Here is a 112272-nt window from a genome sequence, read left to right on the forward strand (position 1 = left end):
CATTATACATGCTTCCCTTAGGCAGCATCATTAGAAGACATAGCATACATTTTCACTGCTATGCCGATGACACCCAGCTCTATCTGTCCATGAAGCCAGATAACACACACCAATTAGTTAAACTGCAGGAATGTCTTAAAGACATAAAGACCTGGATGGCCGCTAACTTTCTGCTTCTTAATTCAGATAAAACTGAGGTTATTGTACTCGGCCCTGAAAATCTTAGAAATATGGTATCTAACCAGATTCTTACTCTGGATGGCATTACCTTGGCCTCCAGTAACACTGTGAGGAACCTTGGAGTCATTTTTGACCAGGACATGTCCTTCAAAGCACATATTAAACAAATATGTAAGACTGCTTTCTTCCATTTGCGCAACATCTCTAAAATTAGAAATATCCTGTCTCAGAATGACGCTGAAAAACTAGTTCATGCATTTATTACTTCCAGGCTGGACTACTGTAATTCAATATTATCAGGATGTCCAAAAAACTCACTGAAAAGCCTTCAGCTAATCCAAAATGCTGCAGCAAGAGTACTGACAGGGACTAGAAAGAGAGAGCATATTTCTCCTGTTTTGGCTTCCCTTCATTGGCTTCCTGTTAAATCCAGAATTGAATTCAAAATCCTGCTCCTCACATACAAGGTCTTAAATAATCAGGCCCCATCTTATCTTAATGACCTTGTAGTACCATATCACCGTATTAGAGCACTTCGCTCTCGCTCTGCAGGCCTACTTGTTGTTCCTAGAGTATTTAAAAGTAGAATGGGAGGCAGAGCCTTCAGTTTTCAGGCCCCTCTTCTGTGGAACCAGCTTCCAGTTTGGATTCGGGAGACAGACACTATCTCTACTTTCAAGATTAGGCTTAAAACTTTCCTTTTTGCTAAAGCATATAGTTAGGGCTGGACCAGGTGATCCTGAATCCTCCCTTAGTTATGCTGCAATAGACGTAGGCTGCCGGGGGATTCCCATGATGCATTGAGTTTTTCCTTTCCAGTCACCTTTCTCACTCACTATGTATTAATAGACCTCTCTGCATTGAATCATATCTGTTATTAACCTCTGTCTCTCTTCCACAGCATGTCTTTTATCCTGTCTTCCTTCTCTCACCCCAACCGGTCGCAGCAGATGGCCGCCCCTCCCTGAGCCTGGTTCTGCCGGAGGTTTCTTCCTGTTAAAAGGGAGTTTTTCCTTCCCACTGTCGCCAAAGTGCTTGCTCATAGGGGGTCATATGATTGTTGGGTTTTTCTCTGTATCTATGAAGCGCCTTGAGGCGACTTTTGTTGTGATTTGGTGCTATATAAATAAAATTGAATTGAATTGAATTTTAGGTTATAATGCCCACTGAGCCAATGAGGCCAAACTCAAGGAAGACCAACCAAAATTAATGAAATATTCAGTTGCAGAAAATTCCATAATTTGTCTTTTTTGGGGGGGTTGGAATATGTTCAAAAGCTAGATGTCTGCATTCTGTCACACACACACATAGCTACATAAATGGATGTAAGTGCATTCATGTATTGAATAAACAAAGATTACATGTTAATATTTTGTTAGTACCCTTATTTCATTGTGTTACATTTTACCCCAGGATATGTTACAACTAACCCAGACTATGGGGTTAATTGTAACATTTCACTCTTTGTGTTTAAGACTATACCATGCAATGGGTAATTGTGCTGCAGAGAAAATAGCTGCACTATTTAATAGCAGAGACATGTAAATACAGTGGGGCAAAAAAGTATTTAGTCAGCCACCGATTGTGCAAGTTCCCCCACCTAAAATGATGACAGAGGTCAGTAATTTGCACCAGAGGTACACTTCAACTGTGAGAGACAGAATGTGAAAAAAAAATCCATGAATCCACATGGTAGGATTTGTAAAGAATTTATTCGTAAATCAGGGTGGAAAATAAGTATTTGGTCAATAACAAAAATACAACTCAATACTTTGTAACATAACCTTTGTTGGCAATAACAGAGGTCAAACGTTTACTATAGGTCTTTACCAGGTTTGCACACACATTAGCTGGTATTTTGGCCCATTCCTCCATGCAGATCTTCTCGAGAGCAGTGATGTTTTGGGGCTGTCGCCGAGCAACACGGACTTTCAACTCCCACCACAGATTTTCTATGGGGTTGAGGTCTGGAGACTGGCTAGGCCACTCCAGGACTTTCAAATGCTTCTTACGGAGCCACTCCTTTGTTGCCCGGGCGGTGTGTTTTGGATCATTGTCATGTTGGAAGACCCAGCCTCGTTTCATCTTCAAAGTTCTCACTGATGGAAGGAGGTTTTGGCTCAAAATCTCACGATACATGGCCCCATTCATTCTGTCCTTAACACGGATCAGTCGTCCTGTCCCCTTGGCAGAAAAACGGCCCCATAGCATGATGTTTCCACCCCCATGCTTCACAGTAGGTATGGTGTTCTTGGGATGCAACTCAGTATTCTTCTTCCTCCAAACACGACGAGTTGAGTTTATACCAAAAAGTTCTACTTTGGTTTCATCTGACCACATGACATTCTCCCAATCCTCTGCTGTATCATCCATGTGCTCTCTGGCAAACTTCAGACGGGCCTGGACATGCACTGGCTTCAGCAGCGGAACACGTCTGGCACTGCGGGATTTGATTCCCTGCCGTTGTAATGTGTTACTGATGGTGACCTTTGTTACTTTGGTCCCAGCTCTCTGCAGGTCATTCACCAGGTCCCCCCGTGTGGTTCTGGGATCTTTGCTCACCATTCTCATGATCATTTTGACCCCACGGGATGAGATCTTGCGTGGAGCCCCAGATCGAGGGAGATTATCAGTGGTCTTGTATGTCTTCCATTTTCTGATGATTGCTCCCACAGTTGATTTTTTCACACCAAGCTGCTTGCCTATTGTAGATTCACTCTTCCCAGTCTGGTGCAGGTCTACAATACTTTTCCTGGTGTCCTTCAAAAGCTCTTTGGTCTTGGCCATGGGGGAGTTTGGAGTCTGACTGTTTGAGGCTGTGGACAGGTGTCTTTTATACAGATGATGAGTTCAAACAGGTGCCATTCATACAGGTAACGAGTGGGGGACAGAAAAGCTTCTTACAGAAGACGTTACAGGTCTGTGAGAGCCAGAGATTTTCCATGTTTGAGGTGACCAAATACTTATTTTCCACCCTAATTTACGAATAAATTCTTTACAAATCCTACCATGTGAATTCATGGATTTTTTTTCACATTCTGTCTCTCACAGTTGAAGTGTACCTCTGGTGCAAATTACTGACCTCTGTCATCATTTTAAGTGGGGGAACTTGCACAATCGGTGGCTGACTAATTGTACTATTCTTAGTTAGCGTATTGTCTGTCTTGTCTTAATGTTGGTTTAAAATGGAGCACTGTAACAAAAAATAATTTCCCCCAGGGATCAATAAAGTATTCTGATTCTGATTCTGATTCTAAATACTTTTTTGCCCCACTGAATGTGTAAAAAGGAAAATGTATGAGCTGTGAAAACTGTTTCTGATATAATGAAGACTAGACTGATATATTAAATATTCCTTTATTGGGTGAAAAAAATCAGATAATGTCATAACTGCTTTGAGTCATACAGAATAGATATCTGAGCCTTAAACAGGCTGGCTTCTGCTAAATGGGTCAAACTGGGCAGAAAGTATACAAACACATAACATCCTTATAAAATATGATGTAACACTATAGATCAACTTACCTCAGAATATATAAAGCATATTGTTACGTTCTGTGAGGCTGTGGGAGTGTGTGGGTGGGGTGTTTGCCCACTCTCCCCGCCTCCTCCTCTCTTGCCACTCCTACCCCCTCTGTCTCTCTCACTCTCCTCTCTCCCCAGGACACAGCTGCTTCTGATTAGCCTCGTTTGCCACCTGACTCCAGTCAGCAATCACCTCTGAGGCTATTTAAACTGGGGATGAGCTGTGAGCAGGGTGGTTTTTCCCTCTGCGGCGCTACACGGTTTTGTGCTAGGTTTTGGACAGACAGACAGCCTCTTTCCGACTAGTGAGTAGATGGGCTTGTGGGCCCTCAGAGTGTCTCCCCGTGGTGAGGAGTAGGGTAGGAAGTGTGGGAAGTGCCTCCCTTTTCTTTTGTTTAGTAGTCTTCTTGCCTTTTGTTGCTGCGAGTGTTTCCTTTGTTTCTTTGGCATTGTTGGTAAAACAGCGTTGCCGGCTCTTTAAGTTAATGTCGTTTGTAATACACCTGTACCATTCGTAATAAAGCTATATTAATACAGAACAACTCTGTCTGTTTTCCTTTTCATTCTGATTCCGGACTCATTTGTTACTGGTCCCCTCACCCACATGCCTAGACCCCTTCGGGGGGAACGTAACACATATAAACAATTACAGCAATATGATGCAACAAATACAGCAGTGCTACTAATACAAAATACTCAAAGCTTCATAGAACTGAAACAAACATTTATTTTTAGGTCCATTCTGCTGCTGATACATACTTTAGGTTTATTAATATTAAAACTTTCATACTGTGTAACTTGAAGGCCCTGAGTACTTTTCTCCCACACTGACAAATGATAAAATTATTTGAACATTACCTAATAAGACTGATTCAGGACAGACAATTAGTTATTTTAAACTTTTCTAGCAGTCCTTCACAAACAGGGAACAGTCTGTCTATTCTCTCCATCTGTCAGCTGCTGCTGGCTCTTCCTCCTCCTCTTCCTCACACACTGCTGAGTTTGCCCTGGTGGATCATCAGGGGTGCAAAGCCTCACAGATGATGTGCAGCAGAGGTGGAGCCAGACATTTGAAACACCCGGGGCTTAGCCCAAAGGTAGTATGCATGTGGGATTTTTTTTTTTTTGGGGGGGGGGCGGTAGAAATGACTGAAAGATTAATAGGCTCTGTTTTGAGTTTTGTTCAAAAAAGAATGACTTCATATAGGGAAAATATATATATCACATATGCAGGACACCTTAAGCTAGTTTTTTAATTAAGCAGCAAGGCAGAACAAAATCAGGGCTGTATCAAGACACGAGGACTAAACCCCAATTCAACCAGACCCAGAACTGATCCGGAATTAAAACAGGACTCCAACAGTTCAAAATCAGGACTACTTGGGACTTAACCAAGACAGAACCAGAATCAGAACTAGATGATAGTAGCACTAAAAATCATCATAGACCTGCACTACACTTATTTTTTAATTCTACCAAAGTACACTATTTAGATTGAAAAAAGTTTATATAATTATTTAGCCTTGTTGTGCAAACAAGCCTGCAGAACTTAATAAATATAGAATTTGAAAAATAGCAAACCTAAAAAGAAACACTAGGTACGAGATACATGAGAACCTATGATACGGTGATACTTTTGGCAAACGACGATTTGACTAACATGTGTGTCTCACCTGCTCTTGTTCCATCTCTGTTCTGTCCTCATTCTCCATCTCCCTCTCTGTTCCTCTCTCTCCCTCTCTCTCCCTCTCTGTTCCTCTCTCTCCCTCTTTGTCATGACAATCATCAAATATACAGTTGAAACCAGATATTTACAAACTCTTCAGATAAAAACACTTTTTTAATTGTAACATCAAATCAGACTAAATGTTTATTTTTTTAGATTGATAAAGTTTACAAATATCTTTTTATATTTAAGAGTAAAGAGATAAACTGTCTGTATTTCTTAATTGCAATTGGCACCAAATTGTATTCAAAATTGAGCCACACTTTTGGAGCTCCACAATTCTTTTCCTGGTGTTTTGGTTGACATCTCTTGATTTTCCCATGTCACAGAAACAGGCTCTGTGTTTTGCCTTATATGCATCCGCAGGTGTGCCACCAATTTACTCACATGGACTCTACTAACCTATCAGAAGCTTCTTCAGCTCAGAATGGAATCGTCTGGAGTTTCTTATTAATTAACAATAAACTTAGTGTACATGTACTCCTACATTTGATGAAAGTGATAAAAAAAACAGAAAGCGCTGTCTCTCTTTATTCTAACTAATTCTAACTATATTTCAATATTTATCTAAAACAAAAGTTTACGCTAAATTGATGTTGTACAGTAAAAATGTTTTATGTTTTCTCCCTAAAGTGTAAATATCTGGTTACAAATGTGAATATCCTGCTCTGTACTGAAACCCCTCTTGTTTTGCATAGAAATATACTGAACAACATACAAAGCATAATATATAAAATAACATTTACCTGAGTTTTTTCTTTGAAAGAACCCTCTAATGTCCATTCTTATATTTCAGTACATAACTGAAACCGATTTAGTCGGGGAGGGTAAGAACTGAAAATATGAAATAAACACACGTAAGCTAAGACTCTCTAAAAAAAATAGCATGTGTTCGGCTTTTCATTTCGCCACTTGTTGATTCACTTGAACAGCAAGTAACGTAATATTGGTCAAGTGATCAGTTTGATATCAATCTTTCGTGATGCACCATCATATTTACATTATTTGTACAGTACGAATGATTTGCTTTGGTACCTGGTAGAGCAGGGCGATATGGCCAAAAATATTTATCACGATATATATTTGAAAATTTGCGATAACGATATAACTGACGATATAATTGATGCGAGACGAAATACAACTCCACAACATTACTAGCGCAAAAAGACAACCTTCCATTTATTTTCACTTAAACAAGAAGCTGGTTTTTATGTACATTAAAGCTTTATAAAAATGTAACAGTGCAAATGCAAATTCCTTGCTGAAAGTTTAACCAAAAGGCATTTCCAGTAGAAATGGGCTGACATATCCTGAGCATAACCATGTATAATATCCACTGAAATTAAAAAGAGGTGCTTTGCAACATTAAACTGCAGTGTGCAGTACGTATTTTTCGGCCCATAAGGTGCACGGGATTATAAGGCACATTAAGCGAAACAAAGCAGTCAGATAAATCAAACTTTATTAAACTCATTCTTCTTGCTTCCTCCACTTCTGTACCATTGATTCATTAATGTTGAATTCTCTGGCAGCTGCTCTATTCCCATGTTGTTGCAGTATTTTAATGACTAACCTTGTATTGTGAATGGATTATCTCAGTTGTTCTACTGACTGCAGTTTGGTCCGTTTACAGCATCCTGCCATGCGATTGCATTTGTCTCTAACTATCAGGAACGTTAACTTTTATAAGTGGAAAAGTGTTAGTGTTCGTCCTCCAGCTTCACTGTTTATGTTATGCTAACATAGCTGTGTCGCTAGCGATCACGTAGCACATCATTATATACCAGCTAGCCCAACTTCAGTAACCCTACAAACATCACTGCTGTTTAGTTTCCTGTCTTCATTTATGTTGGAAGTGATAGCAGAGCTGTACGTTTGAATTTTTTCAGAAATCTCTCAGTCAGAACATGCAATATCATGCTTGGGTAACTAGCGAAACTAGCGAGCTAACTTCTGCTAGCTTCCTGCTAACTTCTAACTCCGTTAAATGTAATAAATTTTGTTTTCATGGATGCCTGGAAGTTAAACTTCATAGTTACACCTGGTAAAGCAGCAATGCTGATCGTTTTATTAAAGTACCTGGTCAAACTTAAGCTCTCCTTAGTATGGCTGGCTCCTTTCTCCAACAGTGCACTCACAGGCAGCAGCTGCCCCGCCCCCTCGCTCAGTCGCTTAGTGCCTGAGCTCGGATCATACCAATATCAGGGGGGATTCACGCACAGTCGTAAATTCCCACAGTGTGCACTATGTGCTTCGAATATTGTGTGTACTTTTTGTTTTATACAGTTGTCAGCAAGGCATCTAACTATGAAAAAATTACACTCCAAAAGACCCCGGGCTTCTGACAAAACAACCCGGGCTTAAGCCCAGTAAGCCACCCCCACGCTCCGCCCCTGATGTGCAGCAGTGGCTCCCTCAGTCTGTCCTCACTCTGGACACTTGCAGTTGTCACACATGGAAATCAAATGTGTGATAAGCTGCAGGATTCAAACACAAGTGTAACTTATAAATACACGTTCATACTTTTATTCCACTATCAGAGAGAAAGAAACAGAGCGAGTGCAGGACAGACAGACATGTGATAGTCTCAGGTGTATACACTGCTACAAAACAGCACAAGAGATGGAGGATTTAGTGTTTGTGTTATTACGAGTGCTAAACAAGAAGAGTTCCCAGATGGTACAGTGGACACATGTGTGACTCCTGTGATTAAAGCATCTTTCTTTCAGCTTAACGGGTGAACCGTCAGCTCGTTCAAACACACGTTAAAGTCCGTTTGGCTCGACACCACCGAACAGAGGCAGCAATATAACATACAGTAGCTAACATTAACAGTGCAGTGAATCCTGCTTGTGCCGTGATATTCAGGACTGCAAACCGAGCAGCATCACTGACTTTCAGCTTGTTGTGTTTGTGGATATGACTGACTTTAATTATCCATAAAATCATCACATTCTCTGTAAGATTAAGGTCAACTAATAATATATATATATATATATATATATATATATATATATATATATATATATATATATATATATATATATATATATATATATATATATATTGATATTGATATTGAAGTAGAGGCTTTAGAACCAAGTTAATGCTGAAAGTACAAACATCACTAATGTCACATAACTTTGCCGACATGTGGTCAACAGTAATTTTTTAATGTTCTTCGTTATTAAACATTCACACATAAATAAGAGACATCATATTCAGTACTTACTTTTGACAGTTCACTCTTCGGCCACTCCCTTTTGCAGCAAAATTATCCACACCCACCGCCGCGCTATGAATTGTTGGATATATGGGACCACGAAGCGTGCACCGGACCACGCTTGATATTTGGGGAAATCGACGACGCATTTGGAGTATGCATTTGAAGTACACTTCGAATTGGGACAGCCGTCGTCGCGTGGTGGTGACGTAATCGCACTTAAAATGCATACTTCTAGCGTGCAGACCCTGAATTGGGACACAGCCTACGAATCAAAACAAATACACTGTGTTGGAACGACGATTACAAGATGCTTAAAAGCAAACACCAAAAGAGAATGGACTGTATTGAGACCGATTGCGTTCAGGGGCGAAGCGGCGGTACTTGCAGAAAAAAGTGTGCATTGGAAATGTGGACCCGTATGATATACGGCCGTGGAGTAGAAACCCTGAAGACCTACCGCTATTGACGTAGCCTGACATATTTTCGTACCTTGTCTGTGGAGTCAGCACATACAAGTCGTCATTCAAACAAAGGTAAGTCAGCTCGAGTACTGCGTGTGAAATGCATTTGATTTCCCTGAAAACATTCACATTAGTGCAGCATAAATTCATTCATGAGGGGGATATTACAGCGAGAACATGTGGAGGCTGTTAGGTGGATAACATAGTGAGTTCAGTGCATTGATGTGACATTGTCCTGAAGGATTTAGTTATTATGGTTAAAGAAATTGCAATGATTTTGTCACGGCTCGGGGCAGCAGCCGTGTGAAGAGTGGAAGGAGGACTCAAATGCAGTACTTACTCAGACGTGAGGGTGATTTATTAACGATACCAAACATAAAGTGGAGATGGCAAAACAGAACTAAGGATGAACTAAACTGGGAGAAACTACACAAAGGAGTGGCAAACCTGAACATGAAGGGAGAACAGCAGGGAGAGCACGCAGAGGATTTCACAGAGTATGAACAGAGACGACGCGACGAGGAACAGAGGCAAACACACACTATAAGTACACAGAGAGACACTGGGAAGCCACACACAGGTGGGAGACACAGCTGGACCTGATTAACCTGACGAGACAGGGGAACACTAACACCAGGGACCAATAGAGGGAGCACAACCCCAGAACCCAGTATCTAAAATCCCAAAACACAAACCATCCCAAAACAGCCCACGAATAATAATGAAAATAATAACAATAAAAAACACAAACACAAAATCACTGAATCATGGACGCAGGACCATGACAGATTTATTCATATTTATTATAAATAATCCAAATTATACATCTTGCTTTCATATTTGTATCTTGTGTCACTAAAAATACATTTTATTTTAGTTTTATACATTGATTAATGACCTGCAGAATCTCCTTATCATATTAAGTGATTCATAATTGTCACTTTATGCTTTCTCCATCTCTAAAGTGATGACATCCTTGCATTACATACTTTAGGTTCATTTTCTGCAGGCAGGTTTCTGACAGAGAACAGGCAGATTTAGAATATAACATGCAGCGTTCTATAGATGGACACATAAAGAAATGAAAAATTACATGTATGTGCTAACTTTCTAGACACTTTGTTACATTTATGATAAAGTAGATTAAACACATTTACGTCGGCCTTGGCTCATAGTTCTTGTCTTTAAATTAACTTTGTGTGTGTTTCAGGTCCTGCACTCTCAAAGACTGAATGAACCAGCATTGCAGCCATGAGTCATTGTGAGCATCACAATGAAAGTTGAAGCCGCACACTGCACCTGTAAGGCCGGAGTCGTCACTGCTCTTCTGTTTAATGTAGAAGCAACAGTGTTGATCGTGGCACAAGGACTGTTACAGATGAACCTGTATACTGGGTTTTGCTGGGTAATGTAACCAAGATACAGTCAGTGGTTGGCTATAAGATAGACTTCTCCTCTTCAGCTGCCCAAAAAAAGGCTCTTGATCAAAACATAAACAGACCATCCGTATTGAAAGGTAAAAGGAGCCATCCTCAAAACAGAAAAATCCCACCTGCTACTGTGGAGGAGTTGTCACTGCTATAATGCCATAATGTTTTATCTAGGGGTCTAGATTTATGCCTGTAGTGCACTGCCGTGTAAATAATTTGCATTTACTGAATATATACTGACTGAGTCCCACTGTTCAAAAGTTGAATAAAGAAACAAACTAATTTTTGCCTTTTTTTTTATTATTTTTTTTTTTTTATTAAAACCACTTTATAGAACATCACATCCGTTACAGTGTCATGTCATTTATAGTTTACAAATGACAAAATGTTTACATAAAATCATGACAGTGTTTACATGATATCACCCACTACTAACATTATTTACTGTATCTTTTGAAAAAAAAATTACCGCTATTTATACAGCACAAGACTTAAGAATATTAAACAGGAGCAGGTTTCATTTTTCCCTGGTTTTATTATCACACTGTTCACCAAACGGCAGCAAACCTTCACCATCTTATCCAGAAGGGTCACCTCTTCACCCTCACATGGAAGAAGTAATCTGATTGGCATGGTGGCATGTTTGAAGCAGGTCCCTTGTGTAGCGCTGGAACCCAGTCATGATGTTTCATCCATTTCATAGGCTGGTTTGCTGCAATAATGCCAAATAATTAGCAATTCTATAAATAGAAGGTAGTTCTGCAAAATCACTCAGTAGGATGTTTGTTCTAATTTGGTATGACCTCAGAGCGCATTGAAAATTAAACTAATAGGCTATAAAGAGTGATATGAACATATTTAGAACTTACCAGAATGAAAATGTCTGGAGCACCAACAGATATTTGGAGATGGAAGAGAACTGGATATCAGCTCGTCTCACAGCTGCTATCCAGGCTAGACGCCTTCGTTTGGTAACATCGATACACGAGCTGCCTCATGTTGCTTCCAGGTTGTGAAAGAATGAAAAGACAAACCCTTTTCAAGCTTATTCTCTTGCCGGTCGTGCGATCGAACATTGCAGCCGACCACACAGCAAGAACGAACCATGGCTTTCGTGTGTGCCTTCGCTCCTTTTTCGCTTGCGCTTTGTTTAGACCCCCAAAATGGCGGATCGGGCCAAAATCCTTTCCACGCCCACCCCGTGACATCATGCTCCAAAGCCCTATAGCGCTTTTTGAGACCCTCGAAGCGCTTTACAATTCCACTTTATAATTCCGCCAGAGGGGACGCCAGAGGGAGTGTTCGCCCAGGGCGCCAAACAGGCTAGGACCGCCACTGGTCAGTAGTTATGGGTTATGTGGGAGTGGGATGCAATAATGTTTGATAGGTGTTAGTTACAATAGCTCAATGTTTCCATCATGTCCTACCCATGTTTCTCATTTACGACACCACAGGATCTAGCGTATACAGTGGCTTGCAAAAGTATTCAGGCCCCTTGAACTTTCTCACATTACAGCCACAAACATGAATCAGTTTTATTGGAATTCCACTAGGCCGTCCACCTAAACTCACAGGCCGAACAAGGAGAGCGCTGATCAGAAATGCAGCCAAGAGGCCCATGGTGACTCTGGACGAGCTACAGACATCTACAGCTCAGGTGGGGGAAACTGTCCATAGGACGACTATTAGTCGTGCACTGCACAAAGTTGGCCTTTATGGAAGAGTGGCAAGAAGAAAGCCATTGTTAACAGAAAACCAAAAGAAGTCCCGTTTGCAGTTTGCCACAAGCCATGTGGGGGACACAGCAAATATGTGGAGGAAGGTGCTCTGGTCAGATGAGACCAAAATGGAACTTTTTGGCCAAAATGCAAAACGCTATGTGTGGCGGAAAACTAACACTGCTCATCACATCAGAACCCCGGGTTAAGCCCTCCAGGGATAATGTCCCTAGGGATTCTCCAGACGCCCTAAGCCCGTCCCAACCTCCACAAAAAAAACATGTGGACTGTATTCGTTTCTGTAGTGACATCATCCAATTTGCCCAACAAGCACACTAAAGGGGAGGTTGGAATTTTACATTTCAGACACTTTGATAAGTCTTCACATATCCCGCGCCAAAACTTCTGCACTGGTGGACAGAACCAAAGAGCGTGGATATAATTGTCTGGTGTATTGCCTTGACAGTGTGAGCAGTTGTCGGAAGATGTAAAGCCCATCTGGAACATCCGGTGACCTGTATAGTGCACTCTATGTAGTATTTTGTATTGTATTAATTGCAGACTGGGATTTCTAATCAATTTAAAGCTTTTTAAGCAAATCTGAGACCAGAAGTTTTGGTCTAAGCTGACTGATAAATCTGCTTCCCACTTTGCAATAGGAAGGGATATTGATTCATCTGTTTTAGAAAGTGTTCTGTATATTTTAGACAATAATTTGGGGGATTTAAGAGTAAGAAAACGTACCGCACTTGGTGGTGTTTGTAATTCAACTTGACTGAGGTTAAATTTCTTTTTTACTATGGATTTAATTTGTTGATATTCTAAAAATATTTTCTTGTTGATTTCATATTGTATAACTAATCTGTCAAATGGAATAAAGTCTGTTCCTTCTAATATATGTTCTAAGTATTTAATTCCTTTACAGCTCCAATCTGGAAAATTAATCATATTATTGTTTTGTAATATGTCAGGGTTATTCCAGAAAGGTGTACGTTTGCATGGGATTAATGAAGACTCCGTCAATTTTAGAAACTCCCACCATGCTGTCAGAGAAGAGCTGATGCTGACGCTTTTGAAGCATTCATGTCGTTGGATGTTTGAGCTGATAAATGGTAGGTCTGAAATCTCTAGATTATTGCAAAGTGCTTGTTCTACATCTAGCCAAGGTTCGTCTAAGAGGGTATGTTTTCGCCATCCTGAGATAAACTGAAGCCTGTTGGCTAAGAAGTAGTGCTGAAAGTTAGGTAGTTCTAATCCTCCTTTATCCTTGGTCTTTTGTAGTGTTTTTAAGCTTATACGTGGTGGTTTATCTTTCCAAAGGAATTTGGACATATATGAATCTAGAGATCTGAACCAATCTTGTGGCGGTTTAGTTGGGATCATTGAGAATAAATAGTTTATTTTTGGCAAGACCATCATTTTTATAACAGCAACCCTTCCCATGAGTGATATGGGTAAAGATTTCCATCTAGCCAGATCGCCTTCTACTTTCTTTAAAAGTGGGATATGGTTTAATTTAGTTAGATCTGCAAGCTTGGGAAAAATATTAATACGTAAATATTTTATATTTACTGATTGCAGGGGTGTAGAAGAAGAATTATAGAAGGAGCAATTAATTGGAAGGACTGTAGATTTTGACCATTTAAATTAAGTAATCTGTTAGTCTTGCAAAAGAGTTCATCAATTCAATCACCCCAGAGATATTGGTTTGTGAGTTTTGGAGAAAAAGTAGCATATCATTCGCATAAAAGCTGATTTTATGTTCCACGTTCTTGCATTTTATGCCCTTAATTACTGAATTCTGTCTAATTGCTGCTGCTAGTGGTTCAATAAAAATTGCAAACAGTGAAGGGGGAAGTGGGCATCCCTGCCTGGTGCCCCTCAAGAGACAGAAGCTGGAGGATGTCTGGTCATTTGTTCTAACACAAGCTGTTGGGGAATTATATAATATTTTTAACCAGTTAATGAAAGAGGGTCCAAAACCAAATTTGTGTAAAGTTGCAAATAGAAATTTCCAGTTAACTCTGTCAAATGCTTTTTCTGCATCTAAAGAAAATATTGTAGTTTCGATGTTTTTACTGTATGTTATTTTTCCCCTCACACTCTCAGCACTAGCTCTCCCCAGGGCTGTGTACTAAGCCCACTACTCTACTCCCTCTACACATATGACTGCAGTCCCGCTCACCCAGAGAACAGCATTGTCAAATTTGCTGATGACACAACAGTGATGGGGCTGATCACAGGAGGAAATGAGGTGGCTTACAGAGATGAGGTCCTGAGACTAGGAGAATGGTGTGCATCAAACAACCTGGCACTTAACATCACCAAGACCAAAGAACTCATCCTGGACTTCAGGAACAGAACTGCCCCTGCCCCCACTGCACATCAACGGAGAATGTGTAGAGCAAGTGGAGTCCTTCAAATTCCTTGGCGTCCACACTGCAGACCTCTCCTGGGCAGCTAACACCACGGCCCTAGTCAAGAAAGCCCAGAAGCGGCTACACTTCCTAAGGGTGCTCAGGAAAGTGCAACTAAACTGCTGCTGGTGACCTTCTACAGATCCACCACTGAGAGCCTGTTGACCTATGCAATGACAGTGTGGCACGCCAGGGACAGGAAGAGACTGCAGAGGGTGGTAAACGCAGCACAAAAACTCATCGACTGCCCCCTGCCCCCCCTGTCTGCCGTCTACAACTCCCGTTGTCTTAGTAGGGCCAGAAACATACCCACCCCGGTTACCATCTTTTCAACCTAATGCCCTCTGGCAGGCACTATAGATCCATAAGGGCCAGAACAAACAGACTCCAGGATAACTTCTTCCCCAAAGCCATCATACTTGCACAAAAGTAATCTGCACTGAAATATCAATTCTCTGCCTTTCTGTCTCTGTGTCAGCACTGTACTGTGTATTTACATTTATATTTATAGTAAGTGTATAGTTAAATTATTGTATAGTTTTTACAATGTGATTTAAGCATGTGTGCACTTTTATAGAGCTGCTTCCAATTTCGTTATAGCATGTATAATGACAATAAAGGCTTTCAATTCAATTAATGTATGTATATATGATACAATGTATAAATCATGGCAATCCTCCTATATTACTCTACTTTGTGCCGGAGGACCAGATTCTAGGGGTAGACCCTATTTTAATGCTGCATGTTTTAGGGTTTCAAACCCACAGAGATGCAGTGTTGAGAGAAAATGCATCTCAACTGTTGTATGTTGTCTATTGTAGGGTCTACTTTTCAATATAAAGCTCCCTGAGGTGACTGTGTTGTGATTAAGGGCTGTATAAATAAAACTGAACTGAATCAATATTCCTGACACTAAGGGTTTTCACTTAAACAGCAGTTGTCCTTCTCTCCTGGATCACCTGGAGCTTTCTTTAGGTGCTTTCCCAGCTTTGACAAATGTCCAGCTGGGATAACTACATTTACTCAGGGCCTTCTTGATATGATGTTCTTCTGCTTCACTGGCCGCTGTGTCTGTAGGCATCTGTGTTCGCTCTGTGTTGTTGCATCCTAATGACACCCAGTTTGTGCTCCAGTGGATGATGAGAGTCAAGTCAAGTCAAGGCTCGACTGGGACAAAAAATCGGGGGCGGGTGCATCCGGCCTCCTCGGCTGTAATTGGTCCAGCCCAGAGTCGATCATGACCAATTGGCCAATCCAACACCTTTCATTATATATACTCTAAAAAAAAAAAAATCCATCGGCCCATAAAAACAAAAAATTGCCAGCGGCCCACTGGGCAAATGCCCGGTATGCCCGATGGCCAGTCCAGCTATGCTGACAGTTCCAAGAGCAAACACACTTGGTCGGTGCTGAGAGTGGTCCTGCTGCTGAAGCTGGGTTCATCCTGTAATCTCTTACGAGCTTCCTCCAACGCATCATAACAGACCATGGTTTTGTCTGCCTCCATAACGACATCTATAACCTTCTCAACAAAATCCAAGATGTTTTGGATGTTGCGTTCAGAGCTGCCAACCAACGAATTGAGGATGGAAGCCAGAAATTTTGAGATGTTATAGGTGACTGAGTTAATCATACAGACAATTGGTCTTAAAGGTGCACCCTGTTTATGCATCTTTGGTTAACCATACAGACTTGGTGTAGCTTCCCCTGGGTATAGGCTGTGGGATGAGGTCCAGTGAGCAGCACTGCATTGTTCAGACAATCTATCACCCTCTTCCTGTAACCACTTCCTAGGTCTTGTTTTAGGGGTTCAACAAAATTTTCTTATAATATTCTTCCAGGTTTAGCAAAACCATGCACCTTGTCTGCCGGAAGGATGATAATATTATTGTCATTACTAAGTGATGTGAGTGCCTTCCTCTCTTGCTGATGTTGGATGCTGGGGGCTTTGCATTGCTGAGACAGGCCGAAACTTCCGTCCACAGTTGCTCTGCTTCCACGTCTGCAATATTGTTGTTTCAGCTTGCTGTTTCTGTGTATCAGGGGCTGGGTCTGCGACACAGTAGTTTGAGTTCATTTTTGATTTCTTGTATCATATTGAAAATATGTTAAGTCTTGTGTTGATATTATCAGTTAGGATTTAGCTGAGTGCCCCCTTGTGTGTCCCCTTGTGTGAGTCTGTTCTTGTCCTCTGTGTCAGTATGACTTGTATTTCTTGTCTGTGTGTTTAATGTTATTAAGCCTGTGTTGTCATGTCTACGTCTCTCCATGTTTCCTGTAAGTATTTCCTTACCTGGATGACATTATAAGACAAGATGACATTATGTTGTATAATAATGAATTTTTTTAAAATAAACTTATGATACGAGTATATGTTTACTTTAAACTGCTGTTATCTTTCTAATCCGGTTGTTCAGTGATGACGCGACGAATTCTACTTCTGGGTCTAAAGTAGTCTGCGTTTAATATGGCTTTTGTGTTGTTAACATGTTTAATGTTATGTATTTTCTTCTATTTGATCTCAAAAAGCTCCTAAAACAGTCAGTGATCACTGTTGACCTCCTCGGCTTTATTATTACTAATCATTTATTTAAGCTCAGTTTTTAAAACCTTAGGATGTAACTACAGCCCAGCCCATGCAGCAGTATATGAATGACTAACCTCGTATTGTGGATGGATTATCTCAGTTGTTCTCCTGCCTGAAGTTTGGTCCTTTTACAGCATCCTGCCATGCGATTACATTTGTTCCTGACCACCGAGAACACTCACATTAACTTTTATCGAGTGGAAAAAAAGTTAGCTTGTTTATATTATGCTAACATAGCTGTGTCGCTAGCGTCATTATATACCAGCTAGCCAAACTTCAGTAACCCTACAAACGTCACTGCTGTTTAGTTTTCTGTCTTCATTTATGCTGGAAGTGATAGCAGAGCTGTACGTTTTAATTTGTTTCCAAAACCCCGCAGTCAAGACATGCTATATTGTATTTAGATAGAAGCTAGCGAGCTAACTTCCTGCTAACTTTAACTCTGTTAAATGTCATAAATTCCGTTTTCATGGATGCCTGGATGTTAAACTCAATTGTTACACCTGGTAGAGCAGAACGCTGATCATTTTATTAAAGATGAAAGACTTTAGACAGTTTTTCAACTCTCAGTAATGCCATAGTGATCGTTTGATATATGGACCTGCAGCGGAGTTTAGACCCAGACACGGCTAGTAACATCAGACTGAACAACCGGATTATAACGTAGTCATATGAAAACAAAAACAAAATATTTTTACATACTGCAAATAACAAACATTGGCATATGAGAAATACTTTTTATTATAAGTCACATCACAAAGCTAAAAAAATCGCATACCCTGTCCATTTTTATCAACAAAGCAAGTCACATTTCACAAGTTCAGTTTTTTTAAAGCAAGCAAAGTTTTTTTAACTATATCTTTTGAATTTGATAAGTTTTACAGTACATAATGGGATGACAATTATTTTACTGTACAATGTTTAGAGTAATGTAAATTGAAACGTGAGCAGAAGGATTCCTCAAAAATATAGTATTGTGACCCTGTTTTCAATGTTTTGGCCACCAGTGAGGAAACTGCATGAGTGATATTAGACACAGCAAGCTGTTTTTGTTTGAGGAATCAAATGTAGTAGAATGGACATTTCTACGTACCATGTTCACTCCTAAAACTATAGATCTCATATAAGTTAAATGTACAACTACATATGTGAACTTTGTTACTCTGCTAGGGTTGTGCCTGCATCAGTCCCAGGACTCGGACCATCTGCAGCATTTTCATTTATCATCTGTTTGTATTTGCTCTTGAAGAATCCAGCCTAGGAGTGCAAAAAAGCCCAAATGTAACAATCATGCATTAAAAATGAATGAAAATATTCAAGGTATATGAGTAAATATAATAACCAGGATATGTTCTCTAAAACCTTTATAACCGATTAACTGAAAAAGTGTAAGAGGAGTCTTTCACCTTATACAGGCCAGCTGTGAGTAAGGCCAGAAAAGCCAACCCTCCCAGACATCCTCCAACGATCTCTTTGGTGAAATCTGGCTCAGGGTAAACTTCTACCTCTGCCTCAATCTGAGGGATGAAGTGACAGGATGTTGATAACAAAGAAGCTCTTAATAACTCAAACAAGAGAAAATAATGTGTACACACCCTGCGAACAGGAGGACTGTTGTCAGACCCTGTTGAAAAGTAGATGTACTGGGTTTTGTCATACTCCAGACTGGCTGTGCTGGTCAAGAGGTATTTAGCAGACTGAAGTCCAATCTAAGAAAAAATGTAAAGCTTAAAGATTTAACCTAGTTACTAGTACATGCTTAGAAACTGTTGTTAAAAAATGTATTAATCAACCATTTAAAACAATAATCCCTCCAGTTACCTGCTGTATCCATCGTGAACTAATGTTGGCAGAGATTTTGTACGTCGTACTCTGCAGTCTTTCCAGGAACGTGTTGCACTTGAACACTCTGCATGTGGCTACAGAGCAGTCCTGTGATTTAAAGAGAAGATGCAACACATGCTGTGAGCCAGTGTAATGTGTTTTTGTTTGTTTGTTCAAATCTGCAATCAGGTTACATTTAATAATAATAATAATAATGGATTGGATTTATATAGCGCTTTTCAAGGCACCCAAAGCGCTTTACAATGCCACTATTCATTCACTCTCACACACTGGTGAAGGCAAGCTGCAGTTGTAACCACAGCTGCCCTGGGGCAGACTGACAGAAGCGAGGCTGCCATATCGCGCCATCGGCCCCTCTGGCCAACACCAGTAGGCAAGTAGGGTAAAGTGTCTTGCCCAAGGACACAACGACCAGGAACCGGCGACCTTCCGGTTACAGATGCGATTCCCAACCCCCTGAGCCACGGTCGCCCCATTTGAATGGGTAAAATGCAGATGCATACTTACCACCACTTTATTCTTTTTTATCTTTGGAACAAAATCTCTGCCCCTTGGTTCTTCATCATTTCCTTTCTGACAATCTGGAATCTGAAATACATTCAATTTAAGTTTTATTGGTCTTAAATTTACCACATGTCTCCATCCATTCAAAAGTTTTAAGCTATTTATATTACATATATATTACCTGTAGGCTACTCAAATCCACCCAAATGTCTTTTTCACCAAGCCTCACTGGAACCCTGATCACCACAGTGAAATTAAGTGCTCTGATATCATTTGTAACCTAAAGAATAAAGACAAGGACAGCCAAGAATTAGAGTTAGGTCTAAATCATACAATGAAAAATATACAAGTTATATTTTACCTTAACTGATTGTTGGACTGGTTTCTTCAAATCGTTCTTCCCAAATGTGAAATTGTTATAGCTGAGTGAGCTAAACAGACATATTTTAAAGTTTAAATAAACATTATTTAATAGAACATTTGTTACTGTGTGATTTCTTTTGTTACAAACATAACAACACACACCTTTCAAATGTCATAAAAATGCTGTATTTTACATCAATCGATTTCTTTTGGTAGTGTTCACTTGTAGGTGCATGCTCCTGATTTCCACTGAAAGAGAAAAGAAAAGAAAACATTGTTCTGTATCTGTGGTGCTGTAGCATAAATTAAGAGTATCTGTACCAAAGAAACATTACCTGGTGGCATTTGCAGTGACAAAGATCTCCCTCTCAAATTGACTGTTGGTGTCAATCCCATAGGAGACAATGAAGGAAGCCTTAATTGAATGAGAGAGATGAACGTGACTTGTTTGTGTTTAAATTGTGCAAAAGTCAGAAAAAACAAAGAGATAAAAGATTTTCTGTACACATGCAGTTTAAAAAACAAACCGTAGTTTTGCTCTTGAAAATTGGCTTGTCAATAGTACAGTCTGTCCTTCCTCGTGATAAACCAGCTTCACTGTCCAAAGAGTTGCACTCAATTCTTCCCTTTGTTAGAAACAAAATCACTGCTGGATGAATTGGAAGAGCGGCACATCAACTAATACAGACTTGATTCTGATGCTTTACCTGCTGAATAGTGAACTTCCTGTAGGAGAGTCCAGCTGGGTACGTGAAAATAACACGACTGTTGTAGGAGTTTTCTCCTCTGTTCTCCACTGTGACTGTGACATTCAAAAGCTCATCAATGCCCACTTTAACCTCTGATCTGGGAGGGTATGAAGCCGGATGAGAATAAATGAAAACAAGACAAGACAAATGTCAGAGTATACCAAATATAATTTACTTTGAGCTTTGATTAACCATGTAATGTTTCAGCTCAAACGGTAAGGTAAAAATGGCTGTGCTAAGATACTGATGCTAAATGTAAAAAGAAATCATCCCTTTTTACTGAGTTAACATTCTAATATTTGCTTGTTAGCACAAAAAAACAACTGAGTGTCATCAGTTTCAAAAATAATAATGATGGTTGAATAAGGACAAGTTAAGTGACATTACATACAACTTGCAAATAATAACACATTTGAAGAAAACAAGACACACAAGCAAAGCTTAAGTTTTGTAACTGTGCCTCACCTGGTGAAGTTGAAATCCACTTTAAGGTTATCAACACATGTATTGTCAGTGCCACAGTTGATCTCAAACCCTAACTGTGGAAGAGAGCATGATGAAAAAGTACACATTATACATTATTTAAAGACTAAATAAGTGGTTTTATGGTGATGCAAACACAATTCTATTTATAGTTTTAACTGTTATTTATCTAACACTTTTCATTATATATACATTTTATGTGCCACCACACAGGCAGGTGTGTACAGGCAACAAAATCAACAAAATAAAACTTTACAAAGACAGAAAACAAAAGTGAATACATTCACATAAAAACACAGTTATTAACTGTAACCAGTGTTGGGTAAGTTACTTTAAAATAGTAACTTAGTTACATTACTAGTTGCTTCTCTCAAAAGTAACTCAGCTACTTCAAGTTACTCGTTACTTTGGCGCCGAGTATGGCAGCCTCGTCGCGAGCTCCCCCAAGCAACGGCTTTCTTCTGTGTTTAATTTTACTTTTCCTTTATTTTTTCACGAGCAGCACTTGTCTCCTTGTGTACGACCGACAAACCTTACTGGACATAAAAGACGGTCTTTCTTATAACTTTCCGGAGTTCAAGTTTTGCAACACGGACGCTCCGTTTGCAGACCCCCCATTCATCTCACCTGAGACGCCTTTGTTCTCTGGCCCTGGAGGCCGCAAACGCCGACGCAGAGGGAGAAGATCTGGCGTTCTGGTTCGACTGAGACGGCGCACTTACAGACCACTGTTACCCAGTTTATTACTGGCTAATATGCAGTCTCTGGAGAACAAGCTGTGCGAGCTTCGGGCACGGATCTCATTCCAGCGAGAGATGCGGGACTGCTGCGTGATCTGCCTCACAGAAACCTGGCTATCGGACAAAGTACCGGACTCCGCAATACAACTGCCGGGGTTCTCTGTGCACCGCGCGGACAGGTCACAGGATCTTACTGGGAAAAGCAGAGGCGGTGGTGTGTGTTTCATGATCAACAACAGCTGGTGTGATTATGCGAACGTGCACCCGGTCAAATCCTTCTGCTCACCGGACCTGGAGTACCTGATGATTAAGTGCCGGCCATTCTGGCTACCGAGGGAATTTACAGCAGTGATTATTACGGCTGTTTACATTCCCCCACAAGCCGACACTGACCGTGCACTCAGGGAACTGTACAGCGCGATCAGCAGCGAGGAAACCGCACACCCAGAGGCAGCGTTTATCACAGCCGGAGACTTTAATAAGGGAAACCTGAAGAAAGTCTCACCAAAACTCCATCAACACATCCTTTTCAACACACGTGGAAACCGGCTACTCGACCACTGTTACACCTCTTTACGGGATGCGTACAAAGCCCTCCCCCGCGCCCCATTCGGCCAATCAGATCACTGCTCCATCCTGCTCCTGCCCGCCTACAGGCAGAAGCTGAAACAGGAAGCTCCAACCCGGAGGGCGGTGCACTGTTGGACGGACCAATCGGAGTCTGCGCTGCGGGACTGTTTTGATCACGCGGACTGGGAAATGTTTCACGTGGCCGCCAGAGACATTGATGAATACACAGACTCAGTCTGTGGATTTATCAGGAAATGCGTGGAAGATGTCGTCCCATCCAGAACAGTCAAATCCTTCCCAAATCAAAAACCCTGGATTAACGGAGATGTTCGAGCGGCACGGAACACCGCCTTTGCCTCCGCGAACACATCGGACTACAAACACGCACATTACCAACTCCGGAAGACGATCAAAGCAGCCAAACGTGAGTACAGGGACAGGGTGGAGCAACAGTTTGACAACCCTCGGAGTATGTGGCAGGGACTAAACACGATCACAGACTTTAGAGGGAAAACCAGCACACCGCAGACCACGGCCTCTCTGTGTGAGGATCTAAACGTATTCTACGCTAGATTCGACACAGCGAACACCATGAGACCGGACAGTGTGCGCACCGCGGATGACGTCAGTGCGCACACTGTGTCTGAGGAGGATGTGCGGAAGTGCTTCAGGAAGGTGAACACACGCAAAGCTACTGGTCCGGACGGGATTCCCGGCCGCGTCCTCAGGTCATGCGCGGCTCAGCTGGCTGGAGTGTTCACGCACATCTTCAACCTTTCCCTCTCTCTGTCTGTAGTCCCAGCCTGCTTCAAAATGGCCACCATCGTCCCTGTACCCAAATCCTCCACCATCTCCTCATTGAACGACTGGCGACCTGTAGCCCTGACCCCCATCGTAAGCAAATGCTTCGAGAAGCTGGTCAGGGACTTCATCTGCTCTGCACTACCCGACTCACTGGACCCTCTACAGTTTGCATACCGCCACAACAGGTCCACTGATGATGCCATAGCCCTGACACTACACACTGCCCTGTCACACCTGGAGAAGAGAGACACGTATGTGAGGATGCTGTTTGTAGATTACAGCTCAGCATTCAATACCATCGTTCACTCGAAGCTGGACAGGAAACTGCAGGATCTAGGACTGAGCAGCTCCCTCTGCAGCTGGATCCTTAGCTTCCTGTCTGACAGACGCCAGGTGGTCAGACTGGGCAGCATCACCTCATCCCCCATCACACTGAACACTGGTGCTCCACAGGGGTGTGTACTGAGCCCTCTCCTGTACTCACTCTACACCTACGACTGCACAGCCACTAACAGCTCCAACATCATTGTGAAGTTTGCGGACGACACTACAGTGGTGGGTCTTATCACCAACGGTGATGAGACGGCTTACAGGGAGGAGGTCAGCGCCCTGACCCACTGGTGTCAAGACAACCATCTCACCCTCAACGTCGCAAAGACAAAGGAGTTGATAGTGGACTTCCGGAGGTGCAGAGAAGTACACACCCCCATCACCATCAACGGCGCTGCTGTGGAGAGAGTGAGCAGCTTCCGGTTCCTTGGTGTACATCTGGCTGAGGATCTTACGTGGTCAGTACACACAAACAAAACAGTGAAGAAGGCGCAGCAGCGCCTCTTCTTTCTCAGGAGACTGAAAAGATTCGGCATGAGCCCCCGCATCCTCAGGACCTTCTATCACTGTGCCATTGAGAGCATCCTCACTGGATGCATCACCACCTGGTATGGCAACAGCACCGCCTACAACTGCAAAGCTCTCCAGCGAGTAGTGCGGTGCTCTGAACGGATAATTGGAGGTGAGCTTCCCTCCCTCCAAGACATCTACAGGAAGCGCTGCCTGAGGAAAGCGGGGAGGATCATCAAGGACTCCAGTCACCCCAGCCATAAACTGTTCAGACTGCTTCCATCAGGAAGGAGGTTCTGCAGCATCCGGTCCCGTACCAGCAGACTGAGAGACAGCTTTTTCCATCAGGCCATCAGACTGCTGAACACGTCATAGACACCTCAGCTTCACTACTGGAACTTCAACATTATGCACTCCACACTGTATATAAATGCCACTTGTTTTGCACATATTCAACTCTGTATATTTTATATATTTTATTATTATTATTATTATTATTATTATTATTTTATTTTATTTTTTTTACTATTTAATTTGTAAAAATGTGTATACACACACACACACACACACACACACACACACACACACACACACGTAGGGAAATATTTAGTATACACATCCAGAAATGCATACACTATTATATATTGTACATATATTTATTAGTTTCAGGTTGGCCATTCTTGTATTTTGCTCGTTTGTGTTGTTGTGTTTGCACATCTCTGTTGCTTGTGGGGCTCGCACACAAGAATTTCACTCGCATGTGCTGTGCCAGTGTGCCTGCACATGTGATGTGACAATAAAAGTGATTTGATTTGGTTTGATACTAGGGAAAGTAACTTTGGTTTTACTCAGAATTCTCTTGTTAATGTGTTTCTTCCATAACTTTGCCAGTCTTCTAGCTTGCTTACTTGCCACAAGTGCACTGTGCCACCTACCAATAGAAAGGAAAAGATAATGTGCATATTTCCACGAGAGAAATCCCACGCCTGGACCGTCATTGACTGCTGCCATGATTCTAGCCTACGTCACAGAGTCATGTGCGCCTTTTACATCCAACACAAAAACTGCAGTCGTGGTGCTTTCGATTGTACTCAGAACTCGGAAATTCTGCCTTCTGAATAGGAAGATGTAGGCAACACCAGACTGCAGATGAGCTGCATACAGGGCTGGACTGGGACAGAAAATTGGCCCGGGCATTTTGACTAGAGACTAGCCCACCATTATAGGAAAAATCATAAAGCCTTTGAATGAAAATAAACACTGTTGTGACAGTGATGTACACTGTTTTGATGGTATATATGCATCAATCTATCAATCGTTTGTTGAAAGATTCAGATACTTATTTTTTAAAAGCTAGACATTTTAAATGAGAATAAGAAAGAAAAGTATTTCTTTGTGCCCCCCTTTCCCTGTTAATGCCCTACATGCCCCCCTGGCAACACTTTGCTAGATCCGCACCTGCACAGTTACCAGCTGTCAGCTACCTAAAAAAGGATCCTGGGGTTATTTGTCTCTCAGAAACAGTTCATAACTTCCCTTCAACTCATTCATGTCACCTAAAAGGTAAACCTGTTTCTCCATCACCTGTTCAGCTCTGATGATTCAGTAAGGACATCTCCTGGTTTCATCTTCATGTTTCCCTCTCACCAGATAACCAAACCATATCATGACCAGCAGCTTTTTTTGCAGCTGTGGCTCCAGCAAACATCAGCTGATACTAGAAATTAATATTAAATAAATTCTAACAACAGCTGATCAAGCTTAAATGTGCTGCTGTTGTTTAGCGCGACATCGGCTGGTTTCCTCTTTCGGCGCAAAGTGAGCGATAAACAAACAAGAGAGCCGATCAGCTGATCATTGATCAGTTTTCATGATTGAAGTAGAAACGGGAGAGGGAGGGGGGAGAATGAAAGAAGAAGAGGCAGCTGTGCAGCAAAGACACAGAATAACTCCAGCTTTGTGCCTTTTTCATTGTAGCTGAATTACGGGACAAACTGTTCCTTTTCACCTCAATAAGAAACGCGTAATATTTTCTCTGAATACCAGACGGGACGGTTGGCAACTCTAATAACTTATGAACAAAATAAAGTTCAACATCATTAACCTCATAGCACCACCCAGCTGTATAGAAACTCCGTCATGCTAGCTAGCACGCAGTACGGAAAAAGTCAGAATAACGAAAATAAACTCCACCTAAACTTGGTTTATATCTGACCCAGATAGACTGCAGGTCATAACTTCTTACCTGAAGTTCAGTTCACACTTGGACCGGCGGCCGCCTCGGGTCTCTTTTCCTTCTGCCTCCCTTTTCCTTCATCCACCTGCTGGCCTCCACCACTTGCTAATGTTACTGAATCTGTGGAAGCTCCGCGATACCCACCACACAAAGTAACGAGTAACGACCCTATCTAAATCCCAGTAACGACTAACGCGTTCCTGATTTTGGCATAATAACTAGTTACCGTGCTCGTTACCACAATAATAACGTAGTTACTGTAACGCGTTACTTGTTAGTCCCAACACTGGCTCTAACTGTAAAGAATTAAAGGCTGTTTGAGTCTGTTTTGAATGTAAACACAGAGCCACAGTAACAGAAATCCCCCCTTAGCACACTTCTAATTTAATTGTGGGAACAGTTCAAAAAGCTTTCACCGGATCTGATGTGAGGTCGTTTGAGAGACTGGGGTAGCAGTTTTACATGATTTAAAGGTTTTACTAAAAAAAAAAGTGTTTTATGAAGCAAAACAAGGATTTTAAATGGACATAGGAGTCAATGAAGTGAATAGAGGAGGGAATCAAGAAGGGTTCCTAGTATTTCAGCTCCTTGGAATTAGTCTGCTTGCCTCGGGATTTCACTCATCTGTTCAAATTATACTTGCACAACAATCAGCTGATTTCAGTTACAGTATGTGCTGCAGATCTACAGCATGGATATGGACAGTACTTTTATTTATTAAGAATGGGAGCTTGATGGTAAAGTGTAAACTGCATTAGGGACAGAATCATGCTGCTAACACAACTTCAGCTCTTCGCAATCACCTGCACAGACACCATGCTGATGCTAAGCTAGCCAAGTACGGTACCCAGAGTGATGTTTGCTGGGTGAATGTCGACCTCAGGTTAGCAGCCAGACCCTAATCTTCAACAGGTAACAAACTGATGAGCAGTCAGGCTGCAGCCTCTGTTTCTCCTTCAGATTCTTTTTGCCATTCTTACCTTTTCACTGTTTCTCCAAGGTGCTATACTACATATATTTGCATTTCTCACTGGAACAATATGATAGATATGATGACAAATGGTACCACAGAGATGGTTATTTCATCACATGATAAAAGTACTGGTAATGTACACTTTGAAAATTCAGAAATAAAGTTATAATAAATAATATTGTATGGCACTGACATAATACCTTTTGATATTTTGGTTGGTTTTTGTTTTGAGAGACAAACAATTTTTTTAAAAAATATATAGAAAAATGATCAGAAATAGTAATAATTAGAACATTTGTAACTGTGATATCAAGTCATCTGACAACTCCACAAACATTCTCTGCAGGTAGACAGGTTGCCTTCATGTTACTCCAATTTAAAAATAAAACAAGCATCTGTTTTAGTCACTAATTAATGCACGATGCCCAAGAGGAACAATGGCTGGTTGCTAATGAACAGCAGCCAGTTTGTGTGTTTTTCCAAGTAGTGGTACTTTATACCAGGAACAATGATTTTTGTTTATATTCTTCATTCAATTCAGCCAAGAAACTGATCTTAGACAGAAGCACTTTTAATAAGGTGAATGTTTGTGTATTTTGAATTTGTTCTTTTTTTCAAAATGTAAAATTTGTTTGCTACTGTTCAAGCAGGTGAGAACTGCACAAGTTCTCATCAGTGGCAAAAGTAGAGTAGAGAAAGTAAAGGTAAAAGTAGAAAGGTTCTTGGTACAGCTTTTATGCAGGAAATACCACTGCACAAGGCCGTGAAGAACAATAATAGTCACCCCCTACTGCTGGGTGAATCACGAAGTTTAATAAGTAAAATACTATTTTGTCTGTAACACATCACAAACTCGTTACTCAACGCGTTTGAACACAGTCCTCTTTGGTGACATCTGGTGCAGGGGCGGAGCGTGGGGGTGGCTTACTGGGCTTAAGCCCGGGTTGTTTTGTCAGAAGCCCGGGGTCTTTTGGAGTGTAATTTTTTCATAGTTAGATGCCTTGCTGACAACTGTATAAAACAAAAAGTACACACAATATTCGAAGCACATAGTGCACACTGTGGGAATTTACGACTGTGCGTGAATCCCCCCTGATATTGGTATGATCCGAGCTCAGGCACTAAGCGACTGAGCGAGGGGGCGGGGCAGCTGCTGCCTGTGAGTGCACTGTTGGAGAAAGGAGCCAGCCATACTAAGGAGAGCTTAAGTTTGACCAGGTACTTTAATAAAACGATCAGCATTGCTGCTTTACCAGGTGTAACTATGAAGTTTAACTTCCAGGCATCCATGAAAACAAAATTTATTACATTTAACGGAGTTAGAAGTTAGCAGGAAGCTAGCAGAAGTTAGCTCGCTAGTTTCGCTAGTTACCCAAGCATGATATTGCATGTTCTGACTGAGAGATTTCTGAAAAAATTCAAACGTACAGCTCTGCTATCACTTCCAACATAAATGAAGACAGGAAACTAAACAGCAGTGACGTTTGTAGGGTTACTGAAGTTGGGCTAGCTGGTATATAATGATGTGCTACGTGATCGCTAGCGACACAGCTATGTTAGCATAACATAAACAGTGAAGCTGGAGGACGAACACTAACACTTTTCCACTTATAAAAGTTAACGTTCCTGATAGTTAGAGACAAATGCAATCGCATGGCAGGATGCTGTAAACGGACCAAACTGCAGTCAGTAGAACAACTGAGATAATCCATTCACAATACAAGGTTAGTCATTAAAATACTGCAACAACATGGGAATAGAGCAGCTGCCAGAGAATTCAACATTAATGAATCAATGGTACAGAAGTGGAGGAAGCAAGAAGAATGAGTTTAATAAAGTTTGATTTATCTGACTGCTTTGTTTCGCTTAATGTGCCTTATAATCCCGTGCACCTTATGGGCCGAAAAATACGTACTGCACACTGCAGTTTAATGTTGCAAAGCACCTCTTTTTAATTTCAGTGGATATTATACATGGTTATGCTCAGGATATGTCAGCCCATTTCTACTGGAAATGCCTTTTGGTTAAACTTTCAGCAAGGAATTTGCATTTGCACTGTTACATTTTTATAAAGCTTTAATGTACATAAAAACCAGCTTCTTGTTTAAGTGAAAATAAATGGAAGGTTGTCTTTTTGCGCTAGTAATGTTGTGGAGTTGTATTTTGTCTCGCATCAATTATATCGTCAGTTATATCGTTATCGCAAATTTTCAAATATATATCGTGATAAATATTTTTGGCCATATCGCCCTGCTCTACCAGGTACCAAAGCAAATCATTCGTACTGTACAAATAATGTAAATATGATGGTGCATCACGAAAGATTGATATCAAACTGATCACTTGACCAATATTACGTTACTTGCTGTTCAAGTGAATCAACAAATGGCGAAATGAAAAGCCGAACACATGCTATTTTTTTAGAGAATCTTAGCTTACGTGTGTTTATTTCATATTTTCAGTTCTTACCCTCCCCGACTAAATCGGTTTCAGTTATGTACTGAAATATAAGAATGGACATTAGAGGGTTCTTTCAAAGAAAAAACTCAGGTAAATGTTATTTTATATATTATGCTTTGTATGTTGTTCAGTATATTTCTATGCAAAACAAGAGGGGTTTCAGTACAGAGCAGGATATTCACATTTGTAACCAGATATTTACACTTTAGGGAGAAAACATAAAACATTTTTACTGTACAACATCAATTTAGCGTAAACTTTTGTTTTAGATAAATATTGAAATATAGTTAGAATTAGTTAAATGTCAGAATAAAGAGAGACAGCGCTTTCTGTTTTTTTTATCACTTTCATCAAATGTAGGAGTACATGTACACTAAGTTTATTGTTAATTAATAAGAAACTCCAGACGATTCCATTCTGAGCTGAAGAAGCTTCTGATAGGTTAGTAGAGTCCATGTGAGTAAATTGGTGGCACACCTGCGGATGCATATAAGGCAAAACACAGAGCCTGTTTCTGTGACATGGGAAAATCAAGAGATGTCAACCAAAACACCAGGAAAAGAATTGTGGAGCTCCATAAGTGTGGCTCAATTTTGAATACAATTTGGTGCCAATTGCAATTAAGAAATACAGACAGTTTATCTCTTTACTCTTAAAGTTAACAAATATCTTTTTATATTTATCAATCTAAAAAAAATAAACATTTAGTCTGATTTGATGTTACAATTAAAAAAGTGTTTTTATCTGAAGAGTGTGTAAATATCTGGTTTCAACTGTATATTTGATGATTGTCAGCACAAAGAGAGAGAGGGGGACAGAGAGGGAGAGAGAGAGGAGCAGAGAGGGAGATGGAGAATGAGGACAGAACAGAGATGGAACAAGAGCAGGTGAGACACACATGTTAGTCAAATCGTCGTTTGCCAAAAGTATCACCGTATCATAGGTTCTCATGTATCTTGTACCTAGTGTTTCTTTTTAGGTTTGTTATTTTTCAAATTCTATATTTATTAAGTTCTGCAGGCTTGTTTGCACAACAAGGCTAAATAATTATATAAACTTTTCTCAATCTAAATAGTGTACTTTGGTAGAATTAAAAAATAAGTGTAGTGCAGGTCTATGATGATTTTTAGTGCTACTATCATCTAGTTCTGATTCTGGTTCTGTCTTGGTTAAGTCCCAAGTAGTCCTGATTTTGAACTGTTGGAGTCCTGTTTTAATTCCGGAGTTTAGTCCTCGTGTCTTGATACAGCCCTGATTTTGTTCTGCCTTGCTGCTTAATTAAAAAACTAGCTTAAGGTGTCCTGCATATGTGATATATATTTTTCCCTATATGAAGTCATTCTTTTTTGAACAAAACTCAAAACAGAGCCAACTAATCTTTCAGTCATTTCTACCCCCCCCCCCCAAAAAAAAAAAAAAAAAATCCCACATGCATACTACCTTTGGGCTAAGCCCCAGGTGTTTCAAATGTCTGGCTCCGCCTCTGATCTGGTGGCCAGAAATATGAAGAGCAGCTTGAATCTACAAATTAAAATGAACTTCTTTATAATTGCTCACTCTACAGAGTTCAATTGGTTATTTAACCTCTGTTTAATATCATGTGACATTTCTGTCTGATACTGTTGTGCTTTATACATGGACAAAATAGTGTTATGTCTATTTAATCCATAAATAAATTTGATGAATAAACCTTTCTTGTTTAAACATGTGCTATGATGTGGTCTCACTTTGCTTGTGACTTCTTGACGTTTGTAAACATAATAGAAAAAAAATATAACAACATACAGCACAGTCATATAATAGGTTGAGAGTCTGCTTGTGCTGTGAGCATAGCTGGACAGTTGTGCTGACTTTTTACAGTCGCTTAGAATAACTGGTACTGCGTACTAGCTAGCATGACAGAGGCTATGAAGTTACTGATAGTAAATTTTATTTTATGCTTAAGGTTCGTTTCTCAAACTCCTCAAAATCTTAACAAATTGTGCCAATCCTTACATGTTGCACCAGGCTGATTTATCATCAAAAGTGGAGAAGTCTGTGACAGAGGAGACAGAAGAGCAGCAGAGAGAGATGGAGCGAGAGAGAGAAATAAAAGAGCAGGAGAGAGAGATGGAGATGGAGAGATGACTTTATGTCATCCATGAGGGATGCATTTGACATATGTTTCACATATTATAGCCCAACAAGTTACTTATAGCAATTTAAATATGAGCAATCAGTTTCTGGCAGACAATCAGTTTTTGGCACAACACCGGCTATTGCAGTTAATAATACAACAGCTTCTTGGCATTTTTTGTGTTTCTTTTTATCGCTGTGTAACTGAGTTCAATTGAAAGCCTGCATGCGCTAGTACCTCTTGCCACAAGTTCCCAGAATCCTTTGCGGTTTTACCCCTGAATGACGTCACATTTTTGGTGGGCCGGTCTCTAGTCAAAATGCCCGGGCTGATTTTTTGTCCCAGTCCAGCCCTGGCTGTGAGGTCCCTCCCCTCACATGGTTTCGTAATTAACCAGTGGTAACGTACAGTAATGTATACTATATTATAACTTATATGTAGAGTCTATTTCTTATTTATGTTTTTGACCGGGATGTAGAATTGCTTATGAACTTGTAAAAAAATATATACATTTTTTTTTCTATTTGATGTTCATTTGTGAACAACAACAACAGTACAACAACAGGCAGGTCCCCAGAGGCTCAGCTTTAAGAGACCATCACTGCACTAACAGTAACTCGTTTACTACCAGTACTTCAGCAGAAGTCTCTCAAAGATGTATTAGTCAGTTCCATGAGTATAATAACATGGATTCAGTAAAGTTAAGGGCCAACCTAAAGGTTTCTCATAACTTCATAAAGACTAGCCTCAGTTGCTCAGTTAACAGTGTTTTTAAAAAGTTTACTTACAAGATAAATGGATGTTTGAGTTTGCAGGGCCAGACTTGGTCTGAGATTTGTGTTTGAGGGCGAACCATTAAATGTGAATTTGAGCTCATTGGAAAGTTCATTGAGAGCGTCTTCAGGGCAAGCCTGCAAGAAGAAGTTTAGATTCAATGTTGGAGGAGTCTTAAAAATAAAATGATTTAAACAAAATCTAGAGTTTAATGACTTAAAACTTAGATCTTACATCAATGAGCAATTTTATATCTGAACATTCTTTTCTTTCTAAGTCAACAGTAACTGATCCAGACTGCTCTTGTTGTTTACCACTGGTGTAAGCTCGGTTGTTTGGAGGCTTGCGAGTGGCATCCAGTGTTATAGTGTAATCAATCATTGCACGAGCTGAAATAGAGAAATAGAATTTGATTTTAATACTGCAAATGTAATTTCATTAGAAGTATACATAAATTAGAAATAAATGATGTGCAGTGGTTTAGAAAGTGAAATGCATGATGAACCTTTGTTGACTGTAGACACTCTGCTCATAGTAAAGCAGACTGTAGCTGTGTTCTCCAATGGTTTTGAGCAGTCTACATTCTGTGTAGGGATTTTCTTTGGGCTAAACGATACCTCAGCTCTCACCATTACTATGGGTCTTGATCTGGAAAGTAAGAAAAGACACATGAACAATATGGCAAACGGCTGCCCCTCCCTGAGCCTTCTTCAGCCAGATGTTACTTCCTTTTTGAAAGAGAACATTTGATTTCTAATTGTCTGGGTTAAGCTGCACGGAAAGGAAAATATGGACCCGAAAAACAATATCTAAACTCAAAAGGTAGCTTTAATGCTTCTTTTCAAAACAAAAGCAAACAGGGTAAACATGCAGTCTAAACATGCAGAGTGATGATGCAACATGGAACACATAGAGACAATATAAACACACCAGATAACAAGGGAAATGGGAAACAAAACAAAACTGACAATGATAAACTAATAATTCAGAGGCGGAAGTTTGAGTGTAGAGGGAAACACTGGGGATGACTAGAAACTCCAAAACTAAAAACTTAACAAAATTTGGCTCTAAATCACCGAAACCATAAAATTCTTACTGGAAATGGTGTAAATTAGAGTTAATGATTTATGTAATAATTTATCATCAATTATTAATGCTTTCTAGAAAATATTATAGAAGTGTGATATTCTAAAAATCTGGGCCGTTTTTATAATAATTAATGTTAAAATGTATCTAAATATGTGACGATTAATGCATACTGTAAATATGTATATCAACAAATACTGCAGAATTACAATAGACAACAGTAATGTATGATTACATTATCTTGACAAAGTTGGTAGACATACCACAGACAATAATAACACATGACTGGAGTATCTATCTGGACTGTGACTTACCTCAGTAAGACAACTGTGCCCTTTGAACCCACCGCTAAGTCAGGCAGTTCATCACCACTCTGATCAAAAGAAGACTGACTGATTGACAAACCAAAGAACTTCAGTCCTGACTGGACCTCAGAGCCAGTAATTCTCTGTACGCATGGAAACATTTTAATTAATTAAGCTGCAGGTCGTATAGTGATAAATAAGTTTAGTCATCTTTGTGACTTTTTTTATGTTGTGTACCTGTGAGTAAGTAGGACTGATTCTTTCGCCTCCTTCACTGTGGAATATGTAGATGCTGCCTTCACCATTATTCTCCAAAGGTGCTCCAACTGCCAAATCCCTGAATCCATCTGAGTTTAGATCAGGCAGCACAGCAAGAGAAGAGCCGAACCTTCCTTTGACAGCTGCATGTCCTCTTAGTACTAACGGATCATCAAAATTACACTCCACAAACTGAAAGGAGGGGAATAAATATTTTATGGTCAACAACAATATGACGAATAAATTGATTCATTTAATCGTAGGAGATAAAACTTTGATTTACCAAACGAGTTAATCTGCAAACATAAACTCTCCCCTCTCTATCAGGCTCCATGTACATTGGGGCTGATATGAAGATTAGATCAGTGATGTCATCATTATTTATGTCCATGGTACACACCTCTGCCCCGAAATATTCACCAGTCTGATACTGTATAAGGAACACATTATTATTCTTTTATTTGGGAAAGTAATTTATATACACTTTACAATCTCATTCATTCTGCTGTAAATACATACCTGTGATGCCAATGGCTCGATCTTTTGATTTTCAAAGTTTTCTCTGTTAACAGAGACCACTACTCCTCTGTGTTTATATCTTGGAGCACCAACAACTGTCAGAGAGCCACGTCGGGTTTTAGCATTTGCCATGGAGTAACCTAGAGGTTAGGTATTCAAAAGGAGTAGACAGATTAAGATTCCTTATTCCTCCTTTAAATTTGTATCTGTTTTGCAAACTCATCAGTGTATTTAGGTGAAAGAACTGGAGCAGAGCTGTATATATAAGAATAAGAATAACTTTATTTATCCTGAGGGAAATTCTTTTGTCATGTACATGCTCAAAGCAGCAGGAGAGACAGAGGAACAGATGAATAAGATATACAATATATACAATAAGAATAGTAGTGTATGATCATACTCATGTGTTACATCCTGGGAGGCTGTGGGAGTGTGTGGGCGTGGTGTTGTCTTCTCCCTCTCCTCCTCCTTCGTTCTGGCCCCTCCCCTTGTCTCTCTCTGCCCCTGCCTTCTCCTTTAGGTCACACCTGCTGCTCATTTGCTCTCGTTACAACCAATTACCCTCAGGGGTGATATAAGCTGGAGAAGAGCAGTGTGGAGGAGAAGGGAGAGGTTTCTGGTGGATTTCGTCTTTGCTGGTCAGAGTGTGCTACTGGCCTAGGTGTGGAACAGCCTGCTGCGTGTGACCAACCTTCTGGTGTGTGGCTCTTTGTGAGTAGTGCTTAACTGAGCAGTGATTGCCCAGGAGTGACAGCGGCCTTCATTAGTTTGTGTGGCCTGCCTGGATATTGTTTGCTAGCAGCGTTGCTGTCTCTTTCTGTTGAAGCCTTATTGTTGCTTCCTTTGTTGAAGTGGCCATTACCACTTTGGGTTGACCTCCCTGATTTCTCATTAAAGCAGTGGTGCTGTCTCCTTTTGTTGTTGCCATTTATATGATTATTGAGGTGTTTGCCTACAATAAAGATCTATTTTATATTAAATATCTCTGCCTGGCATTCTTTTCAGTCCACCTGGATCTAACTGTTACTGTCCCCCACCCTCATCGCCTAGCTTTTAAGTGGGGATGTAACAAAGTGGGGGCTCGTCCGGGATCGGAATGAAAGGAATTGGGTTGATTACAAGTGTTTGTGTGTTGTGTGAAGGTCATTTGGCTAGCTGCTGCTCTCCCCGGCTTGCACAGGGGAGTGTCTAGCTGAGCATTTGCTCTTCCTTCGGACACTCGTTTTTTGTTTTGCCTTTTTTATTTTCGGAGCAAACCCGGGTGGGGATTAATTCTCTGTTGGGGGTAGGCTTGTCGGTGCCTGTGGCACTTGATGATTTGCCTTTAAAGTGGCCTCGAGCCTGGTACGCTCCAGAAGCTAGGACAGGCTAGAGTCTGAGTAGGCAGGACTGGGGGGAGTGTGGGTAGAATTTTTTAATTAATGGTTGACTTGACACAACACATTTTTCTTTCGCCTGTGTGTAGTTCTGTAGTGAAGGCGTTGTGTGTGGCCCTTTAGTGGTTTGCTTGTGTTTTGCAGGCCGTTTTGAGTTTTCATGGCCACTTTTGATATTGCTGGGTTTACGGCAGAGCCGTCGCTTGCCCTGCTGGATGTTTGTAGGAAGAGGGATCTGCATGAGCTGGCTACAAATTACGGGATCAGTGTCTCCACTGGTCTACACAAAGCCGAGCTGAAAGCCACTCTGGTGTCCGGGTTGTTGGAGAAGAGGGTGGTTGTAATGCAAGAACCCCCGAGCACACCCGGCCCGGCTGGACCAAGTGCGGCGCCTCACGTTCCAGGCCAGGTTGTAGAACCATCAGTGTCTACACCTATGGACCAGGTGTGAGGTTGAGAGGTACCGGCTAGAAAGCAGACCCATCGTTAACCAAATGTTTTGCTGCCGTAGATGAGAGTGATCATCTGACAGGAGACAGGAAGCAGACATTTGTTGTATGTGATGGATTGCTAATGCGCAGGTGGACTTCAAAGCAAGGGGAGGACTGGAGTGTAGTCCAACAGATAGTGGTCCCGGCTAGTTTGCGTCAGCACGTGCTACAATTAGCCCATGACCATTCATGGTCAGGACATTTGGGGATAACTAAAACATATGACCGTATTCTGCAGCACTTCTTCTGGCTGGCAATGAAGGCAGATGTTGCGAAGTATTGTAATACTTGTCATACGTGTCAACTGGTGGGCAACCCAAACTGTGCCCCCCGCCCCACTATGTCCAATACCTGCTGTTGGTGAGCCATTCGAGCATGTTTTGGTCGATTGTGTTGGTCCGTTGCCAAGAACACGAGCAGGCAATCAGTTTTTGTTGACCATAATGTGTTTGTCCACGCGGTTCCCTGAAGCAATTCCTCTGCGGAGGGTCACCACTGCAAACATTACTAAGGCGCTAATCAAGTTTTTCACCACCTTTGGTCTTCCAAAAACAGTGCAAACAGACCAGGGAACTAATTTCTTATCTCGAGCATTTAAACAGACTTTAGCTTCCCTGGGCGTCTATCATTCTGTGTCTAGTGCTTATCACCCAGAGTCGCAAGGTGCACTTGAGTGTTGGCACCAAACACTTAAGGCCATGCTAAAAAAGTACTGCCATGACACAGGCAGAAGCTGGGATGAGGGTGTCCCCTTTGTACTGTTTGCAATATGCAATGTTAAGCAAGAGTCCTTAGGGTTCAGCCCAGCTACCCTTGTGTTTGGCCGCGAGGTGCGGGGCCCGCTAAAGATGTTGAAAGAGAGGTTCCTTAGTGGGGGTGTTCCAAAAACTAACGTGGCAGATTTTGTGAAGACATGTAAGGATCGTTGGCAACGTGCTACCTCATTAGCGAAAGAGGCCCTGTGTACCGCCCAGGCGTGCATGAAGACGTGGCATGACAGAAAGGCTGTGAAAAGGCATTTTCAGGCTGGGGACAAGGTTTTAGTGTTGCTACCGGTGCCTGGTTCTGCTCTTACGGCCCATTTCGTGGGACCGTACGTCATAGTGAGGAAAGTGTCTGAGACAGATTATGTTCTCAGTACCCCAGAGCGCAGGAGGAAAACGCGCCTGTGCCACATCAACATGTTAAAACCCTACCATGATAGGGAAACCCATGAGACTGTTGCCAGTGCGGCAACCTCCAGCTCTGTCTCTGCCACCGTGCTGAGTGTAGAGGCCAGTGCTGACAACGATCTGCATATACTTTCTGAGGGACAACAGTGTGGACGGTTGGCGAATTCAGCTTACTTAGCCGAAGTAACGGCCCACTTGTCTCATCTGTCCCCTTCACAATGCGAAGATGTGCTTAATCTACTGCACTCCTACCCCTCTCTCTTTGGTGATGTGCCCTCGCGTACTAATGTTTGTGAACATGATATCGATGTTGGTGACGCAACCCCAATCAAACAGCACGCGTACCGCTGCCCTATGGGAAAGCGCGAGGTGATGAGGAAGGAGGTCAATTATCTAGTGGAGAATGGTTTGGCGACACCGAGTCACAGCCCTTGGAGCTCTCCATGTTTACTTACGCCCAAGTCTGATGGCACCCCACGTTTCTGCACCGACTACCGTAAGGTAAATGCAGTGACTGTCGCCGATTCTTTTCCACTTCCTCGTATGGAGGACTGCATTGATAACATAGGTCCTGCCACATTTATTTCCAAACTGGACCTTCTTAAAGGATATTGGCAGGTGCCTTTGACCCCCAGAGCCTCTGACATTTCTGCATTTGTCACACCCGACCATTTCATGCAGTACACCGTGATGGCATTTGGCATGAAAAACGCTCCGGCCACATTTCAGCGCTTGATGCAGCTGGTTTTAGGAGACGTGCCTCAATGTAATGTGTACTTGGATGATGTAGTAATACACACAGCCACGTGGGAAGAGCATGTGGCCATCCTACGATCGGTATTTCTGCGACTGGCCGACGCCTCGTTGACCCTAAATCTCGCTAAGTGCGAGTTCGCCAAAGCGACAGTCATGTACCTGGGGAAACAGGTGGGTTTCGGGCGGGTACGCCCAGTGGAGGCAAAAGTCGAAGCTATCCTCAGCTACCCGGCCCCAGCCACTAGGCGGGAGTTAAAGTGGTTCCTGGGCATGACTGGATACTACTGCTGTTTTTGCAAGAACTTTGCTGTAGTTGTGGCCCCTTTGACAAGGCTATGTAGCCCCAAAGTCCCTTTTGAGTGGTCAGGGGAATGCCAGCACACCTTCGAGTCTGCAAAATCCCTCCTTTGCAGCGCCCCAGTTCTGGCTGCCCCTAACTTCTCTCAGCCTTTCAAGCTGGAAGTCAACGCCGGTGCCACCGGAGCTGGTGCGGTGCTGTTACAAGACGACGCAGAGGGTGTGTGTCACCCAGTCTGCTACTACTCTGTAAAGTTCAAGCGCCATCAGCTACACTATTCCACCATAGAGAAAGAAGCTCTAGCGATGCTGATGGCCTTGGAGCACTTCACTGTGTATGTGGGCTCTAGCTCCTTTCCAGTAACGGTGTATACAGATCACAACCCCCTCACTTTCCTCCAGCGCATGTACAACCACAACCAGCGACTAATGCGCTGGGCATTGCTGGTGCAGGATTATGATCTGGTTATCCAGCACCAGAAAGGGACTGAAAATCTGGTGGGTGATGCACTCTCACGCAGTGCATAGTGATGGGTCTATTCTGTGTTTTGTATAGTGTGGATATAGGGTGGGGGGAATGTTACATCCTGGGAGGCTGTGGGAGTGTGTGGGCGTGGTGTTGTCTTCTCCCTCTCCTCCTCCTTCGTTCTGGCCCTTCCCTTGTCTCTCTCTGCCCCTGCCTTCTCCTTTAGGTCACACCTGCTGCTCATCTGCTCTCGTTACAACCAATTACCCTCAGGGGTGATATAAGCTGGAGAAGAGCAGTGTGGAGGAGAAGGGAGAGGTTTCTGGTGGATTTCCTCTGTGCTGGTCAGAGTGTGCTACTGGCCTAGGTGTGCAACAGCCTGCTGTGTGTGACCAGCCTTCTGGTGTGTGGCTCTTTGTGAGTAGTGCTTAACTGAGCAGTGATTGCCCAGGAGTGACGGCGGCCTTCATTAGTTTGTGTGGCCTGCCTGGATATTGTTTGCTAGCAGCGTTGCTGTCTCTTTCTGTTGAAGCCTTGTTGTTGCTTCCTTTGTTGAAGTGGTCATTACCACTTTGGGTTGACCTCCCTGATTTCTCATTAAAGCAGCGGTGCTGTCTCCTTTTGTTGTTGCCATTTATATGATTATTGAGGTGTTTGCCTACAATAAAGATCTATTTTATATTAAATACCTCTGCCTGGCGTTCTTTTCATTCCACCTGGATCTAACTTATTCTGTCCCTCCTGTTATTTCTAAGGTATGTTTTTTATAAGTTTGTTATATGGCGGGTCATAATCATTCGTTCTGTAATTAACTGTTGCAACATGTCAGAAAATATGTTTATTCCTGATCTTGTCTGGGCAAAGCCTGCCATCTAGTGGGTTGACAGGGTAGCACCATGTTAGAGCGCAAGCAGTGGTTTTCTCCCAGCGCTCGACAGGGAAGGTCCATTTGGCTGTGTCTCTGTAAATTCCTGCATCTGACGCCCTTGAAAAGGCATAATCTGTAAGTGTGGCAAAACGGTTTATTGTTCCCACTTATTAGTACCTTGTTCAGCAAAGTAATGAGCTTCTTGTGTGTTTAGCGAGTTTGTTACATTACTAGCACAAGCTAGCTGTTAGCCCTTTGTTTAGCCTGCTAACATGAAGCATACCAGCATGTGGTGTTAGCTGTATTTCTTACCATCTCTGTATCTCTTGATTGTGTAGTGACTGTTTACATAAGTCAACAATATTTAATGTAATCTTTGTGTATTTGTATGGAGAGTGAATACACTGTATTCTGTTTCTGTTATTACAGTTTTACAAAAAAGGAAAATAAGGATCAGTAAAGCTCCGAAGAATGCCACGCGGTCTCCTGAGTGTTTACTGAAGCCATTTTATGTTTAGCTCACTGCATAAGCTGGATAGAGACATTCAGCTGAGGGCAGAAGATAACTGTTACTGTCCCCCACCCTCATCGCCTAGCTTTTAAGTGGGGACGTAACATCATGCACATGTGATCATATTGGGTGGCTGTAGCTCAGGTGGTAGAGCAGGTCATCTACTGATCGGAAGGTTGGTGGTTCGATTCCCGGCTTCCCCTAGTCTGCATGCCAAATATCCTTGGGCAAGATACTAACCCGAAATTGCTCTCCGATGCATTCATCGGAGTATGAATGTGTGTGAATGTCAGTTGTGCTTGTGTGAATGGGTGAATGCACAAGTTGTGTAAAGCGCTTTGAGTGCTCAGAAGAGTGGAAAAGCGCTATATAAGAACTAGTCCATTTACCATATACATTATCACATGTGCATGAGTTAGATACTTAAAGCTGCAATATTCTTACCAAGATAACTGTCAGGCTCCAAAGACACATCCTCATATGTTTTCACCTTCTGGCCTCCTGTTGTGTATTGCACGTAGCCTCCCTTCCACTGGTTTGCACCAATAATAGACATCTGAATTCCCTACAGTGTAGACATACATTTTGTATACAATTTATTTTACATTTAAAATCTGGACTGTGTTTACCTGTCTATTTGCCCATAGAACTTAAAAACTGCCAGAGAGGCACATGTGAATCTCTCTTTCTATGACTAGACTGTCTGGTGAGTTTCTGGTAGTTTTAATTACCTCAGGCACATAAACTGCACTGAATCCCTCTTGAGACATTTCCATTTCCAGTGACTCTCCACTGCTTTGAGATCCTGTAATCAAAAATAAAAAATAAAAAAGGTGAAAGAGAGAGACAATACAACAAATTCCAATTTGCAGGTTCATTTTTTAAATGTAAAGTTACATTTAATTTTAAATGTGACTCTAATGAATAAAACAATACAGTCATTTTAGTTGCTTCATAGTGAAGCAGCTTACACAACAAATAAAAGTTCACTGCTTCAATGCCAGGACACAGATCCTCAAAATGAATGTGAAAAAGATCCTTGAGAATAAGTGAACAGCTGATAGAAGCATTCAATACAATGTAATTATTTACTTTTTTTAGAACATTTACGAGAATTTTAACTAAGTTATAACTATAAAGTTATGTTTGTACCTTCAATGGAAAAAATTTTGTCCTGCAGATTCTGTCTTATTACTTTAAGTGCATCAAAGTTCTCCACCTTAAATACATGTTTGTCTGAGGGAGATGATGCAATGGTGTCCAGTTCTTGTTTTGCTGCATCCTCACTAAATGCGTTCCCCACCTAGGATTGTTGAGAAACATGTTTGAGTCCTCATTCTATGCAAAATGATTTGCCCACTTTACTAAAATACAGTATTTAAACTTCACCCAATTTATAATAACATTTACACACAGGTATTTAACTCTAACACTCTAACACTTTCGAGCCTATCCCAGATGTCTTAACCTATCCCAATTAACCAATCCCCACTAACGACACGCCACCGTGCCACCGTTCTGCCCACTGCAACAAATCAGTTTGTAAATTATAATCACTCCTGTACATTCCATGATTGACTATAAGTGGTATTATTTCAAATTGGAAGCATTTAGAGTACAAAAATTGTTCGACAGGAGCTTCATAGCATTGGTTTCTATGGTCAAGCAGGTTCTGGAAGTGTAGTGAGTGGGTGGCTCAGGACTTTTCTCCCTATAGTGCAGCATAATGTGACTGTAGTCTGGCAACTGAATGAAACCCACTATTCTTATAAAACTCAACATTATGCAAGTTTAAGGAATGGAAGTACTTACCCCAATAGCAAATCGAACAATGTTTTTACTCTCTGCTCGCTTTGTTGCATCTCGTAGATTCTGCCGATCATTAGATTCTCCATCAGTAATTACTATCAAGACCTTCTTCACATTTGGTCTGGAACCACTTTGTTGTTTGAAAACATTGTTCCTGTCAAATTAAAAATAATAATAATAATAATGATTTGAAAATAATTATTTTGCAGTCCATCTCGTAAATTCTATTCTATTAGGTCAGGGGTGGGCAATTCCAGGCCTCGAGGGCCGGTGTCCTGCAGGTTTTAGATCTCACCCTGGGTCAACACACCTGAATCACATGATTAGTTCGTTACTAGGCCTCTGGAGAACTTCAGGACACGTTGAGGAGCTAATTTAGCCATTTAAATCAGCTGTGTTGGTTCAAGGACACATCTAAAACCTGCAGGGACACCGGCCCTCGAGGCCTGGAGTTGCCCACCCCTGTATTAGATAAATTACATGATTATTATTTCAGCATGCATCATTCTATTTTGCAGTTCTTTAAGTTTTGTACAAATCAATGTAATACAATGATAATGAAAGTTCTTGGCCACCTTTCGACATTTGTAAAATCATCTATCAGGAACATTGGGGTAACTTTTGACTTTGGACGAGATAAGAATATGAATATTTTCTTCTTTCTGCTCCTTTTCACTTATGGGTGCAGTGTTATATCAAGGGAAATCATGGTTTGTGTGTATTAAAGGATAAACTGTTGAAACTGCTGAACCAAGTGTGAAATAAAAATAAATAAATAAACAAAGGTTCATGTCAAATCTCTGGTTCGGTCATGATTTTATCACTTAAGAAACATTGCTAAATTAAGTCCTATTGTATCACGCACTGAACTGGAGATTGTTATACATACATTCATTTCATCACATTTGGATTACTGTAATTGTACTGTTTATATGTCTAAGAAAAAAACTCCTTGGAATGTCTGCAGTTTCTTTAAAATGCTGCAGCAAGGCTTTTGACGAAATCTTCTAAGTACTGACACGTGACACCGTTGCTCATACAGCTCCCCATTGAATTCAGAGTCCATTTTAAGATTCAGGTTCTTTTAGAGCTCTTTATGAACAAGAACCAGCTTACATTATTGAACTGCTACAGCTCTATGTCCCCAGCAGGTCCCTGAGGTCATGTGATCAGGGCCTACTTGTTATACGGCATACAAGGCTAAGAACTAAGTGAGACAGAGCTTTTGGCACTGTGGCCCCAAGACTGTGGAACTCTCTTCCTCCAAGCTTAAGATCTGTGGACTCAGGAGTCTCTTTTAAAAAACAACTAAAAACTCATCTTTTTGGAATTGCATTTGGTTAACTTTTTTGTCTGTTTTGTTTTAAATACCTTGGTATTTCTTTGTGAAGCACTTTGTCAAGGTCAAGGTAGGTCAAGGTAACTTTATTTATACCCAAAGGCAGGGTAAATTTGCTTTACAGAAAAATGACAGCATTTGGCATCCCTTTAAAAACACACATACCTAGTAAATATATAAAGCTCACTGTGGCACATATATAGTAATTTTAATATTTCAAATCAAAAACAATTCTTATTTAATTCAGTGACAGCAACGGGGACAAAGCTATTTTTATAACGCTTTGTCCTGCATCTCGGAAATAGAAACCTCCGTCCTGAGGGAAGAAGCTGAAATTCACCCCTTAGAGGATGGGAACCATTTTTAAGGATTGATAAAGCCATCCTCTGTACCTGCTTGGAGTACAGGGAGGCTAAACAAGACTGTGGCTCACCTATCAGATGACTGGACCATCTCACTATCTGATTTAGAGAGTTTTTCTCTGTGACAGAGGTCTGACCAAACCATGCCACCAAACAAAAGGATAAAACAGACTCAATAAAAGAACGATAAAACAAAGTTAAAATTTTTTGGTCAATGTGGAAATGAACAAGTTTCCTAAGGCAATAAAGGTGCTGGTGACCCTTTTTACAAACTGATTTGCAATTTTGATCAAAGTTCAGTTTTTCATTTATTATGGTCCCAAGATATTTATATGATTGCACTTGCTCTATTTTCTGACCTTTAATTAAAGTGACTCCATGCCCATTTTGTTGTTTCCTAAAATCAACAACCATATCTTTTGTTTTAGATATGTTCAGCTGGAGATAAGACTCCTCACACCACTGAACAAAGTCATCAATGACTGGACCGTGGTTAATTTCACCCTCTTTCAGTAAGCTGACAATAACAGAGTCATCTGCATATTTAATAATGACCCTGTTTTCATGTCTGCCCTGACACATATTTGTATAGAGAGTGAATAATAAGGGCGATAGGATGCACCCTTGAGGAGAACCTGTGGAGGAGAACACTGGGTCAGACAGAACCCCATTTATTCTCACTCTTTGTGACCTGTCAGTTAAAAAATCTAAAATCCAGCCCACCAGGTTTTTCCTGATTTCAAACTGTTCTAACAGTCTTTTACTTAAAATATGGGGCTGTATTGTATTAAAAGCCGAAGAAAAATCAATGAAAAGAAGTCTTGCAAAAGTCCCTTTACTCTCTACATGTTTAAGAATTAGATTTAGTAAAGTCAAAAGTGCGTCCTCCACTCCTCTGTTGGGCCTATATGCAAACTGCATTGGATCCAGCTGACCTTGAGTCTCTTTCATAATCACATTTCTGATGATTTTTTCAAAGACTTTCATTACAACTGAAGTGAGGGCAACAGGCCTGAAGTCGTTTAGAATTTTTGGATGGCTAGATTTAGGGACAGGAACCACGACTGCTTCTTTCCAAAGAGAGGTTGTGTTTGCAAGGATTTGTTAAAAATAACCTGAAACATAGGACTGAGTTCATCAGCACAAGATTTAATTAGGCGGCCACTAATATTATCAGGACCCTGGCTCTTGTTCACATTGACTGTATGAAAGGCCTTTTTAACATCGCTGAGTTCAATGATAAAGTGCTGAGTATCTCTCAGTTTCTGTTTCAGTTCCAAAATATCCTCGCTAAAATCAGAAGAACTAAAACAAGCATAAAACATGTTTAAAGCATTTGCAAAATCTCTGTCTGAATTAAAACCATCTAAAATGACCTGACTACTGCTCTGGGGATTTTGAAACCCTGCTATGGTTTTCATACAAGTCCAGGCAGACCCAAAATTTTTTGCAGCAAATTTGCTTTCAAGAAGGTTTTTGTAGCTCTGTTTTGCTTTCAAGATCTCGATTTTCATTTCCTTGGTGGCTGTCTGAAAATCGGTAACAGCCCCCTCTTTAAAGGCCTGTCTCTTGTGATCTTTGTCTTGAAAAGTTCTATATAAACAAAACTTTATTTACTTACTTACTTAAAAGTGTTTTGAATTTAGCCTTAGTTGGGGCCATATCAATCACTCTGTAGAAGATAATACCCTGAAGCACAAGTTTGTACAGTGTCTCTTTTTAAAAGGCTTCCTTCAGTCACACAGTTCATACAGTAATTAGTGTTATCAGATTAAAAGAAAAAAAGTCATCTGGACAGGAAGTCGAGACAATAATGTAACTGCAATGCTTCAGTTATATCATTGTATTACTTACACAACATGTGTGATGGCCTTAGCCGTGTAAGTCCATCCCCTCAGCTGTCTGATTCTATCGATGTCAGTCTCCACTGATTCAGATGAGTAAAACTTCTTAAAATTAAAGTGAACCTGCGGATCAGTAGAGAACTGGGAAACAGAAAACTGAAAAACACAGAGAAACATACTTAATAAAAGTAAAAATGAAGTTGATTTATGTCTTTGCTATGATTTTACAGAGGGACAACAGCTACTCACCTGTGTGTCACTTGATAGAAAGGATTTGATTAGATCTTTCACAAAATTCTTCATAGTTTGAAAATCAGTAGAACGTACGCTGCCTGAACCATCCAACAGAAAGGCAATGTCTGCTTGTGTTCTACACTCTGTCAGAGAAATGGATTCAAATTTAATTTAATTTTGAAGGGTTCATTTTAATATTTTTTCACACTCATATCATGCAAGCAAAAGGATTTTGCATCTTGGTGTGTGTGTGTGTGGTGGTGTTTGAAACATTATTTCAAACACCATCTACTGTTACCTGGAATAGAAGAAGGAATGAAAAGTCCAAAATTATTACGGTCCATCTGAAAGCACACACCATTATACATGGTGATACTTTTGCAGTCCTTTGGAATGGTTGGCCCACACACCTGAGAGGAGACAAAGCCACGTTATCAAAATACAGCAGGCTGAATATTTCCATGTCACTTAAACTATGCTTAATTCAATATAAAATAAAACAATTTAGGGGGGAAAAAGAGAATTTCCTACACAACTCCTGAATCTGCTGACTTGCTGAAGTAATTAGTATATTTGTAGTCTTTTTAAAGAAGATAGACTGATAAAGGGAGATATATACATATATAGAGAGAGAGGACAGAGGATTTTGATCCTCACATATTTTAACAAAGCAATGGTAATGTCTGCAGTTCAGTAACTCACCACAGTGTTTTTTGCTCTGGAATCACTTTTCATTGTCAAACCAAGCGACATGTTGACTGCAAAATACGGTGCTGTATTGAAAACATTGCATATTTGTTAAAACAGTCATAAAATACACTTTGTGAAAAGAAAACAACATTCAAATTAAAAACTGCAACGTGCCACAATTCATGATTTGGCTAAGCCATAAGAAGCGGTATTACATCTAGACTGGAAACTGAGATAAACAATAGTTTTTGGTACATTTTCATTAGGATGGAATGCAAAACAGAATTCAATTTCACTGTTACTTCATTTAAAAATTTAAGAAATTACAAAATTTAAATCGTAATAATTTTAAAAAGTTAATTGAATGTTACATACTAAGATGTCCACTTTGGAAATCTACTGTAACTTTGATTTGATTTAAACAAATGTATGTGACAGGATCTGTGGAGAATTTCTTACTATCAGAGTTTTAGCACATTCAGAAATGAATGGTTACCTACCTTGAAATTGTATATTTTGGCAGTTTTGGGGAGATGTGGTGCACTTGTATATTTTCCCTCTTTCATTTTGTGAATACTGTTCAAGTGGAGCACTGACAAGCAAACTAAGAAAATAAATCCAGTCAATGATATAAGTCTAGAGAGCAAACTGTGGTTAGATAAACTCTTTATGTCCATATGGCATAAAACATGATAAATGAATAAAAAATAAATAGCAGTAATCGTAAACATTCAGCTGCAAATCTATGTTTAACAAAACAATCCATGTCCTGACTTACTCTGATTGTCTTTGCACCACCTGGTAGCCAAAACCAGCAGCAGAGTTACTCAGGGCCCTCCAAGCCACGGGATCAATATTGAAACAAAGTGCAGCATTTAACACTGAGAATTAAAAAAGAAAGATGAGCAACAGTAATTTTATTTCAAGCCACTGTGAAGGATGATAATGTGGTTATAGACCTCTAATTATATTCACTTTTAGGAAACTGTAAATAGTATATGAGTTGCGTTCATTTGTTTTTTTTAACCATGATTTATTTTATTACCACTAGAGAGCACCAAAGCCAGACATTTTAAAGTTCTAAACATTGTGGCTCAGAGCAAATTTTCCCTTGAAATTCAATCTTAAATTTCACTGTAGAAACTTATATATGAATTGTGATATAATCATTCTATAGTGAAAATCTACAACCATACACAACAGAGTCTTTGTTGAAAACAAAGCTACACCTAAACTGTCCTGTTGGGGTTTTTTATTACAAAAACAAAACCTTCCTTTTTTGGGCATGCTAAGAACAGGCATGTGACATCATATAGCTCTTGCCTGTTCAACAATGACAGATTCATGTCTTAGTTTCCAGAAATATAAAGTCATCTAATAATTTACCTCATCAGCATGAACTTGTTTTTCGTGGCTTTGAAAGGAATAAAGAAAAAAATTGTCATATACACTACCAGACAAAAGCTTGGACACGCCTTCTCACTCAGTGGTTTGTGTTTAATTTTAGTCCTTTCTGCACTGTGGATACATACCAAAGACATCCAATTCATGAAGATATATGGAATTATGTTGCAAATAAAAAATTGATAAATAACTCTATGTCTTTTAGATTCCTGAAAGTAGCTACACTTTGCTTTGTTGACAGCGCTGCAAAGTCTTGTTGTGTTGTGCAAAAGTTAGGTTGGTACACAGCTGGCAGCAATATTTGAAAACTGTTAGAATTCATATTATGGAAAGAACCAATCAACTAATTAAGAGAAACGACAGTCCATCATTACTTTAAGAACTGAAGGTCAGTCAGTCCGACAATTTCTACAACTTTGAACGTGTCCCCAAGTGCAGTCACAAAAACCATCTGCTGCTGCTGAGGATACATTCATCTGAGTCACCAGCCTCAGAAATTGCAAGTTAACAGCACCTAAAGCTCAGATAAATGTCACACAGTTCTAGTAATAGACACATCTCTACATCAACTGATCAGAGAAGACTGTGTGAATCAGGCCTTTATGGTCAAATAGCTGCTAAGAAACCACGACTAAGGAAAAGAAACAAGAAGAAGAGATTTGTTTGGGCCAAGAAACACAAGGAATGAACATTAGACCAGTGGAAATATGTGCTTTGGTCTGATGAGTCCAAATTTGAGATCTTTGGTTCCACCTTCCCTATCTTTGGTGAGTGCGAACGGATTGTCTCTACATAGATGACTTCCACCATGAAGCATGGAGGAAGAGGTGTGATAGTGTGGAGGTGCTTTACTGGTGACACTGCTGGGGATTTATTTAAAATTGAAGGCACACTGAAACAGCATCCTGCAGCGACATCCCATTCCAGGTTTGTGTTTAGTTGGGCCATCATTTATTTTTCAACAGAACAATGACTTCAAACATAGTCCCCTGACCTAAACCCAATGGAGATAGTTTGGAATGAGATGGACTGCAGAATGAAGTGAAGGGTCAACAAGTGCTCAGCATCTCTTGGAACTCTTTCAAGACTGGTATAAAACCATTTCAGGTGACGACCTCATGAAGCTTATCAAGAGAATGCCAAGAGTGTGCAAAGCAGTAATCAAAGAAAAGGGTGGTTGTTTTGAACAATCTAAACTATAAAACATGTTTTGAGTTATTTCAGACTTTTTTGTTGACCAAATAATTCCTTATGTGTTCATTCATAGTTTTGATTCCTTCATTGAGAATCTACAATGTAAACAGTCATGAATATAAAGAAAAACTATTAAATGAGAAGGTGTGTATTTCCCTCAGCCTTTGTTCTTTTTCCTTTTTTATTAACATTTCTTCTTAGTTTTTACACAGGCATGAATTTATATTCTGTCATAAAAAAGAGCAATAGCCAAACGTAACAAAGTTGGATGCAGTGACAAAATAACATAAATCAAAGTATGATGTGACATTCATGTGAAAAGCTTCCAATTCTGAGTAGCACTGAACAAAACAATCAGATATGTCAAATGAACACATGAAATCATGTCCTGTTCTACTGTTTGTTTTTGATAAATAATGAAGAAGTTACTTTCCTCAGTATGACTATTTAAGAAATACTTTTTTCACTCAGTAAACTTCGACAACAGAAAAACAAAACATTTTAGTATTGAAGGTATTTTTATAGTCAAACTAAGCTGATTGTAGAGTTCAGCAGGTAGTTTGGTTCAGAGATAATGAAATGTAAGTAAGGACATGACCATTGCCAATGTAATTCTAAATGATATCTTTTCCCTTGTAATATGTCGTACCTGCTTTTTAATACCACAAGAACTATATATAGTTTTTTACTGAAAAATGTCACTGTGCTTTATTAAGTAGAAACACTAAAGTCATATTTTCACTTTTTGCATAAACTTATAATTAGAGAACAAAAGACAAATTCAGAATGCACAAAGTTGTCTTACCTGACAAGAATAGTGTAGCACTAATTACCCAGTTCATTGTGTTACTCCCATGAAAAACACAAATGACACATGAGTTCAGTATTACTTCTGCTGATAGTGTCAGAGAAGGAGATGAAACCAACATGCAGAAATCATGAGACAGTTGTTCCAATGTAAGAGGTTCATTTAGAGGAACTCTTAAGTAGGAGGAGCAACACTGACTGTCTGTTTGATGCTACACCACACTGTGGTGGTATGGTTTAATGTGAATTAACCTCTTAATTTCAAATAAACAATAATAAAACTCACAGTAAACAGACTAGAAAGTTTATTAGTTTCAGGGTAACAAGATCAAATTAGTGTAATTTTGAATATTATTTAAAATAAGAAATAGCAAAATAAAAACTCTCTCATATCTGTTCCTCTTTGCTGATGTGAAACTAAAAGTGTTGGTTAAAATTTTTTTTATTGAGATTACAGTGTCAACTTCTTTTCATAGTACTGTGGTGAAAATGTAAAAAAACATTTAAATTGAAGTGTCTGTCCAACTCACCAAAGCATGGTTTAGAAAACCTTCTTCTTGAAAAAAAAGAATCTAAAAATAAAAAGTCCATTTCTCCTTTTCATCTGACTTCCTCTGAACTGTTTCATACTATCTGTGAGAAAATTTGCTAATGTGCCACTTTTGCAAGAAGCATGAGCTGGTCTCCAGGCCTGGATTAAATATGTACTCTGGCAGTTGGCAGTTTGCCTTGTAGTTCGAAGGTTGCCGGTTTGAGTCCCGGCTCCGACAGTCTCGGTCGTTGTGTCCTTGGGCAAGACACTTCACTCGTTGCCTACTGGTGGTGGTCAGAGGGCCAGAGTCCGGCAGCCTTGCCTCTGTCAGTGCGCCCCAGGGCAGCTGTGGCTACAATGTAGCTGCCATCACCAGTGTGTGAATGACTGAATGTAGTGTAAAGCACTTTGGGGTCCTTAGGGACTAAGTAAAGTGCTATACAAATACAGGCCATTTACCATTTACCCCCATCTCACTGATGTGCACACATAACCAAAAGTGAAGCAATTTTAAATTACAATTTTATGTTCAGCACCAGTGTCAGGTAAGTTACTTTAAAAAAGTATTTAATTACTAATTACTAATTACTTAATCAATATTGTATTTAAAATACTTATCTAATTACTGTGTCTGAAAAGTAACTTAATTACTCAATAAGTAATTTAACTAAATACTTCTTAAAATCCCTATAAACCTTGAGTGGACAAACAATAGAAATTAAACTCTTTAAATAATAAATACATTTTTTTACAGACGGAGACTCTACAGCAGCGGTCCCCAACCTTTTTTGCGCCACGGACCGGTTTGTGTCCGACAATATTTTCACGGACCGGCCTTTAAGGTGTCGCGGATAAATACAACAAAATAAAACTAGTACCGGTACCGAAAAAAAGAAGATTTATTCATAACACACGTGAAAAGACCCAGGAAAACCGAGTTAACGAAAAAAAAAACGATAACAATATAACGCTAAAAACCGATAAAAACCCTGAAAACCATACATTTCACACCCGAGTGTCACTCTCTGGTTCCAAATGACTCACGGACCGGTTACCGGGCCGTGGCCCGGGGGTTGGGGACCACTGCTCTACAGTACGCAGCGGTAGCATCTCTTCCACAATGTAGCCTGCAATCATTTTTTTAAGCTCACCTTCAGATGCTTTCTGTGCTGCTGAAGTAAAATCACGTTTTGCCTGCTTAGCAGGAGTTGCCGCGGTGTTATCCATGGATGATGAACAAGGATCACTCAGAAGTCATCGTCTATGCTCTCATGTCAGGCGCTTCAGTAAATTATTCGTGCTATTAACAGCGGCCGATAGTTTTTACATATTACTGTAATATTCTTGTCTGCTTGTTTCAGAAACGTGAAGAGACGGGAATATGTCCATTTCATAAAACAGCCACACGCTTCAGCCGAGTCCGATATCTTCCACTTTAGAATACGACTATGCAGTAAACTGGCGCGAAATGACGTGCAGCTGCACCACAGCGATGTTAAAGCGGCAGAGTTTACTTCTACGTTTAGAAGACAAATTATTGAAATTAAATAATGATATTCAGCGAGTTTAATTATTTTACAGTGTAACCCAAGTACATTGAAAGTAACTGTAATTAAAATCCCTAAAAATGAACAGTAATCAGTTACTCTACTTTTTCAGTGGAAAAGTAATTTAATTACAGTAACGCGTTACTTAGTAACGCATTACACCCAACACTTTTCAGCACTACTTTGAGTATCTAAAAATAATGAATTTCTAAAACCTCACCTAAATGGTAGAGGAATAACCAGCTGTCTCTGGTTCTACATGAAGTCATCCTCATTTGCGCCAACTTCCCACCAGTGTTAACATATCCAAGGTGCAACATTTCACATCTTTTCAAATGTTTGTTTTCTTTCATAAGCTATTTGAATGAGAGAAACTGAAACGAACGCCGTGTGCACTAAAGCCCGACTCTGTGAATGTGCAACCTTTGCTAAGCCTGATGGTTAACCTGATTTTGATAAACAGAGACTGACTGATACAAGATGGTCTCCTGTTCACACTGTATACAGTGGGCATGTAGTGACGTGAAGGGCATTATCACCCCCTTAAACCCACTCACACACCTCCGATACAGGAAGTGAGGTGAATGACCAATCACTGTGGGCGAAGTAAGTCGAGGTAAGTGAGGTATGTCTTCATGTGGTGGATGATTTTTGCCCTGAGTTTCTCAAGGTTGTAGATGTTGTGGGGTTGCCTTGGTTAACAACCCTCTACACCAGCAGACTGAAGATGTTGACTCCCTCTGTGAGACAAACCTCGGGTCTATGAGATACAGTGTGATTATCCTCCTGGTGCGCTGGGCCAGCTCTTTATCCTGTCAAGGATATTAAAGTGTACATGGGATTCTGCCAGGTGCTACTGGATTTGCAGCCTCAGGGTCACCTCTCTGCTTTTTATGGACGATGTGATTCATCAGGTTTCTTCAGGCAGAGCCCTCCTGGATAGCTTTCAGCTCAATGTGAAGCACAGTGAGATTTAACAGCTCCAAAGTACGAGGCTGTAGTTCTCAGTCAGAAACAAGTGGAGTGCCCACTCCGAGTCAGGAAGGAATTGCTGCACCTGCTGCAGTTCTATAAGAATCTTGTCATCTTTGCTAGAAACTGACAGACTGGTTGGTACAACATTTGCAATAATGCGGATGCTGTACCAGTTTGTTAGATGAAGAGAGAGCCGACCACAAAAGCATCTGCATTTTTGATATCAACTATGGCCACAAGCAGTGGGTAGTGACTGAAAGTTTGAGATCCCCGATACATACAGAGAAAAAGAGCTTCCTCTACAGGGTGTCTAGACTCTCCCTTAGAGATATGGTCTCCATATTGAAAGGAGGCCTGAGAATGAGGTTGCATTCTGAATGCCTCCTTGGCAATGTGTTCTGGGCATCTCCTATCAGGAGGATGCCTCAGGATCATGTCCTGTGTCTGATTTCAGTCGTTTAACTACAGTGAACTCGTTTTCATGTTCCAGGAGTAATTTAAAAATTTTATGGACTTGGTGATATGGTGCGTCATTCTGCTGGAAGCAGCCATCAGAAGACAGGTACATTGTCATCATAAACAAATGGACTCAGGTAGATTGCAGCATCAATCAATCAAAGTAACAAAGTGCAAATCCTTCATTACTGTACTCAAGCAGAATTTTCAGGTATCTGTAGTTTCAGTTACTTTTCCTCCCTATATTTTAACACAAATGTAGTTTCTACTTCTTACTTTTTCAAGCTTGTTGCTTTTGGTTTACCACTCTTTATGGCAGATATTGTTGCTCAAAACTGATTTGAAAATCATTTCAGTTTCAAAAATCAAACTTATTTTTAGGAAAGAAGCACTGATGATGGATACACTAATGATGTATTCATCATTAATTATTATTATAGAAAAAAAAGAAGCCAAAAACATTTACGCATTATTTACAACATTGGTTATTAACACAGCTCTACAGGGTAAAAGCGTCAGGAAGTTGTGGTTGTGGTGCTTTTATATCTAGCTGGCATATCTAGGGCTTAGCTTTTGTTTAAGTGGCGATGTAACTTTGAAAACAGCCCAATAAACATCAGTAATCACACAAACTTTCTGTGGGGTTTCCTGAACAGTGACACTGCTCAGCTGGCTAAAGCTACAGCTGCTGCATTTAACGGGAAGAGAAAAACATGTGAGATAACTTCAGTCAGAGATGGAGAAAGATGTTAGAAAGGAGAGAAATAAGAGGTGTCAGCAGCAGACTATATGATCTTGGCGGGCAACCAACTTTGACGATTAAATTCTGTTCTGTTCAATTCTTTCCATTAAATTTTTTTTAATTGCTTGTATTGCTGTGCTTCTGCTCAGTGTGTTAGTGCACACGTTCATACATGCTATACATAATTACAAATATACTATCTTGGTTCTGGGTCGGTCACCCAGTGTTGCCTTTATTATTATTTAGAATTTCTAGTCTCTTGGTTTCTGTGCTCTTCCGGTGATCCATGTTCCCTCTTTCTCCCCTGTCAGCCATGTCTTCTTGTTTCAGTGTGAAGTCTATGTCTCTGTGCCTGTCTTACGTTTCCTGTTTTACTTTGATAGCCCCCTGTTCTTTGTTAATGTTTTCAGTTTTGCTTCCCCTTGGTCTTGTCATGTTTGATGTCTCCCAACCCTGCTTTCCTCCTATGTCTTATTCCCATGTTATCCCTCTGTTTAATATTTAAGTTCTGTCTTCCTCTGTGTGTTCGTCTGCGTTTCATCTATGTCATTTCTCCATGTTCCTTGTCTCAGGCTTTTCTGTCCCCTGGTCAACACTCCACTGAGGTTTTTGGTTCCTTTGTATTAGTTTCTGTAATTGCCTCCCAGTTTAGGTCTTTGTTTAGTTTAGTTTTGCCATATTCTGCTTCTCTTTGTATCTCACCCACTGTAAATAAAGCTCACTCGCAGTAAAGTCAGTGCCTGCACTTGGGTCCATCTCTCACCACCCCACACGTTCTTCACCACAGCCGTGACACATACACACATAGTAGACTCTCAGATAAATGTAGCCACATTTATAAATATACAAAAATATAATATCTGTATTAAACTGCAGAAACAAAGCATGAAATGTATAGGAGAGATATTTTCTGTAGCCGGAGATGTCGATCGGTGAACTCACCACACGCGAAGACCTCAACATATTTCTATTTGTTTTACAATGTTCGAGTAGGGTCATGCTTTAAAATAAACTGTGCAAACTGATGAATGACCCCTTATTAGTTTCAAAGAGAGATGAGGGGTACAGTACTTCTCAAAGTCGGCAAAATCTTCTCTGTGATATGTTTACTTACCTTTTTCATTACCAAAATGACTAAGTTCATGTAACCTACACTTCTATAGAATTCAGGCTGTTAAAGAGCAGCTGAGGTGAAGAAGGTCAGTGTAACAAGTAACAGACACACATTTAAATTTAGCTGATGATTCACTCACTTCCACCTTCATGCAAGCTTTATACCGTGTAGGAGTTGAAATATAACATCTGCTTTTATCTTTTTGAATTCATTTGGCTAAATCTACAAAGAGCAGCAGCACAATCAGCTAATCATAGCCTGTAAATACAAGCAAAGAAAATTAATAAACAGAGTAATAAATAAATAAATCTACTGGAGTTCACAAGAGAAATTATCTTGACTTGTTTCTAAGACTATTCTTTTCCCCACACTGCACCACAACGACCAGTCTTAGTGTTCACACCCCTGCTGACCTCAACTCATTTTTCTGTGTTGGTGTGCAGACTACTACTGCAGTGGATAACGAACCACCAAACAGTTCACAGGAGGGAAGTGAAGTCATTTAAAACTTGTTTTGGTAAAAAAAACTGTGATTCTCCAATACTTTGAACACGTTGTCATCTAGATTTTCAAAACTGCGAAAGATGAGTAAACAACTGAATGATAAAAACACAATTCATCCACAAAGTGACCTCTGGTAACAAAAACTACAAAAAAAATAAAATTGTTTGGCTTTCTACTCGCTCTAATTCCATGAATTTCTGACCCTGGTTCACAAGTGACACTGCTGCATGCACCTTTTTCACAGCTTACCAGATGACACACATCAAATTTAGCTCCAACAGTAACCCATCTGTAATGTAGGCAACAGCAAATAGATTTATTTTTAAATTATTGTTATTTTTCTCTGCTTGTGTACACTTATTAGAATTTATCATGAAGAAGAGTCTGTAATTTTATTATTGTAATAAGAGATTCCATTAGAATTGCACAAAAATTGCAAAATGTCCAAGCAATATCCATAGAGTTACTTTATAATTTGTGCTTTGAGTACATTTCATAGTTACTTACTTGTTTTACTTTTGATTGAATAAAAAAACTTTTACGAGAGTTTTTAAACACAAGTATCTGTTCTACGATGACCTGGATGACTGAGAACCTTCACAGACACAAGTATCTGTTGTGTTGCTGAAGTGATGTGTGTACTGATGTGACACCTCTTCTTTAGTATGTAGCATCAGTGTGCATATCAATACTCAGCAACACCAAGGAGCTTGAAAGACCACAGAGTACAACAATTTGTTGTACATGTACAGTGTGACAATAAAGGGTTATTCTATTCTATTCTACTCTATATAGGTGACTGCAAATTTGTTCCTTTATTAACCCTTACGAGACCCTCGTGAAAAAAGGGACCCAAACGGGTCTCGTAAGGGTTAAGAAAAACGTCTTCAGCAGGATGGGTTCAGTATAACAGGCCTTATATGGCTTCTTCATGTCTGTGGTTTAAAAAGAGAACTCAAAGTAGATGTTCTGTTGTGGTACATAATGTGCAAACGCAGCCAAAAGGAAAATCGTGTACTTTACAAATGTTGCCATAGCTCACTCAATGTATTATCCAGTTAAGGATTACAAAACAAGTTATTCAGTAATTCTTTGTGCACCTTAAAATAATTTCTGAACCCTGCCTGGCTGCCACATGACTAACCAGCTAACTCTAGTTTATTTGAAGCTTCATCACATCTTTGCAAACTACAACTGGTTTTCAGGAAGTCACTCCTTTTGCAAGTGTCCACCACTGATAAAAATGTAGCACTTTTGTCAACCCACATCCGAGGTGAAGGTTTCATGTCAGTTTTTTTTTTTAAGTATTCCTCTTTCACTCTGTGTGTGTGTGTGTGTGTGTGTGTGTGTGTGTGTGTTTGTGTTCTTAATGTGATATCTAAGAGATAGAAATGTAATAAAATGCTACGCTCTGTGGTTGATCGAGTTTTAACAATGCAAAGACTCATCATTTAAAAAAAAAGTAAAACAAGGCATAATATAAATTACCCTGAACATTTTAAGCCTGAAGTACGAGGATGATGACTAAAACCTAACATTACAGACAATGCCCGGATTTGAAAGATTTGAAAAAAGATTTGAAAAAAGAAATCATCTGAATCAAAATTCGATTTTTGGCCTTAATCATCTTCCGTAGATACAGACACATGTAGACATGGTAATTTTCCCCTAACTACCCTGACAGTCTCATAGTGAAGGATGGTAGACCTGACTGTTTCCAGTCAGTCAGCTGCAGGGGCTTCTCTGCTTAGTTTGTGCTGAGGATGTTAAGTGAAAAGTGACTGAAGAGAATTCATGTGTTTAAACATATTTGTAAGTTTCTATCATAATATTCAGGAAAAGAGGAGACAAAAAAGTGGGTCTTTATTATGGCAGGTAAAAAGATCTTGAATGCAAATAAATAAAATAGAAAAGGCACTGGAGGAAAAGCAAACTAGGAGGAATGCAGGAATACAGTATGACCCAATAAAAAAACACACGCAAACTGAGGCTTTGAGTACACACAAGAGGTGAGGAGGAACAGTGGAAACAAGACAAGAACTGGGAGGAAGTAAAACTCTACTAAGTATAACAAAACTTCCTGTTTTATTTTGTGAGACAGGGTACTCAGAAAATAAAACAGGAAGTAACAACAGGAAAACACTGAACACGGAGACAAGGACTGAATAAATAAACTATTATGCAAGAAACACTTAAGAGCTAAACTCAAATAGCAACCTACAAAAAGCCTGACAGGAACTTACATACTGAAGTAAACAATCGGTCTAAAGATCATCAAAACAGAAAAAGAAACTGACCACATTTAGAAGTTATACACCACTACAACAAACCCCACAAAACTCAACAAGCCACCAGAGCTTCAGTGTGTGTGGTATGCCAAAAGTAGACAGTAAACATGTCCCTGGAATTATAACCACTTTGTGATTCACAAAACACCATAATTTTATTTAAGTTCCTTTATGTTATAACAGCTAAAAGGGTTCCCTTGCTGTCGTGGTGCCATGGGTCATACCCACCACAACTCAGGACCTTGTTTAGATATTCGCAAGTAGTAGCCAACCTTCTCCAATCTTAACCCAGACTGAAAAACTTAAATCCAATCTCACCTTACCACTACAATGCTTTGGAGGTGACAGTTACTCCTTATTCACATTTACTCATATGCAACAAATTTGCTGTGCGTCTTCTGTTTTACAGACATTCATCAACTCCATTCATCATTTATGGATAATTTATTTTTCTATTATTTACAACTCAGTCCCTAACTTGTATTGGATGCATAGCCACCTTTAAGTTATCTTCTCTCACACATTAACTTTAATTAGATCACAAAGTGAAGAACCGGGCTGCGAGAGTTGAGTCTCGAGTGTGAAATTTATGGGGTTTTTTTAGGGTTTTTGATCTGCTTTTGTCATCTTTTAAAATCTTTTTTAATGTTAACTTGGTTTCCCTGGGTCTTTTCCCGTGTTTTATTAATAAATTGGTACTGGTTTTATTTTGTTGTATTTATTCGAGACACTTTAAAGGCCGGTCCATGAAAATATTGTCAGAAATAAACCGGTCCATGGTGCAAAAAAGGTTGGGGACCGCTGCTCTACAATATTTTAAGAGTTTATGCTTAATTAATGCTTTATTTCAACATCATTTCAATACTGCGCTGAATTCCTTACACACATGCATGTGTACGTGTGTGTATGCATGCATGTGTGTGTTTAAACATGTGTGCTATTATTGTAGATAACACATACTTATCTACCTCCACAAACTATTTTTATTTCATAATTCTTGCTCTTCTTAGTCAGTAATTGTTATTGTGGGCATTTGATGTAATTCATCATTGCACTGAAATGTGAAAGTGACTGAGATATTAACACTCTTAATAAGCCTCCACATTGATGTATTAATAGAGCTGTTTATAATCCGTTAAAACTGAAGAAACTATATTAGCAATTTCGAAGCACTTTACATTTATAATAATAAAGCTGCATTATTTTTCCTATATATAATATATATAATCTTTATTCTAAAAAGCTAATTATACAAGAATGTGTATGTTCAATACATTATACTGCTGTCATCTTATCATTGTGTTTTTATTCTTTTTAAAAGTGAAATAATATCATATGCAAAAAAATGGCATATAATTCTGCTCACATACAGTACTGCAAATAATAAACACTGAAGAAAAAAGAAATCTTTTTTTGTTACAAATTCACAACAGTAAGCTGAAAAATTGCACATCTTTTCACCAGTCTGTCATGTGAAGGTGTGTGGCAGGCAGAGAGAGGCTCCAAAATGCAGACACTGAACTCAAACAGCTTCACTGCTGAAGCTGGAGAACAAACTCAAAACAACAAGAAAAGCTAACACAACCAAGACAAGAGATTATCACGATAAAACAGGAAACAGACAGAGAGCGAGGGACAGAGAGGGCGAGAGAAACCTGACAGACACACGGAGATATGACTGAGGAAACGGACAGCTAAACATAGAGACAAGACAGGCACAAATAACTAACACAGGAGATGCTGGGGAGGACACACAGTGACAGACACAAAAAGGGAACAGACTAAATAAACAAGTAACTAAGAACTAGAAATTCACAAACTAGAAAGCACAAGGAAACTAAATAATATGAAATAAAGACTAAGAAAAATAAATCACCACAATAAAAAGCAAGGTCCAAGAGTCAAAAAACACAAAGACAATGGGCAAACAACCCAGGTAGCATGACCTAAAGCAGCATGAATGAATCAAGTCACCTTCTTCAGTTCAAATAGCTTTTTTTTTTAGTACTTTTCAGCATATTTGTTGATTTTCATACATTTTGCAGTAGTCTACATGATGGCATGGAAGGTTTTTTATTAACTTTACAATATAGAGCACCCTGATCTAAATCGACTGTTGTTGTGACTTGGTGCTACATAAATAAAATTGAATTGAATGGAACCATTAAATACAGTTTACATGATTAACATATAGTGTTTGCATACATTCAAACATGGAAACTTTCACTGAGCCGTAAGATTCTTCAAAAAACATAGGGTCACTTGGAAAAGACACTTCCTACCATAATGCATGGCAGGACTTTGCCAAAAATTCACTCCATCTGCTCAGGTAGGTCACTACATTTAATTATTGTCCATTTTATTTGAGTATCCAAACATTTTGTCTGCTCAGATGGTTTAATTTCAACAATTATTCGGTCTTGAAGAAGTTATAGGTTATAGGGAATGAGTGATCTTTTGTTTGCTTAAAGCACAGGTGTTGAACTCCAGGCCTTAGGGGCCGGTGTCCTGCATGTTTTTGATGTGTCCTTGGTCCAACACAGCTGATTTAAATGGCTAAATTACCTCTTCAACATGTCTTAAAGTTCTCCACAACCCTGGTAATGAACTAATCATTTGATTCAGGTGTGTTGAAACAGGGTGATATCTAAAACCTGCAGGACACCGGCCCTCGAGGCCTGGAGTTCGACACCCCTGGCTTAAAGAATCAAATGTGGTAGCATGGACACTGCTGCACACCATATTCATTCCTTAAAATATCAGGCAGGTCTTTCATATATACTTAATACAAAAAAGTATGGAAATTTGTGTTTTATCCTCCTAAGACCCAAACTCTTCCACAGCATGCATTTTTAATTTCTCTTTGATATTTGGGCTGATTGGGACCTGATGAAAGTAAAAACAAAGAATTGACAGATTTTTTTTTTTTTACCTAATCTTTGTTTCTAAGAAAAATGAGAGCCATATATGAGGATATTCATATAAAATTTCGATAGAACAGTAGCAGTATAATGTCCTCGTAAGTGCATATCAGTGTTAGGATGCCTGGGTCGTTGACCCAGGGTTTTGAGTTTACTATATTATTTATCATTTCTAGTCTTTGGTTTCTTTGTTAGAGTTCTTTTTTATGGTTTATGTCTCTGTGTAATCCTTAGCTGCTGTCTCCCCTGTCTGCTATATCCCCGTGTCCAGTCAGTGTCTGTGTCTGCCCTGGTCCCATGTCTCTGTTCCCTCTGTTGTAGTGCCTGCCTGTGAGTCTGCGTCTGTAAGTTCAGTCTGTGTTATGTTTCCTGTTTTATTTTGAAGGTCCATGTCTTATGTTAATGTATCTGGTTTTGCTTCCCCTGTTTCGTTAGGCCTGATTTGCCCCAGCTGTGTTTCCCTCCTGTTACTCCTATTCCCTGATTGCTCCCTCTATGTACACTGAACAAAAATATAAACGCAACACTTTTGTTTTTGCTCCCATTCCCCATGGGATGGACGTAGAGACCTAAAATTCATTCCAGATACACAATATAACCATCCCTCCCAAACAGTGGTCACAAATCAGTCCAAATGTGGGGTAGTGGGCACATCTGCTATATTGAGATAATCCATCCCACCTCACAGGTGTGCCACATCAGGATGCTGATCTGACACCATGAGTAGTGCACAGGTGTACCTCAGACTGCCCACAACAAAAGGCCACCCTGGAATGTGCAGTTTTGTCTCACAGCAAAATGCCACAGATGCCACAAGCAATGAGGGAGCGTGCAATTGGCATGCTGACAGCAGGAATGTCAACCAGATCTGTCGCCCGTGCATTGAATGTTCATTTCTCAACCATAAGCCGTCTCCACAGGCGTTTCAGAGAATATGGCAGCACATCCAACCGGCCTCACAACCGCAGACCTCGTGTAACCACACCAGCCCAGGACCTCCACATCCAGCAGGTTCACCTCCAAGATCGTCTGAGACCAGCCACCCAGACAGCTGCTGGAACAATTGGTTTGCACAACCAAACAATTTCTGCACAAACTGTCAGAAACCGTCTCAGGGACGCTCAACTGCATGCCCGTCGTCCTCATCGGGGTCTTGACCTGACTCCAGCTCGTCGCCGTAACAGACTTGTGTGGGCAAATGCTCACATTCGATGGCGTCTGGCACGTTGGAGAGGTGTGCACTTCACGGATGAATCATGGTTCACATTGTTCAGGGCAGATGGCAGCTGAGAATGTCCCAGTTCTTGCATGGCCAGCATACTCACCGGACATGTCACCCATTGAGCATGTTCGGGATGTGCTTGACCGGCGTATACGACAGCGTGTACCAGTTCCCACGAATATCCAACAACCTCGCACAGCCATTGAAGTGGAGTGGACCAACATTCCACAGGCCACAATTGACAATCTGATAGACTCCATGCGATGATGTGTTGCACTGCATGAGGCAAATGGTGGTCACACCAGATACTGACCGGTTCTGGGTCCCCAGACCCCCAATAGCGCAAAAAACTGCACATTCCAGGGTGGCCTTTTGTTGTGGGCAGTCTGAGGTACACCTGTGCACTACTCATGATGTCAGATCAGCATCCTGATGTGGCACACCTGTGAGGTGGGATGGATTATCTCAATATAGCAGATGTGCCCACTACCACACATTTGGACTGATTTGTGACCACTGTTTGGGAGGGATGGTTATATTGTGTATCTGGAATGAATTTTAGGTCTCTATGTCCATCCCATGGGGAATGGGAGCAGTAACAAAGGTGTTGCGTTTATATTTTTGTTGAGTGTATTTAAGCCCTGTGTTTCAGTTTGTCGGTGTTGTGATCTACCCTTATTTTGCTGTGTGTTCTGTCTGTGTAAAGTTTACCTTGGAGTCTCAAGGTAGGCTACTACATCCTTTCCGCTCCCAAATGTTGAAAGTACCCACTCTGTAGAGGCGAGGATTGTCTTCTTGAGGCTAGAGTTTGGTCCAGTCTTTGGAGATATGGGACTGCCACTGGTTGCAGAATCTCATCTTGATATTTCTCTGCACTGAAATGGCTTCCAGTGATGACAAGCACTGCTTTTTCCAGTGAGGGAGATGCTTCACCACGCTATCACACTGCCTCCACCAGCAATCAGCACAGAGTTCTCATAGTGTTGTCAAAATCTTTTCCATACTTTGATCCTAAGATCCAACTGGTGTAGGCAGAATTTGGACTCATTGCTGAAAACTACGTCCCTCCACGTTTTGATTCTAGTGCACATGTTGCAGATACCAGTGCAAACAGGGCTGATAGTTAAGTGCAGGCATGGTAGGCTTCCTGGTAGCCCCATGAGACTAGCTGTGTGCAATCCCTTCCAGATTGTCTGTGTCGGGAGCCATTGACCATGCTGTCCTGCAAACCTTGAGTGCAGAGGTGTAGATGACTGTCTACAGTTCCTAAGTGCTGGCAAGGCGAGAAAACTGTCTTCTTGTGATGTTTTCTTCTTTGCAGCCAGTCTCTGACATCCCCCACTATACGGAACTTGGCCTTAGAATTGGAGATGGTACTGGGGCTCACTCAAAATATTGATGTAGCTTAGTTATGCAGAAAACTAGTTTGAGGTTGCCCTAAAGCACTAAAGCTCTATCCAGATCAGTCAAATGTGGCCTGCTTGGAGCAGACACCAGCAGACCGTTCCAGCTATAAAAATGCTTTCCCACACTATAAGATTTTTTTTAACAAGAACTGTTACAACAAAGGGATAATCAACCAAACACAAATTTCCTTACTTGTTTAATGTTTGTTTTAACTTTACAGTAAATGTACAACAACAAATATGAGCTTTGTTATTCTGTTTGGGATTCATTTCCATCAGTTCCCGGTTCCAGATCGGTCTCTGCATTTTCATTCATCATCTGTGAATATTTACTCTTGAAAAACCCAGCCTAGGAGTGCAAGGGGAAAAAATGAAAGTGCAGAGATTATTCATTAGACTTACATTCAAAATTAAAGCAAATAACTACATGAGTAAATATAAACTCTTGAACTTTGTTTAAAAAATTAGACATACTCTCTAAAAACCTTTCACAGCTGTGTGATGAGTTGAAAAAGTGTAAGAAGAGTCTTTCACCTTATACAGGCCAGCAGTGAGTAGAGCCAGAAAAGCCAACCCTCCCAGGGATCCTCCTATAATCTCTTTGGTGAAATTTGTCTGAGGATACACTTCTACCTCGACTATAATCTGAGAGATAAGGTAACAGAATGTGGATGATATTCAAGCTCTTGTGTAACTCAAACAAGAGAAAGTAATGCTAAATCACCTTGCGAGCAGGAGGATTGTTGTTAGACACTGTTGAAAAGTAGATGTACTGGCTTTGGTCATAATCCACAGTGGCTGTACTGGTCAAGAGGAATTTAGCAGATTGAAGTCCAATCTTAGAAAAAATGAAATGAGTTAAGCCTAAATTAGGTATTATTTGATTTAACTGTAAAATGGTTATATCTGAAGATTTAACCAAAGTACTCATACATACTCAGGAAAAGTATTAATGAAACAATTTTAAAAAACTATTCTTTAATTACCTGCTCTATCCATCCTGAACTGAGATTGGCAGAGATTTCGTATGTCCTACTCTGCAGTCTTCCCATGAAGGTGTTGCACTTGAACACTCTGCACATGGCTACAGAGCAGTCCTGTGGGTGATTTAAAGAAGACTGAATGAAACAAATCTTGTATTCAGTACAATGTTGTGTTTTGAATCAGTACCATGGTTCAGTTTTAACAGGTAGGTAGCAAAAGTACAGACGGATACTTACCACCACTTTATCCTTTTGTATCTGTGGAACAAAATCTTTGACACTTGGTTCTTCATCATTTTCTGTCTGACAGTCTACAATCTGAAATACATTTAAAATAATGTCAGGGTGATTGGTCCTGTTTTTACCTCATTCACCCATCACACAGCTAAATCTGACCCATTTTTAGATCTTCTCACACATATATTACCTGTAGGCTGCTCAATACCCAAATCTCTTTTTCACCAAGCTTCAATGGAACCTTGATCACCACAGTGAAATTAAACGCTCTGATATCATTTGTTACCTAAAACATGGGGAGTAAAGAAAAAGCAGTCAAACACTATTATGGTTAAGTCTAATTCACACAGTCATATTTATTATATTTTATTACATTTTACCTTGATTAATTGTTGGACTGGTATCTGCAAATTATTCATCCCAAAAGTGAAATTGCTGTAACTGAAGGAGCTAAACAGATATATTTTAAACATTAAATACATACTGTGTAAAACAAAATGTGTAATTCATCTTATAACGAACAGAACAACACATACTTTTCAAATGTCATGAAAATGCTGTATTTCACATCAATCCATTTATTTTTGTAGATTTCACTCGTTGTAGCGTTCTCCTGATTTCCACTGAAAGACAGAAGTGAAATGATTTGTACTGTGTCTGTGGGGTTATTGCTTAAATGAGAAGCACCTGTGCTAAATGAACAGTACCTGGTGGCATTAGCAGTGATAAAGATCTTCCTCTCTAGTTGAGTGTTTGTTTCGATACCATATGAGACAATGAAGAAAGCCTTGATTGAATTGAAGAAGAGAGAGTGATTGCTCATTTTGTTAAACTGTGTAGAAGTTAACAGACAAATCATACCACAATAACAAACCTTAGTTCTGCTCTTGAAAATTGGCTTGTCAATAGTACAGTCTGTCCTTCCACGGGATAAACCATCTTCACTGTCCAAGGAATTGCACTCAATTCTTCCCTTTATTAGAAAATAAAATGACTGCTGGATGCACTGGGAGAGCAGCAAATCAATGATGAACTTGATCCTGACACATTACCTGCTGAATGGTGAACTTCCTGTAAGAGAGTCCAGCTGGATACGTGAGAATAACACGGCTGTTGTAGGAGTTTTCCCCTCTGTTCTCCACTGAGACTGTGACATTCAAAAGCTCATCAATGCCCACTTTAACCTCTAAGGATCTGACAGAGGACAAGAATAAAGGAAGAATAAAGCAAGACTGCACTGTGATGCTGAAGTTGTAGGAGGCTAAATATAGTATAGCTTTGTGTTGAATACTAACATATTAATATTCAAATCCAAATCCAATTTATTTATATAGCACATTTAAAAACGAAAGGTTTGCCCAAAGTGCTGTACAAAAACACAGTGTAAAACACAAGATAAAACCACTGACACTTACATAAAACATAATAAAACACAAACTATCAATGTCAACACAACGCATACAAATATCAACTCACGCCAGTCTGAACGCTATCGAAAAAAGGTGTGTTTTCAAAAGCGCTTTAAAAACAGGAAACAAAAATGCCTGTCTAATATTTAAAGGCAGCGTATTCCAAAGTTTTGGGGCCATAATTGAAAAGGCTCGCTTTCCTCTGCATTTGAGCCTTGATTTTGGGACAACCAACAGCAGCTGGTCAGCTGATCTGAGGGTCCGTGAAAGAATATACGGCTGAAGTAACTCTGAAAGGTATGGGGGAGCAAGACCATTAAGGCATTTATAAACCAGTGTTAGGACTTTGAAATTAATTCTGTGATGAACAGGAAGCCAGTGAAGAGAAGACAGGATAGGTGTTACATGATCATGCCTGTGGGTACCAGTTAAGAGGTGGGCAGCAGCATTTTGAACGAGCTGAAGACGAGCAAGAGACCCTTGGCTGACTCCAACATAAAGTGCATTGCAATAGTCAAGCTGTGTTGAAATAAAGGCATGTATTACCTTCTCCGTGTCACGTCTTGACAAAACTGGCTTCAGCTTTGCTATTTGCCTCAGCTGGAAAAAGCTTTTTTGCAACACTGAATTAATATGTTTGTTCAATTTAAAATCTGAGTCCATAATGACTCCCAAGTTTGTCACATGCTGCTTGATATAAGACCCTAGCCAACCATAATTTACAAGCGGGTTGCATGAAATATTATTAGGTCTAAATACAATCACCTCCGTTTTACTCTCATTGAAACTCAAAAAGTTCAGAGCCATCCAAGCTTTGACATCTTCAAGGCAGTTTAAAAGGATTTGGATGGAGCCTGGGCGATTTGGTGCTAAAGGCAAATAAATTTGGCAGTCGTCTGCGTAACAGTGAAAGGATATTTCATGTTTTCTATAAATAGACCCCAAAGGGAGCAGGTATGATGAAAAAAGAAGAGGGCCAAGGATTGAGCCCTGGGGCACCCCACAAGAAAGGGGGGCTGAGGTGGACTCAAAATTTTCAACTTTAACACTTTTCAACTTTTAGTGGGGCCATAATGTTTAGGGTTTCAGTACAGGTTTCTTGGAACTGCAATAGCAGCTCATCCAGACTAAGTCCTAAACTAATTTCAGGGTCAATAAAAGCATTTTTTTCTATAAAAGTTGAGGAGAAGAGCGCAGCAATGGAAGAATTAAAGATTCGGCAGCGCCTGGGTGGAGCGCGAGCTTAAAACTCATGCACAAGAGAAATGTCAAATAAAACAGGTTTGTGATCAGAAAACACAGAATCCCCAATTTCCAAATTAAAAACAGATAAACCACACGATAACACCAGGTCAAGAGTGTGCCCCTGCTGGTGTGTAGGGCCTTGTACGGACTGTACAAAGTTAAAAGACTGAATAGGATTTAAAAACTCCTGAGCAAGCAGACCATCAGAGCAACAGACATGAATATTAAAATCACCAACTATTAAAATCCGATCATATTTAGGCACAATGTCAGCCAAGAAACATGAAAAGTCATTTAAAAAGTCTTTGTTAAACTTCGGTGGTCGGTAGATTACCACACACACAACCGGTTGAAGACGTCCCAGTTCAAACATCAACAGTTCAAAACTGGAGGGGGGAACCGGTACATGGAGTTGCTTGCAATTAAAGTTATTTTTAAAAACTGTCAATATTCCTCCTCCTCTGCCCGATATCCTTGGAGCATTTAAAAATGAGCAGTCGGAGGGCAATAGTTCAGAAATGAAGCTAGACTCACCAATTTTCATCCCTGTCTCAGTCACAAAAAGGAGATTCAAATCATTTGAAGAAAAGAAATCGTTTATGACAAACGTTTTACTTGCTATGGACCGGGCATTTATTAAAGCCATCCTCGTTGGAACTGGAGTCTGGGAAGAAGTTGTCTGTGAAGCCCAAGTTAATGACCGCAAATTCACAAAGTTTATTCCACGACGCCCAAGACGTATAAAACATTGGCGAGCAGGCTCACGTGCACCCAAGCTTACGACAGGAACCAGACAAGGGGCAACATGCTCCAGGAGACGCCTTGAGATGTGATGGAACAGACTATAATCCACTGGAGCAGCCGCTAAAGAAAAAGCAAGGCAGGCTTTAAGCTTCACTAGCCGACCGGCACATTTACGATGCGTCGGAGCAGGAGGAAGTGCTCCACGTAGCAGGTAAGCAGGAACATCAGCCAGGGATGGTGGATACCCTGTTGTTTGTCCTTGCTGATTAGTCAGAAAACATTGAAGATCAAAAAGTTTTTGGCGTTCATATACCAGTTGCGAGTTGATTTGGGTGGCACAAATTGTACAAAACAAAATTGACAGAGACAGACGGCAAGCCACACACACCGGCGCCATCATGCATCAATATTGGCAGTCAGGAAGCTCCCTATATTATTTTAATTTGCTGTCATTTGCTGGTGATCATAAAACACAAAAAATAACTGATGATGCATTATGAAAAAAGGTATTACCGTTAGGGCTGGGTATCGTCACTGATTACTAGAATCGATTCGATTCCGATTCACAAGGTCCCGAATCGATTTGATCCATGATTCGATTCAATTAAATTTGAATATGGGAAATTTTGCCTCAGACAGTCAGAAATATTATAATTCAGATCAGAACATTTACATATTTTTGTATCTATAATAAGAAAGCTGACACTCGCAAGACTTTATCAAAGGTGTGAGCATCACAGCAGATGCCTTTGTGTCAAAGTAGCTGAAGATAAAACACAGAAAAACATGAAGGTGATTTTCCTGGCCTGGGATTTTATACAAATATTCTGCAGTACATCAAAAACGAAAGAAAACCATGAATCAACATATGAACATTACCTCTGAAGTTACAGCGGTTTTATTAGAGACACTGCTGAGCGTTTTCCATTTTGCATAATTGTAAAAGTTTAAATTTGTTCAGTAGCCTGTTGAACGGCAGAAATTAGGTTTTCTTTTCGGAAGTAACTAAAAGGAACAAAAACAGTGGCCGACAGCGCTGTAAACAACGGTAGACTTGTGCGTAACAAGCAAGCGAATAATGCAGAAAACAGAGATTTAGATGGGAAACTGTTCTTGGAGTACAGAGAGAGGGGGGGGGAGTGAGAGAGCTGTGCATGAAGTGTGATTTTATCGTGGTGGAAGCAAAACAGCAAAAGTAAGAGTGAATTCATGACGATGTTTATGTGAAGTGTAGTTTGGATCTTCTTTCTCTGCTGGTTCAGTCAATATTGTTTGGTGAGTGATTAAACCTGCAGCTTCAGAATCAGCGCAAAAAGGGCGTAAACAAAAAAGCGCGGACCTGCCGACGGATCAGAATTGGTGAGCTGTCGGCTTTCAGCCCCGACCCTGCCCATGCCGTTGGGTGAGAAAAGCGACATCTCGCTGCTTTTGATCTGTCGGCGGGTCCGCGCTTTGTGTTTACGTCTTTGTGCAGAATCCATGTACCTGCTCTCATTTACTGTTTAGCTGTTTGGTGGTTGTCGAAATTTTGTGAGGTTTAACCTGAGATTCTGGCGTTTTGGGCAAAATAAATTTATATTAAAAAATCGATTCAGGATTTTAATGAATCGATATCACATTATCAAAGCCAGAATCGATTTTAAATCGATAAATCGATTATCAAAACCCCTAATTACCATCCATTGATTTTTGGACTCTTATCCAGGTGTGGATCATGGAGGCCTCTGTCTAGGCAGAAATGCCCTGAGTTCTTTCTCGCAGCCAGCTCCTTTAGCTCATCCAGTCATCAAAGCATTCCCAGGTCAAATAAGCGCTCTCTAGTAATCTCTAGTAATCAGAATGGATGTCTCTAGGTGTCTTAGTCAGATGCTGACCCACCTCAACTGGTTCATTTCAGTAGAGAGGAGTAGCAGCTCTACTCTGATATCCTCTCAAATGACTCTGCAGAAGTCATTCTCTTTTGGAGAAAGCTCATTTCTGTCGTATTCTTTTGGGCAATTCCCAGACCTCACAGCCATAGGTGATGGGTGGGAAATAGATTTTTTTTGCTACAACAGACCAGTACAGCATCCACATCACTGCAGTTGCCATGTCAATCTGCCTGTCAATATCCCTCTCCACTCTCCTATTACTTGCCCCTAACACAAAGTGAGCACACCCCCACTGTTTCAGCTGAGGCCTATGGTCTCAGACTTCTGATGTTGATTCTCATTTCATCTACTTCACACTCAACTGCAAACCACCATAGTGTACACTGGAGGTCATCACCTGATGAGGTCATAAAAGTTGTGAACAGAATTGGTAGCAAAGGACAGTCCTAGAAGAGCTCAATGCTCACCAGGAAACGGTCTGGCATACTACTCTTATGGTTGTGCAGGGACTGAATGGCCCGTAACAGTAGCAGCCAAACCAAACCCCCATAAGATTCCCCAAGGGATACGCATCAATGCCTTCTCCAATAGTTCTCCAAAGCATATGTAGACAGGTTGGACCCATTGGTCCCATTACACTTTCACACAACCTCACTTGGGTCAAGAGCTGGTCCGGTGTTCCATGATTATGAGAACAACTGCATTTTTTTTCCTGGATCCACAGTTCAACTAATAGATGAGCTCTACTTTCCACCTTCGTGGAGGAGGGATGAAGAGTGTGGTCCCTTGGAGCATACCCTTCAGCATTAGTTGGTTAGTCCCCAGGAGAGGCATCTTGAACCACCCCATACAGGGACTTCAAGAAAGCTGGGTACACTGACAGTCAGATGTGTTTTCAAACCCAATGGCGTAGGAAAGCAACCCTCTAATCTAGCTGGGAAAACCAAACCACGGTCATACAAGTATACCCAGCCTTGCTCGTTGCCTTTCACTGATTTCTTGTTTCTTTAATAACTGTCAATAAACCAACATCTCAATGATTTGAGCTATGTTTCTGTCTGTCATGGTTTGTGGGAGCATTGTGCTGGATGTTTCTGGATGGCTCTTCGGTTACACCCTTGGGCGGGGCCACCAGCATCGCACTTGAATTCCATCCACAGGCAATCACAGGAGGACTACATCAACCAGTACGGCCTGCTGCTCCGTTCAGCCACTCTCAGTGGTCCTACCTGCCTGCCCTGCACACTGGATAACAGTCTTTGTAACTTCATCCCTCTAGATTCTCTCACAAACGTTTTCCCCCTTCGAGCTCCGCGGTCTGGCTCTGACAGTAAGCACGCAGCATCATTATCCTGCTTTGCTGTCTCTCCTCTGCTTCCCTGCAGCTAAGTAATTGTTTCCTCTTCTGTTTCAGGTTTCCCACGGTCCCAATCACAGCTTCTCTCCCCACTCACCTCCATATTTGCTCCTGTTTCCTCAGGCCTGAGTTTAACTTTCACTTTCAGAGTTTGCTATTGTTTTCTCACAAAAGAAATAAAATGTATATAGTTCGCTGCTAAATTTGTGTTGAGTCTGCTTCTGGGTCCAGTATTCATGACAGTGTCTAAGGTTTAGTGAACCTCAATGCCTTCTTGGGGATTGGTATAATTTTGAAATAAATATTCCCTGCCATTGTTGGGTTTGTTTCTTTAATCTTAATATGTCGTGGTAATCTCTCAATCACATACTACCACCATTGTGTGTGTGTGTGTTATCATTGTTGTCTCTTTTATTAGGATAAAATGATGGAGACTAAATACCAAACTGTCCCAAAATATCTATGTGCTTCAAAATTGAAGTTTTAAGTGTCTTTCGAGTGTACAACTTATGAAATACATGTTACATGTTATGAAACCTAGCAAGTGACTAAAAACACAAGCAAAGCTAAACAAAGTTTTGTAATTCTGCCTCACCTGGTGAAGTTGAAATCCACTTTCAGGTTATCAACACATTTGTTGTCAGTTCCACAGTTGATCTCAAACCCTAACTGTGGAAGAGAGTGTGATGTCAAAAACATTTATATTACACATTATTCACAGAATAAATGTAAACGTTTTACAGATGAATCCAACAAACAATTTGTGTGTTCTACCCAATGCCGGGTGTAAGATAAAGTAAAAAGTAGCCTTATATTTTTCAGTAATGCAGTAATGTAATGTGTTACGGTACTGAATTCAGTAATTAAACTTCAATTACAATTATATTGTTACTAGTGTTGCAAAGTTTTCTTTAGTTATCTGCTGGTTGGTTGGACAGAAAATATCAAAGAAAATTGGTTTTCTTCCTGCGCACTTGTGCTAAAATTAGCTCATTTCACTTTGTGTGCGGGAGGAGCGAAATAGTTGAGTGATCTACAGTAGAAAGAGAGGAGAGGAGAGAAGACTGCAATGGTAAAATGCAAACTGCATCCAGGACAGAAACAGCAGCTGTTTGCACAGCTAACACTAATTGGATTATTGGAAGCATCTTCGCAGACAGCATGCTAGCAAAAAAAAACTAGCCAACAGAGGAACGTTAAAGCTGAGCATAGCCCAATCAGGTAAGAAAGGAAGTGATTAGCAGTCGAGCTTGAAGCCTCCATTTCTATCCATTAATGTTTATAAAGGAGAATCACTGTTACAACCATTTCAAAATCTCTTGTGTTTATATGTAAACACTAAAGGAAAGATCATATGTGTTTTCTCATTGGGATAGGGATTGCATTGGCGTGTCAGACTGTAGCCTAAGATTTATATTATTTACTTATAATTATGAGACAATGCATTTTGGGTCATTTCATGGAGTAACAAGAAAATAATGTAATGATCAGTGTAATAAACTACTTTAGTAATTTTGTAGCATATTGGATTACTAACGATTAATTTCTAATATGCAACTTTTTTTGAGTAATGACCCCAAATATGTAGCTGTGCCTGCTGTTGGTACTGGGAATAAAGTTCCTAATAATATTCTGGAAAGCAGCTTGCATTTATTGCAGTGGGATTCCACTGCAGGGATGTTGATGCATGTACTTCCAGTACTTCAATTGAATCTCTCCAGAAGGTATTCTTCAAGTGTATGCCAATAAAAAACACAATTGAGGAAAATAATTTTATAAAGACTGCCCTCAGATATCTGGTTAATAAAGTACCTATAAAGATTACTTACAGGATGAATGGTTGCTGTTTGAGCCTGCTGGGCAAGGCTTGGTCTGAGATTTGTGTTTGAGGGCAAACCATCAAACTTGAATTTGAGCTCATTGGAAAGTGAATTGAGAGCATCTTCTGGACAAGCCTGCAAGAAGAGATGAGTGCTGAGTTTAGATTCAGTGTTGGATGACTCTTAAAAACAAAATGGAAATCAAAATATATTGTTACACCAAGGTGAACTTTCTCTGATGTTGTTATTTGGTTTTACCTCAACAAGGAACTTCACAGTTGAGCATTTTTTTCTTATTAAGTCCACAGTAAGTGATCCTGACTGCTCTCGTTTCCCACCAACATATGCCCGGTTGCTTGGAGGTTTGCGAGTGGCATCCAGTGTTAAAGTGTAATTAATCCTTGCTTGAGCTGGAATAAATCAGTGTTTGATTTCAATGCTGCAATTTACATACATTTAGAAAACATTAAATTGCTGGGCAGTGGCTTTGTAGTTCAGAAAAACCAAGAATGATGAACCTGTGTTGACTGTAGACACTCTGCTCATGGTAAAGCAAATTTCAGCTGTGTTCTGCAGTGGTTTTGAGCAGTCTACATTCTGAGTAGGGATTTGGATTGGGCTGAATGACACCTCAGCTTCAACCATTACTATGGGTCTTGATCTAGAAAGTAGGAAAACACATGTGAACAAGATTTGACTTTTTGTTCTGACCTGAATTAGTAACAAGACTTCAATCTAATCTTTCCTTTGCCCTAACATTTCATTTGAAAAACTACAGCTCAAACATTTTGAGACATTTAACACCTAATATTCCTGAAATCTTTTAAATGATAATAATGAATTGGATTTATATAGCGCTTTTCAAGGCACCCAAAGCGCTTTACAATGCCACTATTCATTCACACACTGGTGGAGGCAAGCTACAGTTGTAGCCACAGCTGCCCTGGGGCAGACGGACAGAAGCGAGGCTGCCATATCGCGCCATCGGCCCCTCTGGCCAACACCAGTAGGTGGTACGGTAAAGTGTCTTGCCCAAGGACACAACGGCCAGGACAGAGATCCCAGGGATCGAACTGGCGACCTTCCGGTTACAGATACGCTTCCCAACCCCCTGAGCCACAGTCATTCCATAAATGATGATTTATGGAATAATGAATTATAAATCAGGAATGCTTTTTAATGGAATATCTATGTAGATGTACATCAACATAGACCTATTTCCCATCACCATCACTCTTGTGTGCCAGTGGTGTAACTTCACAGTATTAATGGGTGGAGTAAATGATACCTATTTGATAATGTCAGCAGTGCTGAAACACATGGTATTGTATGAAAATATTTTTGTTATTGCATGCATTTCCATTTCTGTATGAACAAAGTTACAGTTTCACACATTTACTGCTTTTTTTTTTTTTAAATCAGCAGAGCATTTTTCATCATGTGGTAAAATAATTTGAAAAAAATGTCTAATCCTTTTGACTCCATAAACTTTTTGCCATGATCCTGTGTTTATGTATTTGGACATTTTGATTCTATCTTATTTGGATATATCTGAATAGTTCTGTTGTTCGTTCTACTGTGTTGTAGTAGTAATAAGGAAGTGTGTTTAGGTGCTTTTACTTTGAAAGGGAGCGGGCGGAAGGAGAGACGAGAGAGCGGAGGCAGCCACGAGAAAAGAGAGGAGAGAGAAAAGCGTGCGCGAGATGCTGCTAGCGTCTACAGAGACTTTTTTCCAATGGACAGTGAGGATAAATCATCCCACGCCCACGGCTGAGTAACAGAGCGTGACTGTGAGGTGGTGCAGCCCGGACTGGTTTGCACTGTTGCCTCGAAATATCCCTAGTAAGCGGCGTGCTAACTTGGCTAATCGTAGTTAGCCATAAAGGCGGACTTCGCTGGACGTCACCTGACCTGCATGGAGTGGGAGACTACTGACTGCCAAGGCGGGCCGGTCAGGTTTGCTGCTTAAAAGGAGTAACGGTGTGTTCACACCGAACGCGATGGACGCGAATAGAGCGTCAGGTTTACATGTAAAGTCAATGGAAAGGCGCGATGACGCGCGATTGCGGGTCCCGCGAAAATTCGGAAGCAGATTTGCGTCGCGAAAACGCCAAAACGCGTGAAACGCACGTCAGTGTAGCGCGTCTGGCGCGTTTGACTCGCGAATAAAACCACGCGCGTGAGTTTTTGTGTTGAATTTTGTGCATACGCGCGTTTCGCGTCTACCGCTCGAGTTGGAAAAATCTGAACTCCAGCGTCAAATCGCGCCGCGACAACCAATCAGGAGCCTGGTGACGTGGCTGTTACCTAGGTCAAAGGGGCAGATCCAGCCAAAGCCTTTCATACTTCAATGGAGGGGAAGGCTAATCAATGCGGTAGCAAACAACTCGGAGCTGTACAACACCAGCTGCTTTCAGTACCGAGACAGGAATAAAAAGGACCGAGCTTGGAGGAAGATATGTGAAGAGATCGGGCAACCTGGTAAGTTCATTCATTTCTCTTTTGAAAGTTTTCACTGACCCGGGGAAGCCGCACAAAAGCTAGCAAGCCACCGCTATTTTCCCACTGACGTACAAATACCGTTCTGCTTTTATGCATGTTGTCATTTAGGAATATATTTTATTGTTTATTAATAAACAGCACACAGTGGTCCCGCTGTTCATCCGTCACTGCTTTGCTTTTTCGCTGATTTTTTATTGCACAGTACAGCATTGCATTCTGCAGCCTGATTGACAAATCTCCTGCGCTTGCCAAATTTATCACGTTTGGTTTTGATAACCATCGCGTCCAATAGAAAAAACAGCACAAAAACACCCATAACTATGAGCCTCATTCGGAAATACACACCTGCACCGTGAGGGAAAAAGGCGCACGAAAGTGGCGGGCAGATGAAGACAAACCGCGGCATAATAATACTTTTACGTTTTGCAATCTACAAAGGTTTGCACTTTGAGAATCAATTGTGAGAACTGTGACCAGGGGCTAGTTATTCTGAGAACCCCTGCAATAAATGAGGGACCACTGTCTACTCTACGATTATTATATCCAACCTGTTAACATTTAATACTGTATTGATAGAACCAACTGATTCTGCAGCAGAGCATCCCCAGTCCCTGAGCTCCTGCTGCTGCACCCACAGATATGTACAGCAAGCACTGATACCTTTTTAGTCGGTGGGATTCCCTTGTGATCACCTTTACTAAATATCTACAACCGATCTGATTATATCCTGTTTTTGTTTTGTTTTTTTCAATGTTGAAATTAAAATCTAGTAGCAGCCTTCTCATTTCTTTGTGTTTTGTGCTGTTTTACAGGCCCACAGAGGAGGACGGCTCCGAGGCAGATGAGGGACGGGTCCCAGGACGGTCCATCGGCGCTGGAGCTGGCCATCCTGGAGTCCCTGAAGAGGCCACACCAGTCTCCAATGGAGCATTTCCTCCTCAGCCTTGTTCCTGCTCTGGAGAGCAGCTGGTCCTTTTTATTCCTGTCTCTCTGTAAATTCTTATATTTTATATATTTATGTTTAATGTTTTTCTGTTTGAGACTTTTAATATTATTTCAAATAAATGTTTATAATGACTAATGTCTCAGTTCTACTACACAGCAAATGTTGGCACACAACTTGACACATGTAGAATTTATTTCATATTATACTAATGACAAAATATACTGATACAGTGGGATGCAGAAGTTTGGGCAACCTTGTTAATAGACATTATTTTCCTGTATAAATCGTTGGTTGTTACAATAAAAAATGTCAGTTAAATATCATACAGGAGACACACACAGTGATATTTGAGAAGTGAAAAGAAATTTACTGGATTTACAGAAAGTGTGCAATAATTGTTTAAACAAAATCAAGCAGGTGCATCAATTTGGGCACCACAAAAAAGAAATCAAATGAATATTTAGTGTATATCAATGTGTGTGTCTCCTATATGATATATGGGGTGCCTTTGTCTGGACGTGCTTCCCATCCAGAGCTGCACAGCACAGAGGAAAGTTCCAGCGCTCCTGGAATCCCTCTGTGATGGACCGCCAGTCTCCAGGTGAAGGCACAGCCATGAAGTCGTCCACTAGACAGTCCCAGATGGCCATCGCTGCCTGGGGGGTGATCTGGCTCACCGTGGACACACCGACTCTGAAACTGAACGCGATGGTCCTGAAGGAGTCCCCGGTGACAAGGAACCTGGACAAAATTGTTCAAAATCAGTATTATGTGTACTGCAGTTACAAAATACATTATTCAAATTCCAAAATACTTTTGTGATGTCAGATATAAATCACAAAACTTAAATCTTACATAAAACATTTTGTAATTATAAGGATAATTACAAAATGTATATTAGATAATATCTAAAACAGTTGTGTTTTGTTTTAACTTTAACATATCATAATTTGATTGGTAGCAACTTTCACAACTACAGTGAGCCAATCACGCATAATTCCTAAACATGTCAATCAGGTAGGAATGAAGTAAGACATTAATAGAAATAAAGAGTTGTATGTTGACATGTAGCCCTTTCCTTGCTTAAATCATTAATATTTTTGAAAAATTAATCTGTGATAAGACAGCTTATCAAGATAGAACCATGTAACTAGAGATGAACCAAACTGTTCACAGTTTTATCTAACTCTGTTATAATAAAGGCTGGTGACCCCTGCTATAGAGTCTGACAGCTGCAGGGATTATATACAAATATTCAACTATCCCAGAATTAAACCAGGTCTAAATAAAAAGGAGTGAGTATCACTACAAACTCAGTGGTCCTAATGCTACAGTTTGATATCAGCAAACACCGAGCGCATACATTGATGTGACACCACAGCCATGCTATCATTCAAACACTGATAACAGCATAAATCGAATTAAATCGGGACTTGATGAGACCTTCTGAGTATCACTAGAAATATTATAAACAGTCGTCTCTGTACCACAGTTTGCTTTCAGTAAACACCGACAGCATTCACTGTTAGCATAGCACATCCATGTTAGCAGTGTATAACTGGATGGATTAGCATATTAGCACAGATATCAATAAAGGACTACCGTATTAAATAGTTTTACTAACCTCAGGCAGACGGACAGGCGCTCTGCAGGTGGGATTGAGCGTCTGTAGTTGGTGTCTAGGCGGGCGATGCTGGGACCGACGAGGGAAAGCAGGTCCTCAAACTGGCCGACGGTGATAGCGCTGGAATCGGCCGTCATCCAGGCGCAGCTCCTGGAGCAAGTGGTGAAACTCACCAAACTGCTCATGCCTCTGGAGGACCTGATGGACCCAGGTACGGCGAGGACGTCTTTTACGCTGCTGCTCTGCTCTCCACAGTACATAGAAAAGGGAGACTCTCTCTTCAAGCGCTAGCTCGATAGCTGCCATCTTGCAAAGATACCGGTCTGGCACAACTCCCTCCCACATTCCTCCCACATTTCCGGTTCACGCGCATCAAAATATCATATTTTGACGCGCGATGGATTTTTCTTGGACACACGTTGAGACGCGAATGTACACGCGTCAAATTAGGGGCGTTTGGGGCGTTTTATTCGCGTCCATCGCGTTCGGTGTGAACACACCATAAGCGTGCAGCTCGGCGACCTAAGGGACGGACCTCTCGGCGTGCCGTGAGTGTATTGTGGACAAAAGACTAAGGTTTCCAGGTAGGAGCACCATTTTGTTTTCTTTTAGGACCGTTGGTTCCTACGCACCCTAGCATCGATCCAGGCCTGCACCGAGGGGACTTGGGAAATTGGGTGGTGTGAGAGTGTGTGGGGCCCATTACAGTAAAGAACTGTGTAACTGTTATTATTGTTATATTTTGTCATTGCAAGAGACTTCTTACTTTATTGATTTATTGGGTGTTTACCAAGTCATTCAGTAAACCTGCTTGGTTTAAACATAAGATTTTGTGTCTAGTACTGTTTCTTATCTATAGTTCAAAGTAAGGTAAAAGTGTATCTGTGTGTTATACGTGTGTAAATCAGGGGAACTTTCACTGAGGGCAACTAAGTAAGTTTAAGATAACTAGAACTCAGGGCGTACCCGGCTATAGTGGAGTACACAGTCAGGGGCGCTACATAAAATGGAGGCACCGCTGGGATATTTTGTTGTTTAAGTCTGAAGTTCCCAAGCACGTGTATTTTGAGATAAAAGCAGTAACTTTGATATTGTTTGGTCATGGATGTTCAAGCTATGCACTCTGAGTTGTTCGAGGAGCTTCAGGAATGGAGTCGTGGAGAGACCTTAGATGAGGCTCACACACTGATGGTGCTTACTCCCAAAGGAGTGGAGCTAGACCAAATAGAGCACACTCTGGAGAGTGTTAAAGCTTTGGGTCGAGTGTGGGTCAGAGGCCGGAGATACAACAAAGCGCTTGATAGGCTAACTGTCCTGTGTGAAACCAAAGAGAAAGTAGATGCCACAAGAATCCCACCTGAAGTGTACCCTACGGGGGCTGGTGAGCCGTGGTCCATCATAGTGACAGCTGAAGCTTCGCCTCGTGAGGATTTTTCCCAGAGTAAATCGAAACGCGGGGCAGAGGCACAGGAGAATGGTAATGGTAACAGAGTCGATAATCCGTGCTGTGGGCGATTTGTTGGCAAAGATGGAGAGACCCTCCAGTGAAGGCAATAGTTATTGTAACACCCCTTTCAACACTTGGGATACAGATTTAAATGGTTACCTGTGTGTTGGGCCAATAGCTGAGGTTCGACTACTGGAGCAGAGTGGATGACTAATGAAACGCTCTGAGAACTTGGTTTGATCAATTTGTATTCACAATTAAAGAATCTTACATACATACAATGAAAACAATAACAGTGCATGAAAGGAAAAATTGAGCCCAAGTCATGGAAAATAATAAACAAAACACACACAACCCCGGGGGATTTGACTCAGTCTCTCTCTCGTGTCAGCCGACACCCTTAAGTGTGAGTCCAGCAATGAGGATTCTCTTTGCAGGATGTGCAAAGGAGGAATGACGTGCAAATCTGTCCTACCACTTTAGTAGAGTTTGTACAGTTCACAGTTCGTCCAAAGAATTTAGTTCTCTTCTTAAAGCAATCATCTCAAGGATCCTGGAGGGGTGGCTCGCCATCTTTGGACTGGATCATCACTGAACTGTACTCCCAAGTAAAAAAAACCTGACGCAGAAGAATCCGAGCAGTAACAAACTCTTTTCTGGTTAACAACAATTTCTAGATAGCTTATTTCCACCGTACAGTCCGACTGGATAAAAACAACCACGCTTTCCACTTGGAAAAAACGGACTTTTCTTCCTCTCCCTCTCTCCTGATATCCATAGCTGCTATGCAGTGAACGGCAGGAGGCGGTACTTCCCCCTGTATACTTCAAGGACCATCAGGACATTATAAACATCTTCTATTTTATTAATTCTCAACAAAATAATTTAACTTAATAAAACTTAACAGTGAACTCAAAATACTAACATCACTCATAACACACTAAAACCCTTAGTAACACTCCAGGGTTACATTATCGTAGACTCAGAATGTTCTCGGGCACAATACCAACACCAGTTGGAGAAGAGACATTCGAACAGTGGGTTGAACAAGCACACCTAATGGTGGAGGAGAGTGACAGTTCTGCTAAAGAAAAGAGGCGCAGAATCATTGAGTCTTAAAGGTCCAGCACTAGCGGTGGTGAAAGCTGTGAGGACAGCTGATCCTGATATTAGCCCAGAACAATTTCTAGAAGCTGTTACAAAAGCTTTTGGCAGTGCTGAGACGGGTGAGGATTTGTACTTTGCTTCTCGGTTACTACAACAGCAACTGCAGGAAAAACTATCCGACTTTCTGAGGCGATTAGAGCAGTCGCTGAGCAGGGTAGTGAGTTGTGGTGGAATTGAAGCCCACCGTGTTGATAGGACAGGAGTAGAACAGCTCCTTAGGGGTGCCGTGTACTCCGACATGATGTTAGTGCAACTCAAGCTGAGAGACAGGAAAGAAACCCCACCCAGTTTTGTAGAGCTCTTAAGTGAGATCAGAAGTGAGGAGGAGTATGAAGCCTCCCGGGCTAAATTGCATCTGGTAGCACACAAAGTCTAAACACAATCAGAACAGGACAACAGACAGATTGAAATTCAGAATCTGAAAACTGAGATTCGAGAACTGAAGTCTATGGTCTCATCCGTGGTAAACCAGTCATGCCCCGCACCAAGAGAAGTTGCAGAGCCTGTTCCAACAAGCAAGACTGACGGTGTAGAGAGTTCAGCAGATGGCGAAGTGGTTGCGCTGAGAAAACTGGTTAAAAGGTTGCAGCAGAAGCTGGACGCCAGAGAGCAAAGGTCTGTTGTGTCCTCTCCAGTTTTGAGAGTGGAGCCGTACAGGTCTGGTCTGAACTCTGCACGGACAGGTAGCACCAGTGATAAAGAAAGCAACTTTTGTTACCGCTGCGGAAAAAATGGGCATTTTGCTAGTAAGTGTGGAAATGCCGCAAACCAGGCCAAGGTTATCCAGAGGTTCATTCAGTCACGGAAAAAGCCCAAACGACGGGAATCATATCCCAAACCCCCTGATCCAGGTGATACTGTGTGTTCAGTTAAGAAGAGTGAAGTAGTCATGCTAGAGGACAGAGGGATCCCTAAAGGTTTGATAGGTCCATCTAATGTAAAGCAAGTCAGAGTGAATGGTGAACCGTGCAATGCTTTGTTAGACAGTGGGTCAAGAGTAACCATTATTTTTGAGAACTGGTATAAGGAGCACTTGTCAGGTGTCCCAGTTTACCCAGTTTCAGGTCTGGCCATCTGGGGTTTGAGTGATTCTAGTTACCCTTATCTCGGCTATGTCGTTGTGGATGTGGAATTTCCCGAGCAAGTCAAAGGAGGTCACGAGACCATTTCGGTCTTAGCTTTGATCTGTCCCAACTCCAGAGGTCCGGACCTCTGGAGTTGGGACCCCATGATCATAGGCACCAATGCCTCCCTTTTCCAGAGATTGGCCACCTTGTGCCAGGACACCGTAGGCGTGAGTAGCGTGCAGACTGTAAGCCAAACAGCTGGAGTTTTAACCCCACCAGCTCCTGTGGAGATCCCTGTAGAGGATGAGGGTGGAGTAGGCTGGGTGAAGTGGGTTGGGCCCAGCTCCCTGTCACTCCCAGCCGGTCAAAGCTGTCATGCTATATGCCGGGTGGAGCTAGAACAACCACTCAGCAAAGGCATATTAATGGTGGAAGCATCCCCAACCATTCCGTTGCCAGCTGGCATGCTGCTGCAGCCCATGGTGTTGTCTAGCTCTGCGCTGGAGGTAGACCATTTTGTTGTGGCAGTGCAGAATCAGTCTTCCCGGGATATCGTTCTCCCAGAAAGGACCGTTATGGGTCAGTTGTGTACGGTTGATACTGTAACTGCAGCAGTTGAAGTCTGTTCAAAAAAGGGGAAAGATCAGAGAGAGCTAGATCCCCTTCTCATAAATTTTGGCGACTCACCTTTGCCAAATGAATGGAAAGAGCGGCTCCGACAGAAGTTGTCCAAGAGGGCTAATGTGTTTTCCCTCAGTGAGTGGGATGTCGGTCTGGCAACGGGAGTAGAGCATCACATTCGGATGTCAGACTCCAGACCATTCCGCGAACGGTCACGGCGTCTTGCACCAGCTGACATTGACGATGTGCGCAGACACATACAAGACCTATTACAAGCTGGCATTATCAAGGAATCTCGCAGTCCTTATGCCTCTCCCATTGTCATTGCCAGAAAGAAAAATGGCAGTATCAGGAATGTGCATTGACTATCGAACACTAAACCGTCGAACCATTCCTGATCAGTACACCACTCCCCGCATCGATGATGCACTTGATTGTTTGTCAGGGAGTAAGTGGTTCTCTGTCCTGGACCTTCGCAGTGGCTATTACCAGATACCCATGGCGGAGGAGGACAAAGAAAAGACCGCGTTCATTTGTCCGTTGGGTTTCTATCAGTTTGAGAGAATGCCCCAAGGTATCACAGGGACACCCTCCACTTTCCAGAGATTGATGGAGAAGGCAGTAGGGGACATCAACCTCCTGCAGGTACTAGTGTACCTCGATGACTTAATAGTCTTTGGCAGGTCCCTGGAGGAACATGAGGAGCGACTTTTGAAGGTGCTAGACAGACTGGAAGAAGTGGGATTAAAACTCTCATTGGATAAGTGCCAATTCTGTCAGCCGAAAGTGAAGTATGTGGGACACATTGTGCCTGCAGAGGGTGTTGCCCCCGATCCGAGTAAAGTAGAAGCGGTTACTAAATGGCCGGCGCCCACAGATTTGAAATCCCTGCGATCTTTCCTGGGGTTCTGCGGCTACTATCGCCGCTTCATAGCTAACTATGCTTCCATTGTAAGGCCACTCACAGAACTCACTAAAGGCTATGCCCCTACGCAGCGCAGTAAGAAAGGCCGGGCAGGACAAGGAAAAACCTACTTGAAGGAATCAGAGCCCTTTGGGAGTAGATGGGATCAGTCGTGTGTTGATGCTTTTCACCACATCATTCAGTGTCTGACCACTGCCCCTGTGCTAGCCTTTGCCAAGCCATACACCCTTCATGTGGATGCCAGTCTGAAAGGTCTTGGGGCCGTGTTGTACCAAGAGCACCCCCAGGGGCTGCGGCCCGTGGCTTTTGCCAGCCGGAAATTGAGCTGCCCCGAACAGCGGTACCCAGTGCACCAGTTAGAGTTCCTGGCTTTGAAATGGGCCGTCGTGGACAAATTCCATGACTATTTGTATGGCGCAAAGTTTACTGTGAGCACTGATAACAATCCGCTGACGTATGTCCTTACCACTGCAAAGCTAAATGCAACAGGGCACCGATGGCTGCACCAGATGAGCAGCAAGGGTCCCATGGACTTGGTTTGCATGGATTTTCTGTCTATGGAGCCAGACTCCAAGGGGATAGGTAATGTCTTGGTGGTAACTGACCATTTTACCCGGTACGCACAGGCTTTCCCCACCAAAAACCAAAAAGCCACCACGGTTGCCAAAGTGTTGGTGGACAAATATTTTGTGCACTATGAATTGCCTGCCAGAATACATTCTGACCAAGGACGAGACTTCGAGAGCCGGTTAATCCGTGAGCTCTTGCAGTCATTGGGTATACGGAAGTCTCGGACAACTCCCTATCACCCCCAGGGGGATCCGCAACCCGAGAGATTCAATCAAACCTTGTTGTCAATGTTAGCGACACTAGGGGATGAGAAGAAGCGAACTTGGAGTCAGCATGTAGGGTCACTAGTTCATGCCTATAATAGCACAAAGAGCGATGCCACAGGGTATTCTCCCTATTTTTTGATGTTTGGGATGGAGGCTAGGTTTCCCGTGGATGTTTGTTTTGGAGCATCTCCTGATGTGTCATGCGCCGTGGTGCGCGGGCACGAAAGGATCCAGCCGCAGACTCCGAGCTAACAAAAAGACACTTTATTAAAACAACGAAAGGTGACCCGGGGAAAGTAGAGAGCAAAACAGAAACTAAAAATCCGGGGAAACAATGACACGAGGAAGCCGGGATCGGGATGGCGGGGGGCTGCAATAGAAAGGGGAGATGATTACTAGGGAGCCAGGAAGCGGGGAGAACATATCAGGACTGAGTTAGAGTAGGGGCTTACGATAGAACGGAACCGTGGGAGCTCGGGAGGGAAGTGTGGCAGTCCGTGGGGGCAGGAAGTCCGTGGAATGGCAAGTGGGCCAGGTGAGCGCCGCGAGATCCAGTTGAGCCGGAGGACAGGCAGGTAGCAGACGCCGAGTAGAAATCTGGACAGAAGTAGGCAGGTTAAACAAAGTTCCAAGCAGAAGAGAATGCACACTTTTCGTGGAAGTCTGGTTACCACTGTGGGGATGACTACGGACTGGCGTGGAGCATCCGTCAGCGCCGGATTAAGTGGATCTCCGTGTAATCACCGGGATGGAGAGCAGGTGTGCTAGTGATGGCCCAGCCCGGGGGTGTGGCTACCCGAGCATCACGCATTCCACAGACCATGACATGATGGAGCTGAGGAGAAGACTCATTCACAGTATGTGACGGACTTGAAACAGGATTTGCAGAGAGCTTATCCATTAGCCAATGAGGCTGCTGATAAGGTACACAAGAGAAACAAAAGAGCTTTTGATCGACGAGTCAGTTTCCAAGCCTTGGAAGTGGGAGACAGGGTACTCCTTAAGAATCTGGGGTTGAAGGGGAAACATAAGTTGGAAAGCAAATGGAACGCTGTACCACATGTGATTGTGGGAAAACTGCCCAACCTACCGGTGTATAGGGTGAAGCCACAAACGGGTCAAGGTAGTGTGAGAACCCTACACAGAGATCATTTGTTACCGATTGGGACAGAAGTAAGACTGCCAGAAGGCATGGCCAGAGATGAAGTGCCAGCGAGACCACAGACTCGCAGGATGGGAAAAGGAAAAGAGAGGGTAGAAAGCAGAGACGTGAGTCAAGACACTGGGGAGTCGACTGGACCGTCAGATGTAGAATACGAGAGGCCACATGCCTGGTACAGAGACTGTGTGGAGAAAGTGTTGAGGGAGGAGTCATTTAGTGACAATTCTCCATTGGCATCGGAGGATGACGCTCAAGCTATGTTTCTATCTGAGGGCAATGCCAAAGAGTCTCAGGAGGAAGCAGATGACATTGGTGATGTAAAGAACACCGATACAGAGTCAGAAGAGGAGAAGCAAAGACCTCTCTCAAAGAGGTCTAGGGGAAGACGGAGTATTGGAAAAGAGGTCAGCAAATGCCTTAGGTCAGGGACGACTGGGAAGAGAAGAATAAAGCCAGTTTTGAGACTGTCCTACGATGAACCAGGGAAGGCTAGTCACCAACCTATTACTATTGTTCACAGAGGGGTTGTGATAAAGTTGGGGAATGTGTAAATGAAAAAAAAAAGTGAAGTTCTAAGAGTGTCTGTTATACATTCAAGATGTGTGGAGTTTTATTTGTTTTCAGTCGCCTTGGGAGATGTCTGATGAGGAACTCCAGACGATTAGAAGGGGGAGGATGTGGCCCGGGTATATTTTATGGGGCTAAGTTTTATTTCCAGTTGGATATATCTGAATAGTTCTGTTGTTCGTTCTACTGTGTTGTAATAGTAATAAGGAAGTGTGTTTAGGTGCTTTTACTTTGAAAGGGAGCGGGCGGAAGGAGAGACGAGAGAGCGGAGGCAGCCACGAGAAAAGCGTGCGCGAGATGCGGCTAGCGTCTACAGAGACTTTTTTCCAATGAACAGTGAGGATAAATCATCCTACGCCCATGGCTGAGTAACAGAGCGTGACTGTGAGGTGGTGCAGCCCGGACTGGTTTGCACTGTTGCCTCGAAATATCCGTAGTTAGCGGCGTGCTAACTTGGCTAATCGTAGTCAGCCATAAAGGCGGACTTTGTTGGACGTCACCTGACCTGCACGAAGTGGGAGGCTACTGACTGCCAAGGCGGGCCGGTCAGGTTTGCTGCTTAAAAGGAGTAAGCGTGCAGCTCGGCGACCTAAGGGACGGACCTCTCGGCGTGCCGTGAGTGTATTGTGGACAAAAGACTAAGGTTTCCAGGTAGGAGCACCATTTTGTTTTCTTTTAGGACCGTTGGTTCCTACGCACCCTAGCATCGATCCAGGCCTGCACCGAGGGGACTTGGGAAATTGGGTGGTGTGAGAGTGTGTGTGTGTGTGGGGCCCATTACAGTAAAGAACTGTGTAACTGTTATTATTGTTATACACTGAACAAAAATATAAACGCAACACTATTGTTTTTGCTCCCATTCTCCATGGGATGGATGTAGAGACCTAAAATTCATTCCAGATACACAATATAACCATCCCTCCCAAACAGTGGTCACAAATCAGTCCAAATGTGTGGTAGTGGGCACATCTGCTATATTGAGATAATCCATCCCACCTCACAGGTGTGTCACATCAGGATGCTGATCTGACATCATGAGTAGTGCACAGGTGTACCTCAGACTGCCCACAACAAAAGGCCACCCTGGAATGTGCAGTTTTTTGCGCTATTGGGGGTCTGGGGACCCAGAACCGGTCAGTATCTGGTGTGACCACCATTTGCCTCATGCAGTGCAACACATCGTCGCATGGAGTCTATCAGATTGTCAATTGTGGCCTGTGGAATGTTGGTCCACTCCACTTCAATGGCTGTGCGAGGTTGTTGGATATTCGTGGGAACTGGTACACGCTGTCGTATACGCCGGTCAAGCACATCCCGAACATGCTCAATGGGTGACATGTCCGGTGAGTATGCTGGCCATGCAAGAACTGGGACATTCTCAGCTGCCATCTGCCCTGAACAATGTGAACCATGATTCATCCGTGAAGTGCACACCTCTCCAACGTGCCAGACGCCATCGAATGTGAGCATTTGCCCACACAAGTCTGTTACGGCGACGAGCTGGAGTCAGGTCAAGACCCCGATGAGGACGACGGGCATGCAGTTGAGCGTCCCTGAGACAGTTTCTGACAGTTTGTGCAGAAATTGTTTGGTTGTGCAAACCAATTGTTCCAGCAGCTGTCTGGGTGGCTGGTCTCAGACGATCTTGGAGGTGAACCTGCTGGATGTGGAGGTCCTGGGCTGGTGTGGTTACACGAGGTCTGCGGTTGTGAGGCCGGTTGGATGTGCTGCCATATTCTCTGAAACGCCTGTGGAGACGGCTTATGGTTGAGAAATGAACATTCAATGCACGGGCGACAGATCTGGTTGACATTCCTGCTGTCAGCATGCCAATTGCATGCTCCCTCATTGCTTGTGGCATCTGTGGCATTTTGCTGTGAGACAAAACTGCACATTCCAGGGTGGCCTTTTGTTGTGGGCAGTCTGAGGTACACCTGTGCACTACTCATGATGTCAGATCAGCATCCTGATGTGGCACACCTGTGAGGTGGGATGGATTATCTCAATATAGCAGATGTGCCCACTACCACACATTTGGACTGATTTGTGACCACTGTTTGGGAGGGATGGTTATATTGTGTATCTGGAATGAATTTTAGGTCTCTACGTCCATCCCATGGGGAATGGGAGCAAAAACAAAAGTGTTGCGTTTATATTTTTGTTCAGTGTATTTTGTCATTGCAAGAGACTTCTTACTTTATTGATTTATTGGGTGTTTACCAAGTCATTCAGTAAACCTGCTTGGTTTAAACATAAGATTTTGTGTCTAGTACTGTTTCTTATCTATAGTTCAAAGTAAGGTAAAAGTGTATCTGTGTGTTATACGTGTGTAAATCAGGGGAACTTTCACTGAGGGCAACTAAGTAAGTTTAAGATAACTAGAACTCAGGGCGTACCCGGCTATAGTGGAGTACACAGTCAGGGGCGCTACATACAGTTCAGTTTACGTTCCTGGTTTTGGCTCTTTTAGTTTTGTTTCTGCTTTGTGTAATATTTGTATTTTGTGGTCTTTGTTTTGTCGTCTAGCCTTTAGGTACCTCTTACCATGTTTGTTTATCTCTTGTCCCTGTGTTTTATGTTCCCTCCTGTTACCCTGGTCTGTTGTGTCCCCTTGTCAGGTTACTCCCAATCCTAATGTCAAGTTCATGCATCTTAGTCTGTTTCTCAGTGTTGTTACTTCCTCTTTTATTTTGACAGTCTCTTGTCCTGTATACATCTCATGTGCTGGTAGTGTGTAAGTAGTTTCAGCTGTTCTTCCATCTGTTGCGCATCCTCTCATAATCGCATGTATTTAAGTCCTCAGTCTCCCTTCGATCTTTGTCATGTCATCTCCGTCTGCTGTGTCTGCTCTTTTCTTTTCTTTTGTTCCATGTTCACTCCTAGTCGTTAATTCCAAGTTTCTTAGTCCTAGCTTCCAGTTTATCTTTTGTTTGTTTCTAATGCTTCTAGACAACAGTTTTACCCTCAATCTGTATTTCTTAAAAAATCATAAATCCCTTATAATGAATGACTCAATCATTTATGATGAATTTATTGATATGTAACCTATATGCAGTTCTTTTTGACAGGTAGTGCATTTGTTAAGATTGCAAATTAACAACAATGGTGGAATTACCACAGATAACTATAATGCATGACTGGACTATCTGGACTGTGACTTACCTCAGTAAAACAACTCTACCCTTTGAACCCACCGCTAAGTCAGGCAGTTCATCACCACTCTGGTCAAAAGACGACTGACTGATTGACAGGCCAAAGAACTTCAGTCCTGACTGGACCTCAGAGCCAGTTATTTTCTGTGTATATGAAAACATTTTAATTAATTAAGCTGCAGATTGTATATTGATAAATACGTTTAGTCATCTTTTTGAATTCCTCGATGTTGTGTACCTGTGAGTAAGTAGGACTGATTCTTCCTCCTCCTTCACTGTGGAATATGTAGATGCTGCCTTCACCATTATATTCCAAAGGTGCTCCAACTGCCAAATCCCTGAATCCATCTGAGTTTAGATCAGGCAGCACAGCAAGAGAAGAGCCGAACCTTCCTTTGACAGCTGCACGTCCTCTTAGTACTAATGGATCATCAAAATTACACTCCACAAACTAAAAGCAGGAGAGTGAATATTATATGATCATTAGGGAAGTTGACAAATAAACTAATTCATTTAATTGAAGTGGATAAAACTTTGATTTACCAAAACAGTTAGTCTGCAAACATAAACTCTTCCCTCTCTATCAGGCTCCGTGTACATTGGGGCTGATATGAAGATTAGATCAGTGATATCATCGTCATTTATGTCCATGACACACACCTCTGCCCCGAAATATTCACCAGTCTGATACTGTGTAAGAGACACATTATTGATGAAAATAATCGCATAAAGCCAAATGACAACAATTTGTATTTAAGAAAGTATTTACTACCAGTTAATAATCCCAGTCAGTTTTGTCTTGCTGTAAGTACATACCTGTGATGCCAACGGCTCAATTGTTTGGTTTTTAAAGCTTTCTCTGTTAACAGCGACCACAGCTCCTCTGTGTTTATATCTTGGAGCACCAACAATTGTCAGGGAACCACTTTGGGTTTTAGCAGTTGCCATGGAGTAACCTAGAATTTAGGTAGGCAAAAAGAGAAGATAGATATAAAATCTGATATACGTATTTGTGTGAAAGAATTACAGCAGAGCTGTGTATATACATGATTACATGTGTATGAGTTAGATTGTTAAAGCTGTAATATTCTTACCAAGATAGCTGTCAGGCTCAAAAGACACATCCTCATATGTTTTCAGCTTCTCCCCTCCAGTTGTGTATTGCACGTAGCCTCCCTTCCACTGGTTTGCACCAACAATAGACATCTGAATTCCCTACAGTGCAGACAGGAAATACATTTTATATACAATTTATTTTACCTTTAAAATCTGGACTCTTGTTTTTATAAAAAGTGTTTGAATCTCTCTTTCTATGACTAGACTGTCTGGTGAGTTTCAGGTAGTTTTAATTACCTCGGGCACAATAACTGCACTGAATCCCTCCTGAGACATTTCCATTTTCAGAGAGACTCCACCGGTTTGAGATCCTGTAATAATATAAAATATAAAAAGGTTTATTTATAGACACAACGCAACGCATTACACTAGTAATTTAGTGTAATGATATCTGTTTATTATAAAGGTGCCTCAGTAGTTATTTTTCATTTCACCAATACTTCGTGAAATCGACCTTTAGCCTCAAGCAATGATACAATAATGCAATGTAACATTTACAGAAATTTTATCAAAGCTTGCTAAATGTTAAATATATAATTTACCTTCAATGGAAAAAATTTTGTCCTGCAAACTCTGCCGGATTATTTCAAGTGCGTTGAAGTTCTGCACTTGAAACACGTGATTGTCTGAGGGAGACGATGCAATGGTGCGTAGTTCTTTTTTTGCTTCAGGCTGAATAAATGCATTCCCCACCTAGGGTTGTTTAAAACATGTGTTTACATTTAATGCAAAATTATTTACTGATTTTATTAAAACTTTAATACAGTTTAATACAAAGATTAATACAGTCTGTTTAATACAGACATTAATACAATATCCATTATTAATTTAGCTTTTTTATTTATTGAAATTTATTGAAATTAGATACCACTCATAACTCATAACAGCCATTGCCTCAAGGCGCTTTATATAGTAAGGAAGACCCTACAATAATACATACAGAGAAAAAACCAACAATCATATGACCCTTGATGAGCAAGCACTTTGGGAAGGAAAAACTCCCTTTTAACAGGAAGAAACCTCCAGCAGAGCCAGGTTCAAAGAGGGATGGCTATCTGCCATGCAGATGCAGAGAGGTCTATTAACACATAGTGAGTGAGAAAGGTGACTGAAAAAGAAATAATCAATGCATCATGGGAATCCCCAGCAGCCTACATCTATTGCAGCATAACTAAGGGAGGATTCAGGGTCACCTGATCCAGCCCTAACTTTATGCTTTAGCAAAAAGGAAAGTTTTAAGCCTAATCTTGAAAGTAGGGATAGTGTCTGTCTCCTGAATCCAAACTGGAAGCTGGTTCCACAGAAGAGGGGCCTGAAAACTGAAGGCTCTCCCTCCTATTCTACTTTTAAATAATATAGGAACAACAAGTAGGCCTGCAGTGCAAGAGCAAAGTTCTCCAATGGGGTGATATGGTACTATAAGGTCATTAAGATAAGATGGAGCCTGATTATTTAAGACCTTGTTTGTGAGGAGCAGGATTTTGAATTCAACAGGAAGCCAGTGAAGAAACCCAATAGAGGAGAAATTAACATTAACAATAGTGTAAAAACAGTGTGATGATACGGCCCAGATTTCCATGGTTTCTGTGTAGGTGGCTCATTACTTTGCTCCATATACTGTAGGAACATGTGACTGTAGTCTAATAAATAACCAAAACACATTATTAGTATAAATTTTAAACATTATGCAGGTTTAAATAATGGAGGTACTTACCCCAATAGCAAATCGAACAATGTTTTGATTCCCTGCTTGCTGTGCTGCATTTCCCAGGTCATACCGGTCATTAGATTGTCCATCAGTAATTACTATCAAGACTTTCTTCACATCTGGTCTGGAACCTCTTTGTGGTGTGAAAACATTGTTTCTGTCAAATTAAAAATAAACAAATCTAATTTCAACATAAAACATGTTTTTACAGTGCACATTTTGATCATAGAGTAAATTGCATGAATGATTGTTATTTTGGCATGCATCCATCTGTTTTGTATTATCGCTCATGGACATTTTAGTATTTTCGCAATTCTTGCATCAGTCAATACAGAAATTATCTGCACAGGAAGTCTGTCCAGATGATTTAACTGTAGTGCTTCAGTAATATCATTGCAACCCTTACACAACATGTCTGATGGCTCGAGCTGTATGAGTAGATCCCCCCAGCTGTGTGATTCCATCGATTTCAGTCTTTAGTGATCCAGATGAGGAAAATTTCTTGAAATAAAAATGAACCCGAGGTGACGAGGAAAACTGGGAAACAGAAAACTGAAGAAAGGGAGAAACAATATAAAAAAATATAGAATAGCCTTTTTTTATGGAGATAAATGAAAAGCAGGTGAAACTATTTGTGTCTGTAATACGATATAACTGACAGGTAAGTACAGTGTCTTACCTGTGCATCAGCTGACAGAAATGCCTGGATTAGATCTTCCACAAACGTCGTCATTGTTTGAAAATCAGGGACAGATACGCTGCCTGAACCATCCAACAGAAAAGCAATGTCTACTTGTGTCGGGCACACTATCAAATAAATGAATTGAAATTGATTATTTTAGGTGAATTTTAACATTTTAGCAAATCTACTATGAATACCCACATATTTAGACAATTAGTCCTTTATAAGAAGAAAGAAAAGAAGAAATTAAGATTAAGATATTAAATTAGTTTAAATGAGTCTTAAAACTGCTTACAGAAGCCTAATTTAGTTATTAAGCTAATTTAGTTATTTGTAGCCTTGATTTTTGCATTCAGTTCTAATTACTTGTATTTTCTTCCTGTATTACAGTCATAGAAACAGCATTGTGTTCAAACTTATAACACTAAAAGAAAGACCCTCTGTACTGTATGTTCTTGTTACGGTTGGAATTTGTGTTACTGTGAGCGACAGTAGCCTCATGTTTACGTTGTTCTTATGTAACAGGAATACATCGTGATGTAACACACAGCAACACAAATGATTTTCTCCAGGAAAACCATAATACATTACTTATTTGCATACAGAGCTTTAAAGAAGTCGTAAGTAGCTTTAGAGGGAAGTAAACTTCTCTGTCTCCTTTTAATTTTTTCCCCCAAAGATCTTGTGTGTATGTACTAGTCTTCTTGCATTTTGTCATGCATTGCATAACCCAAACAACCAGGCTTAGTTTCATTTTTGTAATGAATTTGAAATCAAAGGGTGTTTTTGTATTTGTTTTTCAAATAACACTTTCATTTTACATGCAGATATGGTTATTTCATTCTGAATAACCCATATGGAAAAGATATATATAAACCTTATAAAGTTTGTATCTGTCTTGTGTGAAACTTGTATGAAAAGCATATAAGTTTAGAATTAAATACATTTTATGCTGTAGATTTAATCTTGGCTAGCTCAAATTTTACCAGCATTTGTTTCAGTGTTGATGGATTCAGGTCAAATTAGTCCAGAAAAGCTCTTTGGATAAAACTATAATACAATTAATCCAAACAGACAATCTGAAATAAGGCTTAGAGGGGAAAACTGTAAACAAACAAAAAAATAATCAACAAATCATACAACTTATACTTATATTCATCTATGAGTAATCACATCTCACACAAACATAATTTTCTATTTACTGTTTCTGATTAACCCTTAATTGCTGGAATATATAAGAGAAGTCTTGAGACAGTTTCAGTTGATTTAGTAAGACTATGTTCAAGTAAAAATGCAAGAGATTTTTATTAAGGAGGCACCGGGACTCTAATTATTAAGGGCACATTTTCACAAACTCCATTTATTGTTACCGTCTGGAGAAGAAGGTACAGGTGGTCCAAATGTATTAGATCGGTCCATGTGAAAACACACACCGTTGTACATGGTGATACTTTTGCAGTCCCTTGGAATTGTTGGACCACACACCTGAGAGGAGACAAAGTCAAGTTCCCATAAAGTCCCATAAACATCGGTTCAATCCTTATAAAATCAACCAAAACTGAAAAAAAAAAAAAAATCTCACACGATCCAGCAGAATATGTAGATTTTTAAAAATTACTTCAGTCTATTTAAAGCCATTCAAATGTGTCCCTTAATGCTATTAAAAAATCCATGTTAGAGGCCACCAAAGTAACTGTCACGACCGCGCTGGCAGACGTGTGGAATTGGAGAAAGGACCCAAAATGCGGCAGCTCTGGTGCAGATGAGTATTTATTTAACAAAAGAAAATACAAACAGCAAAGGCGTGGGTGAAGGTGAAACAGGAAAACCTAAACTGGGTAAAACTAACAAAACAAACCAGAAACGAAGATGCAGGGAGGTCCGGGGAAATACATACGGAGAGACGCAGGGAGACCGAGGGGAAGCAACACAGGCGAACCAGCAATTACTAAGACAGAAAATACAACTTAAATACACTCAGAGAACACAGGGAGATTACACACAGGTGGGAAACACAGCTGGGAGTGATTAACATGACGAGACTAGGGAGGCAACTGAAAACACTCACATAAGATGCAGACCATCACAATAAAACAGGAACTTACACATGAAAGGACACAAACTAAGAAACGCGGACTAGATACAGGAACACACGGGGGGAACAGGGTAAACACTAATCAGAGGAAGAGCAGAACCAAAATCGTAAAGAGAAAAACACAAAACGCTGGGTCAAAAGGACCCAGGATCATGACAGTACCCCCCCTCCAAGGGCGGATCCCAGACGCCCAAAGACACGAAAACAAAAAGCCCCCCCATGGGCGGGCGGCGGGGGTCCAGGACGGAGGGCCAGAAACAAGGCCACAAAAACAAAAGGTCCACCAAAAGCACAGGAGCACAGGGGACAGGTCGCAACTCCTCAGGGGGCCGGCCCGGAGGCCGACAGCACAGGAGGCCAAAACAGAAGAGTTCAGGGGGACGGCCATGCGGAAGGCAACGGCGGCGACGAAGGAGACGGCGGAGCAGTTCAGGGGGCCGGCCGCGCAGAAGGCAGCGGCGGCGCTCCAGTGTCAAGCGCACTGGCTGAGGCCCGGTGGGCACAGGACCAGACGAGGCAGGACCAGGCGATGGCGAGGCCGGACCAGGCGATGGCGGGGCCGGACCAGGCGAAACACAGGCAGAAGCCGGACCAGACGAGGATGAAGACTCGGATGAAGCCGGACCAGACGAGGAAGGACCAGAGGATGAAGACTCGGATGAAGCCGGACCAGACGAGGAAGGACCAGAGGATGAAGACTCGGATGAAGCTGCAGCAGGCGAGGATGATGATGAAGCTGCAGCAGGCGAGGATGATGATGAAGCTGCAGCAGGAGACTGAACGGGCCCCACGGACCCTCCAGCGGAGACAGGAGGCTGAAAGGGCCCCTCGGACCCTCCAGCGGAGACAGGTGGCTGGACGGGCCCCTCGGACCCTCCAGCGGAGACACGAGGCTGAACGGGCCCCTCGGACTCTCCAGCAGAGACAGGAGGCTGGACGGGCCCCTCGGACCCTCCAGCGGAGACACGAGGCTGGACGGGCTCCTCGGGCCCTCCAGCTGACGAGGCATGAGGCTGGACGGGCTCCTCGGGCCCTCCAGCGGACGAGGCATGAGGCTGGACGGGCTCCTCGGGCCCTCCAGCGGAGACAGGAGACGAAGGCCGGAGCGGTCCCTCGGACCCTCCAGCGGAGACAGGAGACGAAGGCCGGAGCGGTCCCTCGGACCCTCCAGCGGAGACTAGAGACGAAGGCCGGAGCGGTCCCTCGGACCCTCCAGCCGAAGCCAGCACAAAGCCAGCAGGCACGGAGTCCTCTGGCAAACACGAAGGCAATGGGTGCTGTGCTGAGCACTGGCCCTGCTCAGACAGCACTGACACGGAGTTGTTCTCTGAGGGCTGCCTAATCTTCAGGGGTCCAGAATCATGACAGTACCCCCCCTCCAAGCGCGGATCCCAGACGCCCAAAGACACGAAAACAAAAAGCCCCCCCACGGGCGGGCGGCGGGGGTCCAGGACGGAGGGCCAGAAACAAGGCCACAAAAACAAAAGGTCCACCAAAAGCACAGGAGCACAGGGGACAGGTCGCAACTCCTCAGGGGGCCGGCCCGGAGGCCGACAGCACAGGAGGCCAAAACAGAAGAGTTCAGGGGGCCGGCCGTGCGGAAGGCAACGGCGGCGACGAAGGAGACGGCGGAGCAGTTCAGGGGGCCGGCCGTGCAGAAGGCAGCGGCGGCGCTCCAGTGTCAAGCGCACTGGCTGAGGCCCGGTGGGCACAGGACCAGACAAGGCCGGACCAGGCGATGGCGAGGCCGGACCAGGCGATGGCGGGGCCGGACCAGGCGAAACACAGGCAGAAGCCGGACCAGACGAGGATGTAGACTCGGATGAAGCCGGACCAGATGAGGAAGGACCAGAGGATGAAGACTCGGATGAAGCTGCAGCAGGCGAGGATGATGATGAAGCTGCAGCAGGCGAGGATGATGATGAAGCTGCAGCGGGAGGCTGAACGGGCCCCACGGACCCTCCAGCGGAGACAGGAGGCTGAAAGGGCCCCTCAGACCCTCCAGCGGAGACAGGTGGCTGGACGGGCCCCTCGGACCCTCCAGTGGAGACACGAGGCTGAACGGGCCCCTCGGACTCTCCAGCAGAGACAGGAGGCTGGACGGGCCCCTCGGACCCTCCAGCAGAGACACGAGGCTGGACGGGCTCCTCGGGCCCTCCAGCGGACGAGGCATGAGGCTGGACGGGCTCCTCGGGCCCTCCAGCGGACGAGGCATGAGGCTGGACGGGCTCCTCGGGCCCTCCAGCGGACGAGGCATGAGGCTGGACGGGCTCCTCGGGCCCTCCAGCAGAGACAGGAGACGAAGGCCGGAGCGGTCCCTCGGACCCTCCAGCGGAGACAGGAGACGAAGGCCGGAGCGGTCCCTCGGACCCTCCAGCGGAGACTAGAGACGAAGGCCGGAGCGGTCCCTCAGACCCTCCAGCCGAAGCCAGCACAAAGCCAGCAGGCACGGAGTCCTCTGGCAAACACGAAGGCAATGGGTGCTGTGCTGAGCACTGGCCCTGCTCAGACAGCACTGACACGGAGTTGTTCTCTGAGGGCTGCCTAATCTTCAGGGGTCCAGAATCAGCTGGGGACTGAGACCTAGCCTCTGGGGAAGCCCTGGAGTGGCAAGCTGTGCCAACGGCAGCTAAACCATGAAAAGCCCCCTGAGGTGAAATTAAACTTTCTCCCTGCATGGAGTGAGTGTGTATGATCAGTAACACTGGAGCTACGGGGGCCTGAGCTACAGGCGGCACTGGAGCTACGGGGGCCTGAGCTACAGGCGGCACTGGAGCTACGGGGGCCTGCGCTACAGGCGGCACTGGAGCTACTGGGGCCTGCGCTACAGGCGGCACTGGAGCTACTGGGGCCTGCGCTACAGGCGGCACTGGAGCTACTGGGGCCTGCGCTACAGGCGGCACTGGAGCTACTGGGGCCTGCGCTACAGGCGGCACTGGAGGCTCTGGAAACTGAGCAGAAACTGACACTGGAGACCGAGCAGAAAGTGACACTGGAGACCGAGCAGAAAGTGACACTGGAGACCGAGCAGAAAGTGACACTGGAGACTGAGCTGAGAGGGGCTGCGGGGTAGCTAACCGAGCTGAGAGTGGCTGCGGGGTAGCTAACCGAGCTGAGAGTGGCTGCACAGGCGATAAGCAGCTCGCGTTGACATCCACCACACAAAACACAGCCCCTGAATGAACAGTCACAAAGTCTGGAACACACACAGAGTCCTCACTCACCACAGCCGGTGAATTAGAAGTCCGAACGTCCGGCTGTGGGGTGGCGCGCCGGCGGCGCGATCGGCGTTTCCTCCCCGCAGATGGCTCCGACGGGCCGGGCAAGACCACATCCGGCGAGTCGGGCAGTGAGGCAGGAGTGGCTGAGAGAAGGTGTGGTGTGAGGTGGAGAAAGGCCTGTATGGTCGGGGAAAGCGATTCCAATAGCCATGGCAGGCCGAAAAAGAGCCGTTACAGCCGATTTTCAACTGCGCGGCGAAGCTCTTCCGGGGGGATGTTCCAGCCATAGGCTGAGAAGATTCTCCACAGTGAAAATGATATCGTCCTTTAGCTCCTCAGAAGGGTTGCAAGCTGCTGGGTCCATATTGGCTGGTTCGTACTGTCACGACCGCGCTGGCAGACGTGTGGAATTGGAGAAAGGACCCAAAATGCGGCAGCTCTGGTGCAGATGAGTATTTATTTAACAAAAGAAAATACAAACAGCAAAGGCGTGGGTGAAGGTGAAACAGGAAAACCTAAACTGGGTAAAACTAACAAAACAAACCAGAAACGAAGATGCAGGGAGGTCCGGGGAAATACATACGGAGAGACGCAGGGAGACCGAGGGGAAACAACACAGACGAACCAGCAATTACTAAGACAGAAAATACAACTTAAATACACTCAGAGAACACAGGGAGATTACACACAGGTGGGAAACACAGCTGGGAGTGATTAACATGACGAGACTAGGGAGGCAACTGAAAACACTCACATAAGACGCAGACCTTCACAATAAAACAGGAACTTACACATGAAAGGACACAAACTAAGAAACGCGGACTAGATACAGGAACACACGGGGGGAACAGGGTAAACACTAATCAGAGGAAGAGCAGAACCAAAATCGTGAAGAGAAAAACACAAAACGCTGGGTCAAAAGGACCCAGGATCATGACAGTATCTGGGGTGTGTAAAAAAAATTTTGTGCATATATGTTTTTAAATAACATTTTTCCTCAAACCTTTTTAAGTTTTCAGGCCTATAAACACATTTAGTTTTTAATGCAGCTTAAATATGTAAAACTTGAATTAAAAAGAAACATATTCAAATTAAGGAGACAAAATTTTGCACTGACTTCTATTTCATTCAATATGCTGAAGTTATTGTAAACCCTGATTCTGTGAAGGACAGGTGGGAGGCACACTGGTTTTTCATGGGATGACCTTCATGCAACAATAACAAGACATTTAAGGATAGAGGATGTTGCTCCTCAGTGTTTTTAACAAAGTTCTCATAGTGTCTGCAGTTCAGTAACTCACCACAGTGTTTTGTGTCGCGGGATCGCTTTTCATTGTCAGACCAAGAGACATGTTTACTGCAAAATCGGGTGCTGTATTGAAAGTGTATTGAAAATTTAAATACTAATAAAAGGCAATTGAAAGGAAAAAAACAAGACTTAAATCGATGACTGCAAAGAACCATGACTGAAACACTTCCCCATTTGATATGACAAGTGTTAGACATCGAAACTTCTCTTCACTGTAAACCAGGATGTATAACAGGCAGCTTTAATATCAATGCAAATAGGATTCAGTTTCACTATTGCTTCATTTTAAAGTTTTAAATAATTACAAAAGAAACATTTTAACAATAACATTATTAATAACATTGACTTCTTTGCTTATTTTACTTCATAATTTGGCAAGATAATATTAGTTTTAAAGTCTCGATGTTATAAACAAAGATATTTACTTATTGTGATTTGAGTTAAACAAGTTTCTGTGCTAGCGTCTGTGGGAAATTTCTTTGATGTCAACATGGTTACTGTCAGAGTTTCATCACATTTGGTTACCTACCTTCAATTTGGATATTTTGGCAGTTTGGGGAAGATGTGGTGCAGCTATATACTTTTCCTCTTCCATTTTGTGAATACTGTTCAAGGGGAGCACTGACGAGCAAACTGAGGAAATAAATTCAGACAATGATGAAGTCTAGAGTGCAAACTGTGGTTAAATAAACCCTATATGTTTCCTGTTAAGAAGTATTATATCCTTGTCTGTTTATTACTGTGGGCCTTAACAGAAATGATTGTTAAAACTGCAGTTATAGATCGACATCCAACATAACAATGTATGTTGTGACTTACTCTGATTGTCTTTGAACCACCTGGTATCCAAAACCAGCAGCAGAGTTATTCAGGGCCTTCCATGCCACGGGATCAATATTGAAACAAAGTGCAGCATTTAACACTGAGAATTCAAGAAGAAGGAAGAACATCTGTAATTTTATTTAAAGCCACTGTAAAGGATGATAACCTGGTTATATTATCTCTAATTCGAATCACATATGAGGAACTCCATACAGTGTATGTGTTAGTTTGATTCCACCTCTTGAATCCAGTCACAGCTTTCCACAGTTACCACTAGAGAGCATCAAAGTCAGATACTAGATTTGAACACTGGCAGGTAATTATTCACTTGAAAAACATACTTAAGATTTTATTATGGAATTAGTTTTGTGTCTTTGATTCTTATATCTTACTCCATCTGTCAAAAGCAAAATACTGACACTTAACTTAAAGACGTTAAAGATGTCGTTGCTATACTATAGTATGAAAAACTATTAATATACTGTATACATTTGCTTATTTTACAGTACTAAAAATTGAACTGTGTAGAGAATGTCACTGGTGTGCATATTCCTCTTTCCTCCTGAACTGTTTGTCAGATTCATCAATACGTGCCACACCCATTCACAAGTAACAAAAAAGTCTCTGTGGAAGTTGATACTGCGAATGTAAATGCCCAAAGAAAGAAATTAAAATCATTAGCATGTGATTGCTTTGGATACTAAAAATACTACAGAGAACCTAAAATGATTTCTTCTATGACTACTGTCCAGTAAAAATCGTGTATTGTTGCGATCCTACAGCTGTCCGGTTGTTTATTTTTGCCACACAAATAAAGCCTTCCTTTTATGGACATGCTAAGAGTAGTCAAAACGTCACATAGTGCTAACGCTTTTTTGTTTCCTGCTTCATGTCACAGTATTCAACAATGACAGTGTCATGATTTCAAAGTTTTGCGAAACCTATTTTGAAATACATTTCGTAACAGTGGTACGCCCTTAATTTCTGCTTTTCCTTATTGTCACAAGTTTTGATATTTTTAAAATCAGTTAAAGAAAAAATGTACTTCTTCACTTGTTTGCTTTTTTTCATATGTGCATTTATATTTTTCAGGTGTATTTATATCTGAATATATACTAGTGTTCAATTAAAAAATAAAATAAAACAAACATTAAAAAATAAAAATAAAGAATTTAAAAAAATAACCACCTGTAGCAAAGGTGAGTGCAGGGTCATGAATACGTTGGATGGATGAAGTATGACGTCACAGTGGTGTAAAATGTTCTGTTTTTTGTAGCCCTGCACAAGGTAGTAAGGCAGATATGATAAATTTATTATCTATGTATCTTAAATCCAGTTTTACCATTTTCTAATGGTTTATAATCAAGCATTTAGTTTGTTTCAGTAAAACTATTTATGAAAGACTTTTTCAATCAGTGAATTTCAACAACAAAAAAAACAATGCTATTTACAGCTAGAAGCTAACTGAGCTAATCGCACATTTAATTTGTATTAGCAGAGGCTAAAACGCAAATACAGTAACGACCATTACTAAAGTATTTCTGGATGATATTATTTCACTACATGGTTTATAGTCCTTGCTGGTTTTTAATACTACAGTTTTTTCATTAAAAATGTTGCTGTCTTGTGTGTATTTAGTTGGAACACTTATAGCTTTAATTTACTTTTCGTTTGTTCAAAGGCCTGTAATGTTTTCAATATTTTCACCCATTTATTATTACAGAATGAAAAATCAGGAGGCACAAAACTTGTCTTACCTGATGAGAACAGTGTAGCATGAATTATCCAGTCCATTGTGTTAGTCCCATGAAAAATAATTCAAGCGTTTGTTTGGGGGGTTTGTTTTTTGTTGAGAACACACTGAGCAGTTGAGTGTTCTGCTGAAAGTATCACAACAGTTGTTGAAACCAAAATGCAGAAATCATAGGGTGTGATAACAAATGTAAGGCAACCATTTAAAGCAATTCTTTGGCAGGAGGAGTCACAATGATGACAGCACTGTCAGTAGTAGACAAAGGTGGCAAAATACCGACGTTCCTTGCTTAAATAAAAGTACAGATACTAGTGTTAAAAATAGTCCAGACTTAAATAAAAGTGAAAAAGTACTGGCTCTGAAATGCACACAAAGTAGAAAAGTAAAAGTAGCTCCTTGAAGAACATTTCTACCACCTCTTTTTATTGAAATATTGCTAACCGAACCTTATACTGCATTTATGTGATAGAACATAAATTTTATTTAAGTCTAAACTTTAATTCTAATAAAGGAATTATATTTCACAATAATTTCAGTTGAGAGGGTCAGTAGATTTTCTCAGTGTCCCAGCTGTGATCAGGCTGTGACCTGAATTCAACAAGAATTCAACAAGATGTCCTGGTTGATTTTCATCCTCTACACTAACACCGTTTATGCTGTCTTTATATTCTACACTATCGGCCCGAGTCTTGCCTTAATCATGTGTTGTGCATCTTGTAGCATGGGGTAACGAGAAGCGATTAACACCTCACGACCAGCTCCCGATCATCAACCGTATGGTCACAAGAAAATCAAGCCTGTTTGAAGTCCTGTTGCCCCTCATGAGGGTATCAATGCAACCTCTCAGACTGCGCACGCACAAACACAGAATAGAAGTGAAACAGATGGAGTAGCACGGCAGTGCAGCGTGTGATCTGGACACAAGTGATGGAGGCACAACTTGTAGAACATTAGCAAGCTCATCCGAGCCTTTTCGATGTGGCCTCACAAAATTATCACGGCTGCACCAACCGTGAAAAGAGATGGACATTGCTGCTCAATTGCAGCTGCCTGGTCAATGTTTTTCAAAGTTGATGGTGGTGTGTGTGTCTGTGTGAGTGAAAGACAGAGAAGGAGAGCGAGAGACAGATTTTGTGTTATAAGCTTCATATTATCACTTCATGTTATAGACGCAGTGTGAGCACTCAGGTCGCATCAGAGCATTGGGCTGTATAGTGTGAGACCCTGCATCATGACCAACAAACTTCTAATCCCTGCAATTCAATCGTACAGTTTGAGCAGGAGCTGACCAACGCGACTGAAAAAACCGAACAGTGTATGCCCAGCTGACTTTTCATTTTTTTCTGTTTAGGGTCAAATTGGTTTGATGTGTCAAGGTCCACAGTGACATGAAATAATAACTCTCCTCAAATGCATCAAACCTAAAGTAACGAGCCCGTTTTGACGTAAGGAGTAGAAAAACACTGGGAGTGAAAGTCAAAAAGTTGTCAGAAAAATAAATACTCAAGTACAGAAATGAATTGTCTGTACTTCATTATTTCCCACCTCTAGTAGTAGATAATATGCTGCATGTTTTAAAATGTGATTAATTTAATACTGCCTAGATTTCAAAATTTTCTTAATACTCAAGAATTTGGAAAATTGTAATTTCATTCTTTAGGATGATATTCCAGGCTCTGATGCTTTAAGAATAAAGATATATAATACAAGACTTGATCTGTGTTTTGTAATACAAGTTGAGAAAGAGCACAGAGGTTGAAGAGGCCACTACCCTCTTACACATCTAGACCTTTCTTCCTTCTTTTTTCTAGTCTTGTAAGATACATCAGTCTAACCTGGCTGCTAAGACATGTGATGGCCAGGTCAAATATTTTTAGCATATTGTTTCTCAATGTAAGATTGCAATTGCTGAACCACACCTTTCTTTGAGTACAGCTAGTTTGATATTCTAGCAAACATTTTTTTTAAAATACATGTGCATAAAATGTTTTGATTTTAGGTTGAAATGTTACATTTAAGTAAAAAGCAGCACAATCTCATTTTTGACATTTATTTTGTTACTGACACAGATGGTGTGGATATTTAAAGCTGTGCTCATTTTTCCTTAAACCCAGCTGCTATATAATATCTCCATCTGAAAACCCACTCCAGACTTTAGAGGGCATTTGAACAATAATAAGTTTGTTATTCAACTGAAAATATTGGCAAATTTACTTTTACGAAACTGTAAATTTAAGAGCAAAACTTTTAATCAATGAGGTTGCCGGCCTGTTTCCTGCCACATATTATCTATCTGTTTTTATAAAACAGTACTGTGGTGGTAATGTGCAAATCAATATTAACACTTAGTAAACAGATTTGTTATTTCATTTCTTCATCGACATCTTAAACCTGTCTTGGCAGAACTTTGGTTTTTACTGAAGTGAACTGGTTCTGTTTTATTATATAAATCATAGGGCAGTTAGAGCCCTCTAACTCCCTCTAACTATGATTGAAGCATCACAATAATTTGCCCGTTTAGTACATCTACCCTATAGCATACAAAATTTAATGTATCTAATTTTCTTATATTTCCCCTGTGCTGTCTACTTCTTCTTTCCTTTTACATTTCTAATGTTTCATGAATTCTTGCATTCCTTGGCTTCACTCCTTGTGTTTGCAGTTTTTCTCAATCGATTGGAGTCAGTTCTAACCACTCTTCATGCAGTTCTCAAAACAGTTAAGGCATTTTTCATAACAAAGAGTCACACTACAACAATCATTGACATTTCTCAGAACATGAATACTCAGTAAATCCTTTAAGCTCTGTGATGAATGAATAAAAACGTTTCACTTCTGACCTGACATCTAGGCCTAACGTATAGTACAAATTTTTACTTTGAATTTTTTTAAACTTTACAAAACTGATGAAATGGAGAAAAGCAAAATTCATCATTCATCATATAGTTTCATCGTGAAACCAGTGGCGGTCCTAGCCTGTTTGGCCCCTCCCGGGCCCCTCTTCTGGCGCTCCCCTACCCCCCCACACACACATATACATACATAAAACATATTAAGGATTGTACATTAACATAAAACTGTTGTCGGAACTAATTGATATTAAAATCTGTAACATAATATATTGTTTGGAGTTTAGTCTTTTACTGTTAGTATTTTTACCATTTCTTTTTGGAGCAACTGTAATCCACATTATTTCCTTAGGGATTAATAAAGTATTCTGATTCTGATTGTTTCAGGATGACCTGCCATTATCCAATGACACATCTGCTTACCTGTATCTTTTGCTCGTTTCTCCTCTTCTTTTCTATTTTTTCTAAACTTAGCACCTGATGACTTTGAACTTTTCTTGTCCATCTTCCATTGGTTTTAATTTTGCACTCCAGTATGAAGACAAATCCCCCATATCGAGGATCGCCACTACTTAACCTAATAGACCTACACCTTAGTTCACATATTTACTTTGTCTAAGGTGTATTTCTGGGATTTCGCACAACCCGGGATTCAAATCATGAATACATAATGGTCTTGGATTTACATCATTATGAATGAAATGTGCTCTATTTGGAAGCAGCGCCCCCCCCCCCCCCCCCCCCCCCTCCCTTTCGACGGGTTGTGTGTGAGACTTTAAATCATCAAACTGTAAATTATACATTTTAAATTGTTATTGATCCCTTTACCCTGAGTCCTAAAGCGTATATTTATTTTCTTGCTCTTCTTATATTTATTGTTTGTTTACTTGCACTGCTGTAACTGCAGCTTTGTCATCTCGTCTCTCTATATACTGGACTGTATATAGCAGAGATGACAATAAAGTTTACTTTGACTTCAGCACAGCAGCAAGCAGGCGCACCGAGGGCTCTCGCGCTCACTTTTCGTGTATAGAATTTCAAAGAAAAACAATCGTTGTTTTGTTTTTATTTTGCGAGTTGGTTATTAGATGCCGCTCCAGCCAGCCAGAGAATCCCGCCGCAGCCCCGCCCTCTCCTCCCTGTGCCACAAGCAGGAGGCGTACCTTGCAAATGGAGGGCGCCCTTACTCCCAGCAAATGGGCGATAGAAAACCGAACGGTGCTTATGCCATCCCCAATATGTGCTGGCTGATGTCGGGGCAGCATGAGTGAAGGAAACGATTTCCAAGGCCTACTCCGTGGATCGGCTTCCTCCGAGGCGTGGACGTCTATCAGCAGAGAATGTACCTTCACCTATCAGCAGAGAATGTCCCTTAGTCTGTAACACAGTCAAATATATTCTCAAGCAATATTCAAGCATGCCATTCAGCGTGTTAGTACGAGCTCGGGAGCAGCTTGGGAGAACAAGAAAACAGAGACTGCTTTAGATTGTCTTCCCAAAGTGACTCAACTTTATTCACAAGTACAACAGTTTATATAGAGGGTAAAATTCATGAGACAGCAGATTTATCAGTTTAAACCAGTACAGACCAAGATAAGGGAGCATCTTCCTGCCCTTGGGTGAAGAAGCATCCTTTGTGTAGTTTATTAGTTCAGCTACAATTGTGATTATCTCAGCGACATATTTTCAAGGCACAAAACGAAGAGTTCTTTCATTAGTGAAATCTGAAACAAACCATTTGGCCTTCAACAGGCGTCTAAAAGATTAAGAAACTAATGTAGCTGAGGGAGTGATCTCTGTGGTATTTCAACCTTGTACCAGCCTGTGATTCTCACACATCAATTCTTGGGTCAAAGAGAAAAATAACTAAAACAAAGGGGCCTTATTGAATGACAGAGTTTTCCTGTATAATGTCACTATAAAACAATATCCAGTAAATGCTCCCATGGTACTAAAATACCTAACAATGAGTATGAGCAATTTTTTTTTTTTTTTTTTTTTTGGCCGATGCCCGTGATGCCGCCCCCCACCATGATGCCGCCCCGGGCAACTGCCCATGTCGCCCGTATCAAAAACCGCTACTGCATGAAACTATATATATTAGAAAATATATACAATCTGAAAACCTATAATCAGCTATTGTATAGTGCAGTAAAGTCACACTACATGCATTTAACAACCACTTCATTAGGTACGCCTGTTCCACTGTTCATTACAGTAATCCAAATATCCAATCAGCCTTTGACATCACTAGCAACTCAAAGCATTTAGGCATGTAGACATGGTCAAGACAGCCAGCAGAAGTTCAAACCGTGCATCACAACAAGGAAGAAAGACGACTGAATGTGGCATGGTTGGTGATGTCAGACGGGCTGGTATGAGTATTTCAGACAATGATGATACTGGGATGTTCCCACATAATCATCTCCAGGGTTTACAGGGAATGGTCTGATATGAAATAATGAAAAATACCTTGTTGATGTTGGTTACTGAGTGTGTGCTTGGTGTTCATGTTGTTTTGTTTCTATTACTATTGGAAGATAAAGGTGGCAAATTTGTAGCACCTAGATTGTTTTCTATTTAGTCAAAAGTAGGAACTGGCTTGGAACAGAATGCCTATAAAGGCATTCGAGCCTTTATATTGCAATATTAGGATACAAGGGAGACTAGTTGTTGGGTCTGTGTTTCCACAAGCCCCGCTAGTTTAGACACATATTCCTCATGAAGAGCTCAAGACATAACAACATCTTCAACCGGTTTTTCACTCGCTAACGAGGGAAGTTTTCTGATGAGTCACTGCCGTATAGAGAGACAGAATGATCGCAGACAAGAGTTGAATTCATGGTTTGAATTCTGTTTAAATGTTTCAGTATCAATAATATGACAACGATCTTGATGACCATTTTCTTGGTAAAGAGCTATTTCTTTTTTCAATAGCGGATTTATTTTGCTTTCTTCTGTTAACCTTATTACAGGCACAATAAAATAAAAACCTTTTATCTGATTATCTGACTAGTAACGGATTGCATTTCTATAGCGCCTGGTGGAGGCAAGCTACACCAGTGCTGGTAATGAAAAGAAGGACTTTCTATTGCTTGTAACCTACAGGCCGCCCACTCATCTCCTTGTATGTGTAATAAATAACTCTTAGTGAAAAAAAAGCCCCGTGCCCATATTCAGAACTCGGTCCTACTTAAACAATTAAACCTATTTCACTCTCGGATGAGGTATTTTGGTTTTGTGAGGTAGAGTTTTTCTTCATTTTTTTTTAAAATGGTAAATGGCCTGTATTTGTATAGCGCTTTACTAGTCCCTAAGGACCCCAAAGCGCTTTACACAACCAGTCATCCACCCATTCACACACTGGCGATGGCAAGCTACATTGAGGCCACAGCCACCCTTACTTTTAGAAGTAATTTTACAACAGGTTCTCATTAGCAGACAATGCTCAATAGACAGAAAATGGCCTTGTTTTACCCACACCGCGGGTCAATAAGATCGGTTCATCCCGGTCAATTACCTCCGAGAGCTCAGGATGCTTGAACTTCCTCCGTCGGGTACCATAAGCGTATAAGCAAAACCCCAGAGAACTTATTATTTTTTAAGAGAGAGAGAGAGAGAGAGAGAGAGAGAGAGAGAGAGAGAGAGAGAGAGAGAGAGAGAGAGAGAGAGAGAGAGAGAATATCGATGTTATGTCCCCCCCCCCGAAGGGGTCTAGGCATGCGAGTGAGGGGACCAGCAACGAATGGGTCCAGAAGAGAAAGAAAGGAGAACAGACAGGATTTTTTTAGTAAATAAAAAAAGTCTTTATTATAGATAATAAACTTAACATAAAGAGCCAGCAACGCCGTTTTATCAATAACACTTGGAAAAAGGAAAAAGGTTGCAGCAACACAGAACACAACAACCAAACAAACAACTCCACACCAAGAGGAGGCACTTCCAGGGGCCCACAAGCTCACCCTGCCGCTAGCAGCAGCTAGCTTTACTGCTTACGAGGCCGACAAGCCCACACTACTCACGTGAAGCAGCTACTCTCCCCACTGCTCCTACAACTATACACCATAGGTAGGACAATCACACACCTAACACTCAAAGCGGAGACACCAGAGAACGCCACTCTCCCACATCCAGCCCATCCCCAGCTTATATAACCTCAGAGAGGTGATTGCTGACTGGGCCCAGGCGGTAAATGAGGCCAATGAGCAGCAGCTGTGTCCTGGGGAGAGAGAGAGCAAGAGAGAGACAGAGGGTGGAGCAAGAGAGGAGGAGGCGGAGAAAAACACCACGCCCACACAAGGGCAGGTTCAGAAATACTAATATTAATTAGAGGGGTTGTTGACTCCTTCTTGATGTGTGCAAAAAAGGCCGTTTTCTTTTAGGGTTTCTGTGTTTTTCTGTCTATTGAGCTTTTTCTGCTACGAGAAAACCTGTTGTAAAAGTAGCTCAAAAGAAAAAAAACTCTTTGCTTTGGTCTGAGGAGTGGCTGCACAAAACCAAAATACCTCATCAGGGTGTTTTAATTGTTTAAGTAGGACCGAGTTCTGAATATGTGCGCAGTGCTTTTTTTCCACTAAGGGTTTTTTTACACGTACAAGGAGTTGCGGCCTTTATGAAATTCTTTGCTAGGTTACAAGCAATAGAAAGTCCTTCTTTTCATTACCAGCACTGGTGTAGCTTGCCTCCACCAGGCGCTATATAAATGCAATCCATTACAGGTCAGATAATCTTAAAGGTTTTTATTTTATTGCGTCTGTAATAAGAAAGTAAAAATACATCTAAAGCCGCTAGTGTAAAAAGAAATAGCTCTCAATCTTTACCAAGAAAATGGTTATCAAGATCTTTGTCATAATATTGATGCTATTAGTGAAACATTTAAATAGAGTTCAAACTATGAGTTCAACTCTTTTCTGTGAAAAACTAACTGCTGCGATCATTCTGTCTCCCTATAGAACATGATCTCCACTGACTCATCAGAAATCTCCTGTGTTACCCCCCCTGAACTTTCCATGCCCCTGGAATGACCCTCCTCTGATCAGAATTATCCCTCAACCATCCTCCCTCCACCGACCCCTCCCTCTCTGGACAAAACATCAATTTTTTTCCCCGCTGGATGCGATTAGTCACACATCTGGAATCGATTAGACACTTCCGGAGTACTTCCGGTAAGGTCAAAAGGTCGAGGTCAATCAAACTCGCATTCTTGAGTGACACAAGCCATAGTGTTATTTTTTTGATATTCATAGATTTTATCAGGCTCATCTAACTTATATTTACAGTGGGGCAAAAAAGTATTTAGTCAGCCACCGATTGTGCAAGTTCCCCCACCTAAAATGATGACAGAGGTCAGTAATTTGCACCAGAGGTACACTTCAACTGTGAGAGACAGAATGTGAAAAAAAAATCCATGAATCCACATGGTAGGATTTGTAAAGAATTTATTCGTAAATCAGGGTGGAAAATAAGTATTTGGTCAATAACAAAAATACAACTCAATACTTTGTAACATAACCTTTGTTGGCAATAACAGAGGTCAAACGTTTACTATAGGTCTTTACCAGGTTTGCACACACAGTAGCTGGTATTTTGGCCCATTCCTCCATGCAGATCTTCTCGAGAGCAGTGATGTTTTGGGGCTGTCGCCGAGCAACACGGACTTTCAACTCCCGCCACAGATTTTCTATGGGGTTGAGGTCTGGAGACTGGCTAGGCCACTCCAGGACTTTCAAATGCTTCTTACGGAGCCACTCCTTTGTTGCCCGGGCGGTGTGTTTTGGATCATTGTCATGTTGGAAGACCCAGCCTCGTTTCATCTTCAAAGTTCTCACTGATGGAAGGAGGTTTTGGCTCAAAATCTCACGATACATGGCCCCATTCATTCTGTCCTTAACACGGATCAGTCGTCCTGTCCCCTTGGCAGAAAAACAGCCCCATAGCATGATGTTTCCACCCCCATGCTTCACAGTAGGTATGGTGTTCTTGGGATGCAACTCAGTATTCTTCTTCCTCCAAACACGACGAGTTGAGTTTATACCAAAAAGTTCTACTTTGGTTTCATCTGACCACATGACATTCTCCCAATCCTCTGCTGTATCATCCATGTGCTCTCTGGCAAACTTCAGACGGGCCTGGACATGCACTGGCTTCAGCAGCGGAACACGTCTGGCACTGCGGGATTTGATTCCCTGCCGTTGTAGTGTGTTACTGATAGTGACCTTTGTTACTTTGGTCCCAGCTCTCTGCAGGTCATTCACCAGGTCCCCCCGTGTGGTTCTGGGATCTTTGCTCACCGTTCTCATGATCATTTTGACCCCACGGGATGAGATCTTGCGTGGAGCCCCAGATCGAGGGAGATTATCAGTGGTCTTGTATGTCTTCCATTTTCTGATGATTGCTCCCACAGTTGATTTTTTCACACCAAGCTGCTTGCCTATTGTAGATTCACTCTTCCCAGTCTGGTGCAGGTCTACAATACTTTTCCTGGTGTCCTTCGAAAGCTCTTTGGTCTTGGCCATGGCGGAGTTTGGAGTCTGACTGTTTGAGGCTGTGGACAGGTGTCTTTTATACAGATGATGAGTTCAAACAGGTGCCATTCATACAGGTAACGAGTGGGGGACAGAAAAGCTTCTTACAGAAGACGTTACAGGTCTGTGAGAGCCAGAGGTTTTCCTTGTTTGAGGTGACCAAATACTTATTTTCCACCCTAATTTACGAATAAATTCTTTACAAATCCTACCATGTGGATTCATGGATTTTTTTTTTCACATTCTGTCTCTCACAGTTGAAGTGTACCTCTGGTGCAAATTACTGACC

General features: G+C 41.4%; 3 protein-coding genes across 3 annotated transcripts; all 3 read right to left on the bottom strand.

Annotated features, from left to right (window-relative positions):
* Nucleotides 1–17987: 17987 nt before the first annotated feature.
* On the bottom strand, nt 17988–50636 carry LOC112430018 (integrin alpha-M). Its single transcript, XM_076887456.1, has 30 exons — nt 50514–50636; nt 47889–47991; nt 47611–47714; nt 47123–47193; nt 46719–46830; nt 46436–46563; nt 46197–46342; nt 42645–42795; nt 41985–42135; nt 41564–41637; nt 41277–41397; nt 34896–35035; nt 34660–34806; nt 34356–34568; nt 34128–34261; nt 33233–33375; nt 32962–33116; nt 32742–32864; nt 21197–21270; nt 20690–20828; nt 20510–20608; nt 20318–20397; nt 20145–20231; nt 19981–20050; nt 19801–19899; nt 19623–19703; nt 19092–19202; nt 18866–18979; nt 18677–18787; nt 17988–18527 (listed from the first exon to the last, which is right to left on the bottom strand). Exons 1-30 carry the CDS (start codon nt 50548–50550, stop codon nt 18429–18431), a joined length of 3417 nt encoding a protein of 1138 aa, XP_076743571.1. The 5' UTR covers nt 50551–50636; the 3' UTR covers nt 17988–18428.
* Nucleotides 50637–64406: 13770 nt separating this feature from the next.
* Nucleotides 64407–102763, bottom strand: LOC101473129 (integrin alpha-M). The gene is made up of 30 exons (XM_024803463.2): nt 102615–102763; nt 100855–100957; nt 100565–100668; nt 100028–100098; nt 94781–94895; nt 93408–93535; nt 93135–93280; nt 92735–92885; nt 91563–91713; nt 91258–91331; nt 90999–91119; nt 90721–90860; nt 90448–90594; nt 90143–90355; nt 89915–90048; nt 74407–74549; nt 74147–74298; nt 73898–74023; nt 72664–72737; nt 66495–66636; nt 66317–66415; nt 66150–66229; nt 65979–66065; nt 65823–65892; nt 65633–65728; nt 65443–65523; nt 65209–65319; nt 64947–65060; nt 64757–64867; nt 64407–64571 (listed from the first exon to the last, which is right to left on the bottom strand). Exons 1-30 carry the CDS (start codon nt 102649–102651, stop codon nt 64473–64475), a joined length of 3420 nt encoding a protein of 1139 aa, XP_024659231.2. The 5' UTR covers nt 102652–102763; the 3' UTR covers nt 64407–64472.
* LOC143419843 (uncharacterized) lies at nt 77771–79319 on the bottom strand. The gene is made up of 2 exons (XM_076887466.1): nt 78961–79319; nt 77771–78077 (listed from the first exon to the last, which is right to left on the bottom strand). The coding sequence occupies exons 1-2, from the start codon at nt 79218–79220 to the stop codon at nt 77807–77809; spliced, it is 531 nt and encodes a 176-aa protein (XP_076743581.1). The 5' UTR covers nt 79221–79319; the 3' UTR covers nt 77771–77806.
* Nucleotides 102764–112272: the final 9509 nt, after the last annotated feature.

Source organism: Maylandia zebra, linkage group LG8 (genome assembly GCF_041146795.1).
Source record: "Maylandia zebra isolate NMK-2024a linkage group LG8, Mzebra_GT3a, whole genome shotgun sequence".
Taxonomy (NCBI): domain Eukaryota; kingdom Metazoa; phylum Chordata; class Actinopteri; order Cichliformes; family Cichlidae; genus Maylandia; species Maylandia zebra.

Excerpts from the sequence above, each read along its gene's own strand:
- LOC112430018 (XM_076887456.1), bottom strand. The coding sequence starts at position 50,550 with ATGAACTGGGTAATTAGTGCTACACTATTCTTGTCAG. Across the intron at positions 46,343-46,435 it reads TTCTATCAAGTGACACACAG|TTTTCTGTTTCCCAGTTCTC; the intron begins GTGAGTAGCTGT and ends TGTGTTTTTCAG. Across the intron at positions 19,203-19,622 it reads TAAAAAAGAATAAAGTGGTG|GACTGCTCTGTAGCCACATG; the intron begins GTAAGTATGCAT and ends TTTAAATCACAG.
- LOC143419843 (XM_076887466.1), bottom strand. The coding sequence starts at position 79,220 with ATGTACTGTGGAGAGCAGAGCAGCAGCGTAAAAGACGTCCTCGCCGTA. Across the intron at positions 78,078-78,960 it reads CGCCTGTCCGTCTGCCTGAG|GTTCCTTGTCACCGGGGACT; the intron begins GTTAGTAAAACT and ends AATTTTGTCCAG.
- LOC101473129 (XM_024803463.2), bottom strand. The coding sequence starts at position 102,651 with ATGGACTGGATAATTCATGCTACACTGTTCTCATCAG. Across the intron at positions 94,896-100,027 it reads CCGCGACACAAAACACTGTG|GTGTGTGGTCCAACAATTCC; the intron begins GTGAGTTACTGA and ends GTCTCCTCTCAG. Across the intron at positions 66,416-66,494 it reads GGAAGTTCACCATTCAGCAG|GGAAGAATTGAGTGCAATTC; the intron begins GTAATGTGTCAG and ends TTTCTAATAAAG.